This window comes from Mugil cephalus, chromosome 12 (assembly GCF_022458985.1).
Source record: "Mugil cephalus isolate CIBA_MC_2020 chromosome 12, CIBA_Mcephalus_1.1, whole genome shotgun sequence".
Classification (NCBI taxonomy): Eukaryota; Metazoa; Chordata; class Actinopteri; order Mugiliformes; family Mugilidae; genus Mugil; species Mugil cephalus.
This window is the reverse complement of record NC_061781.1, coordinates 9,250,346-9,394,524: the sequence shown is the minus strand read 5'-3', so window position 1 is coordinate 9,394,524 and position 144,179 is coordinate 9,250,346. Positions and strand designations below refer to the sequence as shown.

At 40.6% G+C, this 144,179-nt stretch overlaps 4 protein-coding genes across 6 annotated transcripts; 1 reads left to right on the top strand and 3 right to left on the bottom strand.

Moving 5' to 3' along the window:
* Positions 1–90,648: 90,648 nt before the first annotated feature.
* Positions 90,649–99,148, bottom strand: gmppaa (GDP-mannose pyrophosphorylase Aa). Of its 2 annotated transcripts, XM_047601853.1 has the most exons (13): positions 99,010–99,148; positions 98,157–98,254; positions 97,718–97,821; positions 97,308–97,500; positions 97,090–97,149; positions 96,870–97,000; positions 96,707–96,721; positions 93,979–94,113; positions 93,609–93,706; positions 93,476–93,522; positions 93,186–93,278; positions 92,367–92,535; positions 90,649–91,201 (listed from the first exon to the last, which is right to left on the bottom strand). In XM_047601853.1, the coding sequence occupies exons 1-13, from the start codon at positions 99,047–99,049 to the stop codon at positions 91,101–91,103; spliced, it is 1,284 nt and encodes a 427-aa protein (XP_047457809.1). In that variant the 5' UTR covers positions 99,050–99,148; the 3' UTR covers positions 90,649–91,100. The 2 variants fall into 2 exon arrangements, with proteins under 2 accessions (XP_047457809.1, XP_047457810.1); XM_047601854.1 differs by lacking the exon at positions 96,707–96,721.
* Positions 99,149–103,279: 4,131 nt separating this feature from the next.
* Positions 103,280–112,658, bottom strand: pnkd (PNKD metallo-beta-lactamase domain containing). Its single transcript, XM_047601788.1, has 9 exons — positions 112,489–112,658; positions 111,892–112,007; positions 110,757–110,869; positions 109,976–110,034; positions 109,513–109,605; positions 108,930–109,093; positions 107,687–107,773; positions 107,342–107,457; positions 103,280–105,998 (listed from the first exon to the last, which is right to left on the bottom strand). Exons 1-9 carry the CDS (start codon positions 112,632–112,634, stop codon positions 105,825–105,827), a joined length of 1,068 nt encoding a protein of 355 aa, XP_047457744.1. The 5' UTR covers positions 112,635–112,658; the 3' UTR covers positions 103,280–105,824.
* A 513-nt stretch (positions 112,659–113,171) lies between these two features.
* On the top strand, positions 113,172–117,206 carry LOC125017469 (protein lifeguard 3-like). Its single transcript, XM_047600708.1, has 12 exons — positions 113,172–113,286; positions 113,629–113,920; positions 114,033–114,100; positions 114,197–114,261; positions 114,368–114,421; positions 114,548–114,598; positions 114,727–114,766; positions 114,856–114,893; positions 115,036–115,123; positions 115,483–115,578; positions 115,721–115,774; positions 116,502–117,206. Exons 2-12 carry the CDS (start codon positions 113,647–113,649, stop codon positions 116,649–116,651), a joined length of 978 nt encoding a protein of 325 aa, XP_047456664.1. The 5' UTR covers positions 113,172–113,286; positions 113,629–113,646; the 3' UTR covers positions 116,652–117,206.
* On the bottom strand, positions 117,031–143,787 carry dars1 (aspartyl-tRNA synthetase 1). 2 transcript variants are annotated; one of them, XM_047600705.1, is made up of 18 exons: positions 143,626–143,787; positions 139,746–139,848; positions 136,949–136,978; positions 136,545–136,602; positions 134,906–134,998; positions 133,652–133,754; positions 129,914–130,016; positions 129,228–129,308; positions 127,536–127,595; positions 124,629–124,740; positions 123,193–123,327; positions 120,786–120,933; positions 119,324–119,470; positions 119,011–119,053; positions 118,447–118,527; positions 117,996–118,107; positions 117,744–117,815; positions 117,031–117,622 (listed from the first exon to the last, which is right to left on the bottom strand). In XM_047600705.1, the coding sequence occupies exons 1-18, from the start codon at positions 143,646–143,648 to the stop codon at positions 117,531–117,533; spliced, it is 1,596 nt and encodes a 531-aa protein (XP_047456661.1). In that variant the 5' UTR covers positions 143,649–143,787; the 3' UTR covers positions 117,031–117,530. The 2 variants fall into 2 exon arrangements, with proteins under 2 accessions (XP_047456661.1, XP_047456663.1); XM_047600707.1 differs by lacking the exon at positions 143,626–143,787 and adding an exon at positions 142,382–142,521.
* Positions 143,788–144,179: the final 392 nt, after the last annotated feature.

Here is a 144,179-nt window from a genome sequence, read left to right as displayed (position 1 = left end):
ATGGGTGAAATCACCCAGTAATAACGTTTCAATGGAAACTAAATTCTCAGCACACTAAGGAACAATGTCGTTTACCCGTGATACAGAAGAGAATATGTGCACGTAGCGGGAAATTATTATATCCAATTTGGCATTAGCACTACAAAGGAGACAATCCTTACAAGGTAAACGGGCGTAAAAAGCCAAACTCGAAGGGGAATTCTCCTTTGACTAATAGGTCAGAAATCACAGAGGAAGAGACAAAACTAATTTTCTCACCTAAACAAGACTGGCTTTAAATCAAGGAAGGGGTGTGTTTTTAATCTGGGAAGTATTTTACCCATGAATTAATGGTGGGTCTTTTGACAGGCTGCAGCACTAATAAGATCAGCACAATGCATAATAGCATGTGACCTTTTGCGGTACTTTTGGCTTCACCTCCAGATTGGAACATTTAGCTGTCGCCGCGGCCAATTATTTCTCAGGTACCTCCTGTTGTGCTGGATAATAACACTTAATTAGCCAGAGAGTGCAGGGTGGGCTCTCTCCCCCCCACCCACCCACTCATCTCCCGCTCCCCCTATCTGTCTGTCTTTCCCCGTCGGAACGCATCTCCCCAACAGGGTTTACAGTGAGAGTCAATCATGTCCACTCTGCCTCAACACTCACCCGCACAGTGAGGGGTCGCGGGCCTGTGCAGTCTGGCCCGGCCATAATCAGGGTATTCACAGGTATCATGCTTTCAAAGGACGGGGAGGTCAGAGTAGAGGCGAGCAGGAGGGAGGATGAGGGCCCATCTGCCTCGACGGCCCCAAGGCTACTCTCATCACCACCACCATCATCATCATCATCATCATCCAGCAGGGCAGAAACGTAGGAGAAAAGATTAGCCCACAGCCGCTGAAATGCAGCATAAACTCAGTTCCTGAAAACTGTTAAGACTCCGAGGTCACGTTCAAGAACCTGAAGTAACTAAAGACAGGTTGAAAATGAAATTGGACGACGTAAAATAAAAGCAAATAGTCTGAAGTGAATGTCAAGGGGTTTGTAGATAGTAAAAGCTGTGCTGCTGGTTTAAGATAATAATCCTGAGCTCAACAGTGTGTGAATTACTTCCTTGCGCTAACACATCTCCAACTGCGTGTGATCTCAACGTCATGCGAGTAACATGCCACATCTTGCACACATTCTCCAGCTTTGGCGTGTTTTTCCATGCCACGTAGTCGTGATGATGGTCTGCATCCATCTGGTTTTGGTCCTTATTCTGTTTGGTTGCACTCATACGTATATTATTATTAAGAAAGGGCTTTTATACAATTTCTTCTGTGGGTCATAGATGCCGTTAACTGATATTAATTGCAATGAAAGTCTTCAAGATGATTAAATGCAATAAACGTTAAGAACCACAAAGTGTGCCTGTAAACGTACTGTCATGATATCCAGCAGCCATAGCAGGTACAGTACAGCACCAGGACAAAAGTTTGGACACAGCTACTCATTCACTGGTACAACTGTTTCCTTAGTAGTGACTCCTTTGCAGATATTAACCATGAAGGCCTGATTCCTGCAGTCTCCTCTGAACAGCTGATGTTGCGTTGTTATCTGGGGTGCTGTTGATTTGTGCTGAGGTTGGTAACTGTACTGAGAAATTATACAATGAGAAGGTTTAACTAGACTTCATTTATGTCTGTTCAACACGAGTTCAAGTAACTGTGACAAGAAACTGAAAATTTCCCAGTTGGAGGTTTGTATTCGTCAGGGCTAGGGATGGGCATCAGGAACTTTTTTTCTTAAAGAACCTGTTGCAGCTTCAATTTATCAACATCATTAGCCTTCATGCTTATCGATTCTTAACGTCGCCAGAAGGGACTGTAACAGCGCAATGTGCAATTTATGCAGCACCGTAATTTCAAGCAAGGGTGGAAACACCACCAACAGGCTGAAGCATTTATCAACGACGCACGGCATTTAATACTGAAAGTGCTGTGTGTTCGACAACCTCTAGTCAACAAGTGCAGCTAGTGAGGACCCACTGACTAGTTTCCTATTTGTTTACCAATATCCCTTGTTCAGAAGCTCAATAAATTCTCTTTCTACGCCTACTTTTTCTAAACCAAAGATTCACAGGAGGAATTGATGAGGGAATCGATAAAGAATCGGATCGATGAGCAGAATCGATAAATGCATTGGTATCAATAAAATCTCATCATCGTCGATCACTAATCAGGTGAAAACATAGGCGACAGAGGCTGTTAAGTGCTTCATTAGAACTGAACAGACATAACTTAGGTAAGTAAGCAGCCTCCTTAAAACATTAATGAATGTGTGTGGAAAACACTGGGGGAGGAAATCAGCCACAGTGAAAATGTTACACAATTTGGGAAGGTAATAAAAAGATGACTTTCGCAAGACGCAGGGATGAAGGAGAAGTATGTAAGGCACTTCAAATATCATTATTATTGTTGTTGTTATTGCTGCCATTATTATTATTTAGCAGAGGAGGAAGAAAACTTTGAATAATGACATTAATACTGACGATGGGTGGGGCCAGATAAGCATGTTGCTTCGCCCGACTCAAAAGTAACAATAATTTAAATGACTTATTGGAAGTATTTTCATGTTTTTGGTTTCAATTGCATTTGATACATTTCTTTTCTTTTAAATGTTCGAAATAAACTAAACTAAACTAACACACATTGTCTCCCTTGACCGCTGACATCGACTTATAAAATCCTATCCTGCATAAGACAAGAATGTTGTTTGATGAATAAAACTCGGGTTGAGTTGATCTCCTCATGGTTTCCTGTTCACGCTCAGTTTACTGTTTGACAAGTGTTCAAACCTCCGACTGGACGGGATGAAAAATGACAGCCTTGTTGGAGCTGCAACACTGGACATCGCAGTGTGAGAATTCACCTCAGGTTTCACAAACAAACCCTTACTTGACTCACCTGGAAACCGGTCGACAACTTTTCTTTCAATAACTTGAGGCAACAATGAAACACAATCTAAAAGTAATGCAGCAGAAAGACTCTTGAGCATGAGGCAATTACACCGTGGAAAATGTTTGCAGACAAAAGCACACACAGATTAGACACCTGCAACGTCCAGTAAATCGAAGGCCATTAAATCTAATGTAAGATTTTCTCTTATAAAGTTACATTTCTTTGTCATTACAATTGATTCTTTATGAAATGCAAACACAAATTAGTCATTTACACTTTAATTACAATATAATTTTAAGAATTTAATTAGTTTTTTTGGATTGCAATGTTTCAAAAAATATTATTATAATACAATTCAATTCTATTAATAGTCTATAGTGTCTCACTTTACATTACATTATTGGTTTTCTTGCAAATGTCTTTTGTGCCACGCTGCTGTTAAACCGAGTGCTCTTAGATTCAGGGTTAATTTAACTGGCCCTTCTGAAAGCACAACGGCTCCCAGTCTAACACCTGTACTTTAAACGGGCCAGAAAATGATTGTGCGAGTGTGATTATGAGTCTCTTGTGTGAATTACGGTTTTATAGCATTAAGATTTAATTAGGGGATTGTACAACTCACCAACTTATTTATTTCACTCGACTCACAATAAAAGCCTGACTCGGTTCCGTAGCTGATTGTATATATGTACGATCCTCTGTGGGGATGACACGCGCTGCTTTCTAGTCATTGTATTGTTTTCAAATGTCATGAGTTAAAAACTCTGACCCACAGCAGGCGTGTTCATTTAATTCTGCAGAGATTCAGCTAAAAAACCTCATCAGATGAAAAAATGTTAGAGTCTAACAGACTAAAACTGCACATGACCAACTGTGCAAATCATGACAGTACACTGTGACAATACTGCAGTGCAGACCTACTATGGGTTTTAAAAAATAATATTCCGCAATATATGATTTTGGTCGAAAAAGGCTGCAAGAATCAGATCCATCAATTATATTTTAAAGGTCATTCGTACCCATGCATACACAGGGCACAGGGCTTCAGTGTTTTTTTTTTTTTCTCTGTGTATTTTTGAAGAAATTCCACATTCATCACATCTTTTCAACTAACCCTGGCCTAAAAATAGGGCAGAGATAGCATAAATTGCTAAATGGGATGCACTGTTTCCCCTTTGATGTGGCCATGGTAAAGCCCTAGCAAACTCGCGGGTGTCTGAGGTCTTGGTCAATCATCGCAAAAATGGCAGGCAGCAGGGCTGTGATCAGAACAATAACACAGACAGCCAGTCATCAATTACCCAGCAGACTACGTGGGAAGTACAAAAGCCACCTAATTACATTTAATCTCAACTCTAGATGTAAAACAGGAGGTTAACATAATATCACTTAACCATCTTCATGGTTCAGTGATGCCAAATGACTAGGCTAATGAAAGCCAGTCTGCCTCGCTAACACCCCCTGACTGGTCATTTTTTTGAGACGAGGCACTCTTGAAAATCCAATTTTCTGTGTGCTTGGTTTCTTTTTTTTTATGTCTATTCACTTGTCATGTCTTACGTCAAAGAGATTATTTTTTTTTTTTTGCAGTTCTTCTGCCTCTCTCTAAATCTATCATTTACAGCAGGTACAATACTTGGATAGGGCAAATCCTTTCTGCATGAGCTCCCCTTCTGTGGCAAGGACCTGGAAGAGGATGGAAACTGTTGAGCAGAAGGAATGAGTTCTGGGGTTTTGAATATGTCATTGGTTTTATAATCTCAGGGGGCAAAACCAGAGTACAGTGAAAAACACTGAGATTAAGAGCGTAAGTCATTTTGGGGATCAAGAGGGAAAACCCTCTCCAAACTGAACTTTAAAGGGGAAAATATACAAAGCTGTAAAACCCACACCAGGAATACATACATACATACAGACAGACAGACCTAACACACATCCTGCACAAGCTCCATGTATTTCTCCGGTTGCTACATCAGCCATAGATCATGAGGAGTTATTACACTTGTAGCTTTGTAATGGGTCTGTACAGGTAATGGGAGAATGGGCCAAATGTGACAGACAAATGGCCAATTTTCTTCCCATCCTCAGAGGGCACATAATACTCCCCCATATGTTTTGTCCAAGTGCGTGACACGTAGCAGGACTTTAAAGATGTGATTTTAAGTAAAAAGCAGTGCATAAAGAAGACCAATCATGAGAAATGACAAGCGAAAATTCCGTTGTACGGCAAAATGTGAACAAAGGCAGCGCAGGCTTTGAGAGTTCCATGTGTGCGTGCCCTGACATCTTCAGAATTACCCCAACAATGTTCACAGAGAGCCTGCAAACGCATTGAAGCAAACACAGGACTAACCTAAGGGCATTCACCACTGAATCGTACAACAAAGCGCACACACACACATATATATGTAACCCGATGTACGTGACTTGCCCTGAGGCTGTAATTGACAGCAGTCAGCGTATGGATCCTAATGAATATCAATTAGTTTTTAGTGCAACATAAGGTGGCTGTCTCAGGATCTGATTGGTGTTAATACAGAAGAAAGAGTCTTTAGTCCATTATTTAGACTTTGGACAAACATGGATAGAAGCTTTAAAAAAGCAGTAAAAAGAAAATAGGACCTCATATTGTGTACATGTTTACACAACGATTTCAAAACTTCCTCCCATGTTATATCCAAAAAATACACTGTGATATAAAATGTGCATGTCAGACAAACAGGTTATATGCATTTGTGAAACCCTTTTTCATCTTTACTCACTGTAAATACGTCAAACGTCGTTGTCCCAAACAGCTTCCGAAGTGTCTGTCATACCAGCTGCCGTTCTTCCTTTCTACGTGTGGTCTGTGTGAGTAGTAAATCAAAGCGCTAGAAACAGACCTGGAATCAATCTGGATAATTTCACAGCTTCTTTATAAGCAAGTGAAACTCTATTTGCTTGCGACATAATCTCAGTAATAGATGGACTCAGCGTAGTCCATTTCTACTTTCAAGAAGACAGGGGACGACACAGTCATCCTCAATGAGCCCATGCTGCTTTCCAGGGGAAACTGTGTTTTTCTGATTACAACCTGAGAAGCCATGTGCACAAAATGTTGGCTTTCAAGTTTTCAAGTGGTGTTCGTTTCTGAAAACCACTGGATATACATCACCTGCCATGAAACTCTTACAAAAAAATTATAATATTAAAAATTTTAATAGTACTCTTATTCTCTGAATGTACGTATAAAACAAGTGAATGCACAAACAACTAGCTACTGGTCAAGAAGTGATGACTATAGTGTTAAATAATCACTGAAACACCTCAGAACATCTCTGTAGCAATTCTATTGTGTATGGATTCAATTAACAAGTATCAATGTGAAGCAGTAAGCTTTATAGGTGCTGCTAGGCTTATTTTCACGCTACTCAAAAATGCTGAACCATTCTTTTAGAAATGTGAGCTCTGATTTCATATGAAAGATTTTCTAGCTCTTCATCATTCAGTGTGTTTACCTATTACGTCATATAATAAACAAGAGTTGTTCATGTGGCAGACCGACATTTCAAACAACAACCAGACGGATAATACTACTTTTTTAAATCTCGTACATAATGTGCGTACTACTTCTAGTGCAGATAAGATGCGCGCTATCCCTCAGACAGTTCTTCTACCGGCTCTGTTTACCGTGTTCGACTGCGACCGGCTTTCTTGGATGTTTTCGTTCCAGGGTCATACGCCAGTGCAGCGGTTGTAGAGCATGTGCACACGCATTGTCCAGTCGCAGTCCGATTAAGCGTACACATGCCGGAGAAAACCGAATTTCAATCGCATTATCTGGGTGTCTTCAGATACGGAGAACTCTGAATTTAGTTGGAGTAACGTGTTTACATGCACTTACGTTCTCCAGTTAGAGTCCAATAAGGCAATAATTTGTTTTTTTCACGTGCATGTAAACATACTGAGTGTGGGGTTATCGCAATCAACCTGGGCTGATTAACCTTATCATGCTATGAAACTGCCTCTTCCCTTAAGCCTCACCAACCTTTGTCTGCCTTTCTTCTGATAACTTGAGTGTTTCTAACCTTTTGTGAAAAATCCTCCGTTCTGGCAATTCTTATGCAACCAAAAAGGACAAGATAGAGATGGAAAGAGGGGTCCCTGTAGACACCTTGTTCCAACACTCTACACCAGCTGCAGAGATTTAAGCCTCGGGGGTTAATCTGGTATTTAGTAGCAAACAGGGACACATTAAGTGTAAGTTTTCTAAAGGGCTTACATTAGGCTTGAACAAAGGGCTGCCTTGTGCCAGGACTACTACTACTGATTTTCATTCATGTCATCACTAGTATTGAAGCAAGTGGTACTGCTGTGTGTCCAAGTGCTCTGTTTTGACCACGGACTATATGTGAAGATGACCACACACTCTGCTGTGTCAGCTACAGGATAACTGAAGAGTGGTTTTGCATCTTGAAGCTGGACGTCGACAGCCGCATGCTGCATTTCAATTCTCCCTAAAAACAAAAAACTGCTAATGGGAACACATTTCCTAAACTCTCAAATATCGCTAAAACATTTTAACGCTCTAATGAGGTGGTTTTTCAGACGTACGAATATAAAACTGTGCAAACAAAAGTGCAGTGGTAACACTTTTTACGCATTTCCCCAGATGACGCAGGGGGTCATGTGACCAGTTCATTTGAAGTCCATCATCCTCAAAGTGAAGTCTTGCATGAATCACAGCTCATTCACAAAAACCTTTCAATGGAAAAACGTAAAAAGCTCAATTGTACTTTGTTGAAATTTCAGAAATATCTCTCTTATTTTGTGAAAACGCAGACAGTGACTAACTCCATATGCCACGCAATTCAAATTGGAAAAAGAGATTTGTTTGAGTGAAGCTAAGGCAAGCGGGTGATGAACATTCAACTTGTGGCACCTACCTGTCACTAAGGCCCTGTTCAATCCGACTGCAAATGGTCAACTCAAAATATATTCGGAGATGGCTCTGCATTTGACTGCAAGTCCCAAGTCCCATTAAGGGACACATTTTGAATCAACTGCCAGTAAAGACAAAATCACCACAAGTGATATGCGTCATAGTAATGTGACTATTTTCTTTTAAATATTTTGCTCTTGTAGCTGTTGTCTAATGCCTCACAGCGAGAAGTTTGCATGTTCTCCCTGTGTCTGTGTGGGTTCTTCAGGTACCCCGACTTTCTTTCATCCAAAGACATGCTCATTAGGTTAACTGATGATTAGCTCCACCTCCAAACCCTCCAGGGGACAAGCGGTTACAGAAAATGAACGAATGAATGAATGATTAAGCTGTGTGTGATTTTGTGCATGTTGATGTATGCAAAGGAGCAGTGTCGAGCCCTGAGATTACTGTGTGATCTCTAAAATGAATAACACTTCCAGCTCTTTTCAAAATATGCATCATCTTAGCAAGTCGTGGCGCGCACACAACAGAGACCGCGGTTCATGGTGCTGATACAGCAGGAGGTAGGAATCCATCGGGGGTGGGCGGTGTTTGAGACTCAGAAGGTAAAACGGGTTTTTCACCAGCCAGAGTTTTACGGACATGTGGCTCCCCAGTGCGTGGACCTCATGTCATCTGAGGAACTGCAGTTCTTGACCCTTTCATATTAGCACAATTTTTCAGCTGTGGAGCCCGCTGTTCAGCCAAGACTACCAAAATAGGTGCCATAACGGATCAGATCAGCTGTCTTTAAATCGTGATCAGTACCAATAAATCACTGCACCAGCGTAGTTCTGTGCTTTTGTCAGGATTGTGCTATTATATAGTGTACAACACGTTGTGTTTACTGCTGCTTAATCTTTCACTCATCATTAGCTGTGCCACAATATTGAAGGAAAATAAAAGATTAATGTGCTCTCTGGCCATACCTTCAGCATAAACCTCTCCCCTAATTCAATGCCCATTGCTTACAGGCTATTGTACATGTGAGCAGAATACTAATGTCATTCCGAGGATCTGATGGCTTTGAAGTGCGCTAAGGAGCTGAGAAAAGTGTAAAAAGACACAGTCACACACACACACACACACACACATATATATGTGTGCGCTATTAATTATTGTATAAGTTCGATGAGTCATTTTAAATACTGTTACCGGCAGGATTTTTACAGAAGGAGAACAAACAGATGTCTGCTGCATGGCTGTGAGAGGAATTGTTCGATTGACTGAGTAATGTGCTCAACCACTCCATGTCCTGTGCTATGACAAAAAATGTAATAAGATCATATCTACTGCAGGTGATGAATGAGATAGCTGTCATACAGACCCGCAAGGATCAAGCGCTTGCTACATTCAGTGACCTGAAAGCTGGAGGCTATGCTGTGAGAGGGCTGCTTCAGGTTATATATTGCATTGCTCTCAGTATCACTGGCTCCAATAATGGCTGCACCATGTCATGTTATGAAAGGACGGAGGGAAAAACGCTGTTTGCATTGTATCCAGTAAAATGTATGTTCAACTAGTGCAAACATGACTTGAACGGATATTCATTTATTTTTTGAATCATGTTGCTTTGGGGTCACATACATGGACTGCAGATTCCATATAGCTTCACTGGTACATTTGTGTTATTTTGTCGTGAACTAAAAACCTTTAAAAATAACAGCCCAGAAGTGCAGATCGGTAATAAGGAGAGTGGATATTTAGCTTTTAATAAATGCCAACCTATAATCCCATTCCCCCACTGGTTATTTCTCAGAAAGGCAACGTTTCTGAGTCAGTGATTTAAACATTTAATTCTGAAATAGACTCACACTCAACGAACGAAGTGTGCGGCCTCGTCCTCACCTCTGACTGATGTCAGACTCGGTGGAGAGAAGGAGGAGGTGCTACTTGGCTTCACCCTCAAACTTAAGAATGAAAGCACCTCACTTTCATATACTTAGCCAAATAAAACAGCATTTGTTTTTTAAGATAATCCTATAATTTATCCCACAGTGTATTACTAAGATTAGCAGAACCAGGGTGTGAAAAATATACAGGTTTAGTTGAGAAGAATAGATTGAAGCAGTGACGGAAAGTTTGTGTTCAGCAAGTGTATAATGAATAGTGTTTTGATTTGTTGAGGGTTTTGTTGCTGATTGTGTTGTTAACAGACATTTTCATCATCAGAGTTAAATTCAGAAAAGCCTTGTTCTGTTTCTCTGTGTGTGTGTGTGTGTGTGTGTGTGTGTGTGTGTGTGTGTGTGTGTGTGTGTGTGTGTGCGCGTATGTGCGGTGTTTATTGTTCATGTGTGAGTGTGTGTTTGAGCGAATCACAGCTCAAGGCAAAGGCAAAAATCACAGTTATTATTACACAATTATACAAAGATTATTGTATTATTGATTAAGCTTTTGATTATTATTTCAATTGTTTGTTTGGTCTATACAACAAAGACAAGACTGTGAGTAACACTTACACCACAGTTTTCATGATTTCATCAGTTGGTCTTTTTTTATCCATTCAAGAGTCCAAAACCTAAAGATCTTCAATAAAATGTGGAGCCAAGGAAAATTAAGTCTCAATTCTCTCAATGAGCTAATTGATTAATCAACTCAGCACTGCAGCGCTACATTTTATTTTATATTACCTTATTTTAGCACATTCTTGCAACCTCCCTGAAACCCCTTCAGGCTGCGTCCCCCAGGCAAGACATTGTGTTTTCTACTATTTCGCTTTAACAAAAACAATATGTTGGACCTAATTTCTCCTCGGAAAATGGACAATGGCAACACTTTCCTCTGAAACTACTTTCCTAACTTTTTCAGTATGTTACAAAGGACAATCTTTTCCTAACCATAACCAAGTACTGTGATTGTCCAAACATAATAAAATTGGTGCGTTTTCCAGCGGACTGGCTATGTTTACCTGGAAAATATTTCCTCAACTCGTCAGAAATACAGTTTTTATGGATGTGGTAAAATAATCTATGCAGATACTGTATATACTTTTAAATGTCCTGATACAAAGAGACGTTTTTTTGATGGTTCTGTCAATCGAAGTAGACGACCGACAGACCCACACCACCGACACCAATTTTGTCTTCTTCGTCACATGCCCTGGTGTTCACACCACATGGGTCAAATATCCACAGATCATTATTATTATGATTATTATTACTACCAGACAGATTACAGAAGGCTTACTCTACCACTCTCTGAGGCAGTTTGTTTCAACTGACATGTCTAAATGAAGGCTTTTAATTACCATTGGCAACACTTGTGACTGACTGCCCTGACAGACGGCCGCCCACCTGACTGTACACAGATACTCCTAAAATACACTGTGAATAAATCTGAAGTGGAGTTTCAGCAGTGATATACCACATTTTGAATTGCTCACTTGAACCTTGAACAGTCATCTAGACTTTGGAAGTGTTTTCTTTGCAATCAGAGACCACTTTAAGAAGATGTTTAAAAAACAAAAAGCACTTGTTCATAACCTTGTAATTCGTTTATTTCTCCATTTAAGGATGACGTGGGTAAGAGAACAGAGTAATGGCAGATAAATCCCTTCGCATTCTCATTAGCACACAAAAGGCATTAAAGAAAGGCTGACCTTCACACCATGTTTTTGAGGGAACCTGCAGTTTTAAAGTCAAAGTCTTTATGCCAGATAAGCAGTAGTGCATTTTAATCCTCTCTCTGCTGAGTGGGGCATCTGGTTAAATAACTGTCCTTTCACCTCTTCTCTTTGTAGTAGGGATTTCTGTTATGGCTGCGCTTCCCTCTGCAGATCTCCAAGACCTCAGATCCACCCATTGTGTAGCCACATTGTGTCAAGATTAAGCTCCCGATCCAAATAGCCTTCACAGGCTAAGGCAGCATATTCCTGTCCGCGGCATTAACCGAGCCTCATTTCCGGTGAGTTCAGATTATAAAACTTTTTTTTTTTTTTTTTCAATATTTCCTGTTTCCATCCCATGTTTACAAAAGCTGGCATTGGTCAGTTATGGATGATCTCAAAAGCAATTAACTTTTTTTTCTCCTCACTGAGTTCATGCGCCGTACCACATTATCTTGTCCACCACTTGGTGCCTCCAATCCAATGTTTCCAAGGCAACAAGGCAGCAAGCAAGATGCAGCCGGATTGCCATTGCAGGCCATATCGACTCTGCCACTACAGCCAGGTTAATTACTTATTAAAGATTTAAAAAGTGCATGCTGACATGGTCAATACATGCAGTGAGAAATGGGTGGATTCCTGTAATGAAGCTCATTATTCTTAACTTGCGCTCCACACCCTGGTACAAAGCATGTGAAAGTGCACCTTATAAATATGCATGCGCTGAGTGTTTGACTGTACTACCTGGTAGACAGTTGTCCAATCAAAGCTCTCTCCACGCCATATCCGAAAGATCACAAGAGGTGTCAGTGTATGACAGATTCTGTGCTGTGCTGCTGACTTTGGTGAAACTGAGGTGAGCCCCCTCAGGCAAGGTATATTCAGCTTGCTCATTCAGAGATGATATATGATGCTTATGGATGATGCATACTGGTTTAACTAAGTGGCTGACAAGCAGACAAACCCTTCCTGACATCTCACCCTGCTGAAAATTCCTCTCCTACAAACACTTGAGATTCCTTTTGAAAGTCCTTGTCAAATGTGTATTCCAGTAACTGAAAGCAACACTGTCGGTATCCACCAAGAAACTCAGGGAGAGCCAAAGTATTAACAAGAACAGCATCTTAAATTAAAGATAAGGTTGGTTTTACTTTCCCTAGTTGGTGTTACGGTACATGGAGGACTCGCCATGCTGGGTAGAAGAGGGAACGCAGCCTCATTCCCTGGTGGCTGCCATGTAATCTTCTCTGCACAGAGTTTGGAAGAAAGGCACCAGTGGATGAGTTTGCACACAGATGTTTTTACTGTTCTGACCATCCGTGCACTTAAGTTACCTTAAACATTTTAATAACATCGTCAGATACCAATACTTGCATTTCAGAGTCAGTACGAATGTGAAGCAATCCAAGCCAAGTATACTACCTCTATAATCAATACAGGACTGCAAGTAACCCTTTTAATGTAAACTAATGCTACACAGCTTTTTAAGTTTGTGTTTTCCATCACTCAGTTATATTATTAATTCCATTATGCATATATAAACGCCATCAGAGTTTCATTGCAGGTGTCACTGTGTAAGTGTGACTTTACATTTGTTCCCAGGCTCTATCCTTCATAAGACAACAGGTGGAAAAACAGCTAAGAAGATGGTTTGGGTGGTGACATACAACTACACGAGTTGCAGGATACAGTGAGGTGGTGCCTATATCATTAATGAAAGCCCTGACAAAGCCAGGAGAGAGGTCATACTCTACTACCAGCTACGCAGCAGAGATGGAAGGTGACGGATGGCACACTCAAACTGAAAAGCTGACAAAGAAAAATAAAAAAACAACTCTGAAAGGTAAAAAAGAAATTTCTATTTTTGTGTTAAAGCACCATACAGCCATTTAGACAACGCTGTTTATTTGGATTAAGAATTTTTTCACCAGTCCATTTTTTGATCGACCAGTTCCACCAGACATGTATGAATTCCAATTATAGCTGACAACTAAACAGTTCACATGGATGCTAAATAAAACGGCCTGATAAATAGTGTATACTATAGTGGTGACCACTATGGAAAACATACAGTTAGGTCCATGTATATTTATTTAAGTTTTGTTATTTTAGCTTAACAAAATACGTTCAAGATACAGTTATATAACCAATATGAGCTTAAAGTGTAGACTCTCAGCTGTAATTTGAGGGTATTTACATCCAAATTGGAGGAAGGTTTTAAGAATTAAAAGTCATTCATATGTATCCGCCTCTTTTTCAAGGGACCAAAAGTAATTTGACAGTTGACTCAAAAGCTATTACATGAACTGCATGGACTATTCCCTCGTTAATCCTTCATCATTTAAATAGGTAAAAAGTCTGGAGTTGATTCCAGGTGTGACTTAGGTCACTTAGGTTACACCGAAACCTAAGAAAGAGGCTGTATAGAAGCCGTCCCTAAAAAGGAGAATTAAGTTGGAGGGCAAACTCCACACACAACTTCAGTAGGATTTAGTGGAAATGTTCAGTTTGGTTAAATCATGAGTGGCTATGGAAGACAACTGTGGTGGATGATCACAGGATCCTTCCCATGGCGAAGAAAAAGCCTTTCACAGCATCCTACCAAGTGAAGAACACTCTCCAGGAAGTAGGTGTATGAGTATCTATGTCTACAAGAAACAGAGGACTTACATGTACAAAGGGTTCACCACAAGGTGCAAAACAAAACATCAGAATAAGCCAGTCCAGTCCTGGAAGCACACTACCTCTTCTGTAAAACATGGCGGACACGGTGTTATGTTATGGGCATGCAAGGCTTCTAACGGCACTGGGTCACTAGTGCTTTATCGATGACGTGACAGAAAACAGAAGCAACCAGATGAATTCTGAAGTGTATATATATATATATATATATATATACATATATATATTTTTTTTATGCTCAAATTCATTCAAATGCAGCAAAGTTCATTGGACAGTGCTTCAGAGTACCAATGGTCAATGACCCAAAACATCTGCAACCCGTGAGTTTTTTAAGTTAAAGAACTGGAATATCTGCATTGGCCAAGTCAATCACCAGATCTCCACCCGACCGAGCACACGTCATTCTGCTTAAGACAAAATTGAAGGCACAAAGACCCACAAACAAGAAACAGCTGAAGTTAGTAGTAGTAATGATAATAATGATAATCCATTGGTTTTATATTGTGCTTTTCCATTTTAACATGCTCAAAGCGCTTACAATTGTATGCATTATTCATTCACTCACACAGTCACATCCTGGTGGTGGTAAACTACCTCAGCAGTCATAGCTGCCAATTTGCGCCTGCGGCCTCTCCAACCACCACCGACATCACTCACTCGCAATCATGCACCAGGGAGCATAGTGGGTTAAGTGTCTTGCCGAATGGACAGACTAGGGATAGGGCGGAATCAAACCCCAAACATTTCGGTTATTGGACGACCGCTCTACCTCCTGAGCTGCTGTCTCAGATAGTTGCAGTAAAAGCCTGGCAAAGCATCACAAAGGAGGAACCCCGGAGTTTAGTGATGTCCATGGGTTCCAGATTTCAGGCAGTCATTGCCTGCAAAGGATTTTCATCAGTACATTTTATTCATGGTAATGTTAATTTGTCCAATTATATTTGAGTCCCTGAAAGGAGGAGACTTCAAAGGATATGTTTGTTTAACCCCATGAATTAAACCCGACAGTCTGCTTTTCCATTGCATCTCAGTCGTTTCACTTCAAATTCAATACGGTGGCATGCAGAGCCCAAATCATGAACATTGTCCAAATATTTCTGGGCATAACTGTATATTCAACAGTGCTGTCTACATCAATTAGGGTTTAGTGTATCATTTCAAGCGCTTATTTGGAAAACCCCTTTTTACTGCGGCTATGTTTCTGTCCATCTTGGAAGAATAATACAGTCCCATTAAACAGATAATCAGGCATTTACACCACCCCAATTCGATTTTTATCTTGATTTGGTGATTATTCTGATTAATAGTGGAAACCATCTATGTAGACACAGTAATTGAGACAGACAATACAGCTGGATAATGGGTAAAAAAAACCAAAAAACATATTCAATACAAAACAAAATGGTTACCGTATGCATCTTATCCATTAAGGATTTTTCATTAAAAATACTGATTGTAATCTCATATTATAATTTCTAAACAGGTGTTTTTAATATATACCATATAACCTCTTGTACAATTAACTCAAAACCAAACATATAAATCACGCCCACCAAACATACTAAAGGATAATTGAAGCTGAATTATTAACAAAATGTGCAGCATCCTCACAAAAGCCTTAAAATATAACATTGACAGTAATGGGTCCATTCTTAGCTCCTCTATCGGATTGCTCTGAGCAGAAAAAAGATTTTCTTTGTCAAATAACAGTCCAATATGTGACGACTGAATCATTCGCCAAACAACACAGGAACAATTCCCCTCTATGCCACGTGTGGAGAATGCAACACAACTGTGTGGATCTTTAAAACCATTCTGAAAATAAATGGCTACACTTTCAGTGGAGCCCACAGCACATCATTTAGAATGAGTGTAATGAGAACATGTGAGGAATGGCAATTAACATTTAAAAGGGGAGTCTACCTCATTGCTAATGGCTATGGCGCCATTGCTCTGTATGACTTGGCACAGTGCAAATATTTAACAAGGTCTTCACTCAAATGAATGAATGTCTAAGACAGGCAGCGCTGCATTCATGTGTTAGGTCTATATAATCAATATGTGTAAACAAAAAACAAAGAATTTACATTAGCAAAATGTAATGTGTGTAATAATTAATATGTTTTATAATAAAATATTACAAAAAACATTACAAACATCCAGTAACATAAGATTTTTAAGACCTTTGGTGTAATGTACGAGGAAATATAAAGAAAAACAACAAAAGAAAAAGGATACAGTAAATGCTATGCATTTTGCTCAATGAGAGAATGTCATATTATTAAATGGATAAGATATATGAACTGACATAATCTTTCTGATCCACCCTGTGGTGCAGCATGCATCCAATATTTGCTCAGCAGCATTCTCTCTGTTTGACACTCTGATGCTTAGGGCTTACATTTTGGTGGTGCTGGATGAGTGTGAAAAAAGTGCCGTCAAAGCAAGAGGGACTACTGTATGAACCTGGACCATGTGCATCCATCTTGTTTGACAGAAACATTTCCAGTATAGCTCATTCCCACGTCAGCTGTACTTCTTTCATGTCAACAGTGAGGATTAGTCCAGCAAAAGGCAAAGCTCTTGGAGGAGAGCGAGAGTATCCTGGGTTAGCTGTCCTTCAGTGCCCATTGTGAAGGGCGTTTCCTTCCTTCTGACTGCCCAATCAATCAGCCTCCTGCATATAGAGGGAGCTTCCTTGTCCCTGTCACAACAAGTGATTGCCTTGGCTGCAATAGTAGCACATCAACCTCTCGGCAACTCATAATCGTCCTTACCTGACAAAAAAAATAAATAAAAAGAAAAAAAATGCATCCGTGGATGAAGGTATGGAGTCAAATGAAAACTATATTATAAGCAGATAATTGACTATGTTGGTTGAATTTATGCGTTAAATGGCCCATCATTTTTCATGTTTTAGATTAAGCTTGCAAGGTGGTACATTTCTTCTTATCTCATAATCATCCCTGTCAGCCTCCGGTATCGCCAAGCTTCAATGTTTTGCTTATCGACAACATATTGATTCCACTGATAATTTGAGGTATTTTATTTTTCCTCAACAACTTTTTTTTCCCCCTAAAGACTGAAGACATAAATAATGCTGCATCTAGAAATGCAAATCTGGCAGCATCATTAACACTGTTCAACCCTCAGGCATCATTGGGACATTTTTGTCCATTTTGGCAAATTTTTCCTCTTCATCTTTCCACCATTTTGGCTGTGTTGCTGGTTGTGGCACAATTATTCATACAGTAATTTTCTACACAAAGTTTGAAAAAAAAAAACAACAACAAAAAAAATAAATAAACAAATTCTAATAGGTCAACAGAACACCGACAAAAAATACTACTATAAAAACTTAACCGAGTAATATTTTGTCTACATAGATCTCTTAAACCACTTCAGCCCTTTACAAAAATACCAAATTCCATCATTTTGGATATTTTAACCCTGTAAATGCTAGCTTAACACACACCTTGAAATAGCCTGCTAAGCTCAATAAAACAAGCACAAAAACAAATGTAATGAGCTAAAGTTGTTCCGCCTTCACAAAAATGCAATTGCCTTTGCATCGTTGCATGCCCGCCGTCTGATACAGCTGAACTGGAAGGGGAAGAACCCTCCTGCCTATGTTCATTGGATTAAAGAGGTGATGTTTAGATTGTCTCTGGAAAAAATGAGGTATACAGTGCACGGGTTGGTGGACAAATATGACAGAACTTGATCACAGTTCATAACTCATGTCAAGAGCCTGCCTTTTGACTGACTCCTTGTTTTTATTTATTAATTAGCTTATTTTTCTTTCCTTCTTCCTCTTTGAATGCCATCCTAGTTTTCTCAATGCACACAGAGGTCCAGAATCTTGCTTTCGTCATGTTAATGATCAACACAGCTTGGTTTGAGTCTTTTTCGTCTTTGTCTTTTTTGTGTGAGTGTATATTTGTTTTCTTCTTTTCTGTTTGCCCTTTTATTATGTGAGCGCTTATGTGGAAGGTGGGTAGCAGGTTTACAACTTTCGTAAGAAATTCTAAACTTATGATGTCAATGTTTTTAATATGGAAAAATGATAAATTAAGATGTAAAAAAAAAACACAAATTGTTCGCTTTGGCTCACAGCTTGAATAGCTTTTCACCCACCACTCAGTTTTTTTCACTGTGATTAACTTCCAGTATATAAATATTTTGTGTCAGAGGACTTAACACCCTTTATCCACAGACTCTTGGTGTGTTAAATTTCATTTGACTTCCTAACCATTTAAATGACCTGTGGCTGTAATGTGAGGGTGAATAGCCCTTTGAGAAAAGAGACACAGGGTGCTCACGTTGCCATGAAGGTACCTTAATGCAACAGACATGGAAACAAAGGAACAGTTACAAAGTGAGAGTGGCTGCTTTTAGTGCTATTTCTGTCCTTTTTGAATCCAGGTGAGTGATGCGAAGCCGTTGCTTGTCTGCTCCACTCAGCCTCAGGCTCAATTTTCTCTTTTCTTTTTTTTCCTCGCACACGCCGAATTGTCAAATGAGGCCTACCATTAGAAGCAAAAGGTAGATGCTTGAGAAATTATAGCAAATAATTCCCAAAATAATCTTTCCAAGTACAGATCGCACATTGATGTCTTGCAAAATATAACACTGGATTGTAGGGAGAAACATTACCCTTTTAAAATTTGTATTTATCCTATTCTACTCACGCTGCAGTAAATCTGTGAAAGTATTTCATTGTAACAATGCAGTAATCTCACAGTTTGTGCCGGCTTCCAAATGTTCATCCAATGTTCCTCCATACTTGCTACATAGGGGTGGCTAAAATGGTAGCCTTAAGGTTTTCCTCGAATCACCAAGAGATTTTGTTTTCATTTCAGACAAGAATGCATCAGAGTTGTGCTGTGCTCACTGAAAGGAGAGTTACGGTCACATAAATGCAGTACATTTGAGGTTGTTATAATGAAAAGCAAAGCTGAGATGAGTTTTGTCGAAGAAATGTGTCCTGTTTATGCTTGCCAGTGCGTGTTATACACAGAAACACGACTGCGATCCAGATAACCTTTGCTACATACAGACGGGAGATCCTCTGTCTTCGGGGAGAGGCAATGGACGGCGCATGTCCCCAAAGATGCCTCCATATAGCAATGATGGGTGGACAGAAAGATTAGGGATAAAACAAGCCGGCTGGAGAAGTAATATTTCCTCCGAGGCTGTAATATAATGGCTCGGATCTTAGCTGTGATAGATTTTGCTTTGACATTGTGCAAAGAAAATTTCCACACAATCCAGTTTCCATCTGTAACTGCAAACAATGCTGAGATGGGTCGCCAGTTTATTTGTTTCACGTTTGTTCTCTGCTCCCTGTGGGTAATAGTTTGCGGAGAAGTGTCATTGAATAAAACAGACAAACATTTAAGCTGAGAGCTGCCCTGACTGTAAAACAGTCTCTGAAACCAGCTGTATCGATTTCTTGTCCCGGGCACACAAACACAGTAGCGGGGTAGAGTACCATCTTTATCTCGACTTTCCATCACTACTGTGACTGATAGGAGAGGCCCTTTGCTAGCAGGTCTGCTCTCTACATACATGGACAGTTCAGATCAGCTATACATTGTCCTCTGCACACACCCTGCCAGCCCTCTAAGCCAACAGTTACAGTATTTGACGAATGGACTGATGCTATCTCCCTCAACAATACTGACTTCAACAAAAAGCAATTCAGTGGGACATTTCGGTATTTATAAATGTCAACTTCAGTAAAAGCTAAGGTCTCCCACTGCAAAGGTTTTGTAATTAAAGGTCAGCATTTGTGATAAAGTTGTTGTTTTTTTTCCAAACTATTCCATTTTCTTTTCTCACACTATGTGTAAGGACTAAAACAATCTAAGATTAGAGGTACAGACCTATATTCAAGCAAAGCATTAGTCAGGGGCAGTAGATGTAAATTTTAAATGTTAAGAATGATAAGAAGTTTGCAAAGTTGACAAAATAAATACTAATGCAGGATATGGCTAAATGTAAGAATGCTTCCATCACCATGTAACATAAACCACTTCAATGCATGAAATATCTCTAGTGTTAACCTGCATGTGATGAACAGAGTGTAATGTTGACCTCATAAATGAACTGTACGTGAATCTGTCCAGCACCCATGAAGCTTTGAGGCATCTCAGGAGGTTTCAGCCACTCAGCAGAGAGTACTGGTGGGTGGAACAACTCTGACTGAGGGGACCCTGTGCAGTATTGAAGGCGGAAAACAAATTAACAGACAAGTCACTGAAGAACTCAAAAACATCAAACGAAACAGAGTTATAATTTTAGTATCACAGTAAGCAATGACTGGCTTCCCTGTACAGAGCAGGACCTTCTTGACTGACCATATCCTGACAGGTATGATAGCTTTTCTCTCATGCACCAATAACATCTGGATGTACAGAAATTAAACTTATCAAAGTGCAGTCAGTCATTCGTGAAAATGATTGTTGATATATGGATTCCACGCCAAACAAACACAGCCCTCCCTTTAGTGCTGTCAGAATCTCAGCAGGTTAACAAGGAAACGATCTCCCAATCAGTATCGGAAGACCAGTAGTGTGGGCAAATTCAGTTTATTCATCCATCCATCTGCTTATCTGAGGTTAGGTTGCGCACAGCATCAGGCTAACTAAGGAACTTTAAACATCCCTCTCCCCAGCAACGTCCTCCAGTTATTTCCGGGAACCCAGAAGCGTTCCCAGGCCACATGAGATATATAATCCCTCTAACAAGTTCTGGGTCTGCCCTGGGGTCCCCTGCCGGCTGGCTGTGCCCGGTAAACTTCCAAAGGAAGGCGCCCACGGGGCATCCGAACCGATGCCCGAACCACCTCAGTGTGAAGGAGTAGTGTCTCTACTCTGAGCTCCTTCTGAATGTCGCCATATCTCTAAGGCTGAGCCCAGCTTCCCTTCGGGAGAACCTAATTTCATTCGCTTGTAACTGCGATGCCATTCTGTTGGTCACTACCGACAGTTCAGTTAGACTGGTAAATCGAAAGCTTTGACTTACAGCCCAGCTCCCTCTTCACCACCACAGTTAGAAATACCTACCTTGAAGTATGAAATCACTGCTAACCCGGAGGGAACAATTCACCGTTTTCCAGCAGAACACCAGGGTCTCAAAATTGGAAATGCTGACCCTCATCCCAATCGCTTCACACTCAGCAGCAAACCATTCCAGCACATGGTGGAGGTCATGGTTGTGTTGGGTGATGGAACCAACAAGACCACATTCTCTGCAAAAAGCAGGGACATAATTCTGAGGCTCTCCTCCTCGGACTGGCTGTGCCTTGAGATCCTGTCCATGGATACCATGACTGGGGACAAGAGTCAAACACCCACTGGAAATGGGCTTGACTTTCTGCTGGGGAGATGCCAAATTCGGCAGCCTTCCCTGCCACCAACTCAACACCAGGTGGTGATCAGTTTACAGCTCTGTACTTCTCTTAATCTGAGTTTCTGAGATATTCGGCTACAGATCTGAGGACACCACCACAAAGTCTATCATCGACCTTTGGCCAAAGATGCTCTGGTACCAAGTGCACTTATAACCTACCTTACACTAGAACATGTTCGCTAAACAGAATCCGTGACCAGTAAAGAAGCCCAACGACAAAACACCACTTGTGTTAAGACCAGGAAGGCCAATCATTGCCCTACAAAGTTACTCCATCATTTCCCAAATGGGCATCGAACGCTCCCAGAAGAACTATGGACTCCGCAGATAGAGCCCCTTCAAGGATTCCCCCCAGGGCCTGCACAAAGGCATGATACTCTGAACTGCTGTTTGGTGCATATGCACAAACAACAGTCAAAACCTTTCTCCCAGTAATTTGTAATCGCATGGAGGTCGCTTCTCATTCATTGGGGAGAACTCCAGCACTCTCCAAGAGTTTGGTTCCAGAGCCTAGACAAAAGATGAGCCCAAGTCTATCGAGCTGGTATCGATCCACCTCCCACACCAGCTTGGGCTTCTTCCCCACCAGTGTAGTTACGTTCCACGTGTCTTGAACCAATCTGTGTTTCCAGGAAACAGCACGTCCAGGTCCTCACCTTCACTATGAAGCCAATCCAAGCATCTTTAAAATGATTGGATATTAACTGATTGCAATCTGATATAGGACTCAAAACAATCCTCATGGAGTGATCTCCACTCATGTACCTTCTGTGTCTGCTGAGAGGAAATAATTCTCCATACCAGCAGGTGACAATTTGTCATTAAAGAAAGGAAAATGGAAACCATCACACAGACCTGACCTCTCTTGAATCCTGCTGATTAGTTGGTCTGTATTTGTTCCATTGCAAATGTCATCAGAAAAATATTGGGAATGTTTATAATTAAGATTAAAAATCAGAAACCTTATATATGTGCCTACTTTGGTTCTGTAGCAAAGTCCACCTAATAACAAGAAACTCTGCGTCTGTCTTCAGGCAAACTCTGGGTTCTCTCCACCATAAATGTGGCTCTGTGGTTTTCTTAACAAGGTGCCACAGGCAAGCTTCTAACCGTGATAACAATTCTAAGTCAGTTATATTAATGTTTCTATCTTTAGTACATTAATTAAATTTGATGTTCAGGGAATAAACATGCATTTTCATTACACGTGAGATTACTTACTCTATCTTAACCTATCACAGCAAAATTATATTCAAAACATGTGTCATATGACCCAGAGAAGATGCAAACATTAAACAACAATAGAGTTTATTATTTAGTTATCACCAGCAAATATGAATCAAAGAGCTGACTAGTTGGCAGGTCTAATTATTTGGTTGTTTGTGCGTCACATGTGAATGACTCCTGAATTAATAAATCCTGAAAAATGCACTGACTGAAAAATTAAAAGGGAGTGCGAAGTGATGGGTTGTTATTTCAAGCAAAGAGTGTAAACACTAATGTTTAAGTTTTTATGAACCTCCAGGGCCTGATGCATTTCGCCACTTTCTGTGCCATGTCTAGAAATGTTTCTAGCCAATGTTACGTGTTTTTTGTTTTGAGTGAGAAGTGGCATTTGGGAGTACTTGGTGGGGGTGCGATTAAAAAGGGATGGTGGTTATTGGGGATGGCAACAAAAACAGTGCCACAAAAAACAGCCTTGAAACCACGAGCTGTGCACAGCAATTCTGTTTGTTATTAATTTGAGCCAAAAGACTGTGATCATAATATTCATGAGGCTCCAGCGCCAGAGTGGGAGTGACCTTGACTTCTCTTCTCAATGTGCTTATGCAAGCCCCGGAGTCAAGGAATATCAAAGGGGACAAAGTCCTGGAGATCTGGGGCAGAGACATCACCCACATCCGTCACAGGCCTTTGGGCTAAACTAACACTTTGGAAAGACTGATCTCACACTGTGGTTAAAATATCAGTTTAGTTTGGGCCCCGTAACTCACTGTAATGGACACATCTGAGGAGGGTAACACAGCATGGGTGTGTGTGTGTGAAAATAACAAAGAACGGAAAAGCTGTCATTAAAATACATGTAAAAATATATGTTTCCTTGATTAACGAAGTTCAGCTTAATCAACAGTTAAATTACTGTGATAATCTGTGTGTAATGTTCATGATTCAGCCAATCAAGCAGCAGCCTCATGCCACAGACACAAAAAAAAAGTAGCACTGGTTAGAACTATACTCCAACATGAACAAAACACTTTTCTCTTTTTTTCACACCACAACCAGTTCTAACCTTTCTCTGCTGTCCATACGAAATTAGCGTCTGATTAGGGCAGAAGGTAATTGTATAATCAGTAAGTGGATCTCTTTACTTGGTGCATTCTATGAGGGAACGACCACTCCAAATATGCCTTTTGGAAACCAAAGAAAAGTAAGCTCAGAGAATAAGTCAGTTCAAAGTCATGTAAATGCACACAGCCTTCGTTTATACAGGTCTTATTCTTCTTTATTCAATATCAAAATATAATAGAAATTCAAATGATTCTCCCGGTTGTTTTAGCCACAGCAACATCAAACTACTGTATATGTTATGTAGTGATTATAAAGCAAACCTATTATGTAGCTGTGTTTGACTTAAGTCTTGAGTTTCATATCTTTAACATATGTTTTATATTAACACAGTTAGGAGGGTTGTTGTTTATGTATATATGTGTGTGTGTGTGTGTGTGTGTGTGTGTGTGTGTGTGTGTTCTGTTAAAATTACTTTCACAAATTTCAAACATTATGAATCAAAGCAAATAAATGAGGATTTATTAAGGATTTATATTCTAACTGGGATAGACTGGATAGATTTTCTCCAGGCGACGCACTGTATGTAGTTTCAGCTAAGCCTAATATGTTTTGTGCTGTACTAAGTATTTATGTCCTGAATTAGAGTCTCATAACGTCACATCGAGAATCTTAATAAAGGGACTGTTACTCGTTTAAGCCATCTCATCTATTCTGCGCTGTCTCCTATTTCTGTCAATTTATAGTGCTCCAAGGGAGGCACCTGATGACCAGAGAGACCAGCTCAGCCTTTCTTGATGTTCACGTTCTGCAGTGCCAGCATTGGCTGTCAGGGACATTTAACAACTAATTTGCATTATTTATGAGGCTACCTTTGAAATGCTTTCCTTAATTATGTTCCAAATTTCCATACAGAACTTGTTCATTCTGCTTAGAACATCCTCAAAACACATGCTTAACTCAGCAATTGGACAAACACAGCTTGGTCTCTAAACACATGCAGCTGTGACACAGTTAGTGATTGATCATGTTTACCTCAACCATCTCGCAACTCGCATTACAGATAAACTAATTTTAACCAATTTACAACACTTAAAGCTGTATGGTTTCCTTGGTTACTTTTATATTTGTCCAATCACAAAGCGCAATGCCCCACCCCTCCATCACCACCACCATTCAGGCTATAAATGGCAGATTAAGTTAGAGGACTTGGATAGATCCATTCTAAATAGCCTTGGGTTACACTAAAACAAGCAAAATAAGGCAGGAACTAAATTACCTTTGTTTGTGCCTGCGAATGACATCAGTCAAAGTCACTTTCATACAGTGTATCAGTAGGAAATTCTCTTGATTGTCTGAAAGAGTGCTTAGTGAGGCAAAAATATCACAACCACCAACAGCAAAAACAGTTTGACTCTTTTTTTCTTGTAGCATTTTAGAGCTTTCAGTGTATCAATCAGCCCCAGTAATTTGACTTTTAAACTGAAGCAACATTTTGCAAAACTGTCGCGTCAAATGTGTTTACAGAGACATGGATATTACAGTTACGAGGCCTGTTTTGTTATTGATTATATACAGCAGGTAAAATAATTATAGAACACATCACAGTTTTTCACAGTAAACATATTTCTAAAGGTGCTATTGACATGACATTTTCGCCAGGTGTTGGTAACAACCCAAGTAATCCATACATAGAAAGAAACCAAAACAAATTAGTTCAGAAAATAAGTTTTGTGTAATAATGTAAAATAACAGAGGGAAAACATATTGAACACACGCAGAAAGGGAGGTGGACAAAGACATGGAAAGCCAAGAGACCAGCTGAAATCTATCAGTGATCAGAAAACCATCCTGCCCCTTGTCAGTCAAATGAATATCAGCTGGTTCAGTCCAAACTGATGGCCTATAAAACGGTGTGTCATTACCAAGGTGTCACCCTAGGAACATCTCATGATGGGTAAAAGGTTAAGAACTCTCTCAAGACGTTCCCAACCTTATTGTTGCCAAACATTCTGATGGCATTGGTTCTTCTGAACGTTCCAGTGAGCACTGTTGGGGCCATAATCCGGAAGTGGAAAGAACATAATTCGACCATAAACTGGCCACAACCTCGCAAGATTTCTGACAGAGGAGTGAAAAGAATGATCAGAAGAGTTGTCCAAGAGCTAAGGGCCACTTGTGGAGAACTTCAGAAGCCCTGGAATTAGCAGGTATAATTGTTTCAAAGACAATAATAAGCATTCAACGGCCATGGCCTGTGTGCACGCTCACCACGCAAGACTCCATTTCTGAAGAAAAAGCATGTTAAAGCAAGTTTAACGCTGCACAACATTTGGACAATCCTGTAAAATACCAGGAGAACATAATCTGGTCAGGTGAGAGCAAAATTTAACTCTTTGGATGAAATAACACACCATGTTTGGAGGATAAAATGCACTGCACATCACCCCAAAAACACCATAATAGACAGTCAAGTTTGGAGGTAGGAACATTATGGTGTGGGGCAGTTTTTCTGGTACTGGCAAACTTAATATAATTGACGGGAGGATGAATGGAAAAATGTACCGAGATATTCTTGAGAAAAATCTGCTGCCATCTACCAGAATGATAAATATGAAACAAGGGTGGACATTTCAGCCAGACAATGATCCCAAACACAGACCCAAGGAAACTCTCAACTAGCTTATGAAAAAGAAAATAAAGCTGTTAGAATGGTCCAGCCAATCACCTGACTTGAATTCTATTGAAAATATATGGAAAGAACTAAAAATCAGAGTTCATAGAAGAGGCCCACAAATCTTTCAAGATTTAAACACTGTTTGTGTGGAAGAATGGGCCAAAATCACACCTAAGCAATGAATGCGACTAGTTTCTCCAAACAGGAGGCGTCTTGAAGCTTCATTACCAACAAATGCTTTTGTATAAAGTATTAAATAAATATCAGTAAACATATTCAATACTTTTTCCCTGTGTCATTTCACATTATTAAACATAACTTAATTTCTGAACTTATTTGTTTGGGTTTCTTTCTATGTATGCATTACTTGGGTTGTTACCAACACCTGGTGAAAATTTCATGCCAATAAAACCTTTAGAAATGTGTTTACTATGAAAAATTGTGATGTGTTCACTACAATACTTATTTACCCGCTGTAAGCGATGTGTTGTTTCCATGCAACAACATAGTTATGGGTTTCCTTGTATAGACCTTCTTCACACCATGTGTTTGGAAAAGAAATCTTTTTTTAGTGCAATGAAGATAAATGTGGTGTAAATTAACACATTTACAACAACATTTATTTGACACAATATCAATAAAGCTTCAGAAGCTAGTATTGCCCTTGAGCAGGAATCCCTTCCAATAAATGCGCTGCATATAATTACTACTATCTGACATCAGTTTGCTGACATTTTTGACCACTCTGCTGTTCAAAATTCCTTCTGTTGCATGCACTGGTTGTTTCAAATAATTTAGAGATCTTTGGCACTCTTAGATGAACCTGTTGAAAGCCTTAGACAGCTCTTTAGATCTAAGCGTGATGACGCCACACACTTCAATCGCAAAGAGGACGGCGGACTAAAGGTTTCAGATGAGACATCGTCCACCTGTCATTCTGTAAGGCATCACAGACACCTAATCTGAAAGACCTGCTTCTAATTTTATTGGGTGGAAGAATCGATAGATGTAGGGAGGTAGTACGTTTAATGCATAGTTTAATGTGTACTTTTTGCGTACGAGGGATGATTATGTTTTTATAAGAATATATCATATTTATTAACACTGATTCTTGTTTGCCACGCCAAAAAAGTCATTATGTCTATTTCTATTTCATCACCCCTTCACGGATACTGTTGTTTGTTTCTTTGTGTCAGTCAGCTGAAGCTGTGTCTCCACAGTTCAGATATTGATCTTTAAAAAAAAAAGAAAAAAAAGAACACATTTCTAATAAAATCTGTAAATTTCCCTCACAACTCAAAAGCCACTGTCAACACATTTTATATAATCACACAAATATTTGAAAGAATCCACTTATGGGGAACAAAGCGATCTATTATTGTCTCCTTGTTTTCCCTGTAGACTTCACCACTTAAAGGTGGCATTTAGCATTTAAGTGAGTTTGAAAATGCTGCTGTCAACTGAGTTGAAGCTGCAAGGCTCATCTCACCAGTGTATGATTTCACAAGAAAACACTGCGAGTTTTGAGGTAAAAAAATCAAGATACAATGGAGCAAACAAGCTCAATATATGGTGGTAATATTTGGTGATGCAGAGCGACCACAGTCATTTGAATTAAAAAGATCATGGGTAATCTGCAGCTAGAACATGTGACTGTATTTCCCAGACACGTGTCTAAATAATATCTCTTTTCCAAGTTACAGAAATAATCAGGTGCTCCTTCAGCATCTGGCAGAATGATGAATTCACTCATTGTATTCCTCACTGAGGTGTTGATATAATTAACAAATTGCATTCTAGTACTGAGGCATTGTGGGGAATGGGTGGCTGGTTGATTTTTGGATTTGAGCTTGTATTAGAGTGGTTATATGATTTAAAATCCACTTTTAAATTGTTGTGGAATATAATTACATGTCCTTTGTGTGTCTAGAGACGCACATAATATCACCAAAAACAATCCCCTCGTTTCTTTCCTTTCAGCATCAATCAAAAACCCGTCTGTCTGTGACGTTTGGGTGTGCAATCCCTTATTACCTCGAGCAGGGATAGCATCATCCTCTGTTGACTAGAACAATCCTTGGGCTTCCATTATTTGCCATATTGGTTTTCCTGCCTTGTTTTTTCTGCCATCGTCGATGGCACTCGCAGGAAAGACACATCAACGTCGGACACGTTGGCAGCAAGGTCTTGTTTGTGTTTAAAGCAACAGACACAGAAACAGCCTGGAATAAAGATATGAGAGGATGACCAATCCGGAGACTTAGAAGGGCTGAAACACGGGGCCTTTAATGTAATCCTGTCTAATTGCAGTTGACTTAAACAGAATTTAATGACCCACAAGGGAAATTGTTTGGTCACAGTAGCTTAGGGGCACATAAAAAACGCTCTTAAAAACCACAAGTAAAAAGAAAGATAAAATAAAATATAAGTATTATCTAGTAAAATAAAATACCCAGGCTACCTATCAAAACTGTCACCGTATGCTGATACTTATGCTATTGAATAGATGTCTGAAAAAAGAACTGGAAATTGGCATTTCAAGGTGGAATATTATGTCAGTGACATACTATTTCAGTTTCAGTGCTTTACAAAGGCATTCAAATAGTATGTATTCTTTCTTTAAGGCCCAATATCTGAACAAGTCCACCCTCTACTCTGACTGGGCAGAACAAACAACGCTCCACGACTACAACAAGGACATACTAAGGTGAACCGGATACTGTTCTCAAACATGGTACTCACTCACTTGAATTAAAATTGCATGTCTGCCACGTGAGGAAAAAAAAAAAAAAACATTATAGCTTCCAGGTTTGCTTCCACATTGTGCGGCCCACTGCTCATTGCACGGCTCATGCATTAGTGTTTCTCCCCATGGGCCCTGCCTCTGTGTTCTCGCGTTCACTTTTTAAACTAAAATATCAGTTCCAAGCTGTGGGAAAGGTTCACAAATATGAATTTTATGTGCATTAAAAATTCATAATACAAAAGCAACAAACAGACCTTGTTTGTAGTTGTAAGGGTCCTACATGAGAATGTGTGCCCGTGGTAGGTAGTAGGGGTCGTACCCCTAGAACGTAATACTTTGTTCTCAGCATATGTACTGAGGTCAGGAATAGAGATTTCATTGTTGCAGACATACCGTGTTACAAACTGTGCACTGGATATATGCACGTCCTATATAAAACCGGATACAACTCAGCACCATCAATAGCGTTTAATAGTACTCATAGCGCGCTGTGAGACGGGATAGTAAAGAAATGCAGGATTTCTCCGAGGCCTACTCCCTGCAGCAGCTAAAGGACTAATAACTTTGGGCAATGAAATTCACCAGTAAATTGTTGACTTTAAGCCTCCTTCTCTTCGTTACTGCAGGCTGTGTGATGAAGTTGTTGATTGACTGCCATCGCTCCCCTGCTAGCGTTAACGGACACCTTTTCAGATACGTAGGTAGAATGGGCTTCGTCTTAAGTGAACACACACTCGATTGTTACGTGTACGGAGTGGAAGCTTTGTTTGTGCGTGTGTGTGTGTGTGTGTCTCTCTCTATCTCCCTCTTTTCTTGTAGGTGGGAACCAGCAGATTGGCTGCCACCTGTGAGCTCCAGAAGAGCAGAGTATTGGCTCACGCTCAGTTAGCCAGTTAGCCAATCGGAGCTGGAGGAAACATTTAAAAGCCTCTCTAACTCCTTGTTTGTTCTCGCTCTTGCTCAGCACACTAGGAAGGTTTGTGGTGGGGAGGGAGAGCTGAGGTAAGGCGGGGGGAACTTTTTACATTCTGCACATGCATAGTAAATACTGTTGCTCCACTAGGTTATGGGTTGATGCCACAGCTGAAAGTTTTGCTCAGTCACAACTTGAAATTTCTTTAAATACACATTAGCATGAATCAAACATATTTAGTATAACAATAATAATAATAATTATAATATCTATACTTATAGGGCAAAATGGAAGACGTTGCCCGTCAGTCAGCACCGCGCTCTTTCAGTGATACAGGAGCTGTCTCACCAGTGCACTGCTTCACACAGAGCGCCACACTAGCCGTGATCTGTCAGTCTAAGCCTCCTGTACACAGTAGGACCCGCCTATCGCTGCTGTGCCAATCACGAGGCCAAATATTACACGCTGACTCTGTCAGGTTCCCCGCAACTATTCAGTCCCCAGGTAAACTTAGAACTTGAATATGTCAGATATATATGGTGTAAACACACACACACGGCCACCCTACTGTTGCTCATGTTTGAAATAGCACGTGAATATTTGACTTTGTGTATTATTTGAATAGCTTTATACTGAATGCAATTGATAATAATGTATATTTAGAAATAGCACCAGGCTGAGTTCAATGCAGAACACATATAGTAGGTAGGGGGTCTCTATTTAATCTATCCATCAATTAGAGGGTCCTTGCCTTGAAAAGCATTGAAGATCCCTGGTCTACACTAAAATGGATAAATAAAGTATCTATTTTTCAAGAGTAATCAAGGTAATAGTATCGTAAGTATCATAGCCTTACATATCATTCGTTATGAGACCATAATGAGGCTGTAGCTTCAACATAAACATAAATACTGTGGCATTACTGACCTTATGGCAACTTGTTTAATGGAGAAACGTGATATTGAAAACCTGCTCCATGCTACATGTTCTGTGTCCACTGTGACTAGCTGGAGTACTGTCTGAAAGTTGTTGAGAGATCACTCTGATTGGCTGCTCAGCTAAGCAGTGTGTGTTTATGTGAAGAGAAACTGAAGTTGTCAGAGTAAGCAAACAACAAAGTCAAAAAGGCAGGAGGTCCTTCTCATTTTTCCTCACCACCTCATCTGAATGTTTAAACAGAGTGAATAGACTGAATACCAACTGATCTGCATGATGCAGAGTCCAGCTCTGTATGATGGCTTGTAGCCCTTTTGAATAATCACTACAGACTTCTGCCACCTATTGATACGAACAAGTATTCTTCATCTCATACACAAGCCAAACGTACGTGCTAGCTTTTTGGACGTCGTCTCTGCGGGGTCAACTCTTTGGCGCAGACAAGGTCAGCCTCAGTTGCTGCTAGTTCTTTGAAGACGTCCTGGTGTGTGTGCGAAAAGAAAAGGACAAAAAACTAAATATTTCACTCTAAGGACAAGAGTAAGTATTAAAGCTGAGATGTCAAAGTCGTCACTGTTGGAACTGATCAAAAGTCCTGTCCCGCCCATTCTTGCTAATTGGTATAGGTCCTTGAGATGTGTACGCTGATTGTGTGCAAGACTTTATTTTCATGATGAGACCGTGATTACTGCAATTACTGTGATATTAATGTGACATACTGTGTGACAGTGGCAACGACATGCGGATAGCGCTGAAACAGATGGCATGATGCATCCAGTCTTTAAGACGTGTTCTTGGCATTTCCACGAAGCCGCCTGATTTCTCTAAAGCGCCATCACATGGGATGACTGAAACCCCTCCTCCGTGATGCCTTTGCACATTTCACACATATTCACAAATGACAGCATCTTAACTGTGCAGCTTACAAAAGGGGAGGGAGACAAGTGAATCAACTCTGAGTGGGTGGTGTGACTCTGCTTTGGGGGGGTACAGAGACAGGGATGCAGTGAGTGTGGGGAAGAAATGAGGTGCAAGAGAAGCCTCCAAGAAAATGGACAGAGACACACACATACACAGAGAGAGAGAGATTTGGGAGATCTAAAATAATAGTGACATTGTCTCTAGACAGCACTCATTATTTCTCTATTCAGTGAGCTCAGTGCTGAGGGGACATGGCTGAAATACAACTTCAGAATACATTTGACAGCAGGAGCAGAGATGAGGCGGTGGATTTACAGTGCCATACAGTATCAGCATAATATTCAACTCCTGTCATCACAAATCACAGCAAACGGCACGCTAGATAAACCCTACAACTTATTTCCAGAAGAAAGATATTCTGTTTGTTTAAAAGGAAAGGTACAAAAGATAGAGGGAATTTGATTTAAAAGCCTAAACTTTGTACTGCAGACACCAAACTAGTGTGAGATCTAGTGGGAAATGATTTGTGGTTCACCTCTCTGAGTTTGCTTTATCAGCTAATTGAGTTTATCTATAGTACATGAACCACTGATGCATTTATACGACATGCTAAACCAAGTAACAGCCAGGAAAAGCACCAAGGCCTACTGTACATCTAAAAATACCATCTTACATTTGTTCATTATAGATTCAATTCATCACCCAAGTCTGACTTTAAACAAACGTTGCATAAATAACACTCTCATCCATGCATTGACTAATACACACTGGTCCCGGCAGCTGTATGTGCCAGATAATAATAATATAAAAACATACACATTTGAAAACATGACTCATGACAAGATTTCTCTCAGAGCTCAGCCTTGAACTAATGTTACCACAGTTCCCTGTCACCGAAGGCTGACAGCAAGTTAAAGCTGTGATGTTCTAAATAAAATGCTCAGCTAAACTGAGACTGTTTTTAGTTGTTTTGTTTTTTTATCTGCTCTCTCTCAGGTTCTCTACATCCAGACATGTCCACAATAGTTCATTGCTTGTCTTCTATGGCATCAGTCCCATCTAGTCTCCAAAATGGAAAAATCTCCAGTCTCTCCACTCTACTATAGTTCATACAGTGACTATTAGGATCAGTGCTTCACTTCACAGACACACAACTGTGTCTTTAACAGCACATTGATACTGATTATTGTCAGTAAGCAAAATAAACATACCTGCATGCTGGTCAGAAATGTATTTCTAAATATTAATTTAAAAAGACACTTCTCCTGTGTGTAATATTTACATACAATATTATAAGCACTTCAAAAAACGTATTACACAGTATATTTGGCAAAACGGAACGAGTCCATTTAAGGTGCATACACACTGTTTCAGCTTCACACACTTGGCAGATTGTTTATTCTGCTCTGCGTATGTGCCCCCTTTTCAACCATTTTTCATACATTGCAGTTTTATTGTCTGTAAATGAGCAGCTGCTCCCGATGCTCCTTTCAGGAAGAGTGCTTTACCTTCCCGGCTGGTGCCACTGGTACCTAAGTGAAAGCAATAATGGAGAACCAATATGGCTGGCAACAAAGACGTTTTAACTAGAACCGTGGCCCTAAATGATTAGTGGGTGAACACGTAAGTATGGTATCTTTATTGCAAAAGTGGATTTCGTGTAAAATGTTTCCTTTAAATCGTGGCATTTTATTATAAAGTGATTCATATGTCGCTCATACACTTCTGGTGTGGGCAGAATGAATTGTGGAATTACTATAAAAAGTTAGTTCAGCCTTTCCTTGCTGCACTTAGAGCTATGACTACTATTATTTTCATTCCAATTATGCTTCAACTTTGTTGTGTTGTGTATAAAGCATGCTGAAAGCATCCCTAAACGTTCAACCCAGTTTGCAAGAATTCAAGATGAATTCTAGTTTACAATCTAAAACCCAAACACAGTCAATTGGAAGAAAACAGACAAAAAAAAAACTAAGTGGTTGGAAGTTCTATTAAAATTTTATGCAAATATTCAGTCACCCAAATTAATCCATTAGTCAACATCTTATTTCAGCGTTGGAGTCGTGTATCGAACCTCAACGCGATGAGGAAACCCTCTTTTCCCTGTACAGCAAAGCGCCTTAAGAATAATGCTTCCAAAATCAATCACTCAGCAAAACATAAATAACGCGCTTTCCAGTTTTATTTATTTATTTTTATTTTTTCTTCAGTATTATATGTGGTGGATATCCTATGAGCTACAGTTCCCTGAATCTCACTGTTTTCTTGCTCCCTTTTCTTTCCTGTAAAGAAGTACTTTGATTACATTATTATGCTGGTGATTTGTGATGAAAATGAATGTCACCGTGCGGACAGTAAACAGGACTGAACTATTGAATGTGCCACGCTGGATGAATGACAATGAAAAACAGGAACAAGGCCGAGGAGACTTGTATTCTGTGAAGACATGAATAAGTTAAGTAAAACAAATCTGTATGCCTGAAATGAGTGACCCATATTAATCACCTAAATGACTGCGTATGAGTTGCCCTTTAAAATCACATCTGTCCCTGGGGAAGTGTTAGTTGTTAATATTTAATACATACACGTGTAGTGTCACAAATCAATCTGTCATACAAATTAGTTCAAATTAATTCAACTGGTGGTCAAAAAGCCATCTGATTAACATGAAGTGCTGACATCAGTGCCGTAGAGATTTAGAGGTGGCTGTCAGCGGGGTTTCTCTTATGAAGCGTTTTTTCGCTTCACTTTCTAAACTGACCGCCGTGTCAAATCGTCACGATTTTTGTGCCACCTTACATGTAAGCGACGGTGGAAATTCATTTGGATGTTTTTAATGTGGCGCGCTTAGCGTTAGTGCTAAACGGTTGTTTTGTACTGGCTGTAGTTTTGTGGAGCGTTCGACCGGCCGCGTGTTAAACAGATATTTCAGGCTGGCGTCGTGGAGGCAGCACATCATAAATATGTATGTACCTTGGGCGCTCATGGAAAGCAATAAGACATCATCATCACAGAGATCACCCTGCTGTCACTCCCCTCTGCAGGGCCCATTAATAAACACTGACAATCAGAGCCCTTGACCTGCCCCTGCCACCCTGGAGGGTTGAGTGAGAGGAGCATCCCCGTTCCCTCGACACCCATAGACACTCCTTTCAGAGGGTTAGTTTGCAGGTTCTTTACATTTAGATGAAACGTCTGGGCAACAAGTTGCTTTTTTCCCCCCGCTCGCAATTTGCTACAGGAATATATTTCAATAATTATCGCCGCTTAATATTTGCTTGCGGCAGTCACGTAGAACTAAACCGATGGATAATCACACAGCGCTTGTTTAAAGATTTTCTCATGACAATTAATCTCGGCCTAGCTGGGAAAGCTCAAGTATAACCATAATGAATCTAAAAATAGAGGAGTATCAGAATAAATTATTAGGAGACTGACAGGTCAGATTAGACTGTAGATAAGTGAGCAATGAGTGAAATATGTCATGTTTTGTATAGACTGAAAACAGATGACTAAGCAACATCCAAACAAAGAAAGCACAGCCCTCTGGTCATTTTAAGTTCAATTTTAAAAATGGAAAAAGGAGGCAGTGATTGTAGAAATCTTATTTTAATTTATGCGTGACACACTTTACAATGATACCTTGTCCAAACAGACCCAAGTCTTAACTATGACACCTCTAAGCTGTCCTTCTTACATCACACATCAGGTATTGTAAATGTATTTTAGCTACACTGAGGGAAATAAAACTCCCAACAAGCTCATCATCAACATGGTTACAGGCATGAAGCTGACAGGTGTCCCTTTGAATATCCACATTAGGGTCTGTTCTCAATGCTGGCAAAAGTGCAGCAACACGCCCGGTAGCTCAAAACTGCCTAATTCCCCATTCCAAAGATCCATTTCCTTCAATATCGGGGTATATTAAAATATTTATAATAGAGAAACTGTACAAAAGGGAATTACAGCAAGTCAGCCCTGTGTATAACACACGTACCGGCTGTGAACAGATCATGTTGTCCAGAACCCTTGGACATTTTTTTTTACTGCCATTTTTAAAATGCCACATAGGACACTTGATCCGGTACATCTTTGTGGAAATGCAATCAGTGCCATCCAAAATATTGTGTTTGATGATAAATACACAAAGTGGCCAGAGATGGACCAAAGTCCTTTCCAAATTCCATTATAGGGAGACACAATCCTTCACAGCAGCAACAGCACAGCCATACATCAGTATTACAACAACAAATGAAAGTACATCTGTTCTGAGATTAATCACTGGACTTTTATTTTGTGCCTTAAAAAATACTCTTCCTGTTATACGACAGGTTGTTTAAGGTCACTCACACATCAAACAGAAAAACACTATCTCAATAAAACCAGCAATCACATTGTCTACGTTTATATGAACAATATTTCTTCCACCCGACTGAAATCCGTCTGACCTGAGTTTTCAACTTAACTGTTTACGCCGATGCTCATTCAGATAAACATAAATGTGTTCAGATGCTCTTAATCGTCAGTCAGATTCACTTTTTTTTTCTTTATTAGCATTGAATTCATTCAGTTTATGTCCAATGTTCAAACTGTTGATGGTTCTTGAAATGTCTTTTTTATACCTAAAAGCAGCTGACAAGCTACGGCGTGACTCACTACCACCGCCATCCTTCTATGTTGAGTGCGTCATTTGCTTTTACATTTTCACATCCTGTTGCTTGGGAACCCACATGATGTGATCTGTATGCCAGTATCCAGAAAGTAGCCCGAACATAAACCATGTCGGATAAAACAGGAAGAAAGTAATGGTGCCTTTGGAAATCTATTTTGTGTTAATGCGAAAGAACATGTTTGTACGTAAAGCATATATTATATCACTGAACAAGCATTCGTTTCGGTCTAAATGCCCTATGTACCTGTGTTATAACTGACTTCATGACAGAGACATGAATAATTTTTGAATTCCATAGCACATATCAACAGTGCATTTCCATTCACTCCAGGACAGAAAATGTCTGTCCATGTTTAAGCAAAGAGCCTTTATGGGGAGACAGGAAAGATTCTGCCTCTAGGTAGCAAAGGCATTGGTGAATGAACAGGAGGCCTGTCACAGCAGAGCTGTTCTCCACTGCCTGTCTAAGAAGATTAACCTTTGTTTATCCCAACCTCCACTCAGAGGGCTTCCACAGCCGGCCGAGTGCCTCTGGGATCACTGGGAGCATCGGCATGCCCTCCTCAGGCCTCCACCTTGCATCATCTCCTCGAGATGTTTTGTAGTTGTCCATTATCATCAGTGCAAATCGTATTAATGTAAATAAAAATAGACAAGACTGAATTTAAATGTTCTAAATATATCACATTGTAATACAGTCATGTCCAAAAGGATGTACTTCTAATGAAAACTGCAGATTTTGTTTTTCCTCCAAAGCATCTTCATTGAAAAAGCCTTTTATATATATTTGAACAGGCAAATATTTGATCCTCTTTGAGACAACGCACATCGGAAACAGTGATATAGACATATGATGCACGAATTTTACATGTTCAAGTATTTTCATGATTTACACAATAAGAAAAAAAGAGCAATCACGTGGAAAAAGGGATTGGATTGTTTTCTTATACTGTAAATTATGAGCTCCCGAGCATTAACTGCATGTTAAAATCCATAAATGAGGAAATATGAGTTCCACATTAAGTAATATGAACCTTTTAGGAGTCACAGATCGAACCCGTCTAATTTACTGAATTGTGTGTACGTGTGTGTGTGTATCAAAAGAGTTCCCTGAGGCCTTCAGAAGAAATGTTGTGAATTCCTAAGTTTGGCAAGGATTTCCAATAAAGCCAATTCAGCCTAAGAGCAGAACATCTGATGCAAAAAGAATAAAAACTCTCCAAGAACGGTAATATTTCATCACAAGATCTGCAGGTAACTCCGGCAGGTGTTGGCGTTGAAGCAGAACCTGTCCTCAAAACAGGAATAAACCACCGTCTGGTGTGTCTCTCAGAAAAGACTACAGAGGACATTTCAGAAGAAACTTGGAGCATGTTGGTTTGAGGTCACAGTCGTCAATTCCGCAGTGAATTCTTGCATCATATTAAAGAGAAGATACTGTGAGTTGGACCAAAGGTGGAGCTTTCAATAGGGTGACAATACTGAGCACACCGGCAAATCCACCAAATTGGGTTATAAAAATGTCTTGGAAAAAGACTTTAATCACATTAAAATACTTTGGTGGGATTTGCAATGGGCAGTTCACACAAGAAAACCATCAAACATCTTGCAGTTGAAGAAATTTTGCATGGAAAATTGGTCCAAAATGCTTGTAAGTCCATGTCAAAGAGAGGTAGATACTTATAGAAAAAGTTATTTTTGCACTTTACTGAGAAGAATATTGTCCTCATTGATATTTTTGGTTGCGTAAATACTTGGTGTTGTTCAAATATACATGACTAGGGCCACTAATATATATATAATATACATGATAAAGACAACAGAAACACAAACTGATGCAAAAAGACATCACAGAACAACCACAAATCATTGACGAGCAGTTAAACAAATGCCTACAAAAACACTAAAAATTACTTCAAAGGCACTAAAATTTCATCTTGAAGTAACGTATACCTCTGTAGAAGAAGTGGCGTATGCATGTACTGTATGTGTCAGTCGTGTATTCTCTAATAATATATCGCAGAGCGCAAATAAGATATTCAAACAAAATGTAGAAGAAGAAAACGCTACAATAAATACCACCCTTCAGGAGAACACATGCAGCAGAGCCATCGCGCCACGGCTGTGAATTAGTAAATCTTTAATGTAACTTCAAAACGTGCAACCCTGATGAAGACCTCCACTAAGAGTCTGTTTGGGCAAGAGTGCTGATGAAAACATGTGAAATACAAACACACACTTCAATGGGAGGTGGTGTGGTGAGAACATTTCATGCATTAGAAACACACAAAACTACTATTTCACGCGTTGCACTAAGAATGTATTGCAACCAGTATAGGCGGTAAATCTGAAGGCTATTCTGATCTGCATGCAGGTTTAGTCAGTAAAAAATACATCTGAAGATTTCTTTTAAATAAATTAACTGGCAATATACATGGGAAGACAATTCCACTGAGGTAGCACATGTCTTATAGCTTCTCCCCGCTTTCTTGCCTATTAAGCTCTGATTTATGGCTTCATAACTATAATTGCTGAAGGGCAGCTGCTCCACTGCATGATTCAACTGAGTTTTCAGGGTGTCAACTGCATCTCCTGCTGTTCGACTTGGAACTAGACATCACAGGTAGCAGGCTTCTGATAAATAACATCATACATAGCCTTGCTGCAGTCAAGGAAACCACAACAAGAAATAACTTGAACTAAAGGCGATAAACCACAAGCGTCTTCCTTCATTCCCAGTAATCCATCAAATGTGAACGCTGGACCCCCTGCATACACCTTGTGATTTAGAGAAGTAATTAATGAAATTGCTGGATGCGTCTAACAGGGGGATCCGGATACAGGGGACGGGCTGCGTGCTGTGCACCATCTCCTTAATACAGATGTACATTTAGAAATATCTAATAAGACCTTTGGGATGAAGTTTGTGTCACCTCGCAAACTGCTGGCAACTCAACAGCCCTCCTGCCTTAAAATACTCCACATGTTTTGCATTTCAAATGCAATCATGGGTAATTCTGCCACAATTTATTTGAGTGACAGCGTAACGGTGAAATAATGATTGCGAAAGAGCAGTTCATCATGTCGTCACTTCATATTTCAAATTAAAGATATAATTCAAAAATGGGACGTGAGTGTAAATTCTCTCAGGCCAGACACCCCCACCTCATATCAATGACACTCCTTGATGGCAGCAGCCATCCCCAGCAGGATGGAGCCTGATACAGACACAAATGAAAACAAAAACAAAACAAAAAAAAAAAACATGAAGAAAAGCACAAGGTGTTGACCTGGCCTCCAAATTCACTAGATCCCAAACTAATCAAGTATCTGTGGGATGATCCACAGAGACCCATCCCCTCAACCCATAGGATCCTAAGAGCCACCACTGACAACATTGTGTTACCAGTCCCCACAGAACGCCCTCAGAAGTTAAAATGACTGAGTTTTAAACAAGCATTACTGTATCGTAACTAGACACTAGTTTATTTTTCTGTATACCATGTATTTACTGGACCCCATCACAAACTATCAGACTATGGGAGTTCACCAATAAATGAGACATTTCTTTCAGTCACTGCCTACAATGACCTCTGTATGAAAGCTGCAGACCATTAGTGTGGAGTTTCTCAATACCACACAGCAATAACAGAAAAACCAATGAAAGATGCGACTATTAAACACGCAGCTTGGAGGCTGAAGAGTCACAGGTTCGCTTCCCGCCCTGTCCGTGGCCGTGGTGAAGAAAATGATCGGTTGGTTGTAATACTATGCAATTGCATTCAGAGGTATTGTTTTCCCACTGTTTGAATAACACCGTATAATGAAATCCAAAAGGTGTATTTGTCTTGATTTTATTTGGATTAAGTGGATGATTTAGCTCCACTTACTCCAGCCTGAACACCGTGTTGATGCTCATGGAGTTAGGTTCAAGTAATGCTGAACGTAATAAGATATCATACACACAATCCTATACACCTCGTGTTGAATGTTATTCATCACTAGCAGAATAATAATTGCACAACACCGCAGCGTATGAGTACTTGTCCACAAAGCACTATCTGGTTTTGTCTTTCTGTAGATACCATTTTGATTTGCGGTGCACAATTTATCAGGTAGTGACAGTTATAGATTAACATGGATCGTAACTGGGTCAAAAGTGACAAAGAGCTCCATGCTATATTGCGATCCACAAGGGGAAAAAAAACGAACTTCCAGAGCTCTACAGAACATCTCGAGTGTAATACAGCTCTTCTATCGATTCCTGGACATAGAAGCCTTTTGTCAGAGTCTTGTGTTTAAACAATAATTGATTTGTTTCCTCTCTGTGTTTCTGGAATCATTGAATTGAACACGTCAGCAGGTCCTGGTGTACGGTGCTAATCGGTTTGGTGGGGTGGTGTTCAAAATGCCATTTGTGAATGAAAAAAAAATGAAGGACGACCAGCTGTGTGATGCTTGTGTGACTATGAGGAGAGATACAACTTGAACAATGTCACTGTGCAAATAAAAACCCCAAAACTCTTCCAAATACTATGTAAGTGATGTTGATATGTGAAGAGACTACTAACCCCTGGACACATGGAAACAATGTCTAATTATTATGATTAGATCTTACTTTTTGAGTGACAAGGAAACATCATGTGAAAACGCGATCCATGCCGCTGTTGCTATGCAACTGGCCAAACAACCACATCACCTTGGACACTGTTTTGCCAACTACTTTTGTGCAATGTGTCTTCATTACACAGTTTATTTTACTAGATAATAATTATTTTTATTTTAATCTAATCTTTCTTTTTTATATATATTTCTTTTGGTTTTTATGAGTGTTTATGTATAACGAAACTATGCTGACAGAGTAATCTCCCTCATGGATCATTAAAGTCTTCCAAGTCTAAGTCTAAGGTTTAGATCTATTGCTGGAAATAACCTCAGGTAATAAAGCCAATGCTCTTTCAGTTTTTCAGCCATTTAAAACTGTAAATTCCCTTATAACAGTAAATAAACCAGTGTTGATCTTACTGAACATTACAATACAACTCAAATGAGAAAAGAAACACATTGTACAGCCATTTTTGTAGTACTTAGGAGTCTCTTCAGTGAATGTGCCACTCTTCAAAATATGACAGGGTTTTTTTGTTTTGTTTGTGGAAAAAACACACACACACACACACACAGTTACGGTGTGTCCAGAGTAGAAGGAAACATCTGATGAATTTGACAACAATGTATTATTTCCACTCCAGCTCACGTGTGTGTCTTTTGTTACACAAAGGATTTATGAACGGCCCATTACGTGTCCAGCAGATAATCCCCATCTAGCTTTTGCACACACCTGTCATATCAGTAAAGTTGTGGAACATCTTCCACACAGAGAGAAGCCATTTGTGGAGGTTGAAAGTAAAAATATATGCTGATTGCTAAACAGTATTTCATTGCCAAAATTTGACATCCTGAAACCCGTGCGCCCATCACTCAGAGCACTTGATTGCCAAGAAAAGGTCATTGAGAGTGCAAATCTTCAGTGGATGTAAGAATTTGTTACTGAATGTATTTTTATTTTTTTATGTAAAAATAAACACAAAGCAGGGATCACAGAAATTCTAATAAGGGAAAAGGCCACTGTCCTTTCCAAGTGTTGCTGCTATCTGAGTGTAATTCTTTTGGGCATCGACCACTTGCAATTGAGCTAACAACTAGCTGAGCTAACAAGCAACAGTACGCCCCCACAAAGGACAACATTAAAGGGCTGGATCAGCGGCTAGAGAAATGTGACAGGATTTCAACAGGGCACAGATGCTTTTTAATACTTGGCAAGTAATATTGAGAACGGAGAAATTTACATATCGGTTTGAGAAATGTATTACTTCCTACGATAATTAGAGGTGTAAGAAATGTTTGTAGCACAACCATTTGTTCAGTCTGGTTTTCAGATGAGAAAGTTCCTCCTGTTTGGAATTGGATTCATTAATGACAGGACTGCTGATGAGCAATTACTTCACTGGCACCATTTACACACTATACTATCACTGATGCTCAGGATGACAGGGTGCGATCTTCAGAATATTAAATCCTTTAAGACTGTGGGATTTAATAAATATATTTTTAATAACGCCCACTGGTTTTATAGCAAAAATCATATGCTCACTTTTTTTTTTTAATTACATCCCAGTACATTAAATTATAAAACCTCAATTCATAATTTTTTGTCAAATTGAAAGTACATCAGGACACTAAAAAAGGGAGGGGGGGAAATGAACCACATAGATTTTATCCATGTAGAAAGAAGATAACTGAACTGACCTTCAGGTAGTTATGGGATATTTAAAGTCGTTGTCCACACTCACTGGACCGTGGACCAGGACTGGGCCAAAATGGAAAGACGGACTGGTACGATTCAGCAAAAATCCCTCAATAATAAACACAACACATTATTTATTACTACACAATGTTTGGGCAGTAATTGCCCCAAAATAGTCACAGTCAGTGCTCTTGTAACACCACAAGGGGGAAGCGCAACTAGCTAGGGGTATTAAGCTACTTACAGAAATTCCTTTGAGAAATAAAGTCAGCACTCACAGCACAGACAATAAGTTAATAATAAGAAATATGCTTCAAGTGGAGCTGTTGCCTACAACCCAATGAGGAAACGTTCTTGTAACAGGGAAACGAGTCCATTGATATTAGTGAGTTGCAGAAAAGACTGGCCCTGGTTCAAGGAGATTGGAAGAAAGTTTTCTGTGACTTAGGTTGTTTTTTCTTTTACCGGTTATAGTCAGTTCTACAATTGGTGCTGCTTGCATTTGTTTGCAAGTGTGGCAAAAGCCAAATCAACAGATGAAAAGAAAGTGTTTCATCATATTATGGCGCCACAGACAGAAACTATGAAATGACTCAACTGCTTGGCATGATGTTAATAAAATGTGACTGTCCCTGGGCTGTCTTTTCTGACATCAGACATGGCTATTCTGAATTTAAGAGCACAGTAAATGTTTATTTATTTATTTATTTTTTATGGGAGGGTATGTTCCCATAACCCCCACTGTATCTGCAGATGGGGGGGCGCAGTGTGATTATTCCACAAAGACCAAAGAGTGTATGAAATCAACAGCAACCAGGAAGTCGGTAATTACAAAGAACCAAAAAGGATGTGAATCATGTGTTGACAAATTGTATCAAAGAAACTGTAAAAAACAGTTCTACGGCTGTAATTCAGACAAGCTTTCAGGTCAACAACTGAGCAGAGTGCTAAAACAAATCATTTCTGTGAAGCACATTTCTAGAAAAAAAAAAATGGTTTTGTAGATAAATGGATTATGTGGGTAATTTAACATTTTATCCATCAGGCTTTTCCTTCTGTTGTCTTTTAAATGCGTCCGTTTTTGTTATTTTGTTGTTTTGGAAAAAGTATTCGCGTGGGGTTCACATCATCATAGATGTGACTAAATTACACCGAATTACTTGCGCAGACAGGAAAAAGGATGTTTCTGACCTTCCCTGTGTCCCTTGAACAATATTTTCAATACAAACATATTTTATGCAGCGTGGATTTAGGCCAGAAGACATCAATGAATTAGTTACTAATCAACGCTACATATACAAGGAACTAACTGAAAACAGCTGTATGTACTGTACCCCATCATCACTATGAATGTGCCCAGATGTGCCTGTACAGAGCATACTGATGCAGTAACATCACTTTTGTATAATTTTGTATGAATGTTCAAATTATATGCATTTTATATCCGTGTTTTACTCCTAATGTTTGGCATGTAATTTTGCAGGGTGATACATTTGACTGATATGCAATGTATGCAGCTCTTTATATCTTTTCCCACATTTAAATTAAAGACCCACCCAGGTTGATTTGTTTGGGTCCGATTGTAAACCCTCTGTGGAGCAATCAGTTTGCAGTGAGAACGCATATGGATTGATTGGACCTACTATTTATAAGCTTATAATAATACATGACCTGGTGCGTTGTTGGACCGAATGGCCTCCAAATATTTAACCAATCACAAAACTGTTTGCGAGCATGTGATATTGAGGGCAACAAAACAAAGGTTAAATGCAACATATTGTATCAATTAGTTGCAAAAAAAAAAAAAAAAAAAAAAAAAAAAAAGCTGGCTTCACTGGTAGAAGAGATTCCAGTCAATGTTTTCTGTATTGGAAGGGATATAAATCCGTGCTGGTTTTAAATTATAGCTTCATGATGTTCTTCATTTATATCATGTCAAAATGTATTAAACTATATACATGTAACAATTAGAAAAGTTTAACAGATTAACAATTAGGGGAAACAAATCTAGCCCTTGAATAATGTTACCACTTCCAAGAAGTGACACAGAGCAGAGCAGATCATACAATGTCACGACTTTGACTCACACCTTGGTATTACTTGTAGTAATACTTGTAGAGAGAATTATGAGATTTTAAACGAACCAAAGAATTAGATCACTAAACGAAACGGGTAACACAATGAAAAACAATGAATATTGTCATTGATTGATTTACGTCATTTTCTGGGCATTTTTAAATTAATTGATCTATAAAATATCGTTTTGTCATGTAATGACAAAAACAAATTACAGTTCACTAAAGCCGTTACGGATGTCTCCCACTGCTTAACTTCTGTAACCAACAAATCCAAAAAGGAAGGAGGGAATCAGCTGAGATGAAAGAAGAAAAATAGGTTTATATTCGTGGAATATTGATTTTAAAGAAAAAAGGTAACTTCAGCATGAAAGAGCTGATGAAATTCCTCCAATGCCTGATCCTGAAAATGCATGAGAAAGAAAGTGGAGGTGAAAACAACTGCATACAGAGAAGGTGAGGTCCAACATTACACCCTGTTTTTCAGCTGGGAGCCACTGCTCCGAGAAAGCACTTTAAGATGAGCCATTAACCACAATAATGTACGTTTCATCAATGCAACATTTTAAAAGACATTAATATTCAAACATTCCAAAAAAGAGCATGTGGACCACGTGAACTGAATTTACCCTTACTGTAGTGCAAGCAGGCGGTAAAGTACACAATATCCTTCTACACAAAGGTGTTTTAAAGTGGATGAAAGACTGACTGCACCATTAAAATGAAAGCGAAAAGAACAGCCTCAGGTAAACCTGCCAGCACCACTGGAGTTTGGTAAAACTGTGGCACAGGGCCAGGACACTCGTATCGCTTTTTATTGATTTGCTTATCTTTAATTATAGTTAATAAGATAAATTTAGGCAAATCGCTGTTGGCTCATGTACGGGTTTCAAATTACTGCTCAGAGGATTAAGGCTCTTGTGGTATTAGTTCACACACAGCAAAGCCTCAATTATGAATTCCTGACAGAATCAAGGCGTCATCACACCTTCCAGGTATACGTATAATAAATGACAAAGACTACAACGGTTTCGTGTCCAAACCACAATACATTTTGCAGATTAAAAAAAAAAAAAAAAAAGCACTTAAAATGCCAAAATGTGCCAGCTACAGGAGCTACTGAGGAGTTCAGGCTGTGAGAGAACCAGTAAGTGGCCACTTCTACCAAGTGACAAAAGAGCAACACACCAAGGCACTGACATTTCACGTGGTGTGCATATCAAACACCACGAGTAGAGCTAACACAGTGCAGAACAAAGAGCTACTTTAAGCTAGCTTCCAACAGCGAACATTAGACGGATAATACTATCTACTGAATAATAGCTTCCTGATAACTTACTACTATTTGCAATTGTACTACAATTGTACCATAGTAATAATGATTAAATTTACTAATTTATTTTTATCACAAATTTTTGAAGACAATTATGCAGTAATTACGTATGAAATTAAGTTTGTTTTTTTTTCATTTCAGTTTCAACATGTAGGCACATAAAGTGTTAAGCTGTTGCCATGTGGACAGGAAATCACTGCGATATTAGTATCGCCTACAGAAATAAATCCAACAACAATGCAGCTTAAATGTAAAAATTGGTGGCTTACAATAAACTAAACACAACTGCAATGTTAACTCAAACTACAGGTCAGGAAGGAATCACAGAGAAGCAGCAAAAGACAGAAGCCAGTCCGGAGTTGTAATGAGTGAGCATATGTCTGTGCATGCGTCGCTGCTCATGATACGATCAGTGAAATTAAAGTTGGAGTCGATAGACATGATCAAATTGTCTCTAATCTGACAGGCTCATTCATCACCCAATGTCAGATGCCTTCCCGTCAGCGCCACCTTCTCTCAATCTGTTCTGCCGAGCTGCACTGCCTGGAATAAGAGATGTGAAACACTGTTGTTCAGGTGTTGAGACTACTGAAGTAGATCGGAATAAAACCGAAAATTTGACGAGAAAATCTCAATATCTGCTATTCTTGTTTTTACAGAGGCCTAACACATATGGGAACAATGTAAGTGAGCCTATTCTGTCATCCGCTGTGTGCAGAAGCTCCGACAAGGGCACAATAAAGAATTCATAAACAGTTCCATGTAATTAACTTATGTTATTGATCATTTTATCTTATTTATTTGTGCCAGTGGAGCTTAGGTCAGTCTGGCACACGTCCCTGCTGGGCCTGTCACAACCTGTAACAATTACACGGTGCAAAATATGTATTAGTAAGCTAAACTGTAAAAGAGCTATAAATTATTGAACAGCCTTAATGATAATTTCTTCCACTTACAGAAAATTAGATTGTCTCTCGCCGTGCATTCACTTTGTGCGGTGGAGATTAATTTCTAACCCAAACCAGGTGATGCACAGCTCCAAATAAACAATAGTTATCAAATAATTTACTTACACCCCTTATATCCTAATTAGGGATGTTTACTTTGGCAATAATCATTTTCAATTTCACGCCATTTTAACTTGAAGTTAATTAAAACAAGGTTGTTCATTAGCATGGTTCCAGGCCCTTCCCTAGCCAATGCACCTGCACCATAATGCAATGCAAATAGGCGACAGGGGGAAAACTTAAGTGCTTCCACATTTCTTTCAAGGAAGTTGCCAATGAAAGGGCCACAAAACAAATTAAAAATAACTCCACGAGTCTCCGTACAGATGGAAAAATACAGTTTAAATGACTCCTGTTATAAAGCATACGTGGCCCAAACATGTGGCTTCCTTTTCTCCATTAAAGAAACGTCTTAATTTGTACTGCATTAGAGCATGAAAATTCTAATTAGTACGCTCTAATGCGGCGTATTTCCAGACCCTTAACTCGCCACCGGCCTTGTGTTATAACATCATGCAGATGACAGGCACAGAAACAATCAGGTGCTTATCAACATTTTAAATGAAATACTCTCCGGAGGGCTGTGTTTGTCCCATGAAAAATAACCCAATTAAAAGAGGCTTGACAAATGACCTTTCTGAAGGTAAAAATAATGAGCAGAACTGCGGCCCGTAAATAGTTCTACTGAGAAACACAAAACACAAAGGTTCCATGACTTGAGGCAGGACTTCTGTTTATTCCGCTCTTGAAAGACAAACCAAGGTGTGAGCTCAGCGCAAATATCATCTGGGGTGTAGTCGTCAAGTAGCAGACGGAAAAACAATTTAACAACTTTAACAGTAGAAATATAAAAATGTGTGGTTTATTAAGGTCTCTTATGACTGAATTCCTGTTTCAGTTTTAAAAAAAACTGAATCTTTCTGTACAGTGATGACATGATGCTTGAAGTACAGTGAAGTATCTACATACCTATATCAGTAACAGTGATGCAAGAGAGAGACTATTATTTTTTCCCGTCAAAATCCAAAGAAGAAAATACTTCTCACAGCTCACCTCAGACAGCCCCCACAATCCTGAGATACATTTTAGAACCATAATCTCTTTTCTCTATTCTAGCAAAGCTCCTTCTACCCAATCTGAGGCTTTGTTCACCTTTTCTTGCTGAAAAAGTTGACAAGAGCTGAGCCCTAATGATGCCCTTCCAGCTTACTATGTCATACAATGGAGCATCTCAGTCTGTCAAAAGTAATTAGCTCGTGGACCTGGGCTCTTGTAGCGTAGTGATGCGTGTGTGCTTAATCGGGATAAAATAGAATTTTTCAACTACTGCAGTGCAGTCTGAGTTCACTGCAAGTTTGTTTACTGTAATCTGGGGCTATTTGAAATGGGCTTAATGAACTGTCACCCGTCCTGTGTTGGAAATAAACTGTGCTTTGATGCAGCCAAAGGGGAGGACTGAACACAGTCGTGATCATTTCATTACGATACTAATTTTGGGCTGAACGTAACCTGTTACATGTAGACATCCATGTTCGTTTTAAAAATAGGATTGTGGTTGATTTGACGGCGCTGTGCAAGTCTGCAGCTCTATTGGTTTGTGTTTTGACATTATGTGATTTGTTTTCTTAGTAGGTACCGCCTACGCACGACATCAGTGTCTTCATTAACTGAGCAAAGGGACCCTACTTTCCTTCCTGGCAAGTCTTGTTCGTAGCGAGGAGAGTGGGGGTGGGAGACCTCTGGTGTTTCACAACCCGTGGCTTCACTGACCGTGCTCCTTGATTGATGTTTTTATAAGTAAGACCTTGCACTGTTTTCCCCCTGGGCCCAGCCTGTGCTTCCTGGCATCAATCACATATCATTTCCATTCTTGCGCCGTCGCCTGACAGAAATACTGTAAAGGTGATCTATGTGTGTGTGTGTTAAGTAATTATTAAGTGTCCAGCCACACTAATAAATCATTCACATCATACTAGCAGCTTCTTTCTCACCTCCCTCCCTTGCATGTGCTCCGCTTCTTTCTGAAATAATATCAAAGATGCAAAGTAGTAGTTAGGTTCTTTTCTCTTCCTCTGGAGTACAGTGGGTTTACAGGGGACTTCTAATTGCAGTGCAAAGCCAGAGTGAGGGAGGACATGTTAGGAGGCCTTGGATCGCTGCGGCGTTAATGAGATGGCTGCCATCAATCAAGGGCTGTGGGAGATGACTGTAAATAAGGCTGTGATCATGGGAGATGCGCGGTGACAGGCAGGTTCCTGGCCCACTTTACTCCCTCACGTTTGACTTATGTAAACATGTGTCAAAGTGACAGAGGTCAAGGTTTGGGGCAAAACCGGAACTGATAATGTCCTCACAACAACAACTGCCCTGTCAGGCACAGCAGCCCTGGAGGGAACCAAGAGACATGTTGTAAAGATTTACCAGCGAGGACGAGAAGATGCAGGGGGTGGTCCCATTCAGACACATAATCAGCTTATTGTAGAATTTACGACTATGGTACCTACTGATCTTTTGACAGTGCTTGTGCAGAGTTGGCTTTAGCAAAATTTGTTGCTTGCTTCTTTTGGTAGGACTGAAGCTTTAGTCGATGTGGCTTAAATGGATTTCAGTGGTGACCCAGTTTTACAGAGAAAATAATTAGTGTGTCAGTAAAAACTTCTCAAACTACTCGTGCAGCATAATCAGCTTTCTGCTGACCAACTGAATCCTCAAGTATGTTCCAGCAGTCATATTTGTGTAAACATGTGGCTGAATACACTCCTTCACTTTTAACTTCTACGGCTCTCCAGCTCAAAAGCAGCTGAGTGTGTGTGTGTGTGCACGCTCGTATGTGTGTGTGTGTATATATTCAAGCTCCAACTTACTGTCTGATGTTCAGAATAACCTTGTGCATATCACAAAAACCACAAGGTTTTTAAAGCTGCATTTAATCCTGTAAGCAGTAGGTGGGGTGTTTGACCTATATTGTATATATATAAATATAGTTTATCTACAGTGTGTAACCTAACTATGACAGCTCGTAGACCATGATACTGGAAAATGTTAACAAATGATTATTTTGATGATCTGTATTAGTGGTATTGGTACTAATATCCCCAGTTTAGACTGAACAAACTAAACAATACAGACATTAAATTTTGCTCTCGTATGCAGTGAAAGCCTCATAATGTGTTGCCTTGCGTCCCTTACAGACAGCAGTACAACATAACTGAGAAAAGGACAACATACACAAGAGTTCAGCAAGCAACACATTCACTAAAATACATCAGGTAGATACATGTATGTATATTTCCATCAATATACATACATGTTACATGTCACACAAATGCAGCATCAGTGTTTGCAATGATGTCACCACCTTTTTTTAACTCAGAAATGATGCTGATCTCTTCTTCTATACGGATCGCAGCATATTGTTTATCCCAGTCTTTTAGTAGCGTGCAGGGGATGAAAGGGGAAAAGTAAACAAATTATTTTATTATTCATATGAAATCCCATCGTCTTCTTTAGATTTCCAATTAGTTTTCTATTTTACATTGTTGCGTTATAAAATGTATCCATTTAAATTTGAATGTTTTTCAAATGAAGATGTTGGATTAGCTGACTGTGACGGTTTTATTAAAATCTTTTTATTTCACTGATGTACTAAGAGCACTGCAGCATATCTAATAGTCCCTGTATGACCATGTTGAGGCAGAGGTTTTTCAGTGTTGCTGTATAAAGATCATTCTTTTAAACCGGAACTTGTGGAAAGAGGGAGTAAACTCAGTTTGGAAGAAATCAGCGGTTCTCATTTCTATCACCATTTCTCACATGAGTGTGTGTCAGAGCAGACTGACTACAAGTGTATAACCGCACTCGCTGCATATTGGACAGGGGGTGCTTCTGGGTGCACAATAGTGGAGCTGAATAGATCCATCAGGCACTAAGAAAAGACCACAACTACTGCTGGTGTTTTGTTGATATGTCGCATTTTGCAGTACCAACTAGCAAACAACTTATCAGTTTTTTATTTTTATATTAAAATTGAAAATAGGACAGAAATACTATAACCTGCCAAGAGAGATGTGCTGAACAAAGCCCACTCACCAGTCTGATTCAGGGTTATAAGACATTATGTGACCGATTTCTACTTGTGTCAGTGATGCCAGATTCACTGTCGACCCAAAGGTCAGTCAGCTCTCTGAGGAAATCCCATCAGTCCAGATGGCCAATACTCCCCTCCCCCTCAGACCCACACTGACACTAATTATTTTGTAATAATGACACATGTAAAGGTCTGAGATTTGAAATGTTATGTGAATGCTCAGGTCTGGTGGTCATTTTGGATGCAGGAGAAGAAATGCAAAGATGTGAGCAACTCTGACAAGGGCCAAATCGTCGTGGCCAGATGACTTCATCAAAGCCTTTCCAAAATGGCAATCCACGTGGGGCACTCCCAGTCTGCAGTGCTGTGTACCTGCTGATAATCATCCAAAAAGACAAACGATACACTAGTGGCAAGGTGTTAGGGTCTGTGTGGAATGAATCTGATAAGCGGTCACTCCAGCTTCCCCACTACTGCTAATGTCTGAGAAACCACAGAGCACGTTCAGAGATCCGTAGTGGCTCAGCTATTTATTAAGCGTTTGATCTACTTGATCTGTGAACCATCAATTAATTCATTTGTAAGGTTTCAAGTAAAGTTTATAATTAAATTCTGCTATTTGAAGGTTGTGACTTCATAATATACGTTTGTAAATTGATTTTTTCCAGCACTGCACAGCAGGTGGTCCTCCCTTTCCTGCAACCACATATTTGTTGGTATAATACTTTTCTGACAAACCGCCTGCTATGGAAAAATAGTTGCAAGATGGTACTGCCTGTATCCACAGCAAGATAGTGTCCAACTGGCCATTGTCCATATTTATACAGTCTAAGCTTAGGTTTCAGAAAGGTCTGGATTTAAAGATTAAAGCAAGCAAACTAATTCTGACTTTACATTTTATTTCAAATCAGTGCTATTCCGTTTTTTACTTCCTTTTTTTGGATGAAATATATACAATTATGCATTACTCAACTCTGCAGTCCACAGACGATCTCTTTAAAAAAAAAAGCTGTTAAAAATGGACCTCTGCATGGAAATCAATTAAAACAGGCACATAGGAACTCCTGTTGATCAAAATGTATGATGGCTTTTTTTTGTTTTAGTCCACAACATTTCTAATATTTCAACTTGAAAGCAAAAAAACAAAGTTGGTATAAAAGCCATTGTCATTGTAGAGGCCTGTCTTTCTAGGGAGCAAGTGCCATCACTCATGATCTGATGCAGAAAACCATTTCCAGTCCATTATTTCTCTTGCTTACTGCCTCTACTAGGTAACACTACAGTCCCTACCTTCACTCACCTGGAAGGCCTGAGCACCAAACCAAGGATATAAATCTACTCGGCGCCGTGGCAGACGAGGTGAGCGATGTGATACTAATAACACAAAGGGCTGGGAAAATGGGAACGTTGGAAAAGTTGTTACACTTCATCTGTCTTATCTCCAACCTACCACAAAATTGCACTCTTCTGAAAACGTCCACTGTTAATGGTAGACTGAATGGCACAATTTGTGACACATACTGTAATGAAATCACTGTAACGTTGCCCTGGGCACAGACTTAAGTTGTGTTGTGTGTTTTTTTACATTTCAATCTACTAACCTTGGATACACAGTGGCTTAATTTACCAAGTGTAATGTGTTTCAAGTAAATGAAAAATTCATTCAGTCTTATTTATTTTATCTTGCATACGCAAATTTGATGCAGAGTTGAGGTCACACACAAATACACCCACAAAAAAACAAAAATTGCTTTCACTATCTCGGAGCCTTGTCCTATAGCTTAATAAAATTATTATCTGAATATATACATTATAAATTAATTATAAACAATCACTGTGTGGCCAACATAAGCTTTACAGTTGTTTACTTCCCTTTGTAGAAGCAGCAGTGGAAGTTCAGCATCAGCCTGCATTAATATCAATATCAATAAAGAAGGCTGGGGCTAGCTGGTTAGTATGCTAACTTTAGTGCATAACTCACAACACAATAAGTCACAAAATACACAGATGTCTCAGCTGTTGATGATGTCGTTTTGGAAGTATAAAACAAAAAGTAACACACAGTGCACCTCACAGTGCAACTTACTGCTTGTGAAATGCTTTAAGCACAATGATGTGTGAATGTGAGGCATTGGTGGGGCATACTCGCATTCTTACAGTTCACTGTCCTGTGACACCACTTCAGTTGTTTGGGAAGTGCCTGCACCTCCCTTGACAACTCTATCCCTTACAGCTGACAGATGTTTTATGGTTTCTTGCTTCAAACTTCCTCACATGCAGTTTAGAATCGACATCCCACTAGAGAGTGTCTCCTTTTCTGTGCAACAGTCGCTGCTGAAGAACATTTATTGTATTTGTCTTAAAGATTTTAGTCTCATGTGGTCTGATGTCTTCAAACAGATGTTTTCAGTCTGCACAAAGGGCAGAGGAATGCCACTCTCACATACTTTAATATGATGTCTCCAACAAACACACACACACATTATGTATGTTTCAGCAATAATTCCAATCATGCACAAACCTGTGCTCATTTCAGTTCAGAGTTGGGTTCAGTTTTTTGCCGTTATATGGACAAAATTCAAAACTGAATATACGAAAACATTCATAGAAAAAGCCACAACTGGAGGCTTTCATTTCAAACCCTTGGACACATGGCTCTGCAACAGGGTGCACTGCTTTTTCCAGCAGCTCCAGGGTCATAGTTCAGCCTCGGCTCAGCATGACCCCACTCATGGGTTTGCTTTATGAATCATGTGGCTAAATGTGATGTCTGCCCTGCGTGATCACTGTGTATACCATTTCTACATGGAAGCACCTGCTCATAAAACAGAGCTACCTGTAATTGTCTCCTGCTTCCTGCCACTGCCTCAATGACCTCTTCATGTTCATTAACATGAAGATGATATCCACCCTTTACGCATTATTCCCTCTTCACTCTGCATTCTCCTTTCCTCGCCGCATGCGCTGCAGGAAAAAACTGGGAAGCATTGATTTTCTAAAGCTACCATTTGATGTAAAATGATTTAGCAGTCACCACGTCCCTCCCTTGGTATGAACTCTACTGGTGAGCCTGTCCAGAGCAGGGCAGGGCTGAATAACTCAGACTTGCTGATGGATTTGGATGAGACCTTGTCCGCCCTACTGTCTCCATAGCAGCGGTAATGATGGCAGCAGCGCCAGTTATAGTGCACACCATGCAGACAGCCATCCATATAGATAAGAGGAACAAATCACACCTACTGTCTTTCAGTGTAAATGAATGTCCATCCCCTTGAATTACTGAGGCAACCTGTGCCTTATCTGCAATTATAACACACCGTGACCATGAAGATTGGCTCAGCTAAAACAAGAGAACACAACAGGCCTAGCATGAAGCCAGGAGTGCAATCTGATGCCATCTTACCAGGTTTCTACCTTTACTGAAACAGATATTTAATGCAGACTTTGAGATAGGTCGTGCATTGTTTATGCTGCAAAGAATAATGTGATTGCCTACATCTCAAGTTCAAAAAGCTGCAGGTCAAAATGCCAAGAATAAACAATATCTTTTCATTTAAAGTCGTGAGGCTTCTTTTTTGACAAGAGTGTTGCAAAAGGACAAAGGCCTGGAAAATATAATGGGTCCTGAAGTTAAAGTTGTTAGGACTTTATCCCTTCAGATGCTCAACACACATTTTAACATCAACCAAAGGTGGGTGTATGGTGATTTTCCAGTTTAAACACAAGGGAAGAAGGAGAAAGCCTAAGAAATGGGCTCTATTCTTTAGCAGTTTAACATTCTGGGCATGCAGCAGCACAGAGATGAGAGAGCGGCTCAAAAGGTTTAGTTTGAGATGCAGAATGAAACGGCTCCACTGTGTGTATTTATAGTAATATAAATGTTGTGACTGCTCTGTAATAATTAGACAAAGGATGGTTCAGTAGGTTTAATAATATTTTCCAAATCAATTTAGCATAACTATAAACGAAGCTGACCGCAAGACAGACAATAAGTCACGCAAACCTCATTAGGCTTTCCTTTTGTGAGTATGCGTCTGCAGTAGTTATTCCATTTAACTATAATGCAGATAGTGTGATAAGAGCTTATTAAAATTCAAAGTTCACTGTGGCCGTGGAAATTAATTTCAAGCAGGGAGCATACCTTTCTGTAACATTTAGGTATGTCAGACTTCTGTAATTGCATGACAAACAGAATTAGGCCAGATATAAAACTGTAACTCTGAATCCTTTTTTTATTATTGTAATTATGTGCGGGGGGCTGCTGAGTGTTTTACATTTAGTGACATCTTTGGCATCTCAAGCTCAATCAGTGAATGTTTATTGTAGATGAGGCATTCATTCATATTCTGAGCATAACCATTTGCTGTTACAGAACATGCTTGTCTGTCCCAGGGCTGAGAGACAAATCAGCCTCAAATAACAAGCTCCTTTTGTCAGGTAGTATGACGTCTGCATAGTTACTCAGCATTATTCATTCCTGTATGTACTTCAGAGACCTAGTCTGTTAAAGGCTGTATATTTGTACACAGACTTCGAGGTAAAATGATGAGTCACAGGCTTCACTCTTTCATTAAATATTCTTGTCTTCTGTAAAATCTATAATAAACAGGCTTTCAGCACTGCTTTAGATAGGTAGGGCCACAGCTGTGTATTAAAGTGAGTCTGGCCAACTCAAACCACGGGCGCCATGTTATATACATCAGAGGGAAGATTCTACAGTGTAACCCCATGGGGTGGATGTGCTATGCTGAAATAAATGTCTTATTTTCACCATTAACGGGCCCACAAGTGTTACTACCAATCCCAGCATCTACCTACCTTAAATATCTCAAATGAGTGTGCAAAATGCTTTGTAGTCCTATCACCTCATCAGTCACGGAGCTGTGTTTACCTTCTCCTCAGTGTCCTTGTTCATCTTTCGCTGTTAAAAGTTTGAAATTACTCAGAAAAATTATAAATACTCAGAAATGGCGAAAAATTAAACTAATCTTAATGTTATTTAGTATTGTCATTAATATTATCATTAGTAATAACATTAGCATATTAGCCATATTAACTTAGTAGTAACAGAGGCAAAGTTAAATTAGTTAAATTTAACTAACTACATGGACATAAATTACATGCAAACATGGGTTTCACAGTATACATGACAGTAGTTGCTTTTTTTCTAAGCCTTTACTTCTAGATAACTAGCTAGCATAAAGCTAGCATGAGGCTAGGTTAACTGCAAACTTCATTCATATTTTAACTTTTAATCCAATTTTATTCTCTGTTATTGCCACTTCTCTATGGGTGAATATTGGTTAGATCTATCCAACATGGCGCCCATGAAACACATGACCAGCTCAGAACCAATCAGCACAGTGGGACAGTTCAGAAGGTCCATCCCCTAGTTGGCCAGACTCTCTCTAATATATGGCTCTGGGTAGGGCCATGTGTTCAATCAAAGCTTACTTGGGAGACTACAATCTAAACGAGGCTGTTAGTCAAACACTTAAATTACAGTCGTTACATCCAAACAGTGGTTCTATCAAACTACACTCTTGTAGACAAGCTTTTCAGATGTTTACAGAATGCTGAGCTTTACTTTGCATGTAAACTTAAGCCAGCAGGACAGGGGCTGTAGAACACCCTATGTAGAATATACTGGATATCTAAGACACAAGAAATAAGCTTCCCTCTTACTTTAGTGGCACATGTTCACTCTGTGTGCTTGTTGTGTTCACAGTCTCAAATGATGCCTCGACAATAGTTTCAGACCGACTGTTTCAAATCATGTTCCTTGAAATTAATAATAATCGTTAATAACGCATTCATGATACATCATAGAATACATGACTAAATTAACATCCCTGTGTTACACCTGTGTTCAGGATTTTACAGTGATTTTTTTTTCTTCACAGTGATTTCCACCCAACCTTGATGTTCCACCTCAAAAAACACACAAGCAAGCCCAGATGAGTGGAAAACAGCTAATGTCGATGTTGGCCCAGTGGTATTAAAGTCTGAGCTAAAATCAATAAACTAAAATCTGACATAGACATTGCTCCCCCCGAGGTGCTCATGGGTTAGGTGAACAACAGTCAACTATTAGGATGACTGTAGTGACTCAATAGAATAAAGACATTTAACTAACAATTCCAGTTCTGACTTGTTCCTCTCAATTATTAACAACGTGCATAAGAACGTGTCCATGATCACTGAGACACGTCAGTGCTGCTGTTGTACAGGACACAGCTTCAACTATTGTCTTTCAAAACAGCACAGAAAAGAATGCCCAGACAAAACCTTTGATAGTTTTAGCACACAGCAAACTTGAAATGGAATTAAATGGAAGCATTTAAATTGCCCAAATCTGACAAACTTTTATCTGTAAATTAACATCTTTTGTCAAAACCATCAATTTAATTTTTATTGCTGTGACAAGCTGCCAGCAAATAGGCGATTTCCCTTTTAAAGACGAGACAGAGACAGAGTCTTGGATAGAAAATTTAAAATGAAACTCCTCAGTAGCTGCGCCTTTATGAAAAAATATCAGGTTATGCCTATAAGCCAAAAACTGTATCTTTCTGAAGTACCAAGTACAGAGACCTCTACAGTCTTGCTTAGCCATGTGTGTGGGAGGTCTGCTCTCACATTGGTCAATGACCAACACACTTAAATCATATCTAGCCTCTTGGAAACACATTTAGAGATCTAGTCTGTGGTTTTAGCATAGCTGGGATCTTCTCAGACCATTACTCTTCCTGAGTTTCTGAATCAAGGCTAAGGAGCTGAAAGCCTCTTGTGCGTTGCCATGTCTGCCAACTGTACATCTCTCTCCATTAGTTGTGTCAGCCTGTCCCTGTGTGATCGCAGCCACACGCATAGACAACAAACGCAGATATACACACATGGCCGGAGCTGCATGCACATACACACAGTTGGAGGTTGCAGATGGGTAGTGTCAGATAGCCTCGCTCTGCAAACAAGCTCGCCAGGACGACATCATGCCAAAACAGCTCATTAAAAGCTATTAGCCTGTCATTTCATCTAAGAGAATCCTTTCTCGATTCCAGTGCTTAGCAAACAGCTTTTGGGTCACAGCTAAAGACGGAGAAAAAAAGACAAGCAAATGAACCAGGGCCACTCACCCTAATGGTGCTTGTGGGACTGACACAGAGGATAATGCGTTGTCAACGATCAGAGAACAGGATTTCAATCTAATTATGCACAGAGAAAAGCAGTGGATGTCAGATGGTCTGTTTTGCGCCTTTGCGAACATGCATCTCCCGGGCAGAAAAAAAACCCTTTATAAATGACTAAATTAGAACATCCAATGAGGTGTGTAACACAAAACAATGATTCAAGTTACGCAAATTAACAATATAGTTACAGGCCAATTGCAAAGTTAATGTTGTGTTGGATGAACATTTGAAGAGCATATAAACTAGATGAGTCCACAAATGCAAAAATGCAAATCCTGTGCCACAATTAGCACAGATGCTTACAGTATCCACAACATGAAGATCAAGTCCTCTGGAGCTGTCCTTTGTGCAGTAGTGACCAGACTGAAAAGCAACGTATATTTCTGTGCTTCATTTCAGTGCCACTGAATTTTTGATTACCTCCCCCTTGGCTCGATTGCTACGTCGGCGCTACATGCATGGATGGAAGGGAACCTTCAAAATGCCTAAGGCCAAACTGTCAAATGTTTGGCTGTACTTTGCCTCAAATGATGCAGACTCAGCAACCTGCAACAAGTGATCAAAGACAATAATGTGCAAGGGAGGTTACACCTCAAATTTGATTCAACAACTGACGACATAACATTTTTTTAAAAGCCAAGAAAAGTACCATATTTGGTTGCCTGCCAGACCCCCGCCACTGTTTCTATTGAGATAATTATGACAGTTTGTTGTGAATTTTATTTTGTATTGGTTAATTTATATTATTTAAATGAATATTCTGTTCAACCTGCAGGTCACAAAATACCTTAAACATAAACAGGCGCTGTTTTTGGACAAAGCTTGTATGTTTTCCATTCTTTAAGGACTGGTTCGGGCACCTTTTAGGCACCAGCACCGTTTCCAAAGTCCCTGTTTGGCACCGGTATCAGATAAAACTTTAACCATACCCAATCCCAGGAGCCTAGTGGGTCATTGCAGCAAACTAGCAGCAATTCATCAAGTGTGTGGAAATACTTTCTACCATGACATGTAGAATATGCAAGTCAAATGTTTCATTTTATGTCTAAAGTGCATTAATCTTGTACAAATTAGCACAATACAGCAAAGTTTTACTGTAGAGTCCAGTATGATGTGAAGGTTTTATTTGCTTATTTATTCGTTCATTATTTATTCACCCTGTCATACGGGATGCAATGTTGCCATTCAACTTCATCTGAATAGTTGTTGTCTGGTGCCTCCCTGCAGACGGGTGTATAAATCAATACGTCTCCACAAAAACAGAACACAGACTAAATGGAGACTAAACAGATGATAAATATGGCCCAAGGTTTTTTGAAAGGTCAATTTGGTAAAAGTATGCATCGGTTTGAAGCAATTACCACCAGTGGTCTGGCCCCGCCTGCAGAATTAGAGTTGCCATGGATACTTTCTGAGCAGGAAATGGTGATGCTTACCCTGTATGACAATATTTAAAATGTATTCATTATATCTGTTTACCTGTGGACAAAGTTAGACATGCAGATTTCTCCTGAATATTTAACATCAAAAGGTTGTGGATATCTGCAAACAGCTCAACTAGTTTCTTCTGTACATTTGTTATTTTGAAATATACACTTACTTGCTCAAACATTAGGCACACTAGTTGAAACTAAGTGAATTCAGTCTAACATTCCTGCACTAAATCCACTTTTTGTTCCACATTTGTACATTTATGTACAAAGATTGTAATTGTATGTTACATTAGAGAATAGACTATGACAGACTGTTTACCTTGTCTTGTCAAAGTTGTCCAAACAACTACAGGTAAGGCTGACATAATGTGTCTTCCCAACAAATGTGATAATGCTATGGGCAGAACACAGATCTCCTTCTCACTAGCCTCAGCCAAATCATCTTCATTACTGACACAGGATAACGATGAGGTCAATATTTCTCCACAAAATATTTTATACAGACCACCAAGGATTAGATTATCAACACAATAATTGTATTTTTCACCATGCCAGTGAGCAACAAGTTCTCACCACAACAACGCTCCCAGTACCTCCCCTCTTCAATTTTTATGATCCTACATTTCCTTGTGTCCATCGTCTCAGGTAATTTAATACAAAGTAAATCACATTTCCCAGTGTTACATATTTCTTAAGGGTGAAAATATCCGACACCATAGCTCATTTTCATCTGCACACACCTTGAAATTGTGTCACAGGTAATCAGTGACTCATCAGTGACTCAAAGCTCGCTGAATTTCTGACCCAGTCAGTCTTTGAAATTGAAGTTATTCTCTAGTGATTCACAACAAAATCACCTGAGGATCAGTGTGATAGATTCTTCAAAATATCATGTCACATGACACCAGCAGACAACCCTTAACAAGCTTAACTAATCTGTGATGCTTGATAACTGAGTCGAGACGTCTCTGGAAAGAACACAATTTACTGTTGGGAAGAAGAAGCTTGATACACTTGACTATCCAGTTGGATTTAAGAATCCATCGAGCCAAGTCCACCAAGTATAATGTGCTAAAACCTGCGACTATTTAAAACAAACAAAATCAACCAGTTTTTGCAGTTTGCTAAAAGTTGAAAAAAAAAGAAAAACACCGAAAAAACAACTCCTATTATGTCCAGTCACATTTCCACAGCCGACTTTTCTGGATATTCTGACCTACAATCCTCTTCACAGACGACGATGTCACATGACCAAGAGAACAAAAGATGACTTTAGTTGTAAGAAATGTAGCACCAACCAATTTGTCAACAAATTCGACGTTGTGAACTGCAGCAGGTGCGAGCAAGTGGGACAAAGTCCAAGGTACAATGAGGTAACCAAGTCCCAATTGTATGTATACTACATGGAACAGAACGTACTTTGTGAGGGAAGTAGATTCTTTCTTCTCTGTGTCCATTTTGTTTCCTTCAACATTACCTACGGCACATAAAGGGTTAAAATATCAGCACATATTTTGCTGACACCATTTTCTTATTTATTATACTAGATAATACTTTTATTTGTATTTTATTTTAGTCTCGTTTTATTTTTCTTTCTTTTTGCTTGCTGTTTTAAAGAGCATGCAACTAAGCTACTGTGACCAAACAATTTCCCTTGTGGATCATTAAAGTCTGTCTAAGTCCAAGTTTGGTGATCAGTAGGTGTAGACATTACATCTCAATCTTCCTTGTGTACTCCAGTTTCGTTGGTAGATCTGTCATCTTGCCTGTTAACTTTGGCTTGTTTGTTTTTTTATTTGCAGACAAACCACCAAGGACAATTCAGCTTCCAATACTTCCTACACATCATATTTTCTCAGGAAATGTTCTTAACAGTCCATAAAAACAAAATAAGAGGTTAATCCACAACAGAATTGGAAGGAGGAAGGAATATTCAAGATGCAAGATTTATTTATTTATGTTATTATATATTTTGTTATTTATTCAATCTAAACTTGTAATGAAAATATATTGAACGGACGACAGATGATGTTAACTATGGCGTCATTGGTTCTCTTTTATTAAGCTTGCCATTTGCTGTTAAGAATGGAAACAAAACTGAGGTATTATTTGTCTGAGAGATCACAAAATAAAATGTGACATCTGCCACTCAGAGGTAAATCACACAACCATAGGTCAGACAAGTAAAATCACTTGTATAGTTTTTGTGAACGTGGGAAATATCAAACTACAAATTCCCTCCAACTTCAAATTGTAGAGAGATGACAGGAAACCAGTCATTTTAAGTTTTCCAATTAAAAACTTTTTTTTTTGCATGTTTGTCACAACTAAATGTTTTAGATCATCAAACACATTTAAATATTAGTCAAAGATGACAAGTAAATACAAAATGTAGTTTTTAAATGAGGATTTTTATTATTAAAAAATTCCAAACCTACATGGCCCTGTGTGAAAAAGGTATTTTCCCCTAAACCTATTAAGTGGTTGGGCCCTTAGCAGCAACAACTGCAATCAAGCATGTGCAATAACTTGTAATGAGTCTTTTACAGCACTGTGGAGGAATTTCAGGAAATCAATCCTTCTGGATTTTTTGGTAGACAGCAGAATTCATTCATTCAATCCATTTATCACAGCAAGTCTTCCAAGTCCTGAAGCAGCAAAACAGCCCCAGACCATCACACTACCACCACCAGATTTTACTGTTGCTATGATGTTGTTTTTATGAAATGTGGTGTTACTTCTACACCTGATGTAAGGGGACACACACCTTCCAAAAAGTTCAAGTATTTTCCCAAATGTCTTGGGAATCATCAAGATGTATTCTGGCAAAACTGAGACGAGCTTTAATGTTCTTTTTGTTCAGCAGTGGTTTTGGTCTTGAACTCTGCCATGAGGCCATTTTAGCCCCGTCTCTTTCTTATGGTGGAGTCATGAACACTGACCTCAACTGAAGCAAGAGAGGCCTGCAGTTCTTTGGATGTTGTTGTGGGGTCTTTTATGACCTCCTAGATGAGTTGTCTCTGTGCTCTTGGGGTAATTTTGGTCGGCCGGCCACTCCTGTGGTGTTCCATGTTTCCATGTTTTCACCATTTGTGGATAATGCCTCTTACTGTGATTGTGAATGACTTTATAACCTTTTCCAGACTGATAGATCTCAAGGACTTTCTTTCTCATTTGTTCCTTAATGTGTTTGGGTCTCGGCACGATGTCTAGCTTTTGAGGATCTTTTGGTCAACTTCACTTTGTCAGATTTATTTAAGTGACTTCTTGGTTGAACAGGTGGGGCAGTAATCAGGCCTGGGTGTGGCTGTAAAAATTAACTCAGTGTGATAAACCACAGTTAATAATAAAAACCTTAAATTAAAAACTGCATTTTGTGTTCACTTGTGATCTGTAGTAGTAGTAGTAGTAGACATGACTTTTCTTTTTTTTATTAGTGTAATATTTCCAAGATATGGCTGTCATCAAAATGATTTGCAAGCACTGTCATAGCCAGTTCAGATATTAACATGAGGTTGTGACAAACATCTCTTTTTTTTTTTTGTGGGGGATATCTCACAGTGGTGTCACCGTCTTCTGAGTGAGTAGGATTTTAATTAAAACCACAAACATGGGAGCTATCTATGAAGTTTTTACAACTTAATGCCCTGAGAGTTTGTGCTGAGAGTGGGGTTATTTACACTATTGGGGCTGAGTTAATCTGTTTTGATGCTCTTAGATCTCTAATCAAACTGAAAGAGATTTGTAACTGATTTATGCTGAGGTGTCAGATTACTTCCCGAGTTTTTTCCAGACGTTTTTTTTGGACATGTCTGAATTTAATCAGTAGGCTTAGTTAAATTGCAGAGAGGTCAGATTTATTTTAGATCTCTCTCTCTCTCCAGACTGTTGCATTTATCCAGATAGCACCAACTTAACGACAGCAACTACAAAGTTGCAAAGGTAACTACATAACGAGACTGGTGATGCACGTTTTGCATGCAAAGCAGATTTATTTTGAATCTCCCTCTACAGATTCTGCTCAAGTGCTACATCATCTGCATGCATCATGTTGCAAGTGACGCAAAAGACACTTTGAAATATGATTAGAATATCCAGTGAATGTAATACGACACAACTGTAGGAATCAAGTTGGAATCACATTTCATTACACCTCCTAACCTTTGGAGTTCAATTACAATATTTGCATTTCATCATTACACTGGGTAGTAAACTTAATGAAACAGATTTTCTGAAATCAATCTCTATACATCCTGGCCAAAAAGTTGCTTTGGCTGATATAGCCTCTCAATGTTGACTCAATGTCACTTTTAAACTGTATCCACTTTAAACTTTAATTCCTTAGGTTATTACAGGTTGACACTAGGGTGGTGTGAGTGGGAGTTTACAGCGAGTTACAAGTCAAGTAGTTGTTTTAGAGGGGTGGGCTGTTAGATTAACGAAAAATGAGTCCTGTGTATCAAACCCTCAAATGTTGACTGATTTTTACACCTTCAAGCAATAATTTACAGTACAGCTTTCAGCACACACTGCCCTTTTGTAACCACCAAGTCACTGCAGACCTCTAGTATAGTACATTTAAGGTATACATCAGAATTCTTTCCCCAACAACAGCCTATCTTCAATATACTCACAAACATATATATCTTATAACCTATTTTTGGTCAGTGTCAATTGTCATGTCAAACTGATTCTTATAAACTGCACAAACCTTGGGATAAAATCAAACACACTTATTACACCAATTACCACATGCACAAAGATCACCAAGATGAAAATCTATCATTTGGCCTATGACATAATGGGCATTTTGGTTACTGCAACCAAAATGTGCTGCACTCCCAGACCAATGCAGTTATTCGATAACTATCATGAATGTTTCTCTGAACCAAGAAAGAGGAAAAACATATTCAAAACCAAAAGCAAATATAAAATGCAGTTTATGATATGTAGTAACTCAGGTGTGAGACGACCAGATAAAAATACAATGGACTGATGTAAAATTCTAGAGTCTGACATCAAACAGACTGCTTGTCTTTTGCTTTGATGTCTGTTTGCCTCCTTCGCAAATTAAATTTTTTTATCCATATATGTCAAATTATAGACAATATGCACAACCCCTATATGAGTAAAAAGTTGCATAAACGGCAACACACACACACACACATATATAAAACATTATATATGTATATTGTATATAATCTCAATTTCACATAATTTATAAATTAAAATCTCCGCTGTCCATCTCATCTGAAACAAATCAGACTTTGAAACCAGGTAAAAGGGGCAGTCTTTGATTCTTCAATACACTGTGGTTTGTATGCATATTTCTTGGTTTATTCATATCTCCCATACAACTGTGAGAGCCTTAAGGCCAAACCTCTACTGAAAGGATTAAGTTCAAAGGCAAGCGAGAAAATTACTCACAGACTCAAAGTCTTCAGCCGTGCAGTGGGCCTTCTGAAAGCGACAAGACTTCACCATGTCCCACAGGCGGTGAGCCGAACGGTCATAGAGTTTCTTCCAGTTAAACTTGCCACAGAATGGAGGTTCTGCTTTGGTCCCATTGGGGTACTTGAAACTTTCCATATTCATCTCATATACAGGACTTGTGATATTCTCTGTATGCTCTGCAGGTATGTCCCACATCGCCCTCAGATGTTCTATGTCACAGGCAGTGAGTGTAGACTTTCTAAGAGGATTTATATTACAGAATGTAAAGGCAGGGAAGGTTCTCTCAAATGCCTCCTTTTCTTCGAGCTTGGAGATATGATGGAAGTGAAAGTAGTATAGAACACTGCTAATGCTGAGGTAGACAAAGAGACTGGCACATCCAATGAAAGCAAAGGTCCAGACGTGATGGCGGACTCCAGAGTATCCCTTGTTGACGACATGAACCAGTCCATGTAGAGAGGTCTCTTTGGCAAACCGCTGCAGTCTCCCTTCCTCTGGACAAGCATGGGAATGGTTGGTGCATGGGTCAGTTTCATCCCTGGACCAAAGCAGTGAATGTTTTGTGGAGCCCATAATGATCTAACAAGCCTAAAGTGGAACCGAGAGCTTATATAGGAAAGAGTGGGCGCGGCAAAAAAAGGACGGGGGGGCATTTGCATTCAAGTGAATTATGTCTATCGATAACAAAAGCACTTTCATCAACTATCCATCTCAGACACACACAGGAAGCTGTGTTCACATCCATATAGCCCATTATAAAACAAATAAAAGCAAAGTTCATGCAAAATGGAAGTTAATGAAAGCTTCCATAAAAGCTTTTTTCATCTGAGTGAGAGTAAGAAGGTTCTAAAGCAACTTGCTCTCACTGGTCTTGATAAAGAGGCTAGATAAAGGTTCACTGGATCAACAATTAAGTTTAATTTCTCTGTCACAGCAGAAATAAATTTAAGAGAATTCAAAATGTAGTTTCAGCTTGAAAGCACTGGAGGGAAACAAATTTGTGTCGTAATTGCTTTTCAGAAAACAATGACAGCATAACACTAGGTTAATACCGTAAAATGCATGAACACAAATCTGCCGAAGGTTACATGGGTGTTCTTCTGTCATTTCTTGTGTCTTTTAGGGGAATGAGGGCATAACATAAGAGCAGGTATCGTTTCTTCCACCGTGCCCAGGTTAGGACAGTATGTTGTGTACAACAGAGCACAGGCAATAAATGTAGAGAGGACAAATAAATCGGTTTCTCATGAGCAATACAGCTCCCTGACAGCTAGCTCCTTGGTCCATTACACTACTCAAAAGATCTTCACCAAAGTCTTTACTGCAATTCATTCACTACCTTTCCTTGGTGAACCTTGGTGACACCTTGGACAGTGACAGTGGCTTTAAGCTTGATAAACAGATGAGAGCTACAGTAAAAACAGGCATTTTCCAGTTATGGATAAAAGTTAAGACTTATCTTCCCAAAAAAAGACTTTGAAAGGGCTATTGTTTCATTACGTCACACTTGGATTACTGCAATTCTCCATTTGTTGGTCTTAGCCAGTCAGGACTGTGTCCATATTAACGCTAGGTTAATACTGTAAAATGAATGAACACAAAAAAAAAAAGAGCATGACCACATCAGTCCTGTCCTTGCTTCTTTGCACTGGTTAATTTTAGAATAGTTTCAAGTTGTATTAATTGTTTGTAAATGTTTAAATGGTCTGGCACTGTCCTATTTATCTTTGCTGTTGAGGCCTCACATAAACTACTTAAGTCATCAAACCAGCTGTTCCTGGCAGTGTCTCTGTCCAGGCTTATACCACAGAGCCTTCTCAGTTGTAGAAGGTGTGGAACAGCCCACCTGTCAAGGTTAGAGCTGCACAGTCCAGTGAGCTTTAAAACATGGCGAAAAAACACATCGTTTTTCTTTGGCATTCAACTCCAGCTAGATGAGTAACCTTGGCTTCCCCCCCCACCTACTTAACTCATTTACCCTTATTGTTTTTATTTTTAAAATTGAGCTCTTTTTATTCAATTTCTGTTTTATTTAACATGAAGTGTATGTATAATTATTTTGTTCCTCTGTCCGGCAGTTTCATCAACCAAGGTTGTTTTTAAAAGTGCTTTAGTAATAAACTTTGTCCTGACTCGACTAACATCCCAGTAAATTGTGCCAAAATGGTCTCAAGATGCTTTAACTCAACCCAGAGTCTGATATGTTCTCAAGGCAGCACCACATCTTACTCTCATGTTGCACACAGGAAAGACTAGATGCTACATAAACTTTCTAGCCCACCTTACAAAGTGATATTATGCAAAGGTACAAACCACTGCTAGCTAGTTAGCATGATGTGAATGATATTACTTCTTCACATACTGCGGGTAATTTTGTAAATTCTTGGGTGTTTTAAACTCATTATTTAACAATCTCAAACCTTCAAGGCATATCTATTTGTTATAACTGTTTTCATAATAAACTAAAACGATAGGACAGGTATTGCAGTGGGCATGCACAGCACCAGAAAGCTGAAACTAAAGTAGATAAATGAAATTAATCTATCATTAGCATCATTATTTAAATCAGTGGTTTTTCAACAGTGACTTGCGACTTCAGCAGATAAAAATCGTCTCCGCACGTGAAGGCCACTGCCTTTTTACTAATGTTTACTGATGTGATGGAAGTAAAACACATAAAACACAGAGTACTCCTCGGTCAGCAGTAGTGAAAGAGGTAGTTTCCTCCCGTCCAGCTCTGTTGGCTGCCATAGCTACATTAAGCACCACGGAAGGAAATGTAAATTGTCAAGTCAGGTATGGGAGAAAGTAACAACAGTAACAACACTCATGCATCAGGCAAAAATTCAGTGGCAGCACTGAAACAACAGATGTATTACAGATAGACACTTTGCATGTGAAAGCATAGCAAGTTTCCCAGCAGCAAGATTAAACCCCACAGTGATGTAACACATCAATTTCTTGCCCTTTTCTGTAGACAGATGCCTGATTAGTTTGCTATCATTTTACATGGCAAAGTGCTTTTGTAAAGGGAATAATTGACCGTAGTGATGAGTTCTGATTGTTGGACTATCCCATTATGGCAGCATTTATCATTTTGTTGAGAGGTGTGTGTAGTGGTGGAATGCTAAAAAACCAACTGCAAAATGATAAAAAATAAAATAAAAAAGATGGATGATGTTTTTTTCTGACCCTGGGACACTTTGGCCCTCAAACAAGTATTAGGGGTTATTTACTGTCAACTCATATAGCCGGAGGGCACATGCTGACTCGTACAAAACAAACAGATAAAGCAAAAACAAAATCACCCTCCACGCAAGCATAGGACACACATTCCAAATATGTAATCACAATATTAATATCATCTCGTAAACATGATCGTAAAATAAATCAGAATTTTTTCTTGTTAATTTCTGTATTAATTTTAAATTGTTGAATAGATACACCAGATGGGCACACACCTATGTGGCTTGAAGGTTTAACTCACGTCTGTAACTCATTTCCAGGTCTCCGTGTCTCAACAAGTGCTCCATCTTTGCTGAGGATGCACAAGTCAAAAAAGTTGTAGAGATTAGAGTTTTAATTGAAAATATGCACATTCTGGGACGGTCCACAGAGAGAAATAATCATGATTCAGAATGTTGAGGCCTCCAGATAATTTATTTTGTTATTTCTTTATGCATAAATGTAAAGTATACGTTTGTACATTTATACATCAATCAGCTGAATGCTGCAAAACCTGTTGTGGCTTACTTCTCTGTCCAGTGTTGCAGTGGAAATAATCAACATTAATCCAATGTCCACAGCACGTTTTTAAGATTGAGAAATTCCCCATAGCCCCTCATAATAGCATTTCACAGTCCCCCTTCAAAATGACAAATATTATGACTGAAAATTCTTCAAACTAGAGAACTATTGAAGATGTTGCACTTTCCGATCCACTCATTACAGTGTTCCTAATTGAGTTTAAAAACTCAGTCTCCTTCTAATTGTTCCTGATAAAGCCTCAGGCTATCTCTCCGTGTCATCACTGATTAGGGATTAAACTCTCTTGCCAAGAAAACACAGTCAGCTAATATCTAGATGGCATGTCAATTCTGTTTCAGGGAGAGACTTTCTATGTCCAGACTACTGAGTTCTCAACACGTTAACAGTGTCCATGATAAATAATTACATATCCAACTATCAACTATCATTGTTCCTTAATATGATTTGTATCTTGCTGTTACATTATTTCCCTGTTATTAATGGTATTAGCTCATTCACAAAAGTGATTATCACTTCTCTGTTATCTGAAGCAAGTCAAACACACGCACACACACACACATCTTTGCAAAAACAGGATGTGCAGCTTAATTTTCACATTCCATTGTATAATTTATTTAATACCAAGCCATCAGTGGTCATGAGCATTCACTATAGTATGGTCTGTTAGACAAGGATACAAAATAGAGAAAAATAATCATCTGTAATCTTCTTAGTGTTTGTTTATTATTGCTACATTGTATAAATATTAAATTCACGGGATGACAATGGATGCTCATTAAAAAGTGATAATCATTTTTTAATCTCACTCGATTTCAGTCTATCCATAATGCTCCACAATTACCCTGAACTAGCTGCTGCAGCAGCCATGGTTTTACCTCTTATCATCCCAAAAGAGTGAAAAAAAAAACACATGGTATTTCTATATAATGAGTTTCACCAAACACCCAGCTAATTAAAAGTTTCATGTTTGTCCACAGTAATAAAATGATGTATAAATTACATTGCCCTCCTGCAGGAGCTTAAATGACTACAAATATATGCAAAGGGAAGCACGTTTTAAGACCATTTAGGGTGAAAAACATTATTTGAAAATATATTTTCCTGATTTCGGGGCAACCTGTGATCTACTGGGAAAGTGACAACAAAGCTAAGAATTAGTGGAAGTGAAATGTGAGGTTAGGGTCCAAATATGACCTCCTCCAATTCGCACAGTGACAGGTTAGGAAAGGGCTGTCTGACATTAGGAAAAATTGCTGTTTTATATGAAAACTTTTAAAATATTGGAGGTTGAGGGTGACAATAAAGGTTTACATTACTGACTTAATATTTCATTAATAAGGGGAATGATTCAAATCCTGCTATATCCCATGCACACCACATTTCTAGCTTCAATCACATTAATGACCTATATGACATGTTACAGTCCGTGGAACTGTGGAAAGCTAGAAGAAAGAATGAAGCTGTTCCTGTCATCTTTGTAAGGTAATGAAGACTGACTGTTGAGTAATCTCACAAATCCGTAGAGCGACCAGCTGCCTCGCAAGATAACATATAGTAGACCAGGGAACGTCAACTAGCGGCCCGCAGGGCACATCCGGCCCCCAGAACATTGCTGAATTCAAGAATATGTTCCTATATTTATTTTTTTAAATGAAACGAAACAAATGCCCCATGAAAAGTAGCGTGCGCCTTGAATCAAACATGAGGATAAACTCTGTGCTCTCAATCAACATTTCTTTTATTGCTTCACATGCTCATCACAAACATCCTCGCTTGGGCTTTTTTCCCCCTCAAACAAGAGCGCACAATTGCGGCGTCTCTATAACAACCGTCAACATAACAGAGAAGAGCATGATAAGCATGGCACATCCACAAATAGATACAAATGACAAATAAAAGTGATAGACCTTAATCTGTGAACAACTAAATACAAATAAAGTAAAACAAAGAAAACTGCAACACTGAAATCCTCACATTAGGTTAATGAGCGAACCTCTCACACCATTTCTTTTAACATTGGGACAGGCAGCTGTCAGACTTCAGGTTGTTACATACACCACAAGTTTTGAGAAGTTGGTACTCGTAGCCTTCGTTTGGGAGTTCTCACAGCTTGTTCTGGAAATATTAACCAGCCCGAACTTTTGTCTTGTGTCATGACCAGCAACTATTCTGTGATTGGTTAGAAATTGGAGTGGGTGTGGTTAATACAGAATATCTGTGATGTCCCAGATGCTAATATTTGCATTGTGACCACTAGTCACTCCTAGGTGGAGGTCAGCATGCTGGATAAATGGTGTGATCCGATGGACACAGTCGTCAAAACAACCGGCCCATGTCTGAAAAATGACGTCTGTCTCCCACACCTCCCACAATGCTTAGCGTGTGTCATATGCTGCAGTGTGAGGGCCCTATGAGGACTTCCCTGGAGTGAAGTCAATGACCTGGCCAGAGCAAACTTTTTTCTTGTTCTCCCAGCCCCAGAAGCAAGAATGAATTCCTTCCTTGCAGAGTATGTAACAAGCTGTAATGTGCAAGCAGCACTCCAAAGACTGGTTTGACAATGGGTTCAGTTCATCTTTGAGAAAGCAGCTTTACAGGAGTTTATCTCAACATAGTGCGTATGTACATGGCCTTCAGTGAGTCTAAAATATCGCAATTGCTCCCTACTGGCAGTACATGAGTCTGTTAACCCTGAAAAAAGACAAAAAAGATAACATAAATTTGGAACTAACATTATTATCTCTCGTACTAATATTTTACTTAAAAGGACAACAACAACGTCATCAATTAAAATACGCAATAATCGGCATGCAACCTCAGACTGTCTGGAAAACTGGAAAAAAAATGCAGTAGCGAAATGGTTAGATTTTTCAATTATAAATGTGCTGATTACTAAATATGTTGGTCACTCTCAACCAAGTTATTAATTGAAACCCCGCAAACTAAATGGATAGTCCCGTTTTAATTTTGGCCTTTATTGCAGTTTGGATAAAATGCATTGCATATTACACAATTTCTGTCATGTTTCAATTCCCACAGTTCCTAGGCCGAGTGTATATGTGAATCTCAACTATGTTCAATTCACATATGGTTTACAACACCATCTTAACCACATAAAAGCAGCACATTCAGAAACAAAGGCTGCTGAGAAACGGCATAAAAGAGGTGCAACCATCTCTAGTGAGTAGGGAGAGGGATTTAGGAAGGATTCAAGTGACAGGTCTTTAAACTGCAGCGCAGGTCATAATAAGATTGAATTGTATTGTAATAGTACTCAGTTACTTCTGTTTTAAAATAAAGTCTGCACTCACAACTATAAAATGTCAGGTCCAAAAAAGTGGGCAGCTGACCAATCTCAGCAACACCACACTTTGTTGTTCACACTTTATTTCAGTGAAAAGTTTTAGTACAATTCAGTCTTTTCAGGCACCTGGGATTCTGCCATTATCTGTGACTTCTCTGTCTGTCAGGATCATAACTTACATAGTTTAATGTAAGTGCTCACTGTAATCTTTCTTAAAAGGCAGCAAAGAGTTTTGAGATCAGTGCACTTGGACGGACGCCAGAAGACGACAACACTAACTCTATGGTGTTGCATGCGCACCAAGCTCTAAGACTAAACTGTGAACTTATTACAAGCCATCAAAGCCAGAATATACTTGTGTGGATGGATTTTTACTCGTATGTGCACCTAGTATGTATTGGGATGTATTCCATTTACTTGGTTCTTTTTGTTGCTAATAGTCATTAACAGCATCTTAACAGCTTGCGTGCCCCGCAGGGTGCTGTCAAACAGACTATTCTCTTTAGTCATTATGTAAATGGTAGGCACTTACTTACTATTCAATATTCAACAAAGACATCTTGCAAAGATTAAAACTGTGGAACAAGCTGGTTAGGAAAGTATCAGTCATTGAGTTCAGTTGCTCATTCACCAACCCCACGGTCCTTGTCATCATCACTGGGATCTTTTTTTAAGAGAAAAATATCTCTTACGCACAAAGAGCAACTAATAAAACACCAGTGTATCGCTAAAGCGGACTGACTGGACCTGCTTCCACCTAAAATCCAATGCCAGTCTGTCTCTGGTAAATAATTGAGGTAAATTAGGTAAACAGCTCGGTACTGTTATGGTTATGTGATGCTGCCATCATTCATTTATTAGCTATTTTTTTTTTTTCAAAATGATTTAAACATGCTCGTTAGGTTCGTTATTGATTCTAAATTGGCCATAGGTGTGAATGTGAGTGTGAATGGATGTCTGTCTTTCTGTGTTAGGCTGGCAACCTGTGAACCCCGCCCCTCACCCAAAGACAGCTGGGACAGGCTCCAGCCCACAAGGTACTCTCTTGGACAAGTGGTTATAGAGGATGAGAAAACGTGCTCTCTTGGTTTAACATTTCATAAATGTACAAAGTTTTGACGGGTTTACTATAAAGATTAACAGGAGATAAACTATAGCTGGTGATAGCAGAGTTTATTTAACTGGTAAATGTCCCACCATCAAGGCTGCTAATTTAATTTTTGCCAGGAACTAGGAATTTTGAAGAAATTTACAGCTCAATTTCTGAATTAAGTTCCATTATTTGCCACAATTAAAAGTTTGGGGTTTTGTTCAGTGTTGTTGTTTAAAGTAGTTGTGCTTTTTCTACTGTGATAAGACAAATGACTGCAGTGTGTATTGTTACATTACATCAAGCTGTATCAGAAGGCCTTGATTCAATTTATATTATCAAGTTTAATGTGCAGTTTGTGGCTATATTTCCTGCACTTCTAACACAAACTGAAAATATATTCTTGTTTGAGTTTTGAGTGGTGTACTTATTCAGTACCTCAATGATTTATTATTTTACATCTAAAGCAAAAACAGAAATTCAGTTTAAATCAATACAATCATTTATCTTAAATGCACTCCGCTTGTCTTTCTGATGTGATACTCAATGAGAGATGTGCACCAAAACCCGCACTGAAAAAGCATTACACTGACATCTGACAGCCGGCTTTGATGTCCATCATATCGGATCCGACCATTTAACAAAATTAGACCAAGAAACGGTAAATCTAACTCAAAGACACAGGTTGAATTGAAGCAACCTTGTGAGACAGATCAAGTGATGACCAAGACTCTATACTAATAAGAGCTGCAGTGAATCTTTCTTTCAATAAATTCACACATCGCTTCACTGAAAAACTCAGAAAAGAGGGAACCAGAAAGGTCATGGCACCAATATTCTTTAATGACTCTGTAAACCATCTTGTGATAATCCCTCATATCAGTTGATTATTAAAACATAACCTCAGAAATGACATGAATAAAGCAGCAGAGGACCGATCCATTCGTTCACACAGTAACGTGTTCACTCTTCACTTGGAGCAGCAGGCTGGGAGCAAACTGGGAGTTAGGTGTTAGCTCGATGTGCCTAAGTCATGGACATGGGGGTATGTGAGCCTGTGACCCTTTTGTCCTAAGATGCTTCTGTAACCACAACGTTTGCTAAATGAAACTACGAACATTATTAGGTCATCCTATTACAATGTCTTATTTTTCAACCACCATTCATCCAAGCAGCAAATGTTTTCTGAAATTCTGAAGGCAACTAAAATGGTAAGTTTATTAGAAGTTCTGGTCTTTACTGTGAAAGAAATTAACACGAGTTTCAGACTTCAAATGTGTATCATCAACTTTAACAACATGCCCTCAGCTTTTTACTGATTATCTTTAAGTTTCACAATCATCTAAGCGCCTACATGGAATATTACCTGCTCCCCTTTGTGCAGTCACGTTTACTGTTGATTTAAAACTTGTCTAATTAATTATTCAAGGGCATTATATTCTACACTGAATCTATTTCCTGCATCAGCGATGCCAGTAATGGCTCCCCAAGGATTCTGGAGTGCCATACTTTCACCTCCTCTGCTTAGAAGATGGAGCCTTCATAACCGTGCTGGAAACACATTCAACGCACATTCACACACATAAAGAAATTAATGGCTCAAAGCCTTGCAAGGTTTAGCAAAGTACTACTACTAAGTGAATTTCTGTTATTGGCAAAGTGCACTGGTTTTGTCAGTTATTTCAAAGACAAAATGCAGACAGGTCAGACTGTGCCAATACTTACAGAAGTCCATCTTTAGCTCTGAGCCCTTTTATAATCTTTTAAATAAAGTATGCAGTTAGCTGTAAACTCCTATAGTTCTTTTATCTCATTAAATCTCATTATATTTCACATAGTGACAAACTTGGGCACAGAGTAACTGTAGTACTTAATGCTGAGCCAGTTTGCCTCGAAATTAGATCAGAACAGATGAAATTTAATGATTTCAATGCAACGCAGCAGCAATTACAAAAATCATTTACAAGACTAGGACAAGTGAGTAAGTTACCCACAAGACATTTTTTTTGTTATTTCTCACGCTTACACTTGGGATATATATTATTAACTAAGAAATGTTTTGTACCTTCAAAAAGAATGTTACCAAATATTATTTCCCCCGGTAAGGTAATAACTTTAGAAAGTTCCCTTTAGTTTGCGAACAGTGTGGTAGAAGAGCCATGCATCAAAGTCAGAATCACAGCCTAAGATTAAAATTGGGTGCAAGAGGACAATTTACACTGAGCCACTAGGGCACCTGGGCAACATGGTGCTTTTTGGATATATTTGAAGCAGCCCTTGCCTCACTGTCAATGAAATAAAATATAAATTTTCCAAAGAAAAAAATTGTAATAACAAATAAAGGTATATTTTAGATTAGAAATATTGCCACCATTACACAAATGTATTTTAACCTCTCAAGAATTTATATTGCTAATGAGTAATGTCACTTTAGGTGAATCTGCTGTTTTCTGTGTACTGTTAGAAACACGCTGTGTTCCAGCCTTTCATCTCCAAGGAAGGAATTCCTACTAGTTGAAGAAACAGATTGACCAAAAGGCATTTTTGTTTTGTGAAACTATGTCAAAGTGCGGTTGCCATCAAATGTCACCTGCAGCAATGTGCTGGTCAGGAGTTTATTGAAAATGTTTTCAGGTAAAAGAATGAGTCACCTAATGGCTGATGGGCTGGAAGGCCAAAGAGCATTTTATCACAATCTCCTTTACTGTAGTCGTAATCTGTCCTTCATGACCACTAACAGTGCTGAATGTTTCTCAATGCAATGTCATAACTTGACAAGTGCTCTGTACTCTGTAGTGTTTTGATACCCTGAAAATGAATCATGAGATACAAAGTTTAACAATAAGGATAATTACATGAATGCTTGCGTAGACAAAGCCAGCTGCATCGGGCTCCCAGGTACGAACATTTGCTGGAGGGGAGTAGGAGAACTCAATATCTAGGATTTAATTTCGGATTGCAGTTTTTCCTTAAATGCTGGTTGTTTGTGGTTGGGAGGTTAAAAGCAATGAAAAGAGTTCAGTCTGCGATACTCAAGCAAAGAGTTCTTACGCTAACCAATAAAACCAGGCCGTCTCAAAGTGAGTGGCTGGAACAGAGCTGCTGCTCATGTGAGAAACATTTTAAGAACTTGTTGTTTAATTAGTAGTGAGTTAAGAGCTGATAATGGACTGGATGAGCACAACTGTGGTCTTTGAAATGATTTAAAACATTGTGTGATCTGAGGTATTTGTGGACATGTTCCACAAATCTATCTATCTAAAAGTTAAAGTTGTGCATCCTGCTGAGAGAGACACTTTCACAGTTTGGGGTGGCAATACCTCTCATGTCATCTTACTTCTCCTCGACCAAGCTGTTCAATAAATGTCCCTGTATAAGACTTCCGGGCCTCCGGAGAATCATTCAGCTTGAGTTAATCTGGTCACAAGAATTCCATTACAGAGTTTGACTAGACAAAACAAAATAAGAAAGTCACAAAGAAAACTGCATGGAATATGTGTCTATTGGCTGTCCACCTTTGGAGAGATGTATGTAGTCACGAGCGGCAGAAACATTTGAGTATAACACATTGACCTTTAACAATGGGCATTGCATTGTGAACCAACTTCAAAAAAAAAAAAAAAAAAAATGGTGCCACCAAAAATATTTGAAGCTGACTAATTCTGATCTAGAGTCATTTTTTAAGTCAATCATGTATTTTCATATTGAGAACCAGTGATATAATATTATACATTGTTCTTAATCTAGTACACACAGTGTACAGTCATATTATTATTAATTTAATAGAAAAACTTTAGTAGTATGATGCTAAATATTACTATCATCACAATGTGACTTTCCATTTGTTTTCCTATAGACAGTAGAATACTCCAGCTTGTGAAAGCAAATATTTTTCACTGAAGACTGACTGATTGCAGTAAAGAGGAAATTAATAACAATGTCAGTTTTGCCACAAATAATGTCTTACACAGATAAACCACATTTCATTTAAATGAATGTGCCACATCAATCCAGACTCTTATTACTGCGTGCTGATAATTTTGAGTGTTTTATAAACAGTGTTTTGTAAAGCCAGAGGCATAACAGACTCTGTCCCCATCAGAGCAACACTTTTTTGCTATCAACAAGCCTCGGCAAGAGCAATACATTTAGAGAGCAAACCTCTATTTCTATAAGCACTGCAGGATTACATAAATAGGAAAAGATATGAGTAGTCCAGAGGGGAGTTTATAATAAAAAAAATAAGTGTGTCCATGCTCATGTACAATAAGGGAAGAGTCAAGAGTGGTAGGATGTTGTCAGAAGAAGAAAGGTGGGTAAAAAGAAATTATTCTACACAAAAGGTCCAACACATCTGTATAACAACTGTAATATAACTCCACTGTCCACTTCTCATTCAAACTGACGGCATCATAGAGACTGGGTGATGAACGCAGTAGTGCGACAGAGACTCACCTGTTAATTTTCAGTTCATTCTTTCTCTCTGATGTATCAGTTCTTATTTGCATCACATAAGGTAGAGTTATCTTATTCATTTAAAAATAGATTTAAATGTTCAAGAAGGTTTCTTCACACAGACTATATTAAAGCTATGGTTGAATGGCAAATCACTGCAGGTCCTCATGCAGTTGCATGAGTGATGAGTTTTCAGTGTACATGTCTGATCCCAGTGGGTAAACTAATTTCCATCAGTGTTAAAAGACTCACATGTGTATCTGCATGCAGTGGTCTGACGCACAGCAAAGGTTTACCAGATCATTGAAAAAAAAACATGTGATGACATTTTTTTTTCCTGTACTTGCAGGTGTAGAGGGAGCAATAAAAAATTAAATAACAGTTTTAAATGCTAGCCTGCAGCTTGTTTACTGGACTCCAAAAAGTCAACCAAATACTTCACAGCTTTGCTCAAACACTGCAATCACTGGGTGGTCACACAAAGACACACAGCACATGCCCAGGCTTAATGAACACCCACAGTGCCCTCTACTGGGAACAGTCAAATTTTATTTTTATTTATTTACTTATTTTTTTAGATGGATGCACTTTTAAGCTTCATCTTTTGCAAGAATCCCAATTTGGGAAAACACACGTTTTCATCAATAAAAAGAGGGAAAATGTGTTCCTACCTGTAATTGCCCTGCCCTTTGCCTCTCTCAGCCACACTCTGAGAAACTGATGTATAATTCAACCGGATGGTGAATTTGTGGGGATCTGTGGAAAAACACGGTAAAAACAACAATAAATATAAACTTCAATTATTTTACATATATGTTATGTATTCAGCAAAATCTATGAAGTACTTTAATAATGCATATAATATGTAAAATGTGGAGCCTGTAGATTTGATGAACACAGCTACCCTAAGGACTGCGTTACTAACTGGTTAACATGGATTTGATTAAGGTATAGAAGACAAATCTGTTCAGACTAAATGTTGACAGATTTTTCTGGCAGACTTTGAAATGGAGGTTTCATTCTGTTTTAAATAAAAGCAGGCATAAATCACAGTGTAATTATGGTGTAGTTGACATAAACGTCAAAGCACTGGTATCTGTGTTTGTTGTTACCTTATTGAAAACATGATGGAATATTATATATATATATATATATAAAAGAAATATCACACATTGCTTCTAGTAGGCAACTGCCCAAATCATATTCTTCTGACTGCACAGTGTGTGGTCCATCCTAGTTGAGGATCCACCTCACTCAGAGGAAGGGAAGCTGATGCGTTAGTGAACATAACTACACTTTGACAAGACATCAATATACATAAGTCTATTTTAATGCAGGAGCTGTCTGACAGCAGCTGCCAGCACAGCAGAAGCAAATACCCCACCGCCCCCAGGGTAGGGCGTTTCTCAGATGCTTTAATCTTAGATGTACAGAATGTGCAAAATTATGATCTTATGGAAATGATGCAAATAATCACACTGCCATCCTCCATTAGTATGTGACAGCCTTGCATTATGCAATGTTATGCATAGTGTTCTGTCCACCCACTGCTATTGCATTCAGAATGTAGAGTGATGGTGTGCATGTCTAATAAATATTGCAGGAGGATACATTTAGACCATCTACCCAACTGCATAAATCAAGAAGCTTTCCAGCCCTACATTATAAAAGCTTCCCTTGGCTGCATGGCTGCTAGGACCCGCCGCTCTCCTGCAACTGTCAGTGGTTACTCATAAGCATCTGTGTCACTGTAACTGTGTTTGTCGGCTATTTCTACAGAGCTGTTTCCACCCCGCAGCACACGAAGCTTAATGTGTTATCTGTTCATTTCCTGATTCACTTAGAGTAAGAATATAACATTTAACTACTCCGTGACTGTGTCAATTAATAATTGTCTTCCACTAGATTTTGGACACATAATGAAGGAACATAATGAAAAGATGAGGAACACTTCCTGTAACTGCTCATCTCCCAGTGAGGAGCACATCTAAACTGCCATGACATAAATATATAATTTTTAGGAACTGAAGAGTGTGATTGTACATATTACCGCTACTTTCCTTTATTAACACCTTTATTTCCTCACTTCAAATTTTATGGATTCGCCATAATTATTTAAAGCTACACACAGGAGCAACAAATAAGATTACAATTAAATTATGGTTCAGTTTCATGGTAGTGTCCCAGTGAGCCGCATGCGCAACACGTTGACAGTGTAAACAGCACGTGAACAGCGCCCTCTTGTGGTATTCACATCCTCGAAGAGGTCCAAGTTCACAATTTGTGGCATGTTTATTGACGTATTCAAAAAAGGCAAAAGTCTATGGTAAGGTACTCTGTAGTCATGTAGCCATATAGTGTATTCATAATTTTATAATATGTCAAAAGAAGGTGCTGCTGCTCATTAGCTTGTATTGGTCCTTGTACTGTGAACTATATCCGAAATAACACCGTTGATAAAGTCAAGAATTAAAACGTTGCTAAAAATCAAAGATTTAAGAAGTTTAGCTTTGGTCATTTGCCTGCTAGGGATTCGCCATTTTGAAGTGGCGTAATCTAATAAATTAACCCACTTAACTCCCCTTGTTTCGGACAGATGCTATGATCTGTCCTTTATATATATTCAATATATTTATTACCTTTAAACGCCTGACATCAACCTACTACCAGAGACTGCTGCCAAACTAAATGTTGTTGTAACTTGTTTGCAATAACATTAATGTTCTAGCAAAGTCAAAAAGTCAATAATTTCTGCAGTAAAAGAGCTCACGACCGATGTGGTCACGAGCGTCACGACACACCTGCAGCCAATTGTAAATGACTAATTACACCAAGCACACAGAGTATTTGGCTAGCTAGCTACACCATATCTAGTACAGAACCGGTATTTGTAAATAAGTAGCCCTCCTTGGTGTAACAACACATCAGACATGATAATAAGCATGAACCAGTTGTGTAAAGATTTGTTTAACACTTACCGCTGAAAGAGTTTCTTTATAACACCTACTGTTTGGCTAATGTATCCGTCACGCAGCGCCACATTTCAAACTTCGGGATTGTCTGCTAAACAACTTCACTTTGTTGTTAAACTACACACACGCAGATGGAAATATTTTAATCCGACGTCCCAAAAATCCGATAGTAGTACGCTTTGAAGCTATTTCCAAAATATTTCCAATGCCTAAATGAGTCGTATCGCTACCAGATAAGTGTATTCTCTCGCGAGATAGTCCGAGACCATTCGAGAGTCCATTGCGTAAAGCGTTTGTCGACGCTAACAACAAAGCTAGTTCATATATTTTTCCATTGTCTGTGAGCTAGCTACACTGATTTCTTTCATACATTGGTTGAACCCGTGACAAGAGGTTCGTCCAATGACCATGTATTTTTATTTTTTTGTCATAATTATGTATATTTGTTTTTAATTTAAAAAAAAAAGTATGATAAATATATGATATTATTACTGACATTAGTAAGATCAAATAGATCAAATGGGAAAAGTTAACACTGTTTAAGTTTTACATTTTTGTTATACATTGTCACTAAATCACAGAACCCCATACACACAACAAAGTCAAAGATCACCACCACTGTCTTTTTTTGTTTGTTTGTTTGTTTTTTATTTTGTTTTTGTTGTTGTTGTTTGTTTGTTTGTTTGTTTCAAAGATATTTATCGCAACAGCTTCATGTTGAGCTCAACCTGAACCGCATAAGGAAATAAGAGCTGCTATAGAAATCGGTCATTTTCAAAGCCATCTCAAATGTGGAAACCTCAGTCAGGTAAATGTGGTTTTCAAGAAGTATTTCAAGATGTACTCATTCTCCATGCCTTCACATCACACATTCACATTACAAATTCACCAAGATTATAATATAACGTATTAATGTTATTTATAAAGAGCAAAGAATGTGAAGAAATACATCATGGAAACATGCACATAAGAATTTTCTTCAGGATAAGAAGTAAGTTGAAGCACAATATGGACAAAGATTTTGTTACAATAAACCAGTATTCAGCTGTCACCTTATGGTGTGTGTAGTGTCAGTTTTGTCGTTGTGTTATTTTTGCACAGCATTATTGTTGATGCTTGCTACCCCATAGCTGTACTGTAGACTTCAAGCACAAGTGGGTGATTTGGAGTATTTTTAACATCGGGAACACTCAGACTTCGCTACCCTGTTGGTTTTCCAGCAGTTGAAGTGTGGTGTCTGGTCTATTACTGAAATATCATATCAGAGGTTCCCACTGGCAAATTTTCGCCACAAGGGAGCCGGCATCACAGGAGCAGTTAACTGTAATAGATGCGTTTCCTTTTATGGACAGTAAATAAAATGTTTATTCTTACATTGGTCAGTAATTTATATACTGTGATATCATGGTATAACAGATGAAGATACAGCCTGACAACACGTCTGACACAAATCCACGCTTGGGACGATATAATAGATATATATATATATACTTGGATCAGGACATAGCTTTGGTTACAGGTCTGGAAAAGCCGCGTTACTGAAGTTAACACGGTACCACTTTAACTGACACTAATCCAGAATTAGTTTGAAAGAATACAAACAGGTAATCCATTCACATCCTTTCCCACTCAAAATAGCATCACAAAGGTGTTGATTTGAAGGAGTACACACCGCTGATGTTAATACATGTGGATCTGCATATACAAAATTAGCCCTTCAACAAGCAATTGTATCATCAAACAATTGCACATTTAACAAAATAGAACAACAGAGAGTCATGTATCAGTTACCAAATATATGTACCAATGGTGTTTTCATTTGCGACCTTCCTATAGCACCTTACACCTTATTCTTCACCTTTAGAAGAACGAGGGTTTATCATAGCACTGTGCAATCCAAGTTTGTTTTTGTTTGTTTGTTTGTGTTTAATCCTGTGCTAAGAGGTATTTGACCAGAGAGAGAGCAGGCAAATTTATGACAGTGGAACTAAGACTGTTTTCAGTGCAGGGATCCCGACTTGGTTCAGTCTCTCTGTATTAAACTCACCAAAGCATGCTAAGAAACACACAAGTGGAAGAACAAAGCATAAAAAAAATGTGTGTTTTCTGCATGGCAAGCTTGTGACTTTATATTTTCAGAGCTGTAACTAATGCCACATTAAATTATAATAAATTCTAATGAAATCTGGTTGAGTTTGATCACAACGACGCCACAGTTTTTTTTTTTTTTTTTTAATGCTTTAGTTAGTGCCTAGAAGGAACGGCAGTGCTGTCCACTAAGCACTAATATAATCTTTGAGCAAGATTATATTAGTGCTATACCTGACACAGTAGGCTATGGCCTGCTGAGCTGTGTATATATGTGTGTTGAAGGATAGTTTTTCTTACATTTTTAGAAAGAAAAAAAAATGTTTTGTTTTTCAGAAATTCAAACCTATGTAAGTTTTCTGTACTGCTGTTCTTTGTATCAACATGTATTAAGCGCTATTTTTCATTTTACATTAAATTACCTTGAAATACTTGAAACAGGGAGTGTAATAAAAAAAAAAAATTTAAAAATCAGCATAGACAGAAAAAAAAACATTTATATTATTTTTCTACCAGACTGTACACACGTATTTCTGATATAAATTTGGGCATTTTAACATAAACGTCCACGAGGACTGATTTGCTTTTGGAGCCAGCCTCACTTGGCCATTTAAAGAAGTGTTTTTGTTGGAGCGAGCTTCTGTGTTGGCATCATTTTTCAGCCCCTGTGGTTACAGTGTGCAATTCCCCTTGAAGCCTGCCTTTTTCCCATCAAAAACGTTAAAACCAAAGATATATCTCACATTTAAAAAAGAAAGAAGAGACGGCAACGGTGTCTGTTTTGGGGATGCTGTATGTCACGTCATTCAGTTGCGGAATTAACTTTATATTTTAAGAACCATAAAACGTATTTCTAAACAACATTATGCTTATATCTGTGCCGTAGATGCAGTGTGGCATTGTAAATTTCTGTTTTGGGTTGCGTTACATTTCACTTATCAAAGCCAGAAGTCAAAAACTCAAACTTAACATTTCTAGAACACAGCGCAGCCGCTGAGTAGCTGTCTCACAACTCTTTAGGGAACTGGAGCTCTCTGATGTTTCAGAGCACAGTTTAGCAAAACATTAGCATTCACTGGTGATGCGTGACAGCCAAATGCTATTTTTCTTTAGGCTGCCGTATGATTTTGAGCAGTGCGAGATGTCAGTTTCTTTTGACAGCTCATTTGTCAGTCCTTTAGGCTTCCTCATCCTCTCGGCGCACGGACATGTAAGCCCTGCACCTGTCCTCTCGAGTGGAAACATCCTTGGGCGTCTGCCCGTAGCAGCTCCGGCCAGCGCTGCCAGAGCTCGTGCACACACTCGTACAGTAGCCGGGGCAAACAATGGCCACCGAAGCCCATGTTATTTGGCTTATTCTTTAATATGAGACGGTATTGGTTTTATCCACTAAGTTTAGAGCCAATCCTCTTAGCTGCTTGGTTGGTTTGCTTTTTCAAAAGCAAATTTACAATATGAACACAAAGAAATGCTGGAAATGCATCATCGACAATGTCTGGTTGGAAAATACTGTGCGTGAACCGAACTCCAACAATTGAACTGCACACCAAAAGTCAACAAAGCAGAAACAGGGTCCATCTCTTTCACTCCATACACTCTTTGTCTATATTGAGACCCGGGGCCCATTACTCATAATGCAGCTGCTTGTTGCATTGAATCTGACATTTAAGGGTGCAGTGTTAATAGCGGCCAATGCGATGTTGCCCGCCTCAAACAGAGGCTCGTTCTCACTGTTTTCAGCTGCAAAGTGTTTCATAACGTTGCGTGTGGCCTGTTGTGTTATACGTAATGTTACGCATATTCCAGAGTAAAGCTGGTGGAGGGGCTGCCCTGGTAGCTCACCGGCTCGCGGGCTTCAGCCCTCGCTGCATTGCTCCGTGTCGTCCCACCTCTCACCCCATTAGTTCCTGTCACTCTCCAGCATTGCCCGTCAAAAACTGAAAGCGTGTGTGCGGTGCAGTGAAGGCAGCAACAAACAAGAAGGAAACAATATACAAAGAATGTTTAAAACGTTTTTAAATAGTAAAAGGTTTTAAATGGTGAAGGAACTACACAGGTTCTGTGTGGATGTGCAAGAAAAGATCCAGGGAGAGGACAAATGTTCACAGTGTTAAATTACAGGTTAATACACACCAATCAGCCACAACATTAAAACCACCGACAAGAGTAGTAAATGTCATTGACCATCTTGTGACAATTCGATGTTCTGTTGGGGAACTTTTGGAACTGGCATTCGTGTGGACTTAGACATGTACCACTCACCTATACCAGACCAGACCAGACCAGACAAGGTGTTGACCTGGCCTCCATATTCACTAGATCCCAAACTGATCAAGTATCTGTGGGATGATCCACAGAGACCCCTCCCCTCAACCCAAAGACCCCCACTAACACCATCGTGTCCCATTTATTCTGCTTTGGAGGAACAAGGAAGACCTACATAATACTATGAAGGTGGTCATAATGTTATGTCTAATTGGTGTATGTCCTAAGACAGCGACTAGAGCCTCAGTGACAGGCCATGCATCTCTCCTTTATATGAAAACTATTACATTGTTTGCTTTCCTTCTCTTGTCTCCCCTCATGCAGCGTTTGAGAAAAAGATTTCACAGAGCTCCTAGGAGAGAGCAGCTGAAGCAGAGCATGCGTTTTGTTTATGTTCAACAAAGTGGACTTTTGTTTTCTGTGGACTCGACTGGGGGAGAAAAAACAGAGGAGCCTCGCATATTCAAACTCGAGACGTCAGGTGTTTACCGTTACCAGAGAAATGATTTGAATATATTAACACGTCGAAGCAAACACTAAAAGAAAGCACACCTTGTTAGCTTGACTGAAAGGAGCCTTTCTGAAAGCAGAGGGAGCGCAGCACTAATACTGCGACGCACCTCACACACAGTGACAGGCCTTTTGAACTCTGAAAGTTTGGGTTTAGTGGTCGCAGCCAAAAGAAATCTGTGCAAATGACAGGTGAAAGAGGGGCTGAATTCAGGTGGGGTAAGAAAGTAAGAACACGAGGAGCTGAAATTTAAGAGACCTGCCAATCAAGATGAACATATCCATACATACCCCGACGTGACAGCTGTGCAGACAGACTTACTCTGGACGCAGCATCTCTCGTTCTTTCAGGGAACCACAGCCATGGAAAGCCTGCCTTCAGCTTTCGCTTTTCTCTGGGGTCACTGGAAATTAAACATGGTTGAACAAAGCTCGGCAGCCGGAAACTTTCAGCTCCCGACGCACAGGCCGGACCCACACGACCACGGCCTCGAAGCGGCGGGAAGTGAGGCTGGCAAACTGGACGTCACCAGACAGCAGATCGATGGCTGGTCAGTGGATCTTGACAAGCAGACAAGCACTCCAGTAGCTGGCCGTCTGACAGAAGCAATCCCAGAGAACTCTGTTCGAAATTGCTCCGGACTTTGGAACGTTCTGTGCTCGAAAAATTGATTGTCTTTAAAAGAAAAAATAAAAAAAGCCAATTAAGATGTTTGCCTTGAAATTCACGTATAAGTGCCCGGTTAATGGAAATTGATTTACCTAATGTCATGTGTAGATCAGGGTATTTGCTTTGGAAAAGTCTGTGATAAATGCAACTCAGACAAAATTCAGTATTTTATCTGTCCATTCCCATTGAGTATACATCGATCACGCAAAACATTATGACCACCTTCTTAATATTCTGTATTGTGATAAATAATTCTGACTCATCAGAGAATGGACATTGGTCTTCTTAGGGTGTCCTGTGGTGTCTGGAAACATGATGTCGTTAGTGGGGGCCTTTGGGTGCTATTAGTTGAAGGGAGGGGTCTCTGTGGATCATCCCACAGATACTAGATCATTTTGGGATCTAGTGAATTTGGAGGCCAGGTCAACACCTTGTGCTGTTCTTCATGTTTTTCTGAGTTGTTCCTAAACTGTTTTTGTGTCTGGTCTGGTCTAGGTGGGTGGTGCAATGTCTAAGTTAACATCTACATGAATGCCAGGTTCAAAAGTTTCCCAGCAGCACACTGAATTGTCACGGGCCAGTTTAAACGTTATATACTTCTCCTGTCAGCGGTTTTAATGTTGTGGCTGATCGGTGTAGGTATTAATGAGAATTTTACCTCATGCAGCATTCGGGTGGGATGCGAAGACAACACCTTAACATCGGCGGGAACTAATAAATCAGCGCAGATGTGAAAAATGTACCTCAGGCGGCCCCGCGCCCTCATTTCACCTTGCAGTGTCAGGACTTAACGCCCTTCAATCAACTCATGACTCTCAACATGTGTTCTCGCCGGAGGTTCCTGTTAAAAACAGAATGTGTTACAGGAGACTTTGCAGAGGCTAATGGAGACACTTAAGCTTTCCTCACGCTTCATTTACAGGAGACCTGTTAATCTGCACCGACTGCCCAACGTTAAGCGCAACCTGTGCCACAGCAGTGACTTGTCAGATTGTGGAAGCTGTTAGTGTGAAGGGTTTGAATGAGAACACGGGGAGGGAGCACCAGCTGCACGATGTGGCCTGATACAGCAGTTCGACAAATGTTGCTTGCCTATCAGAGTGGCGATGATTCAGTTCAGTAATGTTTGAAACTTTTTTTGAAATCCCCCTGTAGGCTGCATTAACGATTTCAGTTTTGTATTTCAGGAAAGGGGCTCTTTTAAAGTTTATGTTCCCACGAGGAGCCATGATAGTCCAGACTAATTTATTAACTGTATGCGTCTGTTTTCTCTGATTCACCTTGTTAGAGATACAAACAATTGTTTAACAATTGTTGAATGAGTGGCCCACAAGCCAAATGCAAAAAAAAAATTAAAAAAAGACATTAACCGCAATTTTTTTTTTTTTTTTTTTTAAACTGGCACCTATTCCAATTTTTTCCACAAGGGGTCGCGCTGTTAAAATAAAAAATTGCGGACATAACGCAACACTGAACAGCAGATGGCAGCAATGGGCTGACATCGTACTGATTGTTCTTAAAAAATAAATAAATAATCAGGTTGTCCATAAAATGTTGTAAAAGGATAGGTCATTAAATGTAAATATTTAATGTATTCAGGTCATTATGCTATTTGCTAGGGTTCTGACCCTTTTTTTGTCTAGCACACCTAAAGTTGCATCTCAGCATCCCTGAAATACTAATCATAAAAATAATATGAATAATAACGTGTTTTATTATTTCTGACATCATCTTCTATCACTATACAGTGTTTTGCAGACTTGCCTTTTAAAGAAAGTGCAAGTTCAAAGGAAAACAGGCACAGAGAGATGTCAGTTAGACTCACGTCACTTACGGTGGAAGGCCGAAGAAACGATTTCATGACACACCAACGCTCTTAAAGATTTAAAACACGTCACCTCAAAATGTTAGCAAGCACACCTGCAGAAGGACAACAAGGGGTCACTGCTGTCACTTCAAAGTATCTGCCTGTGCGTATTTGTTCACTTAGTGGTGTCAAAATTGTTTGCTGAAAGAGGCTGGTTCGCCAAAAAATGATCATGTTAGCTTTCTGAGATTTGTGTCAGCAGCCAAGATGCTGCTCTTCATTATTCTAGTCAGTGAAGGTTACATTCTGGTTAAACTGGACTTCATGGTTTGGTCACAGCACATATGCCAGGGAAGCCATATGACAGCGAATTCTAAGTCCTGAAAGACGGCCTGACTTATTTGTATAGTAGATGGAGAAAGAAAGAGAGGATAAACAGATTATTCAAGAGCAGAACCAGGTGAGCAAATGGACAAATAGTGGAGTTAAGTGGAAAAATTATCACAATAAAAAACAAAAGAAGAAGGAAATCTGGGGGGGTCACGTACTCATCTTCTTTCTTCGTCAGGGACTCCGCTTCCTTCCTTGTCTGAGTCGTACCTCAAAAATACTCGGCGGCTTGCTGCACGTCTGTGCAGTAAAACTTTTATCCTCTTCTCCCATGCGATCCTTCCCTCTTGAACCGCTGTTCGTGGCGGCTGCTGTGAGTTGTGTCATGCCACGTCTCGTTCTCAATTATGTTCCTGTGTTTGTAAGTCAGGGGCTCCAGGTCGCTGAGCGTGCGTTGCTATTAAAAGAGGGGTTTGAATCGACATGCTTTGTCTTTAGAGTTTTATAAGGACATCGAGACAATGAAACCAAGAGCAAGGTTTTGAACTTTTACCGCGCAGTCCGTTCTATTCAGACAGGCCCTTGAAATCCTGGATGGAAAAATGAAGATTCGTGTGTTTTGAAAAATACACACTTCCCCTTCATACACTATGCGAACAAGTGACAAGTGATTAGGTATTTTTCTATAATATTGTCTTTGAGAATGTTGTGCATTTCTGTTACCGGATGTATGTTCCGTTTCATTTCAAAAGCCGCACATTTTGAAGTCCACGTCGACAGATAAAGGTGCGGACACACGCCTTCTGGCAGCTGATGCGTCACCTGGTTCTCCGAGCTAAAATAAGCCCCTTTTGTGCCGACAGGACGTTAAAAGGCTTGAATTCAGCTTTTCTTCAAATGTCATCCTTGCTGTCTTTCCCTCCTGATCGTATGCGGCACTCTGTCCTGTGTATTTCTGGACTTTTTAACACCTTTCTCCGCCGACCCCCTCAGACACGAACAGCGACCACGTTTCTCACAGTTTCCCTAAGACGCAGCAGGACACAAACAAACAAAAAAAGAGAACCTTCCAAGCTTTCAGTAACAATCGTTAAGTAATATTGGAATTTAGATCTCCTCCTCGAGCAAAATTGTTGAGTTTTACCATTATGGCCTATGGAATCTATTAAGTTTTAGGACTGCCTTTCATGTGAAGAGCATTGAGGTTTCGCCCCAGTTGACGAGGACTCCATCAGGAGGATTAAAAAGGACGCAGTGACGGCCTTTGCACTGAGATGAGGCGGCTTTTTGAATAAGGCACCTGAATAAACACTCCAGCGTGCGGTTACATTTAAACCCTGAAATAAACTCATCATGAATGAAAAATTCACATTAACGGGAAGAGACTTGATTAAAATATATTTCGCAGCACTTCTAGTATCACAGTTTACAGCACTCCTTAATAGACACTCCGGTCGCAATAATTGGAACAAAAGTACTGAAGTGATCATGAGTGCTCGGGGGCTTAATAAGTAAATGTTAATGTGCTGCATACATGAGTTGGAAGACTTTCTCCGGTGATTGCGAATGCACATTTTAAGTATTTGGCTCCCCTCCTACCCCCCCGCTGCTAAGTTCACATTTTAAAAAGCAACATTACTTGATTGCAATGTAAACCTCACGCCTGCTGATTTATTTTGGTGGGAGTCGATTTTTGAGACTAACAAAGCAGCTCCTTTTTAATCAGAGCGCCACACAAATAATCACCTCTAAAAAAATTAACAACAGTCGGCAGCCGGTGATTTTTTTATTTTCCAATAATTCCCCCTCTCGCGTTGGGAGAAACAAGTCGGGTTTGTCAAGGGTGCCCTTGAGAAACAGAACACAGCTGTCCATAAACTTTCCTTTCCACATAAAATTACATCCAACTAAATATATTACACTAGTGTCAGCGATCATTTTACAGTTCGGTAAAGTTGATATAAAAAAAAACAACCAAAAAAAAACTATTTGGCGTGACAAGACTTCTCAAGGTGAATCAACATGCGTGATTAGCCTCTCTCTCTCATGTTGCCGGCACTCAATGTTGCATAAAGGCTTCAGGACAAAATATATAAAAATCTATCTGTAATGACTGTTCTATAAATTCTCTGTTGACGTCTTATATACAGTAACTCAGAGGCGGTGTCAGCGGTCTCCCAGCAGCATCCTTCATCAGTGGCCGAGGCTTGAGGAAGATTAACTAGAGAATAATTTGGTTTTTGAAGCTGCGGTTGAGGTCTTTATGTGGGAGGACAATTGAGTTCAGCACAATCACCTCGGAGGGGATGGTCACGTTACAACCTGAGGAGACAAAGCGGGATTGTGTTAAGTCTGTGCAGTGATGTACGGCGCGTGAAGGACAATGCACTGCAGTTTCAACTCTCACTCTCACTCTTCCCCGGGGATGTTACCAGTAGATACTAGTGTCTGTGTCGGCTCCAATAATGTGCTCTTTTAATTGTATTTGCACAACATGTGATACAGCTACACCAGTTTGTAGAAATGTACCCCGCCAATGCTCGTGGAACCCGGGGCAACAATTAATAACCAACGTAAGCTGAGCAGCTAGGCATCGGCAGTCGGTGGCACTAATACGCCTCCAAGACAGTTTCCATTATCTACTACCGCTCATTAATGGTCACATAGGGCCTGGTTTTACCAACCACCAATACATCCTAAAGGAGAAGCACGTAAGTGTTCATAGGCAGGTTGGCTAGCAACGAAATGTTGCACATACTCTATAAAATACTTGGATGTGCTAGTGGTATGTAGCATACTGCTACTGTCTCTACTACTGACATACAGGATGTGACTTTATTTTTTTTTTTATTTTTTTTTACATATTTGGTGTTTGAAAGGAAGAAGAAAAGCCCAAAAAGACAGAAAGTCACCGTCATCTTTGGGGAGCTGTGCAAAAACTACAAAGCAATAAAAACACTGCCGTGGATACACATTAAAAAAAAAAGTTTCTGTAGTAGATTTGCCACAAAAAGCTGATTTACAAATCCAGTATGTCAAATTACTATGCTGATAACTGCTTTTCCTGATGATGCCGGTATTGGGCCTCGGGCCAATGGTGGAAGATCAGTAACAAATACAGGTACCATAGTGTCTAAAAGTAAATGTGTTGAAGTATTATCAGCCAAATGTGCTTAAAGAATCAAAGTATTTATTACTCACCTGTGTCAGTGTTTTTCTTTTTTTACACATCAGTGGATTATTATGACTGATGATATAACATGCATGCTGAATTAAAGAAAGTGTACCGTAACTGTCTGTATGGTGATAAAGTACAATATGAAACATAGTAGTAAATTAAGTAAAAGTAAGTAAAAGTACCTTAGAACGATACTTTAGATAATCTGTTTAGATACATGAAACACCTCACAGCAAAAAGAATAAATGTAACTTGAAAACAAGTATTCATTCATCCATTAACTTAACATCCGGGAAAAGTTTCACTTACCGAGGATAGTGATTGAAGGTGTGAGTTTTCCCTCTCTGAAGAGAGTCTCACTGTCAATTTTTGCATAGGGATCATTTGGATTCGGGTCACTCGGAGTTCCTTCTACTCTTGCCCACTTGCCGATGGTGCTATCCCATCCCACAATGCTGTTCAACACGCAGCAATGGTCCTTCGGGCACGGCGACAAAAACAAAACACGCAGAGTGAAACGTCTGCACATAAATCAAGAATCCATCAGGAGATAATTGTACCGTGACCAAACCATCAAAGTGTTTCAGGCACCCAGATCTGCTCTATGAGTTACTGTTCCTACATAAGAAAACAGAGCCGTACAACGGGGGAGTGTTTATTTAGAAGTATAACTCAACTAACAAATTCTCCCTGTAGGCAATGTGCAGTGAAAACCAATAAGTTGCCAGCAGCGTAAATTCATTTTTACTGGCGCAAAGTCATCACCGGAGACATGGGATTAAATTATGGCAGCCTCAAAATCGTTAAAAATGACATCTTTGTGAGAGGCGCAGACAACAATATTTCTGGTGTGACAGATGAGCGTGAAGATACATTTGAGAGAGGATGCTGCAGAAGAGTGGATGATGTTGCCAACATTACGTAAAGATGTCTCCGACATCGAACGGCCACATAAGTTCACTCAATACAACTCAATTAGTCTGAGGTCTGGTTTAATTCAAAACCTGATATTTCTTACCTTCAGGGTTAGCGCACCTCCAAACAAAGGCATGGTAAGGTGTCAAATTACTTTTGTGCAGGTTTAAGAAAATGTCCCTGTACATTTTGTGCATATCCCGAGGGGCTCACCTGTAAAGTGGCACCGTGGAGGATGATGGATTCTCGAACTCTGACTCCAGCACCAATAGTCACTCCAGTGCCAATGGACACGTTAGGACCCAACTGCACAGAAAAAAAGAATAAATCAATTAACTTTTGTGATAACAACTGCCAACACCAACATTATCTTCACCCCTTTTATGTAGAAGCAGAGATGGAAGCGTGAAATAAGCACGAGTTTATATATTAAATAACCACGAGGCTGCGCTGTCAATCGGACAAGATGTTTGTGTTATTGTGAAACACAAAACCCCCCTTACCATGGCAGTGGGATCAATGTTGGCTGTAGGATGGATATAGACGTTGCCTAGACAAAAGGAAAGGGAGTGTGAATGGAGTGGTCTGTGTCAATACAAGTGCGGCGCACTGCTCGACAAGGCTAATAAATAGTACCACTTATTTTGGGTCCGCCCTCTTTATTTGTGGCCAGTCTTTCAGGATGAGTTGTGTGATACTGGTTGAGGTACAATCGACTCGCGTAAATTGCAGACCTGAGACGAATGAGATGAAGAAAACAAAGAAAAATAAAACCAATGAAGTTTATATCCTTTGAGTCTGTAATGTATATTGTGTGGAGTCTTAATGGGGCCCTGTTTACATGCACTGTATAAACTTCCTCTGTATGTATTTAATATTCTTAAATTCTTCTCAAATTCTGCAATTCTCAAAGAGTGCACATCTTTGCTGTGGTCCGACATCTGACAGGCCGTGCCGTGCGGCGTGTGGACTTGAGCGCGACAGCGCTTATGACATATTTGCTCACCCTGCAGATTTAATCTGGCTCCAGAAGCCGAGTGTTTTATACACGTAGAGTTTGCCCTGTCCTGCCAGGGCAGTGAAAATGTCCTGCTCCAGCCTGATGGCCTCTGCTCGGTGCCAGCCGTTGGTTGGCTCCTCTCTGAGGAGAGACATATCATCAGGTTACAGCTCTCATTTAATGAATTAAAATGTTATTCACAAAAGTTAGCTTTCACTCCAAGACAGATCTGGCATTCATAAATAAAACAAAAAAAAACATACACACATCAGCCAGGACATTAAAATCCCTGATATTGTTACAAGCCTACAGTCCTGGCATGTGGATGTTACTTAGACGTATACCACCCTCTTAAATGTTGTACAAAATTAAGCAGGTGGTTTTAATGTTGTGGCTGATCGGTGCATTTATGCGTTTCACATTTCAATGCAATATCAAAACCGAAACTCAGTCTCTAGTAGTTTCCAGTATTCCTCAAAAATGTTGTTCTATTGAAAAACATCTCGGTGGCTCCAGCAGCTCCGAAATCTCTTTGAAAATAATTCACTGGTCTACATCCTCAGGATGAAATGAGAGCCGGCAAGTTAAAAATACATCCCTGATGCTAACCAAAGCTGATTACCTCGTAGTGATCCGAAAAGTTACGTCTACGTGTTCTGTTTTAATCAGGGTCTCTGGCATTGTGGGAGCCCCGAGATGAAACGGGGCGTTAAATATTGATGAAAAGAATATTTTAAAGGCTCACTCCCATAATCGAAGTTTTCCCAGAGTGGGCGGGGTGTGGTAAGAGGCGGGGCCGTCCCCGAGAGGCTGCAGTAAAAGCCTTTTATTTTCTATCAAGTATCTCTGATGTGTTCAACTATTTTTTCGCTGATTCAGAGCCAAGCTTGATGTAAGAGCAATCGATGCTAGCAGGTGAATTATGCACGGTGTGGGTTGAGCTTTTACAATATATGTCCTTGGTGTGCTAATTGATAGGTCAGCTTTTCCAGAGCCAGCGTGAGAACGCAAAAAGTGATGTGTCAATAATAAAAAACGCTACTGATTCTGAATGTTCAGGAGACGAGCACATCAGGGAGTCTACTAACTGCTAACTACTACTAACTACTACTACTACTAACTAACTAACTAAACTATGAAATGCAACCAACTCTAAGCTATCTAAATAGCCTCTTCTAATTAATCTAGAGGAACAGCAGGAACAACATTAAAAAGACACAAGAAATGAGTAAATGTTCAGGTGTTGACAGGATGAGCAGACAGCTGCAAAATGTAGGATGCTGTTTGACACTCATGAGAACAGATCACAGTGGAGGAGACTGACAGCCGTACGGAAACAAGAGGACGAGGAATATTGATGAAATTCAGCAAACTGTAGCGATGACACGAAAAAAAAATAAAAAATCTCAACTCTGGTGCGATGGAACTGAGGTGACGGCCAATGGGAGAGACTGACACAGCTGATTCATTAGGAAACGTTTGGGGTGGGAACCGGAGCCTGGAACGTCCAACGGCGATGCTATGAAACTTGATAGCAACGGAAGGTGTGGACACTATGACATTTGCCGTTTGGTGAAATGCTTGGGTGAGAACACCGTCCGCCGCTAAATTTGAAGTAACACTTTGCAACAACATGAAGGCCCAGTCAGCCGCCCAGTTACCTTAATTTAGCAGGACAAATGGAAACAGGGTTCAACATTAGACCACATGTCTAAACGTAAGAAAAGACAACAAGCAACAACTCTAAAGTTCACTACTGAACTCAAATGCAAAGCCACATTTCTTTAAGATACATAACGTAAACTGAAGAGTAAATCTCTTTGTCCTTGGTTTCTTGACTCTGCTCAGTTGCTAGGCAACAATAAGACACTATAGCACATAACCCCACGTTTTCATACTTGTGGTATAGGAAATGTGTCACTTTGGACAATGTCAAGCTCACGGTTAAGCCTCTTTCCAGTCTTTGTGCGAAGCTAACTGAAGCTAACTAACTGTCACTTAATGGAAGAGTGCAGGATTTTACATCAAAATGAACATCCATCACAATTAAGCCTCTCACACAACACTGATCAAGCTAATCCACGACAGGTAAATCAATCTTCACTGTTCTTAATCGTAAACCACAGTTTTTAGTCAGTTTTCTGTTTCCCAGAGCTACAGGGGGAGCAAGCACAGCGACACAGAGTAAACTACAATTTAAAAAAAAGTAAGCAACTGATGTCGGGGACAAACTCTGATCACGACGGCGTGGCTTTTCCTTATCGGGACACAGCTGAAAGAAGAGATGGGACTGAAGCTGGACACACATGCTGCTCTTGTTCAGGTTTGTAAAATCTGGGTGTAGCCAATCACACTAACTACATAATCTGCTCTCGTAACGGTTTCTGATCACGAGCTCTGGAACTTTCCAGAGCTCGCGTCAACCGTGTTTGTGTCATTACACTCACTGCCAGAAGGAGGAGGCAAAAGTTACACACTGCAGCTTCAACTTTTTGATGTGCGAAATCTCCTCATCCAACAACCGGACCGTAAGTGAATAGGAAAATCGTCCCAAATGTCTTCCTATAAAAGTGCACAGCCACAAACAAAAACTTAATGTATAATTCCAAAAAAAAGAGTAAAGGGCCACAAGTATATTCACAAAGACTATTGTGCGATCCCAGCTTCGACACAGCTTACACCATACACTAAGTGCTCTATAACCACACCATGCAGCCTAAATGGACCAACTTACCCATCATAGGGATATCTGATGATTGTATGAGGAAACAGAAAACACGGCAGGGAAGAGAAGGGAAGGAAAAAAAGACAAATGAAGAGAAGCAAAGAAATGGAGTAAATGGTTTTGCACGTGCAGTCTCACACACCGACCCCCTGGACGGAGAGCTACGACTCACAGCAACATGTCCTGTTGGTTCTTCTGGAAGACTGTGCCGATGTGCTTGAAGATCTCCGGGGTAAAGAGGTAGATGCCGCAGTTGATGATGTCGCTCACGAAGGTGCTTGGCTTTTCCACATAATGCAAGACCTGCGCAAGAAGAAGAAAGCGCGATTATTTACAGTTTAAACGGCAACGACTCGAGCTACGTGGAGAATGAGACAAGAATGGTTAAATACCTCGTTCGTTCCCTCATTTTCTACAATGCAGCCATAATTCAAGGACTGCTTTCTGTTCGCCTGATAAGAGAAGGATGTCAGCAACATGTGGGAAATAAAAATGTCTCATGGCACCAAAGAGCTGAGATCTAATGCAAATAATCTAAGTGAAGTCAGGAAGCCAAATAAAAATCCTAGACTAAAGCTTTCGCTGCATTTTCCGACAGCAAAACTCTCACCGTTGTCCCGAGGATTACAAAGCTGTTTGGTTCTCCGTGTTCTTTTTGAAAGCTGAGCATCTCTGTGAGAGGGAACGCTGAACAAACATCAGCATTCAGAACAAAGAACGCCTCTGGACTGCCAGATACGATCTGATCTCTGAAGTGATAGATGCCCCCTCCAGTGCCCAGGGCGGCGTACTCCTGCAAATACCTGCGGTTCCAAGAAGAACAACACATCTGCATTCATTCAGCCATGCTGGTGCACACCGGTAAGAAACTTGCTATCGCCGGCACAGAAATTTGACCTGAAAACTAAGAGCGATGCTGGAGAAAAAAAAAAGTGATTATTTAATATTTATGGCCCGTGCTCATCTGCTGAGTTCGCCGAGAGCTCCACTGTTTACCCGTGTTTGAGCTCTGCTGTTTACCTGATGGAGATTTTGAACTCCTGCTGCGCATTACACAAGAATCTGGTCAGTTCTTCGTTCGGCTGATAAAAGCCAATGAGCAAAATCTCCTTCATGTTCGGTACCTGTGAAAATAAGTTAATAGTTAAACCGATTTTATGACGGACAACTTCCTGCATCTCAAAGTACAAGCAAAGAATCTGTCAGGACCAACAAGTAAAGTAGAGTACTAGCTCCTTAGTGGGTTGGGCTGGCAAGGATTGATTTAACTTGAACACACACAATACACATCCCTAAAACATTTGCGAATTAATTATCACCTGTAACTGAACTGCAAAGCAGCGTAATAATAAAGCCAGCTGACAGTTAAATCTGGTCTACTTTTTATTCAAAACCACCATTTTTTTTTACACTATTATAGTTGCAGTATCTACAGTAACTGACTGACAGTGACGCTCACCTTGACACATGCTTCGATGTGGTGCTGGAGCATGGGAACACCAGCTACTGGAAACAAGGGTTTGGGAACTTCAAATGACAGCGGCCTGAATCTTGTGCCTGAAAAGCAACGTGGGTGATTACTCGCAAATCAGATTACAGAGGGGATTGGGCCCCTCAACTGTGAATCTTAATGCCGTGGGGATTTCAGACAAGCAAACTGACCGTCCTCCCTTAAATCTAAACCTAAAAATCGCTTCACTGATTGTATTATTTATACTATACTGGTTTTAGAAGATGCTATATAACGTTTATTTAAATTCAAGACCAAGCTTCTAGTCTGACCCCAAACTTTAGAAAAATGTATATGGCATCTCCCCATAAAGTTGTTCTCCATAAATAATTTTAAAAAGCATTATTTCACTATTGCATATGGGCTACTTTCCTTGAAAATTTCATGAAATACAAACTGTAGCTAATATTGCCGAGCAACTGAGACCAATATAACCCTGACATTTCACTGCGACGTTAAGCTGGTGGTGTGGTTTTCTTTTAACATTGTTAAATTCAAAGTGTTGAAACTGGACTATGTTACGATTAGGGACACACAGTGACATTATTCAGATTTATGAAACTAGATTTCTACTATGTTTTACGTTGTTATTCGACCTGTTCAATGAAAAGCTGGTGCCGTTATTAAAATAGTATAAGGCTACAAAAGGTGCTGTTTTCTATGTAGCGTCCTCGCATTAACGTTATGCCACGTCAGTGATATAAACAAGCTCAACGAGTGTGTTAGCCTTAGCAGCCTAGCTTTGCTTTAACCACATGCCGTAGACTTGGAAAAAACAGCGATAAATAAACTGAACCCTCACCTTTCTGGGGGCCCCCGATTAAAATCACCGCCTTCAACATCTTCTTGACTGAGAAGCTGTTCTGTGAGGGACAACCTGCCGGAGAGAAAACCACCTGCAACAGCTGAGCAGCTACTTCCGCATCCACTTCCTGTTTGTGACGTCGACGAGATTTACGTCAAAACACGGAGCACAAGGTTAGTTTTAGTTTTGTTTATTTTGAACATGTAAAAAACAAATGAAATAATCATACACGAATGGACATAATGAACATAAATAATAAAAAAAGAAAAATAAAGTAAACATGAATTAAAATATAAATAATAAATAGAAACTAATTTGCTTGATCGCTTATGTCACAAAGAAATATTGCAAATGTTACTGCAAAATCTAAATACTTCTACCTATTTTTTTCTTTTATTCGTGTTTCATTTCTTTTGGTTACTTTTAATTAGTTTCAATAGTTTTGTTACTTTTGATTACTCTTCATGACTTTTCATTACTTATTTATGATGTAAATCTTTAATCTCTGCATCCACTCACTGCAACATGTCTATGTTTCTCTTTCAAATGAGGGGCCTGATTTGATGCTGTTTAGCAGAGGAATTTATTTATTTTATTTCATTAATTCAGATGAAATGTAAATTAATTCAGGCTGACATCCCTCAGTCTCCTGTGTATCTTCTGTATTTATGGATTGATTGGCTGATTGATTGATTGATTGATTGACTGACTGACTGAGATCATCTCTCATGTGTCCACTCTAGCTGGGTTTACATGGAGCCATACATTCCGATTACAAACGGTTTAGAAGCCCAAACCAAATGAAAATACTCCATATAAACCTCAATCGGAATAGACAGGCCCACACCAAATTTTGTTCGGTTTCACAGGGGTACAATATTCTTTTGCCAAACCAATCTAAAGTCATGAAACAGTGAATTGGAATGAAGTCAGGCTTCATTCTGTCTGACCATGCTCTTTTTTGACGCATATGTGCACTGACATTAGAGTGAATTTCCTCAACTGGCCTGAGGCTACGCGGAGAGCTTGCTTAATAACAACACCGAAAGAACTCGACAGTATTGCACAATTACACGACGGAAAAAATAGAAATATTGAACTGCTTAAAAAGGTCCATCAAAAATTAATTGAAGCCGGGATAGACCGAAGTGTGGGACAAATTCAGAACCATTGGAAAACCTCGAAGACTGGTTACTATAAGGCTAACACAATAGCAAAAGTGGATATGACCCCACAAACTTTCCTAGTCAAGCTGTTGCTTTAATAATAAAAGTGTAAAAACAATAGCAACTACTGCCGATTAGATGAGAGATCAGTTATGGGAAGTTTCCATTGATCTGCCCATGTCACACATCTGTGAATATCAGATTGGAATAGATCACCTCACATGTAAACAGCTGACCTAAAACCTTCGATCGCACAGCGGGCGAACGTAAAGATTACTTCATATTCAGCAGAGCAACAGTCAGAGAGTCCAACAGTAAACACTATTCAATTTAAAATGTAGACCAGTCAGACAGAGCAGACTCAACCCTGGGAGGCACAGAACACCAAGGTCGCTGAGTTGAAAAGGGGACTCCAAAAACAGAAGGACAAGATGGAAACAGTTAAAATTGCCTTCGGTTTGATTATGCCAAAAGCACAGGCAACCAAACCTGCATCACTTGCCACCTCACCTAAACTGTCCCTCACAGCTGCCAAGGTACCTGGTACAGCAACTGAAGTACCTGCCGTGGGCACCAAAGTACCAGCCACAGCTCTCACTGTGTCTGATGCAGCTCCAGGGATTCCTGTAGCAGCTCCCACAGTACGTGAGCCAGCTACTGAAGTATCTCCAGAAGTGACAGCTGCATTTAAAGATGTGCCTGCCGCATCTCCAGAAGTGCCTGCCGCATCTTCAGAGATGCGTGTCGCATTTCCAGATGTGAATGCTGCATTTCCAGATGTGCCTGAAACATCTCCAAAAGTGCCTGCTGCAGCTCCTGCTGTACGTGGAGCACCTTCAGAGATTCCTGTAGCAGCACCCACAGCACCTCTCTGAAGAGCACGCTGGAGAAACCCCAGCACAGGCTGCCACGAGGCCTTCGACAAGGTCATATAGGATGGACACAAGACCTAAAGTCCAACCATGACCAAAACCGAAGGATTGGACACCTAAATTACAGCAATCCACACCAAGAAACAGCGGGGAGACAACACCTAAAGTGGAGCCTTCTACCATGCTCTAGTGCATGTGCAGCTTCAGAAGTGCCCGTCACAACTCCCATTGTACTTGGGGCAGCTCCAAAAATACCTGTCGCTGCTCTCAATGTACCTGCTGCACCATACCCTGCACAGACTACCGTAAGGATCAAAGTGAAACTTTTGGCATTGCCAAAACTGATAGATTGGACACCTAAATTGTCATCTTCCAACAGCAGAAATACCTGTCAATGCCAAACTACCTCCCACTACAGAGCCAACACAGCAGCCTGCAGCAACTAAAGTACATCCAATTCTCCAAATGCTGCGTGGAAACACAGCTGAGAAATCGCAGCCTGCTGTCAAGTCTGAACTCACCAGCACTGGGATCAAGAACGACACTCTACTTCAGATCTTGGAGCTGGAGTTTCACAGAATTCTGGGCGAAGGGACAGAAAAGATCTCTTCACTGGAACAAGAAAAGGCTGCTCTGAGAAAAGATTTGGAGCAACTCAAAGAACAGCACACAGCCCAAGGAAAAGAGGCAAAAGAAGAGATGGCTCTTATTCATCAGGGGCTCAGCAAGAAGGGAGAGATGCATGAAAATGTTTCCCTGCAGGGTAAACAGCTAGAAGAGGCTCTCCAGGCTGATGGGAAAAAAAGGAAGGAAGCAGAGGTCTGTCTTCAACAACAAGCAGAGGAGACCATGAAAGTTAAAGCTGGACTGACTCTCAAGCAGAATCAGATGGACAAACAACAACGTCAGTGGGAGGAGGAAAAACTCCACTACCTTTCTGAGAACATAGTGATGACAGCAACTATGACGGCTGCAGCTACCAGGACGCAGGAGGATCTGGAAAGTTAAAAAAGACAGTGGGACCAGGAAAAGGCCGACCTCCAGCACCGTCCACAGTCCATGAACAAGCCATCGAGAAGACGGTGGAGGAGGGGGAAAACTCCAGAAACGTGTGATTGGACAGACAGCAACATCTAGAACAGCAGATTGAGGAGGCACCGAAAAAAACAAAGAAGAAATCTCTGAAGAAGCGATTCCTCAGCTTTTTCAGAAGAACTTGAGAGACCCAGCCTCAGTCTAGTCTGACCATTTTTTTTTTTGTTGTGTGAATGTGAGTATGAATGGTTGTTTGTCTCTCTGTGTTTGTCCTGTGATGGAGTCCTGTCCAGAGTGGCCAGAGTGGCCTGGCGTCTCTGTGTTCTTTTTCCAAATAAGTAATCAATGATGTACATGTAACTCACTCATGGGTGATTATATCTTGCTATGGATTCATGATATGGATTTCATATGGATTCCAACACTTAACTCTTAACTTCCAACTTTTACTCCAAATACATTAAGGAATATGGATTAGAAGGCAAATAATCCACCTCGTTTATGCCAACGCCGCCATAGTTGAATGATCCTCGAATAACGGGGTCATGACATGACATCCGTCAATCAACCCATTTATACCAGCCGTCCCTGCACATAACCAAAGATAACACAAAAATAAAAGTAGTGGAATTTACGAAAGGGATAATGTATAGAGAGCTGGTGATTACTCAAAAAAATAAAAACTGACAGGAGTTTCAAATGGACACAGAACCATCGAAAAAAGGACATTATTAAAACTTCTGGATGAACAATGAACTAAAAAATAAGTTTCCAGCCTAATACTTGATGTTCATCCACAGGCAAATTCTACATTTTTCATGTCAAGGAATATAATTCAAGAAAACTGAAGGAACTTTACCTTTATCACTCTCTAATTCATCAGTTCAATACGGGATATGGGGATTTTTCAGTGCTTTACAGTCAAGACTTTTGGGTTAAAATGGATGTTAAGGCTTCGTTTATAGACATCACACACACCAGGAAACAGAAAAACACTGATTCATAATCCTACAGCTTGATGTAAGAGCTTCATGTCACATTTGACTGAAAGTTCAGTTCACCCTTCTTCTTTTACACAGTGCCTTATGCATCTGCATAAAGTATGTAATGCTCTTAGTTGAGATGAGGGATGTTATAGCAGTCGGGAAGTAAGTTAGGAACTTATAAAGACAACAAATAACAGACACACACAGCTCTAATGGAAGAGTTTACTTTCATATTTCCTCATTAAAACATAACCTGAAGTGAAACAGTCTCCCATGCAGTGGTATTCATAACTCAAACATATGCAAATAAGGTGTGAATCAGCATCAAACAAACAAACAGAATAACATTTTAGTCAACAATCACCAGGGGAGAAGGTGCTTTTTTTTTTTTAGGTTGAGGAATCTGAAGTGCTTTCAAACCTCCTCTCAAAGTTTCTAAAGAGACTTTTATGCATTCTGGCTGCTCCAAGTCTAAACAGAGGTTATTTCCCATTCCTTTATAGATTTGTCTATGTAAAAGAAAGAACAAAAAAGCAAGGCATACAAAATAAAGAAATGTGCATGAGAAGAGGATCATATTTTTCTTCATAGTTAGAGATAGGGTGCAACAGCTTTTTCTAAATCCAGGACCCAATCTACTTATGAAATCCAAATCTTTTCAACTATTAGTGCAGTAGTCATTCAGAAACGGCTTTGCCGTGCTGTATTGGCAGATGCAGAACGCGATATCCATGATGAATTTAATTCATTTTCATGTTATTAGTGTATAATCAGAGGAAACATAATGTTTTTTTGTTTTTTTTTCATTAGCTTAAAATTAGCTCTTGCTGTCTTGACAGTGAGTATCATCCTCTGCAGCAGAGTCTGCAATGTTCCCCACTGTACAATTCTACAACCCAACACTGGCTCTAAATGGGCTCTTTCATGTTTGTATTTGCAATTTTAAGCTTAGAAAGGAAGAAATAGTCAATTTGATGTAATCTGCAACCTTACCAGTAGAGGACACTAAATCCTACCCACTGGTCCTTTAATAAAGTAATTCATCCAAATCATGTTCATCAAGCTTTAAAAGGAAATGAGCTGCAAAATGTACAATATGTCTTATGTATTACTTACACATTTAGATAACGTCTGGAAGGTAATGAAGACCCTGATACAGAACCACAACATTAATAACCACAAAATGTTGACTCTACAAAAGAAAGATAGCATGACAGAATGACAAAAACAGATAACTTGTGGTCCAAGTATGATTTGTTTTTTTTTAAAAAACACAAACAATTTTAGGCAGAGTAGTCAGTGCCTACGAAAGAGCGCATTAACAGCCTAAGCTTCAGTTCAGCTGTTATGGAATTAGCAAGCTAGCAACGCTAACAGTAACATCGTGTTTTTAGCAGTCTAAAAAAAAGCTTATGCTGACCAGCATCTTAATAGCCAACCATATTCACAGCATTATAACTCCAGTAATATATATAAAAAAAATATGAACAAGTTTGAATTTCAAATTTTTATATGGGTCATAAAAAGGTCACTGGCATACTATACTCATATTAAAAATAATATCAATTCAATCAGTCTATCAGTTCAATCTCACCACTCTTAAACATCAGTCAAAACGGATTCCCTACACTGCGAATGTGTACATCCTATAAGCGCTATTATCTTCATTGTAAATGCAGTTCAAGAGGCTAACGTGCGGATTCTTCCCTTCAACAGCAATTCAGTTACGTTTCATACATTACAATGCAGTCGAAACCTTCACTTAGTTTGCTGCTCACATTCATGTAGTGAAAAAACACTTGGAAAACACAGATTTGAATGTGGAACAATTAGTGCAGCAAAAATGTGCTGAGAGGCACAAATGATATACTTACGAGAAAGCATGTGTTTTACCTTTGGCCAACTTTTCTTGACATAAATTATAAAACAAAAACCATGTGGAGAAAAACAAACAACACTCAATACCAGCACGTAATGTTAGCAACACTGGTTGTAGGTCAACATAACAACCTGCACTGATTCAGTATTTTAAAGCATCCACATGAAAACTTAATGTACAGATTGACTTTTGTTAGGCGTTGGACTCACTTTAACACAAAGAACAGACGGCATATTTAAGTTAATGGTACCATTACTGTTGAAAATAACACGACAATATCAAATGCTCACAATGAAACACTCAGATCTCGAGGTTCGTTACTCTTCAGCAGCACTGTAAACATGGGTAACAATTACAGGCTGAGTACCATAGATTGTCATGGGAGGCATTTTAGCACTAGTCCTAATAATTTACTTTGACTGTTCAGTACCTAACGGGCTTCGTTATTAATTGTAGTGTATTGACGTGTGTTTTGCAAACAGAATCAGAAATCAAGTTGTACCTACTTGTAAAAGTCAACAAAACTACTCATGCAAATCTACATTATTATTTAAAAAGCAACGTAAAAAATGCAGTAAGTGAGCACTACTCTGACCATGAACACAAAATGACTATAATTCACAGCATGTGGAGAGGTAAGAGGACTACTGAGAGCAACATGTAATGAAGACTCTCTTCCTACTGGTCGCTGATCCAGGCTGATATAAATGTCAGAAACTACTAAATTACATGTAAAAAAAAGAAAAAGAGAGAACTTTTTTATACAGTAGCCTCGGAGATCAGCTTACTTTCCTACTTTCCAACTGAAGGTCGCTGGTTTCGTACCAGTGTCTAGGTGTGCAGGTTCGCTCGTCCTCGGTTCTTCTCGGTCATACTATCTCCTGTTGTAGAGATCTTTGCGTTTTCGCAGCTCCTCCAGCACCCGCGCCCTGAACTGGGTCCAGTCTTCATCCTGGAACTGCTGGACCCCCAGAGCCAGGTGGAGGTCAGCGGAGTGGCTGCGCAGGAAAGGATTGTACTGCTTCTCTTCTCCGATGGTGGAGGGGCTCTGGAAGGGAAGTGCACTTTAAAAAGCAGCCCTACTAAAAAACTGTTGAGCGTGGTCCGTCTGCTGTAGCCGCAACGTATTTTTATCCTACTCACTCATTCGCAGAAAAGGATTATGGGTAGCAAGTGCTTTCTGACAACTTAGACGATGGTAAATCATCTTTTCTCTTTCATTTTATGAATTTAGTCAAGCACAATGCAGTGATTACGAGTGCAGTTGATAAAACCCTGGAAGGCAGGAACGTAAACAAGGAGCATGGTAGGTGGATTCAAGATTCAAGTTCTGCACCTCCTCTTTTCTACCACAAAGCACATTCAAATACATATATTAATATCCATGCAAAGCAGAATGCTTATAAACCTTACCAAAACAGAGTATCACAGACAAGCCACTGTACAGTTCACATTTTAGAAGGAACAAACATGAATGGTTTCTAAATAGCGTTTAGCTACCTTTGTTGAAAGGACCTGGCTCAGTGTCACCATCATGTCTTACAGGGACACTTGAACAGAATGGAGCCATTCTTAGTCCGATTAGCAACACCTGCGCATTTCCTACTGTGACAAGCCGACGTCTGTCTGAAGTCAGACTCGGTTTCCTTCGGCAGTAACATTCATAACCATTAATAAATGCTACGCTGTGGTTTCAAAGCCTCTCTTCAGGGCGCCTAATATAAAAAGAAACCATCTCTGACACCAGATTTATCAGCACAGAGAGATGTTTTGCTCACTGTAAACAGTGACCTGGATACTCGGCTAATGGTGCATTAGGTGAAATCGAAATATAGAACTTTAGTGGTTTGGTGCATTAGTTTTAGACATATTCCTCACAGTAATCCATCTTTCAGGTAGGGCTACTATTAATAAATCTGTATTTTTCTTTACAGCCAATCTGCTCGTCATGCTCATGTAAAAAGTACCATTCTTCAAATCATGGGAAATAAGATTAGCCACATTTCATGCACCAAACACATAGACTGAACAATACAGTCTAGCGTTCAATAAGGTTTGGGAATGGAAGTTGTCACAACTCAGGGAGGTGTAATCTTGTGAAGCTGCCTCTAGTACCATGTTGTATTGATAACAGATTAAAAACTAATCTAAATTCAGGATAAGCACTTCGCTGAACGGTAAACCTTTGCTCTACTGCCGAGTGTATCACACATGAGACTCGATTGTGTGCCACGAAGAGGCGGAAGTGAGAGGAGGTGGGGTGTTCTTATGGCATTGACAACACGTACACTGTACGCAGGTGATAAGCCCTTCTTTCCAGGAGCTGGACAACATGAATCCTTTCTGGGATGGTGCTTGAGAGGCATGACAATGGCGATATATAATTCTCACCGTGCACAGCTTCTGGCCTCGCTGCTGCAGCACCCACTGATATTTATTTTCCCTGGCAGTGTTGCGTGGCTCAACCTCAGCAGCAAACAGTAGGTTGTCCTCTGCATACTCATGACCTGTGGGACGACCAGCGGACGGACACACAAAAGTCACGTCCACATGTGTAATCGTACTTCAAAGATTAAACTCCGTAGAAGTCCCTCTGTAGCCTCTTCTTACGCTTTAACTGTATATATGTGCAATGCTTCTACAGCAAACTGAAGGTAGAGAAATAAATAAAATCAAACGCTGCTTTCACAACACACTAACAGAGACACACTGGTCTGACAGGGAACCCCCTCCTACCAGGCCACAGAAGAGTGTCATCGCTTAGGGAGACAACCGTGTCCAGAGATGAGAGCATTGTTGTGGCAGTGCCTTCAAACATCCTCCCTGAAAACAAAAGGAACAGGTCAAAACACAACGTCTGCAGATTTTAGTCTATATGCAGTTAGAAGGCCAATCTAGACTCATTCTAGGACTGTATTCATTGATACTTAGAATTGAAAACTAAGGTTTTGATTCTTAAATGATCCCGTTGTTAAAGAGGTAAAAAGAACCAACATCTCATTGATCAAGCAAAAGAGATGATGTATAAGCAAATCTATTTAAAAAAACAACAGTAGGCCGGTTTTATTTTACTGTACTGTACTGTTTTTAATTAGTACACACAGACAATATTTCACTCTCTGTGATATTTGGACTACTGCATTATTTCCTATAATTAAATGCTTTAAAGCCTCTAGTAAATAATGATAATACTAATAATAAAAACAGTACAAGCATCTAACATACGCTATGTAAAAATAAAAGCTGCCTTTTTACAAACCAAAGCTACTAAAGCGAACTCATTTGAATTTAAGATGAAATAAGTAAAAATAAAACTGTCTCATAAATGACACAAACAACTTGTCTTGAGGTCCTTCATCAGTATGCAAACTAATGCATGTGATTTGGGCAAAAGGCTGGCTTTTCCAGACACATCAGGCAGTACAGATGGATCATAAGCTCTCTGCACACTGATGCATTTTAGCATCCCATTAGCTAACTGATAAATAATCAGCACATTTCGTTTATTTGAAGCGGGCTTATATTTCTAAATCCGTCTGTTTGTGTATCAGTAATCTGAGTATGACTCCTCACATTTTATTACCGCCACTGTCAAAGTTTTTCTTGTTGCAGACACGGTTAATGCAAACCCAACACGACCTGTATGAATTTCAAATTAAAAATCCTTCTACGCTTCAAATGTTTGCGGGTATCCTGTGTGGTCGTGCAGGGTTAAAGAACAGCAAAGCACACACAGACACACAGAAACACACACACACGCACATCCAACTGAGTTTTTCCTCAGGCTGTATTTGGCCATTATTGGAAAGTCCTAGTTTCTGAGGACACGCTGTTTCTCTTTATATTGTGTTCTCATCAGAAGGTACAAGGTGTAGAGAATGATTCCACTTCAAACAAACCCTGTTAGTGTGAGGTTCCTCTTAGCTGAAAGCACGAAAGATTCATAACTAACAGGGATCCCAAACACTGTACAACTCACCACATCCCGACAGGAACACCAGGTCACCAGAGAAGAGGCTGGAGGGGGCGCCAACAGCTTGGCCATCGAGGAGGTAGATCATATGGCCCACTGTGTGTCCGGGAGTAAAGAAGGCCTTAAAGTGCATTCGTCCAACTGTTACAGAGTCTTTGTGTGAGAGAGGGCTGAGGAGGAAGAAGAAATACGCAGCACCGATATCAACACAAGACAGCTGTTTCGCTACACAGACAGACACATTGGTAGTAATGGGGAGGAGGGGTAAAGAAGTAAATAACTAAGTTATTCAGAAAAAAAATAAATAAATAAAAATATGCCTGCTCTTAAAACCAAAGGGGATCTCATTTTAAGGATTCCCATCATTTCAGGGTTTAAATCTTGAAGCCTGGTGGTTTGGATGGCGTCTATCTTAGGATGACCCCCCCACTCTTACAGGCCACAACACCCCGAGCAGTTTATCATACCAGGATAATTCAGTGTGAAGTCAGCTGCTACGGGCACTGACAGGAAAAACAAGACAGGCCTCAGTAGAGTAAGAATGATTCAGTGAGAAGCAGCGAGCCACGCTGCACAGGCAGGGACTTACTGTGTGAGGCCAGGAATGTTATCAGCTGCACTTCCATATACGCGGCACGAGCTGTGAAGCCTTTTCAGCCCTTTGTTTCCCCCACTGTGGTCCCTGCACGTGGAAGAGAAAGACCTGGATTGCTGTTTGTCTAACATACATATACAAACATCGCGCGCTTAACTACATATCGTGCCCATATATGGTTTTGTTAATCTTGGTACACAATGCTGCTTAAAAATATTTTTTACATTTCTAAAAAACGACCCACAACAGTCACGAAAGTAGACAAAGAGAACCAATCAAACACACGAAACAGAAATATTACACTTGTGCATTTGTGAATTCAGGAAAATGAGACAATATTATATATCGGTGAATTTCTATTCAGACATGTAGAAATAGCTGTTACTTCTACATCAAACCTTGAAATATAAAACTGCATATTAATATAGTGAGACAATTTGAAATCTGTAAAACTCACCAGTGCTTGTGCGTACAAAATATTGCCTCCAACATCACACCCTCTTCCTCAAGGACTGTCTGAAAAATTAGAATAATAATTCAAAACAGATGTAAAAAAAACCTTCAATCCCCGTATAAAATCAATACTTCAGCAAAACTTTGCTCAGAAGGGCGTAAAGCCGCCAGACACTTCAGGGAGTCCACACAGGTATTCTACTGAATACACTTATATAACATGGTTATTCACTGCAAGTGCGACCACTGATAGTCAACAGCGAAGGATGACTGCGAGGAAATGAAAACTGTGCACTGAAAACTGATGCAGAGAAGTGTCATCCTTAGAATTACAATCACGCACACACATTTTGTTACACCTAAACGCCGCCATTCTCGTCGTACCCGCATGGAGTCGTTTCCCCAAAGACATTTTCCGCATTATAACTGTCACATTAAAGCGCCCGTCAGATCACGCTCCAGTATATCTCCGCTTATATTGCTCCACATAATCCTGATATTGATTTTAGTTTCTATTTGGTCTCGTTTGGGGAGAATTTATTTCCAACCCTGGGCGGTACTTCAGAGATATGGTTCTCCCACAAAATGTTACTGGGACTGTGGCAAAGCAACCGTTTCTTTTTTTTTTTTTTACCCAGATGATGCTGCGCTGAAAAATACTTGCCACGTCCTGACTTGCCTGCTGCAATGTGTTGCACAGAAAAACAGATTTCTACTGCAACTTTAAAGTCTAACTATAGAATGCTGTACATATCATACTCAAAGCTTACAGCAGAGGCACTCACCTGAACCGACTGAGGGTCTGCGGGGTCCACAACAACTGCGACGCTGGAGGCTGTGTCAATGACAAGGTAGCTGTAGTTGTCTGACAGCACCGAGATAGGAATTATTTTAATGCCTGTGGAAAGAGAATGAAATGTAAGCATTAATAAAGTGTCTCAGAATGGTAAAACTCGCTTGCCGGTTCACGAGGGAGAGGGATGAATGCATTCATGGAGGTCATGGTATTAACTGAGCGAGGTTTTGATTTAATTATTTTTTTTTAATTCCGAAATTTTTTTTATTCTTTTTGCTTTGGTGTACGACAGTATAACAGTACAGATATTTACAGTATGAGACATCCATCGTTGCTCAAAACACATGCATCATCACTTATATAACAAAACTGAGAGGGAGATAAAGTAAAATACAGTACATTCAAAAAACAAATTACCATATGGGAACGATTGTCAATGTCATAGCTAAGAGGAAACATTCATCCAATAGTCTCCCTTAATGTCACAGATTAGCTACTTTTATTTGCAGACTAATCTGTCCATGAGGTATGAGTCCAAAAGAGTTCCCAGACCAATACCTCAGCCTTATTTAGCCTATTAGTCATAAGTTTTTATTGGATAGTCTTTATCATGCTGTTAATCCATTCTTTTATGATTTAATTATATTTTCATTTTGGAGGGTGTGGCGCATAGTGCTATTGAAGTGTAGTGCGTTGCACTTACACATTTTTCATTTTAGTCAGTGAGCTGAGCCAAATAATAGAAACACTTTCGTGTTAAATCCAATCAAGTTTCACAATTATCATACAGTTCCTTTCTGAGGCCGCCTCAACATAAACTGAACACTGTAACAGTCTTAAAGATTTAATGTAGTAGCTTTATTAGAATACATTTGATTTCACTAGGGTAATGCACTGGCAAGTGAGTGTATAAAGTGTGTCTTAAAGTGACGCCACCTTAACCCACACATCTATTTGTATGCACAGAGAGTAGTGGGCACCCGGGTATCAGTTCTAACCAGCGACCCTGTCGTCCCAATTCCACTTCCTTAACCATGGTGCAAGAATGTTCATGTGGTAACATAACCAGCCCACAATCAAATATGAGAAGCATGTGCCCAGTAAAATCTGTACTTGCTGCATACCATTGAACTCTACTGGACAGGACGTAGAGTGTCCAGCGGGATAGTTTTCTCGTGCTTTCCTCATTTGTCTCTTGTAGTACATGTAGCCGAGTCTGGTCCTCGTGTAGAGTGTGTACCTGGGGGGCAGACCATATTATAAGGCTTGGAAATACTTTTTTTTTTAGAAGAAAGGGTTGACAGTTCTAACACCACTATGCAGACACTTCAAACAACAACGCCCACTTTAGTGAACTGCCTGAGAATTTAGCGTTGCAGCAATTAATGTGGGACAGTTTCAACTTAAAGTCAAGCTACAATTAACTTGGTTGAGAAGTAAACAAGTAGGTGTAAGTAAACAACGTCTGCTCAAATAAACTAAAATTAAACTAAAATAAAGCTTCCGACTGCGCAAAGGCCCTTGACCTCCGCCCCTAGAGGCGGTTCTTTGGTCATCCGGCGTCGTTATTTTAAATCGGAATTTATCTGAATTTTATCCGCTGCCATGGCCCCTTCCTCCTTAATAAAAACGGTAAGACGTTGCTAAGCTACGCTAAATATAATCACCAGGACAACATTAAAAAATCTCGGCGTTATTAAGGGGGTCCACGCTGAACTCACGCGATTCGAAACAGCGGCTTCTCCGTGCGGGCCATTATCTTGCTCAACAATTTTCTCCAAAAACGCCTGTAGCGGACACACAAACATAGGAAACAGAAGAAAGATGCAGCTACCACCAGCGTTACTATCCAGTCAGGAAGCGCCATAGCCTCTGAACGGAACGTAATGACGTATCATCTCCAGACGCACCAAACCCGGAAGCGAGGGGAATAAAAAATAATAAAATAATAATAAAGGAATTAGTATAACCTTAGCAACATAATAGTGAGACATCTATCTATCTATCTATCTATCTATCTATCTATCTATCTATCTATCTATCTATCATTATTATAATTTTTATTTTATTTAATTATTTATTTTATTTATTTGTTGAAATTATTTATTTCGTTAGTTAGTTATTTAGTTATTGAAATGCAAATTAAAATAAATCTTAAGAGATTTTTTTCCAAAGAATTAAAAAGTTTAAAAATAATAATAATAATAAATAACCCAAAAACAAAATTCCAGCATTATTTATTAATTAATTAATTTATTTATCTTGAAGTATGCAGATTCACCAAGCAATTTGCTCACGTTCTATTTGTTTCGTATATCTAAAGTTGAATTCCTCTTATTTTGAGAAGGAGCCTGAGCAACCAGTGTCCATGCTGTCAGTGCAGCGCCAGTAACAGTGTGAGTTTCAGCAAACATATCCAGTTACAAAGATGACATACTCCCGTGGAGCGAGACTGCAAACCTCCGAGGAGGGAGAGGACTGAAGGACACTCTTCTTCCATCTCAGGCTAAAACCACAAGGTAAGTAGGCCAACCTTCTTTTGATGGTTGTTTATTTTCCATTTGTTTAGGTTGCAAAAATTCACAGTTAGATTGAGTTTCCTTTTTTTGCCATTGTTTTTGTTTGCCTGTTTTATGTGGTGTGTTTACTCTATTACAAGTATTACAGGTATTAGCATATTACAAGTAACCACGACTTTTCACGTGAGATAATAACCCCAGAAATTGGTTTGGAAACTTCAGTTTGTAACTGAAAAGTCCATAGTAATTACTGGATAGTGCGTATTTGTAGTTAACATAGTCATATATGGCATATATGTATTGTATGATATGCATTGTATAATTCGGTTGTCCTCTCTTTAGGGTGGTTCAGCAAAAATAATGGATTCTAAAAATGACAGTCCTCCACCTTATGAGGAAGCACTGCACCATCCGAAGTCTGGGACTGGCCCCTACCAGCCACAACAAGGCTCGCCTCTTCCACCACCTCCATCTTACACCCCGAGTCCCGGCATGTGCCACGGCCCGCCCAGCTACTGGGGCCAGGGAGGCGTCTGCCCGCAGGCCGGCATGTGTGCAGGCCCTGGCTTCTCTCCATCTCGGATGCCCACCACAGTACCTACTCTGTCTGCCGGACTGCCTGCGTCCAACTTAGGTTCTGAGGGAGTGAAACAGACTTTAATTAGACACACTCTGCATTGTGTTTAGATTAGCCTTCGGGTGTTGTAAGTATTAATTATCACTTCATTATTTCCAAATATTTCCAGAATACATGGAGGATTTTCTCAGCACCCAGTGGGAGAGCACATCCATCCGGCATGCCTTCATCAGAAAGGTAAGCAGACACTTTGTTCTGTTACTCAGAAGTCCCGGTGATATCCACTGTTTGTTTGCCCAACGCAACTTTTTTGGTTCTGTGTTTCTGGGACAGGTTTACCTGATTTTAACAGCGCAGCTTGCCGTCACCTTTTCAGTTGTTGCCGTCTTTACGTTTGTGTAAGTGCCGCTTTATCCGTCCCAGCACTTTCATCGCACATCTGAACGGGTCCAACAGGGCCACATTTCTGCTCCTCACTGATTCCTTCTATCTGTGCTTTCATAGTGACCCAGTGAGGCTGTTTGTTATCAGATACCCGGGCATCTACTGGGCAGCTTTGTGAGTCACAAAACACACCTTCAGTAAAATGAAATAATAGAATTAAAAACAAAAAAAAAAAAAAAAGAGGAGTAAAGCTGCAAGCACACAGAATTATTTAGATTCTGGATATATTTCTCCCCGTAGAGTGGTTTATTTCGTGGTCTACTGCGTTCTCGTCTGCTGCAAAGAGCCGAGGTAAGAAACGTCTGGGCCCAAATCAGAGTCTGACTGACTTGTTACTACTGCTAATATCGTGTCTCACTTAAACCTTCATAATGAATGATGCTTCCGTTTTGAAATATTCCTCTTAAATTTTTGTTTAGGAGGCGTTTCCCGTGGAATGTTGTGCTGTTGGGAATATTTGTGAGTAATGTTTTTGGGGATTGTGACCAATATTGCTGGCATTTATCGCTTGCGCCACCTAACATTGTTCTCATGTTTTCCTGCTGCAGACTCTGGCCTTGTCTTACTTGGCTGGAACAGTTTCAAGGTTTGTGTTTTTAATTTCTTTTAAATCTCTCCAGGTCGTTGGTGTGTTGCTGCACAATAGGCCAACGTACGTGCACAAACAAGATAATGTTTTATACATGCCTTTGCTTTTGTGTTAATCACCACATATTCATCTGTTTCAGCTACTACGAAACAAAAGCGGTGCTTCTCGCCATGGGAATAACAGCATTAGTCTGTATAGCTGTGACCGTCTTCTGCTTCCAAACCAAGGTAGACGGAGACGTAGCTCTCTGTAGCTCCCTAGCCCGTGGCTTGTCAGGGGATGTCTTTGTTGTCAATGTAAAAGAACTCCTTTGTCTCGCATTACAATGGGGCTCTGAGTTCCTTTATTATTTATAGCATTTCTGGATAAGATGCGAATCCAACTTCTCTGTGTGATGCAACTCGAGATACATAAGTTACGTTTTTGTCCCTCCATGCGACGCATCCGCGCGTGGTTTTAGTTCTTATTCTGAACCTCTTTCCAATTATTCTCTGTGCTCTTTCATGTGCCTCGGAGCTTATTAACTGCGCTTTCATCCTCCGCTTTTCATCCATTCCATTCATTAATGGGCCGCTTCTCATCGTAGGTGGACTTCACCTCCTGCGGGGGACTCCTCTGCATTGCTGGCGTGTTGCTCATGATCATTGGGATTGTCACGGCCGTCGTGCTCTCCTTCCAATACGTGAGGACTCTTTGGTCAAACGCTATAATTTATTCTCTCTACTCGTGTTCCTTAGTGTGAGGAGCGGCGGCTCAGAAGGATGTGTGTGTGTGTCTGTGTGTGTTTCCACTGTTTCACAGGCCTTTCTTGTGTCACTCAACAGGTCCCTTGGCTGCATATGCTCTACGCCGCAATTGGAGCCGTCGTTTACACTCTGGTGAGTCTGCACTGACATCAATTTAGGCATTTCGGCTTTGCGCCCCTCACAGCCTGGAATGCAGTTATTTGTAGAACTAAATGACAAGCCCGTCAGACGACTCAAAAAGTGAAGACTCTAGTCCAGTGCATCCGAAGTGGAAAAGGGTTCAGTCTCTGGGGACGCTGAACATTATCAGGGAAATGTTCCCAGCCCGTTTTGATATTTTTAGGTCGACGTGTCCACCGTTTGGGTCCCGAACGGAATACCACGAAAAACTGCTGGAGGCCTCACCATTAGATTTTATGTGGACAGTCAGTCCCTGGGCAATAAACCTTTTACCTTTTTTTACCTTACGGCTACATTCCAAAGAGGGGGAGGTTCTGCTTCTGTGCATTGTGGTCCACAATCATGTTTCACCTGGACACTAAATGGTCAAATAGAAACACCTGTTCTTTCCATTATGTGACAAGTGGACAGCTTGCACATTTTTATTCCCCCTCAAAAAAGGCCAATGCGAAATAATAAACTGGTATTCTATCAGCCTGAGCTGCACTTTGTGTTTACCGTCCATTTACCACCCATTAGCAAATCTCTGCGTGGCATCATGCCAACGTGGTGACCATAAAACTCAGTTCAAGGGGCTGCAGCTGTAGCTATACTAGCAAGTGAGAACTGAGTGAAACGTACAAATACCTTATACCTTTGCTTCGTGACAGGCTTTTTTTTCTCCCCCTTTACCTCCTAGTTTTTAGTGTACAACACCCAGCTTCTCATTGGTAATCGAGAGCTGGCCATCAGCCCAGAGGAGTACATCTACGGAGCGCTCTCTCTCTACGTCGACATCGTTCACATCTTCCTCTTCATCCTTCAAGTCAGCGGAGCTGCTACCGAATGAGCCAACGGTCAGATCTCACCTGCGGAGTCTGAAGAGTGCATTGCGTTTGTTGACAGACACGATGCTACGTATGTACAAAAAGCGTGTAAATCATCAATGTTTCATCTATGCTGTATATATTTCTATTTTTATGTCAGTAACACTTGAGCACTTTGTTGCACTGTATGAAGCAGGACGGGATTTATTTTAAGGGTCTCGATTAGTGTGAATGAAGAGATGCATAAGCTTCGCATTCTGTATAGCTGCGATGTAATATTTATTATTTTGTGCGTGTTCGACAGTCGTCTAAACCGTTACTGCTATCAAACGCTCTCACAAGTTGATTCGGTTAAGCCTGAACTGACCCCCACCCAGACCCCGAAGAACGGAGACAAACAAGTTCCAGGTTAAGTTCTTCTTTTATTATCAGTGTTTAATTCTATTTATTACTTACAAAACACCTGCAGTTACAGGCATACGGCTGGACACCACGATCATTAGTCCAACGTCTGTGCTGGTAGTAGGAGGGACTGAGATCTGTGTTATTAAGGTTTTTTTCTAACCTCTCCATAGTAAGAAAAAAGAGATACTTAGACAAACACTGAGTCATTGATGAAAAGATGTGTAAAGTGTGTGCAGCTTTCCAGCAAGTTACTGAAATGTCTCTTCAATGTACCAGTTATTTGTTCTTGTTACAAAACTATGCACATCAATCAATAAAGTACACCTGACTGTTACTACTGCTTTATTCTTCCTTCTGGATGGTTTATTATAGTGGCACGTTAAAGTCATACGGTGGCACTAGCTCTTATACTCTCGCCTGTTGATTAGCATTGTTCCCTATCACCGACATTTGTGTGTAATCCAGTGGTGACTGGGTTCATTAGCACGGTGGAGTGCTCAAGGCGTGAGGCGTTTAGGGTCACGTGGGAACATGGATGTCTGACGCACGTTGTGGAGACCCAGGTACAGCATGCACACTCTCTCCAAGCCTGTGAAGGGAAAGAGATCAAATTATTTTTTTTAATGACATATCTGGAGCCGTATTCATCCTGACAACATTCTTCACTAAAAGAAAAAGGTTGGCACATAACACAGATTCTAATAACTTACCAATGCCTCCGCCACCATGTGGGGGAGCGCCGTAGCGGAAGGAGTCAATGTATGCCTTGATCTTCTCCAGATCTACAGACCAAAATAATAAAAAATAAAAATATTGCAGTCACGTAAAACCTTTAAATAAAATTTTAACATTTACAACCAACATATTTCTGGTGTTGTAAATCCCACTCTTCACCAGCAGAGGGAGACAACTCATTTTGAGTCTAAATGCCAGAAAAGAACCGTCTCTCCATTTCTTCTCACCTATCTGGTGATGGGCGGCCCTTTCAGTCAGCATCTGAGCGTCGTGGATTCTCTGAGCTCCAGACAGGATCTCCTCGCCCCTCATGAACATGTCATAAGAGTTGGAGTATTTCTAGACAAAAACAAAAAACAGCAATAATTAAATTATCCTCACTCTTCTTCGTCTACTGATGAAAGGACAAATCAAGAGGGGACTGTAAAACTGATGTGAGAAGCCTGACATATTTATATGTAACTGACTGGGTCACTTAGATTTCATAAAGATACCCAGTATGTTCAAAGGCAGAAGTAAAACACGGATGCAGTGCATGTCAAGAGGTGATAAAATGCTGCATTTACAGTTAAGTTCTTCAGGACTCCACCAGAGATTCTTCAAGTTACAACACAAGTTTAACAGGTCAACCATAAAACAAACACTATAACACAGTGTTAGAGTGAGTGAAGAACTTACAGGGTTGTTTGGGTCAGGCATCGTGTAAAAGGGCCTAACAGCCAGTGGGTACTTATCCAGCACATAGAAGTCAGTGTCATACTGAGGACAGAAGAAAAACAACAGGTTGAAACCAGACGTTAATAGCTGCATACGTGAGGACTAATTATGACACAAGTGTTACCACATTTATATTTATACACTCAAACAACGGTTCTGAATGATAACCTGCTTACTTTCACTTTCCGGTTATGGCTGTGTGTGGTAACCTGTTATGAACTACAGCCACAGGCTGAGAAATATGACGTGATGACACGTCTATCGTCTTTGAACGTTTGGTAAAATGTTTAACTTGATATGATTTGTTAAGTACACCACCTTGTTTTTTTTGTTTTTTTTAAACTTTTAGGATTTATATGCACAAGTCCTGATGATGTAATAACAATGTGATGAAGTCTTTTGAACACTTTAAACCAACATGTAGGGGTTCTCTTACTTGCTGACACCATTCTACAGTGTCTGATCAAGCTTTATTCATATTTGTATTTTACACACAGTCTAGTATTAACAGAATGAAAAACAAACCTTTTCCTTGACAAGGCGGCCAAGCAGCTTCTCATTGGGTGTGCTGCAGAACAACAAAACACTTAGTTTAACAACGTGACTGTATCTCACGTTGTTTACTTGCAAGTCAACATAATAATGTTGTGTAACGTTTTGCTTCATCGGTGTCACCAGTTCAAAGGAACAGCTTTGATCCTGAGAACATCTGAACTACTGAAAACTGATATAACTGATGTGATGTTTCACATCCTCCGCTTAAACAGTTCCGGCTGACTGCTGCTTTCATCACATCGAATCATCTGACAGGGTTAGGTTTGCGCAGAAGTGTCCTGACCTGAGGTCGTCCTCGTCGCCCATCTCCACCCCGGCCTCGCGCAGCATGGCCAAGGCCTCGGTGTACTCCAGCCTCAGAGTGGGCTCCAGGAATTTGAAAGGCTCGCTGGGGAACTGCTTGTTCACCGTCTGGATCTCTGTCTGGAAGCTGACGCAGAGGCACAGTTGCGTTGTTCGTTATTTCGACAGGACGTCACACCGACTTCCATTCTTCTCCCGCAGACTCACCACATTCATTACACTTCTAAGCCTGAATGTGGACTTACACCTAAACCAACATGACAAGCTTTTTGTGGCCGTGTAAACAGAGTTATTGTTATTATTGTACTGATAGTGATGATAGTTGTTAAATTTTACTGTTATTGTCATTTATGAGTATTGTTCCATCTACTTTTAGTTTGGTTGAATGAAGGAATGTGAGCTCTATGAATCCTAGTATCACTGAGGGTTATTGTCTTGTTGTTGTTATTGTTTTATTTTATTTCTATTTTTACTGTTTTTATTTCATGTATTGTCTCCAGGAAGATTGGCGGCTGATATGCAGCAGCTAATGGGGATCCCAGTAAACACAATAAACTATTTATGTCCTCACTACCTGAGCAATGCAAGCGCACAGACGCACACAAACTCCTATTCAAGGGTTTCCTACACAGAAACCAAATGCCAGACAAATCTGGTTGTTCGGCCGACAAAGGTCACATCCCACACATCTTATTTAAACCCTTGAGGTTTTGGCCGAGTGGAAAGTCATGAGAACAAAAGTAAAACCGGCTATCCTGAGAAAGAGGAACAACAGTCACAAGATGAAACCAACACAAATGAGTGACGTTTGATATATGAAAGGGACAGTTCAGGAACAGAGTTCTATGTAACCTCATATCACACGCAACCCGTGAAATAATATGATGTGTGCGTAAGCAGAGTTTCCCCAAAGATATTAGATCGGTTATATATTCACATTTTTACACATGACATGTGAGGGTTGTTCTCTCCCACCTCTTATTCTTCTCTTATGCCTAAATTTAAAACCCTCACATGTATAAGTGAGGTCAGAAATGCTTCAGGTCCAATTCGCATAAATAACTTTACTCTTTTATTCAGTAATCTGTAAGAATCGTTGTTTGCCTGCAACACTGATTTTCACCACTAGGAGGCAACAAAGCCCCACCATAACATTTCCGTTCTCCGTAGACAGAGTGAGTGGAAACACTGACCTTTATCGGTCCAGACAGCAGACAGTGACAACATGTACTCTTAATTCAACCATTTACATGCTGACTTTTTGACAACCACAATCTGCCCACACAGAGAACTGATTCTGTCAAAATCCAGCCAACGTGTTGAATAGGGAGACAAAACTTCACACCTGTTTGACATCATTTCCATCCATTTTTGTCTCTTCCTCACCGCAACCGACACAAAGTTAATATTGGCCCAAGTCAAGAGGTCAGAACAGATCTTACTTGTCTCTCAGGCCCTTGAAGATCTGCACCATGGTGTCAGTGATGGAGTCAATCACTTCGTGGTAATGGTAGTTAAAAGCCATCTCAATATCCAGACCCACGAACTCAGTCAGGTGACGGTGGGTGTTGGAGTCCTCTGCCCTGAAAACTGAAATGATGCAGATTTAACATCTGTGACTTGAAGTCAACTGAAGTAGAAGAGAAAAGGGTCAGATTTCAACATTTGTCTTTAGTAAAATGATCTTTCTAGCAACAGTCTCCGGCCGTCAGAGTTGTCTTGTTCACTTGGAAATGACATTGGGGCTGATGGAGCCAACAAACAGCATGGAGGCAGAGATTCTCATCGTGTGTGTGTGTCGAGGAGCTGAGGAGGCTCAACAACACGTGTCCCAAAGAGTTCGTGAGGTTACCTCTTGCCAGCAGCTATCAGACACCACAATACCTCCAGTTGCCACGGGCAGGCGTCAAAAAACAAACATACAACTGTCTAACCACAACTATTAGACTGTATCCTGTACAAACTGTTCTCTGACACATGTACGATATTTATACACAGCACTGGGTTTTCTGTTCTTCTTCTTACCACATATATTGTGCAATTAACCAAAAACACTGCACATATGTTTCACATGTACATACACGCAGTAGATAGCGGACCGATCAGGTGGAACACTGTAACCACCGTATATCGTCTAGGTCTCCCTTGAGCCTCCAACGGTTCTTCATGTTTTTTTTTTCAGTTGTTCCTCAACTGTTTTTCTGTGTGTGTGCGTGTCTGTGTCAGGCTGCATCCTGCTGGGGGTGGCTGCTCCCATTAAGGAGTGTCATTGCTATGGGTGTTGTTGTCTGGTCTGGTCTAGATGGGTGGTACATGTCTGTGTAACATCCAGCAGAACGTTGTATCGTCACAAGATGCTCAATGATATTATCGATCCTGTCAGTGGTCTTAATGTTATGGCTGACAAATGCACCACACCGTGAAAAGAAAGTAATATTTTCTATGTATTTACAGGAGCTTATCTTTATGTCTGCGGCGCTCCCTTTGAATTTCCTCCACGGGGAGAGATCGATAGACGTTCTAGTATAATTTAATGTTATTGTTCTTTTCACTGTATCCGCTGATTGAGATGCACATTTAAAAGTCGGTATAAAATGCGGCAAAGTTAATCATTACTGATTATCATTCGTGTTATCGGGGTGATTAAGATATCACATTGCAGGAGCCTGATGATACATTACTGATTGCTGAATATATTGAGCCCAACGCGATGACAGCGCATAGGAACGGCTGCTCTGTGGTGGCGAGATGATCACAGTCTCCATTGTGTAACTGATTGTTTTGCTCCGTCTGTTTCATTTACAGGAGAAGGAGACTTTTCAGATATATGAAAACACTTTGAATATGTATCTGCGTCGAGACGCGGCCGAATTATGTGGAGATGGGGCCAGAACGCGAGACACGATCATGCATATGAATGGCTTTATAAGTGCAGAGACGGAGCGCGTTTCTTTGTTTTTGCATGCGCGCTCCGTCTGAGCCCTGAATATATTTCAAGAAACGGGAGAACAAAATAAAACAGATACATGACATTTACTCCACCGTGCAGAAGACCAGCCTGTTGTTTGCATCGGTTTGTTCCCTGATGAACCTCTTTAGCCAGTTTTTGATGGTGGCACCGGAGCTAAAGTCAAACATAGTTGTACTTCTGACTCCTGGGATTTTGAGGAAAGTTGATCCCAATTCTCCCTACACGACGAAAGAGTGAGGCTGTAACTAAGGCAACGGTGGTGAGTACGTCGTTGCCGTAGAAGCAGTAATGACCTTAAGCCCTTTGATTCCTCTGGCGGAGCTACACAGGAGCAGACTATAACCTCGGTCCAGTTAGTAGAATACTGAACGTGCAACCTTGTCTGTTGTATTTTATCCTGCGTCGGCTAAGATTCATGTACGTGTGTGAAGGTTTTTAGTCATTCAAGTCATGATACATCCCAAAAAAAAAAAAAAAACTGAAACGACAGCAACCAATTGGCTGGGATATATACGCGGCCATCTCAAAAGGACGCATGCGACAACTATACAATAAAGATAAGGCTTCTCTAATCAGACGGTGGCAGTGTTTGCTCAGCTGAAGAACCGGGGGTCCTCTTAAACCGCCACTATAAAACTTTTACAAGCCTCATTGTGTCACTAACACACTAAGCTCTGTGACAGTGAAAGCAACAGAGGGAGGTCTGTTAAAGTTTAACAATCTAAATACATTTGCAGCCATTTTAAAGCTGTCATCTCAGTTAATAGGGGCTACATTTTTCATGACACTCTCACTGCTCGTTTTCTTTTCTTTTTTTTTTCTTTTTTTTTCCTGTATTTGGCCGGTGCGCGAGGCGACAGATGGGAGCCCGTTCTTACCTGGACCCACACAGAAGACCTTGTCAAAGTCAGCGCAGATGCACATCTGCTTGTAGAGCTGCGGGGACTGGGCCAGGTAGGCGCTGGTCTTAAAGTAAGACACGGTGAAGACGTTCGCCCCACCTTCGCTGGCAGCTGCAAGTGGACAAAGACAAAGCTTTTAGAATTGGAAGACGGAGATCACAAACACAAAATGACCATCAGCCGCAAAGGCTGATGATCTTTGACAAGTACAGCTGCCCCTGTGAGGAAAATTCTCAGCCCACGCTAGCTGACGATGATCACTTGGAACTATAATTAGAAATCTTACAGTAGGATTTTAAAAAATACAAATATTTATACGATGGCTAACAAAAATATAAGATTGCATCATCGGTCATTCAACGGTCATTAAGCACAGCTGATTTCTACCAATGACCCCACAACAAAAAAAAAAAAATTGCCCCCCCAATGCTTTCAAAAACAAACATTTATATAACATAGACCATGCTTGCATAACACATCTGCTGCAGCCCATTACACATAGACGTCAGAGGGCATTATCTGGCACGCTCGTGTCGTCAAAAGCAGGGTGGGGGCTCGCGAACTGCACGAACCGAGTGTGTGTGCAGTGGGCGTTGGCAGGAAGACGCGGTTTTGCAAAAGGAACACGGTGTTAATTCGCAGCTGCCGCCAAAACAAAAAGAGCGCCACTTTTGAATTCGGAGGTGAGGCCCTCTGCCGTCATTGGCTCCGTGAGAAAAGAGGAAGCGTGAGAGTCTCAGATCCTGTGACACTTAAAGTTCAAATATGCGAAGCACGTGGGAGACTGAGAACCGGAGATTAGAAAGTGTGGTTTTCAACTTTGAAACAGGAACAACAAATAATAAATAACCTTCATCTTTTGACTGGCATTACTATTAAGTTTTGTGTGTTTCAGTACAACTATTTATCCATTATCAACAATATATTGAGGCTTTGACCATCTATGAGGAAAACATGAAATAAATGGAGATGGAAAGCAGGGAAGGTCTTCTCTGGATTCAGTAAAGTGAGATGTTTTGGGAACGATCTGAAGGAAAGCTCCAGCTGTAAAATCAGAATCACGTTGTGTGGAAACGCGAGGGGTTGATGTGAGAGGCCGTCGATGAACTTAAAGCTCTTCATTAGACTGAAACACTGAACGCCATTTGAACACTTCACTGACGTTCGCTTGAACACTGACATGAACGCAGGCACGAACACACCAACCGGAGTTCAAATCTGGTTCCTGATCTGGATCATCGTCTGTAACGGCATGCGGAGGAAGTCACCCTCACAACTGTCACACCGTGACTCACAGGACACCTGTGGGTGGTGACATCGCACCCGGTGCGCCCTGAGTGATGCACGGGAAATCAAAGTGATTCAGTGGGAAACGGCCCAGGGGACAGGTCCGACGCGAGCCGCGCATTTACCTGATATTATTTTCGGGGTCTGGATCTCCACGAAGCCCTTTTTGGAGAGGGTGTCCCTGAAGAGCTGGCACACTCCGGACTGCAGGCGGAAGATGGCCTGGCTGGTGGTCGTCTTTTGAGAGGAAACAGACACAGGGCAACCAGCAGAGGGCCTTTACCACACTTCATGTGATTCATCGGATACATTACACAATCATAACAGATGTGTGGAAACAAGACTGACAGTGGGATTTTTTTTTTCATGCACCTCCCGTCTGCACGCAGCGTTAAAACATTCATCTGCTGGCGTGGGGAAGATGTGAATTCAAGCGCAACGCCACCACTGGGAAACGTAAACCCGTCATTATCAATGCAAATACTGAAACCAGGGCAGGGAGCGCTACCACTCAAACCGAATCAAGAGATTACAGTAAAAACCTAATCCCCCCCACGAAAAAAAAAACCGCAACATTTAGGCGGCAGAACGTGCCAACATGCAAGGCAGCGCTCCCTAAGACCCGCTGACTCATCACGAATGACCACAAGATTTCTACAACTGAGCTTTTACGCCTTTCAACCCCGGTTACTATACATCATCGTGAAGACAGAGCCTGGTCCTCTTAATACAGTTCGAACAGGTCTGTGGTAATTAAAGCCCCTCCACCCCTCTCTTCCATCTTTACTGCCTGTCCAGTCCTGAACAGGCTTTCGTCTGACTAACAGCTGGCAGAATGGAAAGGTGATAATGTCTAAATACTGGAGAGCTCATTAATCTGGAGACAATGCTTCGGGGCTGTCTGGTTGAAACTTGCAATCTTGATACTAGGCAAAAAGAAGAAGTGGAGGAAAACATAAAACTTTCCAGCTTTAATACACTGCTGACCAAAGCCTCTGCAGAGCAGTCAACCAAACATATCTGCCCTCACAACACCTATGACTCACTGGTGTCGCGTACTGGGGCTGCACCTTGTGTAAAACACCGTGAAACCCGACTTAAAACCAGACTGCTCGAGACCGCATTCGAAAATTAGAAAGCACTTCCTGTTTACAATGTGTTGGCAGTGAGTGGGTGTTGTGCTAGGAGACAGGTAGCAGCTGGCAAACTGAAACTTGTTCTTCTTCTGATGGCGTGGAGCCTCATAAAAATACCTAAGTCTGGCATACCACTCAGTGTCAAACAGAACTGGTTTGAAACCGAGCATGCGGTTATGATCAACCACAGCCAGGCCCAAAAAGTAACATTTTTTACATTTGCCAGTGCTCAATTACAGGCACACCTACACGCCCATAAGCAGTTGATTTTCTTGCCGTTTATGTGTTAACATCGCCGGATCATTAGCCGCATATTTGTATGGTTCTCTTTTTAGTTCTCTGTATTTACAAATTGGAGAGAAGGGCAAATATTGACCTGATCCGACGTGGAACCACTTCCTTGTGTAATTCTGCTTTTGCAAAAAAACATGGCGATACGCGAGGAAGTAACAATATTGTGCATGTTCTGATTACAACAGTAAGCAACGGTCTAAATGGCTTTTCCTCTTTGAATTTCCCTTCAACACCATAAATAAACTTTTAGCACCAACAGTCGCGGGGTTGCTCCTCGCAGGTGCAGCATTAATTTCTGAGGAGCCGCAACCCCAGCGCTGCCGGGGGAACGCAGGGGCGCTCGAGGTAGCACACAAGCACGCACGCATGCACACGGTTCAGTGCAATCCTAACGGCCCCTGGATATTTTCATCATCAGGTAACGATCGGATTCTCCGTCTTAAGCAATCTGTGTGATGAAATTAGCTTGTTGAGCTTCACTGTGAGGCTTTTGTTGCTATTTTGTTGCTATTATTTCCAATCACAAGATAAATTCACAAAGAAAATCAGCATTATGATTCATTATGACAGTCCCCCCCCCCCCACAATTGAACATTAAATAGATAAAGAATTGAAATGATTAATCAAAGGCCCAGCTTCTGGAATAGCCATGAACAAAAAAAGCAATGAATATGAGATAATGAATAAGACAAATTAAGCTTGGGCTGACCCTAATAGAGTTTATAGTGTGAGAGGAGTTTTTCAGGGTCTGTTCAACTATTCCCGACGACTGTTCAAAAAGTCAACTTGAGCCTGCCTATTTTATGCAAATTAAACGAGCACAAGTAAACTTTTCTGGTGTTTTTTGCGGAAAGCACCTAATGCTTAAGAATGGCCGTGGTCCACGGGGAGTTGCATAGGAACTAAATTATTATTGGAGGTGTTTTATAGTTCCCATTCGGAGCGTCTGTCAGCCGGTGTGGGAACCGCTTTATAGCTTCGCCGGGCTCTTAAGTGTAAAAACTGATGACAGGCCCCGGTCCGCGAGCTCAAAGCGCAGCGCGCTGCAGAAACAGGTGTTGTTGTGAGGCGTGTGTGAGCTACGTGGCTCTGCTTTGCGGTGTCGATGCCTTCCTGCCAGCCGCACCATCCATGTGGGAGGCATATATCAAAACAATGAGACACTTTGTGGCTCGGCGCGTTCTGCTGCGCGCACAGACTTAGCACATCTTACACCCTGCACAAGATTCACAGAAATCAGCCCACTAAATCAAAGACTAGGACTCTCTCGCTTTAAAGGTGCAGTGGTTTGCTCTCTGTTTCCAAACACTTTGGGCGGCTTGTGAGGCCGTTTCGCTTTCCATTCCTCGTCCAATTCTGGTAGCTTTTATTTTTAAATCTATATTTGTCCCAAGAAGGGATGTGTTCTAGATTTAGTAGATCTAATTGTGGAATTTTAAAAATGCATTAATAAACCTAATACACTTGTAAAAAATAAAAATAAAAAATGAATCTTCAACCACATGTCACTTGTGATGTTTCATACATTGAGTCAAATGCCAGCTTTGTCATGTTCAACCCCCCATTCAGAGAGGAGAACCCTAAACTCTGGTGGCAACTCACCCTGAGGTCAATCACCCTGTTGTCCAGCTTGGTGTCCTGGTTGACTGTGGCTCTGCCTTCCTGAGGACAAACAAAAGACATCACATCACCCAAAAAGCCCCTCACACTGTGAAATATTCAGCCACTAAACAGTTTTTTACAGCCTTAGTAATCTTTAGTGCTTGTGGCATTTGTTCTAGTACTTTTGGAGACATTTTAAACGTCAAGGAAGAAAATATATTAAGTTAGAAGCTACACTGAGCTGTGATGCACCACTGCCTTCAACTATAGGTCCTCTGTTTACTTTGGTCCATACAATAACAGTTACAGGGTCAAGTGCAAAAAAAAAAAAAAAAGACATCTGCACCGTTAGACAACAGGTCAAGAATAGAGAGAAAACACAAATGAAAAGGTAAATGTTTCATCACAGGAGGAAACATTGCTTCCAGGGCTGTGGATGTCAGGCTTCCTCTGAGGACCCGCTAGGGGGTCTGAGCTAAGAGCCCGCGTAGCCACATCCTGCTCCAAACAGCCACACGGAGGAGGAGGAGGACAAAACGTTAGACGAGCAGACGGTCAAACAGACAGGACCGCCTGAGCATGTGTCTCTGGGGTTGGCAGGTGCTGCTACGAGCGTGTGACTGACGCGCCGAATCCCTGCAGAAAACACCTGGGATGCCGCCGCAGCTGCACGGATTCATTTGCAGGGCAAACATGGATGGGATCTCAGCTCTCACTGTTGTATCGATTTAAATAACTAATGTGGTGATATACAGTTTGATAGTGAATATGATGGATGCTCCGCGACAAACAACGCAGCGTTTCCGCATTCAACTGCAGGGGATTCAAGTAGGCCGGCGTAACAAGGCGCTCAGATTTATAGTTTAGTCATTTCAACACACAAATTAAAAAACCTAAAATGAATCAACACATAACGACACCCACGTTGAGCTAAATTGCCTTTTAAGCCCCCTCAGCAGCAGCCTCAGAGTTTAACAGTCATTAATAACTTGCTAAAGTGTGGCTCTGAAACAGAATGGATTTTCAAATGCACCTCGACTCTCTCAAACGATCCGGCATTGATGCACGATTCCTTAATTGTAAATTCAGAGAACTCCCCGAACGCCGGCTGGTGCGAACGCCGTGTGATGAAATCACAATTTTGCATGAGGACGGGCGAATCAGACAAGGCAATCAAGTTTAATTACTCAATCGTTGACTCGGGCAAAAACACAAATCTGGCTTCGCCTTTTGAAAACACTCTGAAGTTTAGTTCATCGCGTCGATATCCTTCACTTTCTGATATCAAGCTTCCAGATGAAGCGGGATTAAATTGTTAATTACTTTGTTGTCATTGTGTAGTCAGACCAAACCTATCCATGCACATCCTGAGACTTAGTCAATGTCTCCTGCACAAAGCAACTGTCAGCTCTGATTTCTCACACCGCCGCTGATGTCAGGCTGTTTTAAATTAAAGCAGTTTACCGCAGCTTTGACTTATTTATTATTTTTCTAACTGAGAACGAACCGTCAGGAATGAGAGCTGTCGAGTGGATCCCCGTCAGAACATAAATCATCTACCAAAGGCCACCAACATGTCCCGCGATCACCGTCAACCACTGAGCCTCAATGTAAATAATTACAGAGCCGGTTCTTCCGTTTAGAAAAGAAAGAGGCACGAGCGGCTCCAGCAGAGGGAACCTTCATCCTCACCTCTTCCCCCTCTCCATCAGGCCTGACGGCGTCCTCCAGCTGCAGCGGGAGGCGGGGCTCTGCCGGGCTGATGACAAAAATCTGGGTGCAGAAAAAGGACAGCGTAAAAAAAATAAAAAAAAAATCGAGAGTGTGAAAAACCACCATACGTTTCCAATAAATGGAAAGTACCAAGACTCACGCACACAGTGTAAGGAAGTCAAAGCGAAAGATAGTAACCCCCGTGTATCACCGCCACATGTATGGGACGGAAGACGTGTTAAAACCGGTAGGTTTCTATGCTGCTGCTGCAGCAATAATATAGATTTGTTATCTTTTTTGGGGAGGTGGTGACCCGTCAGTTTGACTCCTGCGCTGGAAAAAAAGCGCATTGTCGATTCTAGCGTAAACATGTGATGTTTTAGAGAAAACAGTGATTGCAAACTGCGGTGAGATAATGTCATATAGAGTGTATGTGGAGTGAAAAGCTGTGAAGGTGTGTACATGCTGGCATGACACCTGCGCGTTTCCTGTGTGAAGTGATGTGTTGCTGCTCGAGCGATGGATGCTCCACCGTCTCGAGCGCACCTACAGCGCGTGAGGGCAGGTCTGTGAAAAGACCTGCGGCGGATTGAACCTCTTTGCGCCTCTTTACATGTTTACGTGTGGAGATGTTGCCTGTGTGCGTGCGGCGAAAGTTTGCCGACCCTCTCGATGTGGAGCTCCACGTCCTGCTGGGAACAGCTCTCGATCCTCTGCTCCACTTTCCTCACGGACGCCTCCACGTCCACGATGCTCTCCTTGGTGATGCTGTCGGGACAGAGGTTGGAGTTGTAAGAAATGACTTTCAGCGCTTAGATAACAGAGTCGTCTTGTTTGGGAGGGCCGCCGGGTGAAAAAACCACATTTCCATTAAGCTGTGACCGCCGCTCGTCGTCAGGGTTTTTACATTTTTCATGATGCAACGCGTGGGGGTTAGTGCGGGATAAGGATGACTGCTTTCTGACTGTTTGTGGGGGGCTGTGGCTTTCACAACAAACCCATCGCCCCCCACACGCCGCCCCCCCTTCCCCTTCTCAACACAAGCACGTGTCTACTTTTGTTACGCTCAAATCAACAGGCTGCGACGGGGTGGAAAATGTCTCATCCTTTCCACGCGTCTTATTTTTAGGCAAATGGCTGTCTGTTATGAAACGGCTCATCTTGACGTGGGGAAATAGAACGCCATATTACGCTACAATTTTACCCTCTTCCGAATAGATTCCAGGACCCCGAAATGATTCCTGTCGCCGTTTTGTTTTCAAACGGTGCTTATTTTTTGCTTTTGCGGAGATCTCACCCGGGAGGCGTCACGCTGGGAATTGTAGACGGCACGAAGGCCCCGTAGAGAACCAACTGTCTACCGAAATGCGCGCGCTATTAAGCCAGCACCAGCTCATTTCCAGGCAGATGAAAAGATACGTCGTGCTAATGCGCAAGCACGCATTTCATTTTATATATCTTACTGTTAGAAAGAACTGAAAGTAAATAGACAGAAGCTGGAGGGAGGCCTGAGAAGATTTCTGCTTCAGAAACTGGGAAGTACCTACCTCTACAACAAATGGCTTAATATTGACAGTAGGGGCAGGAATTTCCCCAATACAAACACAAGCTAAAGCACACTAAAGCATATAAGGGGAACCTGTTATTAATTTTGTCACAGTGGGTTGTGAAAACAATGCAGCATCTTCCCACTCAATAAAACTCAGCCTTAACGCGCGAGACATGAGGAACAACACCCGCTGACGGCCTCGCAGCGCAAGGCCAGATGGGAAACCTGCTGTAATCCTTCACTACTGCTCATTAAAAAGCAGTAATGAGAGACTGAACACTGGGGTACTGCCGTCCCTTCAGCCCCGCGACAGCTGCCACCGTAGCCCTTCCCTTCCACTAGGAGATCAGTTAGATAAATAAATCCCCACATTAATAACGTCCGCCGCGGGGCCCCAGAGGCTGGTGACAACACACTGAGCGCACACTGAGGGGAAACGGAGCGATTAATTCAGGACCAGGGTCTGACGATATCACACGGAGATGAGGCATAGGAGTGGGTGAGAAAAAGGGGACTTTTCAGAGGGCTTTTCTGACAAATCAATGACCCGAAAAAAAACCAGATGGACGCTTTTGTAACCCCGGCCACAAACCGCTATTTCAAAATGTCATATATCGATGCTACAATGTTGAAGCAACGACTAGATATGGTCGAAAAGCCCTTAAGAACCAAACAAATCAAAACTTGTCTCAAAATATGACATCCAACCTGCAAGGCCAGTTAAAGCACGACAACACGCAACAACCAGACGTGACTCATTTCATTCCAGTTTCAGGGGCCGAACTATTCTGAGGCACTCAAGCAGAGTAAAGGCTGCAGAGCCGGATCATTTAATTAACCCGCGTGAGAGAGCGGGGGATGACTCGGACACAACATACACGAAAGAAGACTTCCCCCTGCGACGACATCTCTGCCCTGTGCGTGATTATGAGAGGATTTCCTCGTAATCTGGGGTCTCGCTCAACTTGTCAATCAGCGCACGATACTATGCGAAACTCAATGTGGGGCTGAAAGCCACTGAAACTGATAGTACCACCTGTTGCTGACGACCAAAATAAAAACCACGCTAGATCTTGATAGTCGGAGCAATGTTCCGTGCGTTTCTTGGTAAGCCTGTTAGACTGCAGCGTGACTCGGCTGTTTTGTTTTTTTCGGTTTTGATGCAAGACAGTGTTGACTTAGCAACGGTGTCGTCACTTTCACTCGGCTCTGTCGCCAGGTGACGAGGTGTGGCCACACGATCCGAACCGGCCGACCACAAACATTGCAGAAGCGGACTGAGGAACCGTCTCGCACGAAAGAAATCGACGGTTGCCAAAAATATATAAACATGTGGTAATGAAACAGCATCCTGTGACACAAAGAAGCTTTGTCAACAACATTAAACAACTGCTGGCGTTGCTGCCCCGCGCTCAGTGTGACTCTGCAGCTACGCAGCTAAAAACCTCGAGAATCGGTCAAGTGACCACCAAGAGGAACTTGGCACAGTCGGTGACATTTGTTACCAAGTGGGGTCAGCGCGATCAGACGGCTGAGGTCAAGAATCATGTCGAGGCAGCGGTGACCTTTTCCTCAACAGGAAAATTCACTTTCCCTGTTAACCTCGATGTACGGCTACAACCTGCCACGACGCCCGGCCTATGAAACATGAATATAGTTCATCAGGTCCGTTTTGCTTACATACGGCTGGCACACTCACTCCATCAATCACTACTTTCATTAGGTCCTGTGTTCTGTAAAAGGAGGTCAATGTTATTGCCGTAAGTCTTACATAAAAGAAAAAAGGATTTCTATTATTGTAGTATTGTTACGGCTTTCTGTTAATTCCCTCCAGAATAACAGTCTGCTACATAACTGGTCAGTTTACTATTTGTGAGTAATCTGTTGCTGCTCGACGCTAAACGATGAGTAAAAACACTCATACTCTGATCAATCTGCTGATACACAAACAGCAGGAGGCTGCAGAGCCTGACGCGCACGATCTTCAGCAGAGCTTCGGATGCTTTTAATGAAACGGTTTAAAGTCAACCTTTCATGTAGTTCGTTGAAAAAATAAAATTATAAATCAACACCGCCACTGCTGCCGTTACTCCTGAACTGTAGGAAAGTTTTAAACGTCAATCCGTTTTTCGCAATCTCCGCATTGCCTAAGTTCACTATAATCCAGTGTCATAACTGTCATTTTGGTCTGGCCGATTACATTTGTGGGTGTTACCCTTTGCATCGTTTTGCAACGCCAATGAGATGCCGTTGACTTAATTCATGATCGTTTAAGTCTGCCACATTAAATTCCTCAAACACTGGGCGTACTGCGAAACAGCTGCATGTTTTGAAACGGATGGAAGCATGTTGTGGTAAATTACATTTACTAAGTGCACGAATTGCAACATAAATTCAAATTTCAAGCCCCAAAAGCAGATTCCTTTACAAATGAGCCTCGGCGTGAACCCCTAGTGTCAGCTTTTACGCATCGTTACTGCTACAGCCCTTCCCCCTTTATTTCTTTTAATATAGTACACATCCGCTGATAATTGTATTCATTCATAGACTACCAGCGATGGGCTCTATTTCTTGGCTGCTAACGTGAGTAATGATGATTGGTTCTTAAGTATTTCTCCCCCCTCTGACCCAGGCTGCTATATCAGGCATCTCAACAGGAACTGCTCCATTAAAACACTAACGTATTCCGCCCCGTTAAAAGCCAGCTTTTGCTGTCAAGTGAAAAATGATTGATTCTCCCACCCTGCACTTCGCTCAGAATGTGTGAAAATGGATCAGCGGACGATTATGGCCCAGGGTTTTCCCACCATTGTCTCCGCGCTCTCTAACAGGAAGAAACAGTCTCGGCACTCACTTCGCGGCAAACTTGACCATCTGCTTGCTGGCACGATCTCCCACCGCGACCAGAGCCTGCACGTTGAACTGCTGCTGACGCAGGACCAAGAAGCATTGCTTCCCTGCAAACAAAAACAACAAGAATAGATAGCACCGGGCTATTAGGACGCAGGCTTAATAGGCTTGTCACAATAAATCCTTTGGCGCCTACGTTGGTTCGGGTAAAGTGTCAAACATTTGTGAACGGAGCCTCGTCTTTGAACGGCACTCGGATGGGAAGGTAGCAATCCTCCCTTTTCCACAAACATACACGCACACACACACCTAGGAAGCCTGTAAACAAGTCAGGGCTAACAAAGGCAGCAGATAGTCAGACCACCCAGGTACTTTGATGTTTGTTGCCTGTGAGAAGAGGGCGGGTGGTGGGTGTAATGGCGATGTCAAAATCCCACCAACAGATGCACCTCATCGCACACTAAATCAGGATGTTATTTCGGTCCCACGGACATCCTACAGCGAGCGAAGAGAATGAAGAGCACAAGCGGAGGGGAAGTGACCATTGACTCTGGAAGTTATCTTGCAAGGAAATAGCTAAAAGACCATCCTCATTGAGCCTCGGTTTATGTGTAATGACGGATTTAGCGCTGCAAGAGAACGAGGCTGCGGGTTCGATATGGAGGTGTAATAACCAGGCAAAGCTCTGTGGGTTCACCGTATTCAAATAGAGCTTCACGGCTGCCAGTAGCTAGTACCCTCGTGAGGAGTTATCTGATCTTCCAGTTGGCAGTGATGTGCTGGTCTGACAATGATATCAAAAACACCCTCTGGTTGTCAAACTATCCCACATGGAAGAAAAGGGAAACTAGATATCTGAGGTTATATAATATATTCTATTGTCTAGAAAATTGCGGTAATGTTCTATCAGATACCGACTTTATTCTGGTTTGTTTGTTGTGGAATATCGCATGAAAAAGCTGCGCGCTGTTCATTGTTGGCCTTAAACAGACTGATGCCGGTCATTTAGGAAATCCGACAACGCCGAACCAAAGCCAGCTGGTTTTTGCCGTTTGATCTAGCGGAGAGAGAAAGGAGTGCTGGCGAGAAGTGGCTCAGGGGCAAATGTTTTTGACTTTTCACAATAGCACATCAAAGCATTAAAGCACAGGGCGTCTAATCTGTGCCGTTTGTGTCTTTCACACGAGAGAAACTCGCTCTTGGCTAAGAAAGGTGGACGACGGAGTCGGGTGGGGTGGGGTCGGGGGGGTGATCTCACCTTTGGCTCGGCTGGTGTGGACTCGGGCGCGCAGCCAGATCAGCTGGTCAGCTTTCTCAGGGGTGAGGTCTTGGACTCTCACCAGTGCCCTGTCTGGCTCAGACGAAACACACACACAAACACACACACACACACAAAGATTTTATTACATCAACGCACTTTTGTTCTTCTATTTCTCCCCCTGTGTGCACACCCCTCAATCTCTCCCCTGCAAAGTACCCTCAAAGGCAGAACCAAATGTGAATAAGCATGCATGTGCATGTGTGGAAGTGCGGACGGTAAAACGCTCGAATTACAAGCATGCCTAATAAATAAGACACGCTAGGAGGCCTGCTGAAAGCTGTCCAACTCACCTACTCTCCCTGGCTTTTATGACAAACCGACTCTAGTTTCACCTGTATCACTCAGAGGCATGCTTTCCCCTTATTATCAGGGAGAAGAAGAGGCAGACACCGAGGCTACAACAGAGAAAACAGAGCCGCCCTCTTGGCTGAGAACTCCGCATCAACCCACATGAAAGTCCTCCGCCTCACCCCCACCCACCCACCCCCCACCCCCCTCGATCCGTCCCGATGGCTGAGCCTGGCATGCAGGTGAGCGAGGCCGTGTTTTGTTTGCCACTACTGGAGCTGAAAGCGCATCCAGACAGACGGACGGCGTCGAGCGTCAGCCCCGCCAACTCGCTCGTCTGGAAGTTATCGGTTATTAGCTATCGCGCTTATCGCAGGCATCGTCCAAGCCGGAGTGAGAGAAACGCATTTGTTGTGATGTTTCGCGCTTGCAATCGCGTCAAATCAGTGTTTTTGTCGGCCGAATGCAACCTCATCTGAGGAGTTCTGGATCAACCTGTCGCACAGAGATGCGTGGTATCTAAGTGTTTGTACCAATATTTGCACGTTCCACCGGTGTTTCCCAGCAAGGGCCTGAACCACGTGTGACCTTTATCTGACTGCCGCGCAGAAACAACTTGTGCTGTTCTTGCGTTTAAACTGACAAAATGAAGGTGGTGTGCTTCACAAGAATGTGGACTGATCTTGAACAGGCTTTATTTAGCAGCGACCATCAGTTAAAGTGCTACCCCAATGCCAAACAAAGATTACGCTGTCAAATCCACCTCTGAAAAGGCTCCTATCAGGTATAACTAGGAAACCACTAGACAAACATAACAGCAGTACGTGAAGCTCGTAGCCTTGTTTTTTTTTGGTCAACTGACACGTTGTCTGTTGCTTTGACGTGAAACGAAGCTCGCGCGTAAGCAAATACGAAATCCAGCCTGAAATGACATTAAGAAATATGTCCACTTCAAAGGGAAGTCTGTGCGTTCACGACATGCACAGTTTTATCTAAATCGGTTGATCTGTCTTTCACACTCTGTGACGAGGAATGAATAAACTTTTCTGAAACGCACACCTTGCCTTGCATTTCGCAGACGCACGCGTCGGCAAAAACACCAAAATCCATCATAGAAGTAACCAAGCAAGTTTCACGTTCTCGAAAACATCTCTACACGTGACAAATGTGTCAATCTGCCAACTTATTTACTTCTACCAAGGCAAGTCTCACCTCTTCCCAATTTATGCACATTTCAAATTAATTGTGACATGTTTGTGTGGGCTGATGTGTGAGGGAAGATACTCACCCAGTTTTTGTTGGGACTGAACCATAGCCGACACGCCGTATCTGTCCTTGGCGAAGTCCTTAAACATTAAAAGCACGTCATCTTAGCGACCGAGATCCTTTCATTGAACCGTTAAATAAAACATCGCACGTCTTTTAGCATGTGCACGTCAACTGTATTGTTCCCCGAGACAGTTCTGCCACTTTGATTACATAACTGCCTGACGTCGGTCTGTCTGTCTGCCTACTACATCTAAGATAACACACTGACAGAACAGATAATGGGGTTTATCGCGATCTTAGGAGAAAACTGGAGACAAGAAAAACAGAGTTAAATGTGAAGGTATTTGCATGCAAATTGTTGAAAAGGTGCGAAAGAGCGGCGAGAATCAAAGACAGAAATGGGTTTTGTGATCTGCGACTTACATCTTCCTCTGTGCTTTGTTGTTCGGCAGCCTGAAACACAAAGAGGCGACGGAATTTAATGGCCACTGCCAACAGTCAGGAAACAACAACAAGAAGACGACTGTCAAACTATCAACCAAAAAATAAAAAAAAAATGTTCAAAAACATTCGCCTTCAAATGGTTTCGCGTTTTGCTACAACAGTCATGTAAATTGTGTTTTCATCTTGTCCTATGTGGGGTTTGAATAAAATTAATAAATCATAGCTTCGTCCCGGTGCCAAGGCTTAGATCCAAAGACAGTTTTCGCACACATTGCACCAACACATCATAGACAATGAGTAATGACAGCAGGAGATATTGCTTTGTAATAGAGCTGGCGTAAGTGGACAGATATTCTTTATCTCTGCCCTGACTTCTAGGCAAATGACTTCCAGAGTGCGATGAGATCGAGTCTTGGTAAAGTTACAGTTCCATTTTCTATGCAAATTGATACTGGTGCGTGGAAATGGCTGGTGGCAGTGGAGCGAATTGAAATCGCCCATTCTTGATATGATAATCCCGTCACATGATGGATGACATCTCAGCTTATGATCAGCCGAATGCAGACCCGCTACAGCCACGAAAAGCAACCAAGCTGCGCCGACAAGTGCTCGCATTAAAAAAAAAAAAAAAAAACACACACAGTGGAAAATAACACAGCGAGCACTTCACTCAATAAACACTCAAGTCGGCTTTCCGTCAATGCATACCATGCCACAGGCAGCAAAGCGCTCCTTCATTAAACATGCAGACGGTTGAGTACATCTGGAACCAAGGACTGTTTGCCGCCTTCACTTGCCAAACATGAGTCATAACACAGTGACACATGGGGAGTTAAACTCGGTGGTACATTATCTAAAGAAGGTGTTTTTGACGTCGCTTCGCCTGGTTTTAAAGAAAGGGCCAAACAATTTAAGGGATGCACCAACACCAATGCTGATACTGATGTAATGGGCCAAATTTGGAGAACCACAAGGCAAATGTTACCTATATATGTGTTTGGTACTTTAAGCTACTTCTTGGACTCTACAAGGCTTCACATCCTAATATGAAAGCAGATGTTTGGATTATAATGTAAGCAAACGTCACCAAAGACTTATGTGGTAGATTTTTGGCACTTCATCCCCAGCTTCATTGATAAAGAAGCATCAGATTTCATTAAAGGACTGATAATTATTAGGAGTTAGAAAAGAAGATTGACTGTTAAATCCTTTTTAGTAAAAACAACACAAAAGAACTGAAAAAGAACCAAACTGACGCCGTAGACATAATTTAATTGTCAGGCATTGTGTTTGCAATAGCGGCTAAAGTGACACAATATAACGCACATTTTCACTCCATTCTACTATTATATAAATATAAAAAGCAGAAGTACAACCCTCTACTTTTATTATTAAACCTTTAAACCAACACAAAATTAGAATCGGATCAGGGACGAAAGCCGTCTTATTTTAACCTTCAGCATTCAATTCAGCTTTATTTACGTTGTCTCAAGATACTTTACAAAACTCAGTCCGAGTGCTCAAGAACAAGCATGCTAGCGCGATGGTGGGAAGAAAAAAACTTCCTTTACATAGAAAGAAACCTTAGGCAGAGACCCCTCCAGGAAGAACATCGTCTAGTCTGGTGTTTCAGCCTAGTCGGGATTAAAAAGGTCTCCGAAAAGCTTGAAATAAATTATTCTACTTCAAGGAAAACCATCTACAAGTGGCACAGATTTGTACTGACTAGCAGGTTCTCCAGGAATGGCCACCTTAGCACATTAGATTAGAATGTCATTACACATTTTTGTTGCTCTGTACCTGTAAATGTGTAATGACATTTTCGCATCTAAACAGAAGTTCAATAAGCAGTAAGTGCATGCAGCATAAATAGTGTGGTATATAAGCAGTGTGATACAGGTTGGCTTTATAGCATATGGACAATATTTACAGATCAAGACCAAGAGCAGTCGATTTGAAACAACACGTCATCGAGAGCTAAAGTTTCATATCTCTGCAACTGTTGTTATCAGCGTGCCATGCCTACAATTTGGAAAAAAAAAAGACTGAAAATGTACAGCTCCACTGAAATTTAAAATTTAAAGATTTTTCCTTCAAGGCAATCCAGAAATAACTCACTCACAAGAATGGGACAGAACGACAGACATAGAACACAGACAACCCAAAAACACAATGCCATGCTGCCAGCATGGACGGATTAAGGTAAATATCCAAAACATTTACCATACATGGCACCAAGTCAGCGCATAAAATGGTCTGTGAAATGCGAAGGAGTCTTCATTCTTAGATTTGTTGGACAGAATGACTTCAATGTGAATGTGTGTTGGTGTTAACTGTGTCAGGTCTGCTAGGGAGGATGGAGGATTTTGAAAACCTTTGGTGTGTAAAATATCTGGAAAATCCCGTACAATATTAACACGTGGTAAAATTTAGAATATAAATGTGTTTAGAATATAAATTTTTACCAAAACATCATAGCAATGTGAGCAAACAAGTCCTCAGGAATGCTGTAATAAGTGCCACCTCTAATGACTGTTGAGAGACAGCTTTGCACTACACGTAGAAGAAAATAGCACTTTGTTTGGGTGGACATAAACACAGCTAAAATGACAGGAATACTTAACAATGGTCACTCCCCCCCTCCTGTCGGCCAACCTGCCAAGCTGGACCCACAAAGCCCAGCAGGACGGCACGTCACAGCCCTACCAGCTGTAAAAGGGGGCAGCGGATGTGGAACAACAAAACAGAAATATTTTTTTAAAAAAACAATGCTGACCAGCTTGGCTTGTTTCTCAGCCTTCTTTGCAGCTTTCTCCGCTTCCTTCTGCTGTTTCTTCAGGCCTTTCTTTGACTGAGCCTGCTGCTCCTCCTCCGTCGCCCTGAAACAGGAAGAAAGCCGCAACATAAACAGTTAAGTCGAACTTCCGCCTCCTATTTCTCCTGCATCCCACGAGGAAGTAGTTGACCGCCTGGGAAAAATAATTCTGAGCCATCACCACCTCCAGCTTTTAAGTCTGCACTACCTTTAATCCCATTGTTGCTTCAAACAAAGCAGCTGTAGGCTAAGTGAACGGAGAGAACAGCTAAAAGCAGAGACGTCGGAAAGTAAGATTAGCAAGACAAACGCTAGCGCATTAAGAAGACAGTAGTCTAGCCACTTTCTAATCCATTAGAGAAAACTGATTATCCAATTATGATAACATTATGTCTTAACTAAAGGTGAAGATGCCTTTACTTGCGAAATAACTGCCACACAGCATAATGTCAGAGCTGATAAGCATGTGATATTTCCCTACAGTTAGACCTGCGACAGGCTGGCGACCTGTCCAGGGTGTCCCCCGCCTCTCGCCTAATGACAGCTGGGATAGACTTCAGCAACCCCCACGACCCTGGTGAGGATAAGCGGTAGTAGAAGATGAGATTTTCCTATAGCAAAGCAAGTCTGATATAGGTAAATACACTAGTGCACTCTCAAGACGTGGGTCACAAATCTACATAAGAGGCAGTAGGAACAGTTTAATGTTTGGACTAAATTCTATTTTTATTGCTTTCTACGTTGAAAGCTGAATCTCTTCATATTTCACATTCTTCCAAGTAAGCACCTATTGTTTTGCACACGTTTGGCATTCTCCCAATCAGCTTCACGGGGCACTCACCTGGAATAGTTTTCCGTTAACAGGTGTGCCATGTCAAGAATGAATTTGTGGAATTTCACACATCAGTTGCAGTGTTGTGAAGAGGTACGGCCAGCACTCAGGCCTCTACAGTGAACCATTCCACTGCTGTTCTGAACCGACCAAACCGTTCTAAATCACCGCAAGAGGCACTCAACTAAGTAAAGAGGGATGACAGCCAATCATTACTTTAAGACATGGAGATCAGTTATTCTGGAGAAGTTCGAGAACTTTGAACGCAGCCTAGAGTGCAGTCACGAAAGAACATCAAACCCTATGATGAAACCGGCTCTCCCGAGGAAAGGAAGAGTTACGTCTGCCGCAGATGATAAATTCATTAGTTACCAGCCTCAGAAAACGGCAAATTAAAAGCACCTCGGAGTAGAGCTCCTACAAGCGCGGAGCTCAAAAAGGCAGACAGACTTCAACACCAACTGTTCAGAGGAGACTGCGTGAGTCAGGCACTCATGACTGAATTGCTGCAAATAAGAAACTTTTGAGGAAGAAAGACACAGACAAAAACTAAAGGAACAGACATTAGACCAGTGGAAATGTGTACTTTGGTCAGATAAGTCAGAATTTAAGTTTTTTTTGGTTCCACTGCTCGTGCCTTGGTGACGCAGGACAGATGATCTTGTGGTTTGTAGTGATACTGAATTGTAGCACATTATACCAACACATGTTCCTATTATTTTGACAAACCCACTTTAACAGGTGGACTCGGCTAAAAAACAGAAACGCTTCAGTGTTTCATTCATTCACAAACTACAACAAGGTGTTTTAAACCTAAATTGAACATTGTAACAGTCACGTGGGGGTTGCACATCTTTTACATAACAAAGTATTTGTTTTCACCATTTGTACCTAACGAACTGAGCACATGATGAATTACATCAGTGCAACATTTTGCCGTCTTGAGAAAGTGATGAGCCTACATTTTTGGTCAAAGATTAAAAAGCCATAAAAGAAGAAGCAGCAATAAAAAAAAATATAAAAAAAAACAGGTCATGGGTTCATATTATAAACATTCTGCACTTTGCAGCATTTATTTGTTGGATCACATGACAGTGTGCCATGACGGCAGGCGAACGTATACGTGCCATTTGGTTTTCCCAAAACACCAGGTGTCTAGATTTGAAGGAAGCCTATGAGCAACATGGTCCCATTTAGTCACAGGAAATAACAAGGACCAAAGGCCGACTATGTATAGCAATAAAGTCTAAACAAGACACAGAAAACACAACATATTATGACTTCACACCAAGTTTACACTTCCCTCAGAGCTAAATACAGGACGACAAACAACCTGCAACCAAATCTTTTACGATTTTCAACAAATCTGTAGTTTGTCATAAAATGATATATTCCAAGAGTGTGGAAAATAACTCCACAAATTGTCAAAACAATGACTTAAATCACATATTTCACCATTAAAAGTCCCCTTCAGGAATAGCCTATATTCTTAGCAATAATTAGGTTGGGTTACCATTTTGAAAGAGCACATCCTGCCCTGTTATAAAATAAACACCGAAAACATGCTTATGTTCACCTTATTGTGAACTGTGAACCCTTTTGTGAACCCAGACTTCAAATTATGTGAAGCGGATCAATGTACTTGGCTCGGATTATTGACATGTTCCAGCAAGCAGTTGAGTTCACTAAACGTAACCAACAACGCCTCTTTAGCCACGGGCGAGCGAGATCATTATCAAACTAGTACACACACAAACTTACTCACCGGCTCTCCATTTTTTAAACGGCTAATTCAATACGACACAGACAAATGATCCTATCTCACACGGTTAAACATCATAACCCCATTCGGCAACTGCCACCCAACAGTTAACACAAGCGTGACAAGTGGGAAGAGGACAACAGGTGCATTACAGCCAACAGCTGTGGCGCAAAACTTAATCTTTTTCCTGACATCCCAAGTGTCATAAAAGGTCAATAAACGGGTACGAGCAGTTGAACATTAAACTAAATGTTATCAGTCCTGCTGGTTAAATACGAAGCTGCAGTAGGCACCAACCAGCCAGGACATACAAACTGGCATCCGTGTGGATGTTACTTAGACATGTACCACCCACCCACCTACACCCGAGCAGGTAACCCCACCCCATAACAATGACACTCCTTGATGGCAGGCGCCATCCTGAGCCGGATGCAGCCCGACACATTCACACACACACACACACACACACACACACACACACACACACACACACACACACACACAAAAAAAGCTTTGGAGTCACAAGGGAGACCTACACATTACTAGGAAGATGGTCAAAATGTTATGCCTGATGGCTGTTTGGTGGGGTGTGGGGTGTTGCATCCATCTATTTATCTAACCACCTACAAAGTATTACAAGTACAGACCCTTTATTATACCTTAGTTCATATGTAGAACTGCGGCACTAACACAATCTCAACACAAATTTTAACGCCAAGTGCTGTAATATCTACTTCCAGCTTATTGATGTCATTACACTGTGTTACTTTTTAGTTTCATTTTTCCTGGTCACTGACTGTGATCTATACGTTGCATTGAGGTAACATTAACTTATTAGACACACAAAACCATCCCTCCTGTCTTTACTCCAGTTTAAGGGCAGAGGAATGTCCATGAACAGGACCAGACAGGTTAAGGTTTGCATAATTATGTGCGTGAATTTTGGGTATTTTTTGAGAGTGAGGAAATGAAAGCTGTTCTCTGGATCAGATTTCGTCTTGCCATCTTTCAAACACACCACCTGAAATGATTCAACTCCTGCTTTGAAAGTTGCGGCACATATACTATAAGCTGAAATGGTTTAAAAGTTCATAGATGCTGGACTTTATGGTGTATTTAGTTAAACTTTTTAGATGATGCAATCTACTGCATGTCCAGGCAATGCGAGCTAGCTGCTATCCGACTTAGCTCTTAACATCCTGCAGCGACGTGAGTAACTGCGGGCACAACTTTCACACCATTCTTACCCTTGGACTTCTTCTTTAGTCATGTCGAGTTATGTTCTTGGATATTTTGGAGAAAATACTTCGCGACTGTTTGACAGGGAGAAGCACCACATCAGCTGTTCAGAGCGTGGACGGGCACCGGAAGGAAGGACCTCTTTGGACGCAACACGAAATACCGGATGCTCGGGAGTCCGGCTAGAAATGAAGTAAACTAACGTTCCGGCTCAGACAGAAATTATTATAAGGTTACTTTTACAACTCGGAGATTAAAAAGAAAATAATTAAATGTAATCGAGATGAAATGAAGAAACACGGACAATTGTGCTTTCATTTATTTTGACATATTTGTTCAGATATAAAGTGCTATGCCTGTAATGTCAATGGCAGCGCGGCCAGCTACCGTAATAGTTGTTGTTGTAGTCTGTGCGCAACATTTTTTTCTCATTCATAAAATGCATAAAATTTGCGAGGACTGTCCACAGAAATCGGTAACGTCTGTTGCGCTACTCTAAATACGAGAGTCAGCTTCAGAAACGTACAATGCAATAAAATGGAATAACTCCATTCCATATACG

Coding starts and splice junctions, on each gene's coding strand:
- pnkd (XM_047601788.1), bottom strand. CDS start 112,634: ATGGCGCTTCCTGACTGGATAGTAACGCTGGTGGTAGCTGCATCTTTC. Junction 112,008..112,488: donor AAGCCGCTGTTTCGAATCGC/GTGAGTTCAGCG, acceptor TCTGCCCCCCAG/GTACACACTCTACACGAGGA. Junction 109,094..109,512: donor AACATTCCTGGCCTCACACA/GTAAGTCCCTGC, acceptor CTTCCTCCTCAG/CCCTCTCTCACACAAAGACT.
- LOC125017469 (XM_047600708.1), top strand. CDS start 113,647: ATGGATTCTAAAAATGACAGTCCTCCACCTTATGAGGAAGCACTGCAC. Junction 113,921..114,032: donor ACTGCCTGCGTCCAACTTAG/GTTCTGAGGGAG, acceptor AAATATTTCCAG/AATACATGGAGGATTTTCTC. Junction 115,124..115,482: donor TCTTCTGCTTCCAAACCAAG/GTAGACGGAGAC, acceptor TTCTCATCGTAG/GTGGACTTCACCTCCTGCGG.
- dars1 (XM_047600705.1), bottom strand. CDS start 143,648: ATGACTAAAGAAGAAGTCCAAGG. Junction 139,849..143,625: donor ACTAAAGAAGAAGTCCAAGG/GTAAGAATGGTG, acceptor TTCCTGTTTCAG/GGCGACGGAGGAGGAGCAGC. Junction 134,999..136,544: donor TCAGTCCCAACAAAAACTGG/GTGAGTATCTTC, acceptor CGTCTGAGCCAG/ACAGGGCACTGGTGAGAGTC.
- gmppaa (XM_047601853.1), bottom strand. CDS start 99,049: ATGTTGAAGGCGGTGATTTTAATCGGGGGCCCCCAGAAAG. Junction 98,255..99,009: donor AATCGGGGGCCCCCAGAAAG/GTGAGGGTTCAG, acceptor GTTGCTTTTCAG/GCACAAGATTCAGGCCGCTG. Junction 97,501..97,717: donor GAGTTCAAAATCTCCATCAG/GTAAACAGCAGA, acceptor TTGGAACCGCAG/GTATTTGCAGGAGTACGCCG.